The 144,179-nt window shown below is 40.6% G+C and overlaps 3 protein-coding genes and 1 long non-coding RNA gene across 7 annotated transcripts in view; all 4 read right to left on the reverse strand.

Annotated features, from left to right (window-relative positions):
• Positions 1-3,897: 3,897 nt before the first annotated feature.
• Positions 3,898-41,093, reverse strand: LOC145360546 (very long chain fatty acid elongase 5-like). 4 transcript variants are annotated; one of them, XR_013889737.1, is made up of 7 exons: positions 40,971-41,093; positions 40,802-40,853; positions 29,482-29,560; positions 22,127-22,213; positions 21,489-21,659; positions 5,406-6,580; positions 3,898-4,966 (listed from the first exon to the last, which is right to left on the reverse strand). XR_013889737.1 is itself a non-coding variant. In XM_080215818.1 (6 exons), the coding sequence occupies exons 5-6, from the start codon at positions 21,648-21,650 to the stop codon at positions 6,026-6,028; spliced, it is 717 nt and encodes a 238-aa protein (XP_080071944.1). In that variant the 5' UTR covers positions 21,651-21,659; positions 22,127-22,213; positions 29,482-29,560; positions 40,802-40,853; positions 40,971-41,093; the 3' UTR covers positions 3,898-6,025. The 4 variants fall into 4 exon arrangements, 3 of the variants coding, with proteins under 3 accessions (XP_080071944.1, XP_080071945.1, XP_080071946.1); XM_080215818.1 differs by having other exon boundaries at positions 3,898-6,580; XM_080215819.1 differs by having other exon boundaries at positions 3,898-6,580; positions 22,127-22,218.
• LOC145360547 (uncharacterized) lies at positions 14,809-17,785 on the reverse strand. The gene is made up of 2 exons (XR_013889738.1): positions 17,250-17,785; positions 14,809-14,999 (listed from the first exon to the last, which is right to left on the reverse strand). It is a non-coding gene; the product is annotated as an uncharacterized LOC145360547 (long non-coding RNA).
• An 8,623-nt stretch (positions 41,094-49,716) lies between the features above and the next one.
• Positions 49,717-77,177, reverse strand: erlin1 (ER lipid raft associated 1). Its single transcript, XM_080215921.1, has 12 exons — positions 77,107-77,177; positions 70,490-70,612; positions 67,451-67,532; positions 65,408-65,454; positions 62,782-62,843; positions 61,148-61,273; positions 58,942-59,015; positions 58,511-58,569; positions 57,754-57,845; positions 54,179-54,268; positions 52,801-52,880; positions 49,717-51,955 (listed from the first exon to the last, which is right to left on the reverse strand). The coding sequence occupies exons 2-12, from the start codon at positions 70,603-70,605 to the stop codon at positions 51,713-51,715; spliced, it is 1,071 nt and encodes a 356-aa protein (XP_080072047.1). The 5' UTR covers positions 70,606-70,612; positions 77,107-77,177; the 3' UTR covers positions 49,717-51,712.
• An 11,561-nt stretch (positions 77,178-88,738) lies between these two features.
• chuk (component of inhibitor of nuclear factor kappa B kinase complex) overlaps positions 88,739-144,179 on the reverse strand; it is a 75,202-nt gene continuing 19,761 nt past the window's right edge. Inside the window, exons 2-22 of the mRNA XM_080215895.1 lie at positions 143,444-143,568; positions 140,271-140,365; positions 136,245-136,362; positions 134,606-134,675; positions 132,544-132,632; positions 130,617-130,706; positions 129,526-129,650; positions 126,038-126,145; positions 121,315-121,450; positions 118,277-118,468; positions 117,471-117,573; positions 114,674-114,797; positions 108,776-108,927; positions 106,500-106,561; positions 103,096-103,205; positions 101,489-101,538; positions 100,131-100,230; positions 95,959-96,106; positions 94,431-94,573; positions 94,007-94,106; positions 88,739-93,324 (exon numbers count right to left, since the gene is read on the reverse strand). Of these exons, the coding sequence (XP_080072021.1) occupies positions 93,277-93,324; positions 94,007-94,106; positions 94,431-94,573; positions 95,959-96,106; positions 100,131-100,230; positions 101,489-101,538; positions 103,096-103,205; positions 106,500-106,561; positions 108,776-108,927; positions 114,674-114,797; positions 117,471-117,573; positions 118,277-118,468; positions 121,315-121,450; positions 126,038-126,145; positions 129,526-129,650; positions 130,617-130,706; positions 132,544-132,632; positions 134,606-134,675; positions 136,245-136,362; positions 140,271-140,365; positions 143,444-143,548 (2,268 nt within the window). The 5' untranslated portion in view covers positions 143,549-143,568 and the 3' untranslated portion in view covers positions 88,739-93,276. The remainder of the gene's footprint in view (positions 93,325-94,006; positions 94,107-94,430; positions 94,574-95,958; positions 96,107-100,130; positions 100,231-101,488; positions 101,539-103,095; positions 103,206-106,499; positions 106,562-108,775; positions 108,928-114,673; positions 114,798-117,470; positions 117,574-118,276; positions 118,469-121,314; positions 121,451-126,037; positions 126,146-129,525; positions 129,651-130,616; positions 130,707-132,543; positions 132,633-134,605; positions 134,676-136,244; positions 136,363-140,270; positions 140,366-143,443; positions 143,569-144,179) is intronic.

The raw sequence follows: 144,179 nt of genomic DNA on the forward strand, positions 1-144,179 counted from the left end.
TGCAATGCTTTGTGCTGGCTTGTGTCCATTTTGATCAAGCATTTTCAAACATGTAAATTTTAAACAGAGGTGATTTGGTGTCTCCAGGGAAATTCCATATATATACAAAATAAATACACTATCTGTCATCTTCCCAGCGCTTGAAGCCATAAAAGAAAGTATTGCATTGTTACGATAAATGCATTAAGAAGCAAAGTACACAGGCAATGAGCAAATTGTAACCAATGCCAGCAAAAAATGGGGATAGAACTCTGGGATGGAACTTTTCCATAGATATGCAAAAAAAAACAGCTTCTTTTTACAGAACTCACCACTTCTGAATTATAAAAACTACCTACTGAAATTTTCAATGTATTGCTGCATGCATTTAACTAGAAGATATTTCAATCCCTTCACACCACAGATCAAATGGTCATTAGCTCCATCATTGGAAATAAACTCAGTGAAACAGCTCCCAGCAATCTAGCTGCTTGGCTTGTCTGTGCAAATCAAAAATGAAAGTTTTTTTTAAAAATCTGTTACAAGTCAAAGATATTTGTCCTGTTACAAACATTGCAGAAATTACATTAATGCCAGTCCAACATCCTGATTCTTCCAGCAATCAAGCTGGCATGCAACAATTAAATTCATCACTACAAAGTACAGATCAAGGAAATATTTGGTCCATTCAGTCCTTTAATCAATAGAAATTACAGGGTTGATTTTAACTCTGGTGGGTATTGTAAGTGTGGGTACTGGGGAGGCTAGCAAGCTCTCACGAATCTTCGGACATAAAAGCCAGGCCATTTCAATTCTTTGGCCTTATTAGCACATGATGAACTGGCTGTCATTCTGACTGCTTGCAGGTCTGGATCACCTGTCCACGTCACCTGTACAATTTTTGGCATCTTCTGTAACTCTTGAAGTTGGGATGCATCTTTTAAAGTGAGTTTGCAACCCTGCTTATGTTTTGCATTCAACAATTCTGGGAGGCATGTCGGCTGTGACATGAGTCTAAGGGCTGTCCCTTTTTCCACATGTATTCTTAACGGTGTGAGTGAGGATTGAAATCCCACCAATGGGGGTCGCCATTAAACAGAAACTGAACTGGATCAGCCATACAAATGCTGTGGCTACAGGAACAGATCAGAAGCTGGGAATTCTGTGGTGAGTAAGTCACCTCCAGACTCCCCAAAGCCTGTCCACCATCTACAAGACACAAGTCAGGAGTGTGATAGAATACTTCCATAGATAAGTGTGGCTCCAACAACACTCAAGAACTCAACATTGTCCAGGACAAAAGAAGCTTGATTGTCACCCCATCAACCAGCTTAGACATTCATTCCCTCCACCACAGATGCAGTGGCAGCAGTGTGTACCATCTACAAGATGCACTGCAGCAACTCATCAAGGCTCCTTCAACAGCACCTTCCAAAACTGACTTCTATCACTGAAGGCAGCAGACATTTGGGAACACCACTCCAAGGACCCCACCAAGTCACATACTATCCTGACTTGAAAATATTTCACATTCCTTCACTATCATTGAATCAGAGTCTTGGAACTCCCTTCCTCAAAGCACTGTGGGTATACCAACATCGCATGGACTGCAGTGGTTCAAGAAAGTATCTCACCACCACCTTAATTTAGGGATGTCAATAAACGCTTGCCTTGTCAGTGATGCTCACATTCCGTGAATGAGTGAAAGAAGGAAGTATTGTTTCCCAGATGATGGCTGAGAAAGTCAATGTCAGGACCTGCGTTCGAAATATAAAGATGTTTAATAATCTGACAAGAGCAGCAATGTTATCTACAGCTCTTCAATTCTCTGCCTCTCAATACCCTTCTCAGTCCTTACATCAATACCCGTGAAGAGACGGTGACAACTATCACCTCTTTCAAAATACAAATCTAAGAACAAAGACACCTCCATTGTTCATTCCAAACACACACACCTCCATTATCTTCTCATACCTTCAAACCACCCCTCACTTCAAACCACAAACACATTTCCTTTTATATCTCCACATCATGGTTCCATCTTGCTTATTCTATGCCTGGCACATCCATAAGCATGAACCTCCCACATCAACATTCACTTTCTCAACACACACATTCTTTTGCAGAAGACCACAAACAATGGCAGGGAAAGGGCCAATGCGGGTACAAAAGATCCCAACGTAATTGGTTTCACGCAGGCACAGCGGGAAACATTGGAGATCATTGGTCCAGGCTGAAGCATAAAATCAGAGAAGCTGGTGTTATAGCTAAGCAGGTTATTTGCTCTCTGCATTTAACTCAGTAGACATGTAACAAACTAAGCTACTGTTCCCTGATCCCAAGCAACTTCACTCATTGTAACTCTTCCCCCCTCTCTCTTTCTTTCCCAACAAGAAGTTCTTGTAGAAGGGCAAGCTTTGGAAGTGATCAATCCCTCTAAGACTGCCATAGAGGTGCTTCAAAGGTGGCAGCTCAGTGTGGGGTAGATAACAAGTTAGAGAGGAATACCAGAACGATGATCTTGCTGAAGGGCAAAGCCTTCATCAAGCTCTGCTGAGGGTGACAAGAGATTGGGACATCCTGGACTCAGCCACAAGTAGAAATTTTCTGGTCATACCCAGACAACTCCAGAAGGTATTTGAGACCATTCTAATTTCTGCCTCTGTGATGCCATCTCACTTGACTTTACCTTTGGCTGCAGTCCACCGTACAGAGTGTGCCAACCTCCAGGGACAATATTGTAGAGGCTGTAGAATAGAATCAGTTTTGATGGAAGTTCAGTTGACTGCCTACAGACTGTAAGCTCCAGGAGGGAGAGAATGGCGGATGAATGGATATGGAATTTGGAAAGGTCAACCACTTTCTTCATCTCCTCTCCTTTTGGATGACCTGTAAATGATAAGCTGCAGCCCAAAGGGAATCAGTGATGTGATGGGAACAATCTCTGCTGACATTACTCAGGATATTAACACATCTACGTAAAGGCCTCTCCACCCCACAACCAGTACTTACTGTGAAGCCAGGCTCCAGCTGGAGCCTTGCAAGTCTAAACACCCAGAACTCATTGGATATGAGCACCTCAAGTGTGCACGAGGAACAGGATTCTTCCCCCAGCTCTGCTGAGACTTGTAGACAAACATCTCCGGAAGTCTCCTTCATTCCTCAGTTTGACACAGGAAAGTGATCCCTTGGCCTGTAGCCTATACGGTGGGTTAGGTTGGCAACAGGCAGATCATGCACCATCCCACACACACCCACCCCAACTGCACCATCCCACTTCACTTGTTCAACTTGAAACAGCAGCTGACTGTACCTACCTTCCGAATCATTCTTCATGAGAATGAAGAAAAGTTCCACAGGGGTTAACAGACTGGACTACAGGCTTGCAATGGCATAAAGTGTCAAAGTCATGATCTGGAAGCTGGAAATATTTACAAAGAACAAAGAACAACCCAGCACGGGAAACAGGCCCTTCGGCCCAACAAGCCCGCACCGCCGCATCACCCTACACCTATTCTACCCTGCGTATCTACAAATAGAACCCCTGACTTAGCCAGATTCAGGGGAGAATAGTGTCAATTTGGTAAAACCAATCAGCCTAAGAGCACATCTTTGGGGTGTGGGAGGAAACCGGAGTGCCCGGAGGAAACCCACGCAACCACAGGGAGAATGCGCAAACTCCCACAGACACAGGCCCAAATCCATGTATCTGCACAGCTAGCAGTGCTAGTCACCGAGCTGTTGCGGCGCCCGTCTACCGGTCCAGGATCAAGCACACACACCGACACGAAGTACTAGGCCACTCCCGGAACCTCCAGGAGCAGCCCACGCACGACCCACCGTGTGCATGCCCCTCGTTTGACAACGAGGTGGACCTCCACCTGCGGAGTGAAAAGACAAAAACGTTTGTCATTTCTGACAAACCAGACAGTAAAAAGTCCTGTGGATCTGAGAGTTACATTTTATGAAGCTTCAGGATGTCTCAGATACCTAGATCTTGGTGGGCTGTCTGAAAATGTGAGTTGAGTTGAAAGGTACCTGTTGTGGAAAGCAGTCATGTGTCATACTGAGCCACTGAGTTGTGCTGTTTGTGCATTCCCAGTATTAGTCTGGTGAAATCCATTAGAACAATCACTCTGTTTGCACAAACCTGTACGGTCCTGACCTCTTTATAAACCAAGCTGAGCTAGGTCTGATGGTCAACAGTTAACCCCTAAAATTCCCTGTTGCTTTTGAACAACATTCTTCCATCTCATTAACTGGTGAGAAAACTTATCTTGTACTATTGGGATTTACTTCCTTTAATTATGACCTGTCCTTTCCCATGAGTTCGGTATGGACACTCTAAATGCTTATATATAGTACTCAAAACCATCACTAACAGTTCACTACTGACATTGTATTACACGCCAATTCCCAGTTGTCATAACAACCTTGAATTCAATTGCTATGACATCCTCTACCACATGTTTACCTTACGAGATAATATCAAAAAGGAATGATGTTCAGGATAGGATTAATTTCTCCGCAATAATTTTCTTTCCTTCTGGTCTACTTATTTCCTACCTCATCCACTTGTTTAAATCATCCCCACTCCCCTGATTATTCCTACAGCAAGGGTGCTGGCATCAAAGACTGTCCACCATCTACAAGGCACAAGTCAGGAGTATAACGAGTGTAATAGGAAGGTCCTGCCCAAGGTCAATAGACCTTCCCATTGGCCACCTTTCACCCGTTCCAATTCCCGTGGCGGGTGGGATGATCAAATTCTGGCCTGTATTGACACATATAACTTGTTTCTGTCCAATCCAGAAATCAGACTGAGAAATAATCTTGAGATTGCTACCCTTGAAGGTTTACGCCTCAATCTGAAACCCAACTGCTCAGATTTCTTCCTTCCGACTGCTGTCTCACTGTTCCGAGGTCACTGCTTCTTTGAACCTTGAGAGCAGCCTCCAGCTGCTGTAAGAGTTGAAAAGCCAGCCTGCTGCATTCAAACAAGTGAGAGAACAATGTCAACATCGGTGTCCAATCACTTTGTCAATCAACAGTTGAGATAGTCAATTACTAGTAAGTTTCAAGTTCCAAATAGGAGTTAAATCCAAGCCTACCATACAGAATCGGAGGATATGGAATCATGTAGCAGGTTGTAAAATGTAGAGATATACAATTTTTTATGAAATAACCTGTTCCAGAGTTTACTTAGAGCTCAACCTCCATCTGCAATGTGCAGCGAGATGATTCAGACCTATTTATGGTCCACATGTTGTTCATCGACATTATCACCATGAAGTATTTGACAGGAGTATTTAAAGTATTAATAGCCTCAAAACAAGCGATTGGTTACACAAATTTACAATTTGAATCATGGAAGTGAATCTGATGGAAGGCAATGTTTATTTTTTTATATTAGAATTACATATTACCTGGAAATTCTGTAGGTTACCTCCTCTTTCCTGCCCTATATGCGACAGAAGGCCATCAGCTCTCCTAGGGAAACAGCATAAGTGGCAACTTTTACTCTGTTTCTCCGGAGAGTTTTAAATTTCTGTTAATGTTATTCTGGAACCAGTTGCTGAAAGGTATAAATCAGCCTCGACTGACTCACACTTCAGGATTTCCCACCCTACTCTTGGGAAATATCCACACTCTGTCATGCTCTCACAGACGATCATACCCAGGCCTGAACTCATCTGATAGGGAATAACTCATGCCAGTTTTGGTTTTAACAGCACAGCGATAAAGTGCAGGCAGACTATCCTAGCATGGTAAGCTTTCTAAAATATAAAAGTCAAATCATAGTAACAAAACAAACGACCTTAATTAGTGAGTCAAGACTCACACCAAAAACATGTATAATTAAATTTTATACATTCACAAACATTTTATTTGTTGAAATCACATCAAATCATAGCTGCTTTGTGTTCCCAAATTAACAATCACAGTTTAAAAAAATTTAGATATTAACAGTGTGAAGGACTATATATCCAGCTTTTTTAATTACAGGAAAGGAAAATAATGATCAAATCAAATTTCTCACTTACATTCAGATAGCTTTTTTGGAACTAAAAGCTTTGCGATAAAAGTTTAAGAAAAGTCCCAGCATTGTCAAACCATACATGATACTGTAAATACAAAATCCATGATAGAGATATCCCCAAATTGCAAGAATCAAGTCCAAAATAAACTGAAGGATTTGTAACTGGGTCATTCTTTTCTTCCACGTAGGTCGCTGGGTCGGATTGAATGCACTCTGCCCATAGTAGAAATACAGGAGGACATGAATGAATGAATTGAATGCAAGGAAAGGAGCAATGGCTGGCCACGGGTAGTAATGATAGGTGAGGTCACTCAGGATCAGCATGCTACAGTGGTGATAGACATGTAGGAAGGAGATCTGACGCTTTCGGTGTCTCAATATCATAAAGACTGTGTCGAGGAGTTCCACGTTTTTTATCACCCAATACATGAAGTAGGCATAGTACAGTTCTGAAAAGAACTCCTTTTGAAAAATGGAAGTTGCGATGCTAAGGCCACGCAGAAAGAGCAGAGTGGTGTACAGGCTCATGATGCTACAGGCCATGTTATAGACTAATAGGATCTGCAGAATTTAACAAACACAGACATTTACATGGACTTGTAAGCAGCAAACTATTCAAATCACATTCTGTTCAACTTAACAAATGACAGTGCCTAAGAAAATTGAATTAATTTGGCTTCTAGCAACATAATTATGAAAATACATTTTAGGTTGAAGTGAAACTGGATGACTTTTGGATTTAAACCTATAAATTATTTAACCAGAGGCTTTTATGTTATATGATTTTCCTAACATTGATTGTAACTGTCCTTCACAGCACAGCTCACTCACTTTCTGCTGCAGTGTGGCTGTAATCTTTAAATGGACGTGACTGGGTGTTACCCAGGGCAGTAACTGGAATCTCAGTGTTTACAGGTGTGTGGATTACACTTTGACTGAATTACATCCTGTAGCTCACGGCTAATACACATCCTGACTGCAACATCAACTCCATAAGCTATTCAATCACCAGAAATAGTTGAGCTTCAAACAAATGATTATGTTTTGATTCGTCTCAGCCCATGAACTTCACTTTAAACTTCTGCATCATTACCCGACATGGTGAGAAAATTAAACACACAATTGGGATGGCTGGGACAATGGGCGTGGGGGGGTGCTAGGTGGGGGAGTTCATAGTTTTATTAAAAATAAACAATGAAACTGGGGAAGCTGAGATTGTCTGCCTTACAGCACAGAAAGTTAAGGGAGGTTTAGCAGATGTTTTCAAAGTTACGGTGGTGGGGGGTGCATGGGGGTGGTGGTGTTGATAGAGTAGATCGAGAGACAAACTGTTCCCACTGGCTGGAGAGTTGGCAGGCAGAGGATGCACATTTAAGATAATTGACAAACAGGACTTTTTTTTGTATGAGTTATGATCTGTGATGCACAGCTTGAAAGGGTTCTAGAAGCAGAATCAATAGTAACTTTCAAAATAGACATTACTTAAAAAAGAAAGATTTTGTACGGCTGAGGAACAGGCAATGGGAACTAATGGATATCTCCTTTAACAGGCTGACCCAAGCACCGTAGGCTGAACCTCCAGCTTCTGTGCTGCATAACTCCATGAATGGGGATGGAGAGAAATATAACACATTACATGTTGCCTACATTATTTTCGCTTGGCAACCCCCCCTTTGTTAAGGTGCTACTACCAGCCATGTATCCTATCTGCATTTAATTAATGTTTTAGATAAATTCAGAAATGAAATGTTTCAAACAGTTCTTCCACTGTGATAACTAAAAACATAATGGCAGCAACCTAATAGTGAAGTGCACTTGTACACAAAAGGTCAGAGTTTAAGGAGGCACATTCACACAGTAATTCCACACACGGTAAATTCCAGTCCCAGGTCAACAACCAGGTGGGGGGGGGGGGGGGGGGGGGGTGCAGTGGGCAGAACTCTTACATTTCCTGCAAGCATGGGGAGACAGGAGACATTGTGGTTCAGTTAATCCATTCTTGGGGAATGACTGCATTGGAAAAGTGCATTGAAAGGGAGAATAAAGAAAAACTAGACAGTGTAGAATGAATTTATGAAAATTATATATCATAACTCTAGTAATTCCTGAGATGGATTGGACCATTTTTGTAAGATTTGACATTATTTTCCCCCCTCCCAACATAGGTGTACTGCACTCCCTAGTTCCTCACAGTGATTCTGCAACTTCTCTTCCATCACAGAAAGGTAAGTTGGGAACAGTGCAAAAGCATCAGCCTGCAACAAACCTCCTGTTCCCACTCTTCTCGGAAATTATCAGGATAATGATCTTGGAGGAACATTGTGTCAGTGGGGATGGGGAGGGAGGGGGGTGTTCTTTACAGATGGCACTGATGAGAAATGGAACCTTTTTCCGAAGCTGCACAAGTCTTTAAGTGTTTCTGGAGTAAAAGGTACTTTTATCTGCCCAGGCACAGAATGTAATCAGCGGCTCTCACCTCCGTGTGACAGCGGTACTAAGTACAAGATGCTAAGCTTGCCTTGAAGACATATCACATGTGCTGACTGTTCACGGGCATCTGAATTGAGGGACAAGTATTACACTGACGTGGTGACTGCACTGCAATATGCAACTTTCAGCTGGTAATAGCCAGCTGACAAATAAACTCGGTTTTAAAAAGCAATAAAGTGCTCAGGTAAATATCTTACTGATTGCTGGCCTGCTGCTGGAGTCAAGTCAAGCAACAGAGTGCTGGGATTAAAGACCAGGCATTGATGTAGAGGCTGTTCATAATTAATACTGAGTTAAGTTGACATTCTACCCCTCATCGAAAACGTGTGTGACTGGTCTCTAATTTTCATGTGTATCCAGCACAAGATGTCATTCAATTAATTTTGGGTATCCCATCTTTTCCCTATCTAACTAGAATTACAGTGTAGAGAAGGCTGAGTTTTTAATCTTTCTCTTACCGCGAGACAAGGTCACAGTGACCTCCAAATAACAACAATAATGGAACCTACTGTAATACCATATCCATTACAGAGAAAGAGAGCATCAGGGTAATAAATTAGGTCTCTCCTGGGACTGCAGCAGCTGTCAGGAAGCAACATCCAGAAAGCAGCAGATATACAGCAGCAACGGACATTTTAAAACATCAAAGCTTGTAGCTATGATGCAGGCACAGAAAGGATTTATGCAGCTTTGTCCTCACACGTACTTGAACTAACTTTGCATGTAAAATTAATAAACTTTCAGGGTGCCAATTTGGAAAGTTGTAATCACCAAGTGCCACGAAAGGTATGCTTCCCCTGCTGCTCTGTGAAACCAACCTCCACGGCAGTGAATGACACTCTTATTGCTGGTGAATCCTGCCCAATTCAATAAAATCTGCCTCTGAAATGCACTGCAAGAGATTAGAATTAAGATTAGATTCAGAACTATTCAATTGCATGTTGCCTTTGACCCGGATTGTCTCTGAGTGGCTGAAAACCAAGAGGTGCCAAAAGCAAGGTAATTACATCTGTAACTCATACCCTTGCCATTTCTGATAACATACAGGGTCATTTTTTTTTTGTGCCCTTGTTTCCTGTTGTGAAAGGCTTAGATGCACTGCATCAAAGTGAGATGATTGGCCCAGTGACGAGGTCAGTGTTAATGAAGAACAATAGAAATGGGATATCTCAAATACTCCAGCCCAAAAATCTTCCAGTGTCACCCGCGCAGATTTACTGCAGAATTACTAATCAACTTTTCAGGAATATCATTCTCGGAAACCACAGGATGATAAGGTGCTGGATATAGATTAGAGGACCTACATTTAACTAGCTATGTTTTGTTAGGAATCAAAGCACCACAGCCAAGAAATTGTGTGCGAACCCTTAACACATTCACTTGACATCTGTTTGTGCACTATTTAACAGAGGCATTAACTTATTCTTATTTGAAATAAGCTGTTAAATTGGATAAAGCGATGCTACATTAAGTGTTCATATGCTAATATCATGCACAATAATTTCTCAACTCATAGAATTCAAAATGTAATATTTGTCTTTTGAAATTAGAGTTCATAAAATTTGTGGCGAATAAATATTCAAATTGACACCGTTATAGCTAATAGTGTTTAATTAAAAGGTGCAATTAATGCTGGAAATTGACATATTGAATTATTAATGGCTTCATATTAATTATTAATCCTTAAATGGCTGATACATTGGCTACAGTTCTCATTGAGCAACTCCGGTCTCCTAGTTTCCTGGGTGCTTCCTCTGCCATCCAAGACACTGACTATCCCATAGTTTGGCACAGAAAGTACTTGCTCCTGGCTTTATTGGGCAAGACTCACCTGAGCCTTGGAGCGAAGAGGGATTAGAGAGCAGGGGCTAATTGGGCTAAGGTATGTAGACATAATTTACTTGTTATTTTAAAATCCTATATTCTTACTTTTACACTTCCAACATAAGTTCCTATGACCAGATTTATAGTCGCAACTACTCATGTAAACTTATGACACTATAGTTACACCTGCTTGCCAATCATAGCACTATCTTAACACTACACTTTCTACTGGGAACCTTACAGGTCTCACAAAGGGTCTTTTCATTCTGAATTTGGAACTTATAAGGGAACAACATTTGCATCCAGTTCTAATACTTTCAATCCGGTATAAAAATGTAATCTGTGAACCTGCCAATGCAGAACATTTTGGCACAATTTGGGTTGTCAGTCTGGCTCTGCACACATTGGCAACCACATACTGACAGAGGATTGAGATATTTAACAATAATTTTTGGGATTTTCTTGGATCAAGGTGACGGGCTCCTTTATTGTCCTTTGTTGGGACTGGAAGTAGGTCAATAGTTTCTGATTGAACCCCGGTGTTATTAGGAGTTAGCCTATGTACGTATGGTAGGAATTGCATTTGTATTTTCAGCAGGAAGTCTCCCAAATAACCTGACATCTTGAGTTGCAAATGCAGATTATAAATTATCCACTTCGGTAATAAAATAGGATTCATGATTGCTAAGCTGCACTGCTACACAATACAAGTGAAGAGGCTGTCCTGTATCTTCTGCAATAATAGCCCTTCCATTTTGATGGTAAACCTCAGTATATTTTTTTATGCGTAGTCTATAAATATAAACATATATATGATGGAGTCGGAAAATGTCACTACCTCTTTAATGCTAACAGCCACATTGTTATGCCTCATTAAGCCTAAAATACAACAAAATCTGATTGAAGGCAAGAAATATTCACTTAAAAATCATCCACAGCTAATAGTAATTCAAACTATGAACTCAGAATAAATATTTTCAATTAGAAAAGGAATATTAAGTCCTGCTACTGCAAGCATAAAATCACTGTAAATTATACAAACCATAATACTCAGCACACCAAACATTGCTAACCTATCAGGAGGTTGTGCTGAAAAATAGCAGCATAATTTAGAAAGGTAGAATTCTTCTGTGTGAAATGTGCTCTCAATCAGCAGTTTTCTTAAATTATTTTGTCGAGAAATACTGCAGATTGGCCAGATGGTCTGTGTTGCAAAAGCAAAATGCAAATTGATTACTTTTACTTCCAGTTTAGAGAAATATTGATCCAAAGAGACTGTTTTTGGGAGGAGGAAAGGTTAGGCACTGTTTAGGGAGCAGCTATATGGATTTAACAGGGTTCAGCTGCTCACTCTAAGGTGTTGAACGAATTATTGGAGATAAAGCGATATGAAATGGCAGAAATTCTCACACTGCACAAGTTAGTTCAGGATTAGAGTACATCAGAATGTTGAAATGGTAAATTCCAGAGATACAGTTTTCAAACTGGACTGGATATTATAAAGGGAAGATAATTGAGTCCCTTACAAACACTGATTTGTGGAGGTAATTAGTTCATAAAAGATCCAGCAGCTCTCTCCATTACAGAAAGATAATTAGTTATATGTAGCTTGAGGGGCACCACTTGAGCCATCACGTGGGCGGCACAGTGGTTAGAACTGTTGCCTCACCGCGCCAGGTGCCCAGGTTCAATTCTGGCCTTGGTCACTGTCCATGTGAGGTTTGCACATTCTCCCCCTGTCTGTGTGGGTTTCCTCCAAGTGCTCTCTTAGGACAGTAATGTTCACTTCAAGAAAATACAAAGTATGTCAGAGGCACTAACAAATTTCTAACTCAAGGAAATTATGGAATCATGACACTCATTAAGCTTTTCTGAATAATAAATGTTTTATAATCTAAGAAAGGGCTCAGATTAGTCTGTTACTAACAACATCTCACATTTATGTAGCACCTTTATTGCTGCAAAAGTTTCCGGGGCTTAATCAGACAAAAATTCAATCAACTCAAAGGAAATATTAGGGCAGGTGCCAAAAGCTTGCTCAGAGGTAAGTATAAGTAAGTTAAAGGAGTAGATGGCGAGGTTAAAGGGGGGAAAGCTAGGGCTTGAGGCCCAGGCAGCCGAAGGCAGAGCTGACAATAGGGAGACATTGGAATCAGAAAATTCACAAGAGGCCAGAGTTGGCGGAACACAGAGTTCTTGAATGGTTGTAGAGCTGGATGGTGTTACAACAAAATAGGAGGCCAATTACATGATGCCAAATAACTTCTACTCTCATCAACATGCTTTAATAATATCTGACTTGCCTGGTACCACTATAAATGAATCAAAGTGTGAATTGTGCGCTGAAAATAAGCTGTACACTCTGTTAATTGAACGTTTTGCACCTGACCTGTCACTTCAAGACTTGGGAAAGTATCAGTCATACTCAATTAACAGAAAGCAAATTGGGATCTTTAATCCCAGTAAAAGTCAATATATAATAAAAGAAGAATTAACCAACCAATCAATAACCACAATCTGTAACAAAAGTTTGGCAACTATATTCAACCATCAAAAACTTCACAAAATTTAGATATCCTATCACGCAAACCTTTCACCCACACGTGCTTCCCTTCTCTACTTCCGAGCTTACACTGAAATTTGCTTTACTATTATGCTGGTGCTGCAGCACTGTAGCACCAATGTCTTTCAATCCCCTTTACACATACACTAACATCCTCTGCATTAAATTCCTTGGCAAGCCCCATGCTCCCTGCTCCTGATAGCTGTTTTATGATCCCTAGAGTGCCAGATCCCGTTATTCCAACTCCAAACTCCACCCTTTAGCGTGCTCCAAATTCTCAATCCAATCAGCCAGGAAACTCAAATGCTGTCACCTCAGCTTCTCTCCCCTCCACCATTTCCAGTAGACCCAAGGTCCAACTCATCCTTCCAGCCTGGCCATTGCTCTGTGGGCTCAACTTTCCATTCCAAGCTCTTGGAAGAGTAAGAGAAAGTATGGAAAGGAGCCAGACATCACAATAAGAGAAGCGTGGGAGAACTGTAGAACACAAAAAAGGAGCTAGAGAGAACAGAAGAGAGTCAAAAAGAATAAGAGACAGTTGAAAGAAAAGATACTTCTATTTTATCTTTCTTGAGCAATGACCACAGAAGATCAATATGTTAGAAAGAATAATTAGCTGGTAACAAATTTGCAGCAGTAATTCGATATAGAGGTATAACTGGCATTCACAGAGTGCATGAGCTTTGTTCTCTGTCTTTATGGGACTGCCAAAAATTCTCAATTGAATAACTGCCTCATAACTCAATGCAAGCCAAACAGGAACTGTAGCTAATAATCATCCTCAAGCCAGCTCCCCAAACAAACAGCCATTATATGGTTCAGCTCCGCAGCTCTGCCATCTTCAACATGCTGAGCTATGGGGTACCATGCCACGAGTTTACGCCTGCACTTTTATCTGACACTGAATTTCCAATCCCAGCTGACGACTTGCCATTAAAGAGATGGCGGGGGGAGGAAAAAACTGAAAGGGGAGACAGAGCAGAGAAACTACTGTTCAGTCAATTATTGAGCGAGGGTGACAAAGTCTACAAACAGGTTGCCTGCCTACCCTCTCCTGCAGGTACAGCAATGGAGTGAGGGAAAAAAATCTTTGTTGGTGTAGATATGCTACTGCATCCCTTGAAGTCATGTCCTCCCATTGTATGCTTGATGGTACTTTGGCACCATATTACAGTATTTGAATTTCAAATTATTCAAAAGACAATCTGAAAACATAGTGGCTTTTGTGTTTTATTCTCAGTCTACGCTCTTTTTTGCACATGTAATATTCAACATTCTAATTTTCTGAAACAACATTTATTACAGTGAAATAAACAAATGCTCACAATGCAAGCTGCAGCTCAAACTCTGTATAAAATGGGTGATATTATTCTAAACAGTCCATTAGGAATAAATCAGACGTGGCTATTGTTTAGAAAGAAAAGGAAAGAAACACATTGCGACAACATTACTAAAGTCTAAAATTAAACTATTTTTTAAGTGTATGGGAAGCAAGGGAGCCATTAGCAATATAACTATGTAACAGTGCGTCCAATACTAACTCAGATAATATATCATATTCTGCCGCACTATTGAAATCAATAGCCTCAGGAAAAAAGGGATTTCAGAACCAGGCTGAATTTATCAAACAGATTTAGACAAGATGGCCGATGTCAAATGTTTATACCTTTCTAACTGACTATGTAACACTTTCCATGTAGTTTACTATTGTCTCCCAGTTATTCATAAGCATGTAACTTTGACACCAGATTTACTGCTTTATTACTTTTAAACCACATTAATATGAAAGCAGAAGAGAAACGGGGGAGAGAGGGAGAGATACAAAAGGACATCAGTGTACTGTCAGCAAATGCAGAAAGCAGCCAACAGTTTAGTATAAATGCTGATTCCAAATAAAAACTTCTCAACTCAATTCACAAAAGTATATATTTTTATTCTTCCACGGTTTGTGGGTGCCGCTGACAATGTTAGCTGCCCATCACTAATTGCCTTTGAACCAAATAGTTTGCTAGGTCATTCCAGAGGGCAGTTCAGAGTCAACCACATTGCTGTGGGTCTGGATTCTCACGTGGCCAGACCGGATAAGATGGCAGATTTCCTTCCCTAAAGGGCATTATGAAGCAGATACAACAATCAGTGATCGTTTATTGAGATTAGCTTTATTTTCCAGATTTACTAAGTTTAATTGAATTTCACTGATGGGATTTGAACCCCTGTCCCCAGAGCATTACTCTGGACCTCTGGATTACCAGTCCAGTGAAATTACCACTAGGCTACGGTCTCCCCTAATAACATCCAAATTAATGATTTGCCGACGATACGAAGGTTGGTGGTGTTGTGGATAGTCTGGAGGGATGTCAGAAGTTGCAGCGAGACACAGATAGGATGCAAGACTGAGTGGAGAAGTGGCAGATGGACTTCAACACGGATAAATGTGTAGTGGTCCATTTTGGCAGGACCAACGGGATGAAGGAGTGTAATATCAAGGGTAGGACTCTTAGCAGTGTTGAGGAGCAGAAGGACCTTGGGGTCCGGGTCCGTAGGACTCTTAAATCGGCCTCACAGGTAGAGGATGTGGTCAAGAAGGTGTATGGTGTATTGGCCTTCATTAATCGAGGGATTGAGTTTAGGATTCGGGAAGTAATGCTGCAACTTTATAAGACTCTTGTCAGACCCCACTTGGAGTACTGTGCGCAGTTCTGGTCGCCTCACTCCAAGGATGTGGAGGTTATTGAGAGGGTGCAGAGGAGATTTACAAGGATGTTGCCTGGATTGGGAGGCATGCCTTATGAAGATAGGTTGAGGGAGCTAGGTCTCTGCTCCCTGGAGAGACGAAAGTTGAGAGGCAACCTGACAGAGGTTTATAAAATGTTGAGATGTATAGATAGGGTGGATTCTCGGAGGCTATTTCCCAGGGCTGAAATGGTCGCTATGAGAGGACACAGGTTTAAGGTGCTGGGGAGCAAGTACAGAGGAGATGTTAGGGGTAAGTTTTTGACTCAGAGGGTGGTGAGTGAGTGGAATCAGCTGCCGTCGGTGGTGGTAGAGGCGAACTCGCTGGGGTCTTTTAAAAGACTTCTGGATGAGTATATGGGATTTAATGGGATTGGGAGTTACAGATAGTTCTATGGCCTGGTAGGTACGGATGTGATTGGCGCAACTTGTGGGCCGAAGGGCCTGTTTGTGCTGTAGTGTTCTATGTTAAAATGGTACTAACATTGCTCATAGAAATTCAGTATGTGGATGACAACAAAATCTCTGCTCTTTCAGAAGAGAATTTCCAAGTCATGCTTGATGCCTTTGTGGAAGTGGACCGAAGAATTGGTCTCAGCCTCAATCTCAGGAAGACTCAAATCCTTTTCCAACCCATCCCAGCAAAAGATCTGGTCTCTCCATCAATGGAGAAACCCTCCCAAATGTGGAGCATTTTCCTTACCGAGGGAGCCACTCTCATCTAAGGCTGACGATGATGTGGAGATCCAACATCAGATCCTTTCCATCAGCTCCACCTTTGGATGCCTAAGCATGAGGATGAGGATGGCATGGTGGCACAGTGGTTAGCACTGCTGTCTCACAGCACCAGGCACCTGAATTCAATCTCCAGCTCTATACGTTCTCCAATGTCTGTACTGATTTCCTCCCACATTCCAAAGATGTGCGGGTTAGGTGGATTGGCCATGCTAAATTGCCCCTTCGTGTCAGGGGGACTAGCTAGGGTAAATGCATGGGGTTATGGGATAAGGCCTCGGTGGGATAGCGGTTGTTGCTTATGGGCCAAATGACCTCCTTGTTCACTGTAGGATTCTATGATTCAATGACTGCGAGATCTGTGCTGATACTAAGATCATCGTGTACAAGGCAAACATCCTCCCAACTCTTCTACACAGCTCAGAAACTTGGGACTGCATACAGGCACCATCTCAAGGCCTTGGAGAGGCACCATCAACGTTGTCTGAGATGGATTCAGCACCACAGCTGGGAGGACAGACATACTAACATCAATGTCCTTGAAAGTACCAAGAGCATCAGCATCGGTGCCATGATCATCTGAGGCCAGCCATGTGCTTAGCATAACAAGTCCCAACTGCCAAAGCAAATCTTCTTCGTTCAGCTCAAAGAAGGCACCTGAGCAAGGGAAGGATAAAGGGAGTGCTCCAAACTCACCCTGAAGGCTCACCTCAAGAAATACAATATAGATGTTATCACCTGGGAGACCTCGCTCTGAAGGAACCCTCTGATTGAAGGGACAGAAATTTTCGAGAACATCTGATGGCAAGAGGTCCAGGAAAGGAGCCTGAGAAAGGAATCACAGTGATCTAAAGCCCACACACCAACTCCACCTCCTGGAAACACCTGCCGAGTGTGCGGTTAGACATGTGGTTCTAGGCTGGAGCTCATCAGCCACACACGGACCCACAGAACCCATGACCAATGACACAGAGTTTCTGACATGGCCAATCATACTTGTTAGCGAGTGATTGCCAAAAAAGATCCTACAAATCAAATGCAAGGATTAAACTTCACCTTTTATCAAATAAAACCCTGTACATTTTGTTTTCTTACAATGGTTCGGGTTAAAATATATTTTATTAGTTAACACGGGATTCAAATGATAAATAATCATTCTGTCAGAGCGATCAGCTGAGTAAATGTGTTCTTTATATTAATGCTGAATTATTTTACACACTTACACAGGAAGAATTGTTACAGTTTTCAGAAAGATCCACATCCAACTCGCACATTTTGGGACATGTTGCATTGCAATTTTAACCAAAAGGATTTTAGTTTTGCTCCCAAGTATATATTTTGGCTGGGAACAATTACATTAGCAGAGTAACTCCTCTGATCCAAGATGCTGTGTGACACACACAATGCAACACACACACACATGCACACACACATACACGCACACATAAACACACGCACACCAGCACACGCACGCGCGCGCACACACACACACCACCACCACCACCGCCGCCCCCCCCCCATCTTGAAAGTGACTCCACCAATCCTTTGTTGGAAGGTTCAAACTTAAAATACAAGTTTTGTGTTTTATCAGTCTGCCCTAATCAAAAAAGGGGTTTTAATTAATATTAATGTTTCCATTTTCACTCAGTCTGTTAACACAAGGCCTTATTTATAATCTACATGAACTACCCAGCACAATCCGCAATCCATCAACCTCATTAATCTATCAGAATTTGGTTTTGACAAGCAAGGACAAATGATCAAATTGCCACCGTTGCTGTAATTAACACAATAACTTTCCTCGAAAAAAAACATATTGCACCAATCAGTATATTAACACGCCCTGCCTGTATTTAGCATGTTCTTGCAGATAATTTGTTGCAACAATGTGCAACTGTTACTTAGGAACTCAACACAGCAGCTGATTACAGCTGAGTGAGCAATGTGGCAATAAAAACTATAGAAATAAATTAGTGTATTACAGAAACACATGTGTCTTCACAATTAATAAATTCCACTCCATCAAATTGTGATTTAATTATGCATTATGTATGTTAGGCATGAATCATTCATGTACAGTATTACCCAAGTGGGAAAATAGCAAATAGACGTATCAACAGGGTTCAGAACTGCTTTTAGTCAAATATAACAGTGAGAATAATAATTAAAAAATACATACAGCTGCCAAAACCGATACTAAACTTAATACATTTTTAAATAAAGTTTAAAAGTGATCACTGGCAAGCAGTGATAAAACATGCAGCAGTAACAAGTCTTACTGGTACAAAATAATCAGCCTTGCTGAGGGGCTGAACGACTAACTCAGAAGATTAGTACTATTTAAAAGTTAACACACCAGGCACAAAGAGTACACAAAAATTAGGAAAGAAAAGAAAGAATATGCTCTTTTGTAGCACCTTCCACAACCTCAGGACATCCCAAAGAATCTCACAGCAAATGAAGTACTTTTGAAGCGTAGTCACTGTTGAACAGCAAGATCCCACAAATAGAAACGTGATAATGACTTGATAATCTGTTTTTATTAGTCACAATGGTTAAATGCTACAGAGAAACCACCCTGCCCTGCTTTGAAGAATGCCATGGGATCTGTTATGTCCCAAAAGGAAATACAGGACTGCTTTAACATCTTATTTGAACTGATGGCACTTCCGACAGTGCAGCACTCTGTGAAGTACTGCACTGGGGTGTCAGCCTAGATTCACGTGCTCAAGTCCCGGAATAGAGGTTGGACCCACAACCTTCTGACACAGAGGCAAGAGTACTGCCAACTGAGCCTTCGCTGACAACTGAATATACTGCACCTATCCGCCAACTGCAGCTGTTAGCAATAAAATAAAACAGCAGATAGAAAAAATTTTAAATCATAACCAAGGCTGAAATGCACAATGCATTTGCCCTCAGACACTGACAGTTTAAAGCTTCTGAAGCAGCTACCTAGGAATATAGCTATACTGCTATATCAGCTTCTTACAACCAAGTCAGAGGCAGCAATGATACTGCTACACTACAAAAAGAAAAAATGCATTATCAACCATCCCAACAAGCCTGGTTCCCTCAACGTCACGTTGCAAAGTTTGGGACATGAAGGGAATTAAAAAAACATTTTCCTTAAAACTTCATACACCCACAGACTAATTGTTAAATGAACGAAATTAAATTTAAAAATCAATGGCCAATTAAACAACCATTTTTACCAGTCTTGAAATCAGGGGAAAAAATGTTAACCTACTGTTTTGACAGATTAAAAACAACACAGCATCAAATGGGTAGATAAACCAGTATGATAGCACACATTGCTCTCCTCTGTAGCAGAAGGTATAAATTCTCACTAGATTTTACATGCGCAGTGGGTACCCCTTTCCGATATCCATTCAAGTGGTCATTCCTCATTAGTTACCGGTTGCTGGCTGTTCAACCACAGATGGGGAGGTTGTGGGGGTGGGTGGGGAGGTTGTGGGGGTGGGGGGTGGTTGGTGGTTGGTGGTGGTGGTGGTGCTGAGAGGGTGGTGGTGGGGGGGGTGTCAGTGAGGGGGGGGAGGTGGTGTCAGAGCTAAGCTTGATCCACTTTTCAGCTGCTAGCAAAACTAAAAGCACACACACACCTTTCTAGCAGGAGGTTTCTGGATAGTAATAAGTAAGTGTAACCCTCTCGTCCCTTAGCCACATAGTTAGGGCCGGTGCCCTATTATTCCACTGGCTGACAGAACCTTCACTTTAACGCAGAGGCGGAGGTTCAATCCTGGGCTCTTTCCGATTTGCATGGCTCAATTCTACAACGCCCTGAGCATTTACCAACTGAATTATTAGGAAAGATCTGCGGCCAATATGTTAGGAAAAGCCTCAGGCAGCTCCCTTTGAATTTTTAATGATAGAACAGAGATGACTGCCCCATCTATTAACTTAGATTATTAATCGTGCCTTTGCACAGCCGTATTCCTTCTCCTCCACCACAGCAGTGGAATTCAGGAACATAACTCCAGCCAGAGGGGTACATCAACCTGCTGGTTTTAGTGCTGGACGTTATCTAAATATAAACAAAACAAAAAACATTCTTATTTGATGTTCTCCAATTACTTCACCCTGATATTTATTCCTGGTTAAATCTTATTGGAACAGCACACTTGGTAACCAGTTTGATTTCCAAACCATCTGCAGCGTATGGGACTGGCAATATAAACTAACTAATGAAATTAAAAATTAGTTAGTACTTCTTTGATAATTAGTGCTGCTGGAAATACTTGTTGGAAACACCAGTGTATTAGATATTGTGGTTAAATCAAAGCGTAGAACAGTGCAGGAGGAGGCTATTCGGCCCGAGTCCACACCGATAACAATCCCATCCAGATATTGCATACTTGCAATCCCACATACTTAGCCCACTAATCCCTGTAACCTACTCATCCCAGGACACTAAGGGGGCAATTTAACATGGCCAATGCACCTAATGCGTGCATCTTTCGACCATGGGAGGAAACCAGAGCACCCAGGGGAAACCCACGCAGACACGAGGAGAATGTGCAAACTCCACACAGACAGTGACCCAAGGCGGGAATTGAACCCAGGTCCCTGGAGCTGTGAGGCTAACCACTGTCAATAGTTTTTGTCAATAGTAGTGACTGAGGCAAACAGAACTTTGCTAACACGGCACAGCAACTCACTGGAAGAAAAACTGTCTGATGTTAAAAACAGCAAATACTGGAAATACTCAGCCGGTCAGACAAAGTTAAAACAGAGTTAACATTTCAAGTCAATGCTCCCGTGTTCTAATATCATGGAATGGTTGTAAACAAATCTCATCAAAAACAAAGTGGGAATTTATGGATCAGAAACAAAGTTCAGTTTTTAAACTGAGTTCAAGAAGAGGGTAATAAATATGTTCAGACTTCCCTGTGACGGTGAAAGAATTGTTTGTTATTTAAATGCCACATTCCCAGCTGTCACAATGCCTTTATTTCATTATGAATGCCAGACAACACAATATGATATCACATATCAACCAAACTAATTTGCAATAACTTGCTGTCCACTCCTATGGCCAGTGGACACAAGTGAACTTTATCCAGCTTATGCAGCAGCCACATTGTGAGGAAAAAACATTCTCACCTTCTGCATCTCCAGAGGTTTTGTATATTTCTGCCAGTAGGTGGAGAGAACGATCATCGCAATGTAGAGGCAAGCTGTTGGAACTGACTTCAAATTCAGAAACCGGGTAAAGAAGCTCCCTCCGGTGGTCAGTTCTGGATTAACAGCCTGCAAATTATCCATCGCAAGTTGCTGAAAAATCAACATGGACACTGACTTATTAAGTGTTAGGTACAAGCTGCACGTATGCACATTTCAGAGTAAAACAATCCCAACACGCAAAAGGGTTATCAGCTTTTTACCCATATATGTTTAACCACTATCCTGAGAAACCTCTCACCATTTACAGCATCAAATTTACCTCCTGCACAGTCAAGATTTGCATTTATATAGTGCCTTTCACAGCTGTTCTGAAGAAGTCACATTCAATGCAAACATCAACTCAGTTGCTGCCAGTTCTGCTGAGTATTTCCACAGCTTTTCGTTTTTATTTATGAAATACAAATAGTGTTCTGGCAAATCTGATAGTGGTTTTTGAGGTTGTAACTAGCAGGCTAGATAATGGGGAACCAGTGGATGTAATATATTTGGCTTTTCAAATAAGATGTCGCACACGAGGTTATTACACAAAATCATGGTTCATGGACTGGAAGTATTACCTTAAATTCCACCCGTTGATTCTTAGCTGCCTTCAGAAATGGAGGAGCAAGCCACTCGGTTGAAGGGTAATGATGGCAACTGCTGGCCTTGCCCACATCACATTAAAGAAAATCAAACAATGTTAATGTTCTCGTTTTGTAAGGTTTTGGCGATACTTCACCAAGGAGTTGCCTCTTCCTGTTTCACACAAGTTTTGCTAAATGTTCTCATGGCCCCAAAAAACCCAAGTTTCACCTGTATTCCAATAACAGGTGAAAGCATGTTCGCACAATGTGGTTTGCTGTCGACACGAAACAAATATGCTGCATGCATTTTGAATTATCGATGCATTCCTAATGGAATGGATTTAGCTAACAAGCTCTGGGTTCAAAAATAATACATGGATGACTAAGTACATACAGTACCAGTAAAATACACAGAACGGTTGTGTGATTTAATTCCATTTTTAGACTTACACAGACGTAAGAATTATTGAAAGATAATTAAGCTCACTGGACTGGTACATTATAATAGCCTCTTAAAGATTTTCTCAGAGGCTTTAATGCATGTCATTTTATTACAGTCATAGGTCATGCTACTTTTGATGAGACCCATAACAAGGTGGCAGTGAAATACAACAGTTCACATAAGTCACAGGTAAAGAAGCTGGTTAACACTCTGTCTTCCTTTGATTAGACTACAAGGAAGTAAGACTGTTATTAACATCTGCTAATATATAGAACCAGATCTATAACAATGGAGGTTTTGGGGTATCTGCATGAAGATAATTCCTAGGCCTCGGAGCATATGTTCCTGTGACCACAGCAGTGGGGGGGTATCCTGGGGTCTAGGACAATTGGAAGGAGCTATTAGAGTCTGTTAGCAATAATAAACAGGAGATCCAAGGAAAGGGTGTCATTGTCTGGACCACAAAAGAGGGCCCTTTGGCACATTAGGACTGCTTGAGGTTTCTGGCAAGGTGTACATGGGAAGGCAGTTACAGAAGAATCTCACCTTCTTCATTACAGCTCTTTGCTGATATGGGTATCTGGACTACTAACAGGGCAATTCTCGGGTCTAAGGGCAGGAGAGAGTGGGGTCATGGGTGAGAAGCTTGACATCAGCAGGTGTTGCATAGAAGCTCAGGACTTGGCTCATTGGGAAAGCATTGTTGATTGTCATAAAAACCCATCTGGGTTCACCAATGTCCTTTAGAGAAAGAGATCTGCTATTCTTACCCGGTCTGACCGACATGTGACTCCAGACCCACAGCAACGTGGTTGACTCTTAAATGTTCTCTGAAATGGTGGGCAGTTGGGGATGGGCAATAAATGCTGGCCCAGCCAACAATACCCACGTGAGCAAATAAAAAATTCCCAGTCGGGGATCTGATGATATCTGATGCTATTTGTAATGGAGTTTCCAAATTGTAAGTGTAGTTGAGGCCAGCAACACAAAACAGTTCTCAGCACGTAAGTTAAAATCAATCTGGACCTGAGCAAGAAAAGTGTTTCTTTCCCTCGGCAAAATTTAAGGACTTTTTTCCCACGCCTTTCCTATTTTTCTTTTAAGTTTTCTTTATTTATTAGTATCACAAGTAGGCTTACTTTCACACTTCAATGAAGTTACTTTGAAAATCCCCTAGTCACCACACTCCGGCACCTCTTCAGGTACACTGAGGGAGAATTTAGCACGGCCAATTCACCTAACCTGCACATCTTCGGACTGTGGGAGGAAACCGGAGCAGACACAGGGAGAACGTACAGACTCCATACAGACAGTGACCCAAGCCAGGAATCAAACCTGGGTCCCTGGCACTGTGAGGCAGCAGTGCCAACCACTGTGCCACCATGCCACCTTCTGTGTCAGTCTGTTTGATACATTTGACGCATTCTACAGCTCAGAAACAGGCCTTTTGGCCCTTCTTGTCTGTGCCGAACCATTTTTTGCCTAGTCCCACTGACCTGCACTTGGACCATATCCCTCCGCACCCCTCTTATCCATGAACCCGTCCAAGTTTTTCTTAAATGTTAAAAGTGACCCCGCATTCACCACTTTATCCGGCAGCTCATTCCACACTCCCACCACTCTCTGCGTGAAGAATCCGCCCCTAATATTCCCTTTAAACTTCTCTCCTTTCTCCCTTAACCCATGCCCTCTGTTGCTTTTTTCTCCCCTAGCCTCAGTGGAAAAAGCCTGCTTGCATTCACTTTATCTATACCCATCAAAATCTCATACACCTCTTTCAAATTTCCCCTCATTCTTCTACGCTCCAGGGAATAAAGTCCTAACCTATTTAATGTCTCTCTGTAACTCAGCTTCTCAAGTCCCAGCAACATCCTTGTGAACCTTCTCTGCACTCTTTTAACCTTATTTACATCCTTCCTGTAACTAGGTGACCAAAACTGTACACAATACTCTAAATTCAGCCCCACCAATTCCTTATACAACCTTAGCATAACACTCCAACTTTTATACTCGATACTCCGATTTATAAAGGCCAATGTACCAAAAGCACTCTTTACAACCCTATCCGCCTGTGACACTTTTAGGGAATTCTGTACCTGTATTCCGAGATCCCTCTGTTCAACAGCACTCTTCAGAGTCCTACCATTTACCCCTTACGTTCTACTTTGGTTTGTCCTTCCAAAGTGCACAACTTTGAAAGTCTCACAATGCCAGGTTAATGTCCAACCAGTTTATTTGACTATCAAATAAACTGATTGGACTTTAATCTGGTGTTGTGAGACTGCTTACTATCTCATAGAAGACAGAGGGTCATGGTGGATGGAAACTTTTCAGACTGGAGACCAATTACCAGCGGTGTACCACAGGGATCAATGCTGGGTCCTCTGCTATTTGTGATTTTTATCAATGACTTGGAGGAGGGGGCTGAAGGGTGAATCAGTAAATTTGCTGATGACACCAAGATTGGTGGAGTAGTGGATGAGGTGGAGGGATGTTGTAGGTTGCAAAGAGACATTGATAGGCTGCAGAGCTGGGCTGAAAAGTGGCAGTTGGAGATTAACCCTGATAAGTACAAGGTGATTCATTTCGGTCAGACAAATTTGAGTGTGGATTACAGGGTCAATGACAGGGTTCTGAGGAATGTGGAGGAACAGAGAGATCTTGGGGTTCATGTCCACAGATCTTTGAAGGTTGCCATTCAAGTAGATAGAGCTGTCAAGAGGCCTATAGTGTGTTCGCGTTTATTAACGGGGATTTGAATTTAAGAGCCATGGGGTTATGCTGCAACTGTAAGAACCTTAGTGAGGTTGCATTTGGAGTATTACGTGCAGTTCTGGTCACCTCACTATAAAAAGGATGTGGAAGCTTGGAGAGATGCAGAGGAGATTTACCAGGATGCTGCCTGGTTTGGAGGGTAGGTCTTACGAGGAAAGGTTGGGAGAGCCAGGGCTTCACAGCAGAAGAGGATGAGAGGCGACTTAATAGAGGTTTATAAGATGATGAGGGGGATAGATAGAGTGGACCTTCAGAGTCTATTTCCTCGGGTGGATGTAGCTGATATTAGGGGGCATAACTATAAGGCGGGAGATATAGGAGGGATGTCCAAGGTAGGTTCTTTACCCAGAGAGTGGTTGGGGTGTGGAATGAACTGCCTGATAGTAATAGTGGAGTCAGACACTTTAGGAACTTTCAAGCAGTTATTGGATAGGCACATGGAGCACACCAGAACGTAAGGAGTGCGGTAGTTTGATCTTGGTTTCGGACAAAGCTCGGCACACCGAGGGCTGAAGGGCCTGGACTGAGCTGTACTGTTCTATGTCTAAGTTCTATGCTGGAATATGCTTGCCTGCCTGTTTTTCAGTGCAGGTGAATGGGACGTTCCAACACTGGCTGCAGGTCATAGAGAAAAGCCTGGCATGATACCAACCATTGCCCCAACAAGAATGTGTTGTGCAGCACCAAAAATAGATCCCTGCTTTCATAGGTCAGTTGACATTTGGAATTTACTCATTGCTTCTCCAAGTGGAACAGTAACCAGACTGGGAGCACCCTGGTGAAATTCAACCCTCCATTTGGAGTGTGTGGTGGGATGGTGTGTGGGAGAACCAGATATACAGACCCTGTATCCACCCCGTTCTCTTCTGCCATAGAATGCAATCATTTCCATTACAACAAGAACATTATTTCAGAAAGGAGCACCTTCTCCTCATTTCTTATACAATCTAATATAGGGATCTTTGGTTTTATGTTTTTCATCTGTTTGTAACTCTACAAATTTTCTTATTCAAACCTTACAAAGAGCAAAGAACAAAAAAAATTACAGCAAGGAACAGGCGCCTTGGCCCTCCAACCCTACACTGACCATGCTGCCCGACTTAACTAAAACCCCCTACTCTCCCGGGGACCACATCCCTCTATTCCCATTCTATTTATGTACTTGTCAAAACACCCCTTAAAAGTCACTACCATATCCACTTCCACTACCTCCCAGGCAATGAGTTCCAGGCACCCACCACCCTCTGTAAAAAATCTGCCTCATACATCTCCTTTAAACCTTACCCCTCGCACCTGAAACCTATGCCCCCTAGTAATTGGGTCTTCCACCCTGGAAAAAAGCTTCTGGCTACCCACTCTGTCCATGCCTCTCATAATCTTGTGGACTTCTATCAAGTCTCCCCTCAACCTCCATCGTTCCAGTGAGAACAAACCAAGTTTCTCCAACCTCTCCTCATAGCTAATGCCCCCTCTTCCAGGCAACATTCCTGGTAAATCTTTTCTGAAAACTCTCCAAAGCCTCCACATCCTTCTGGTAGTGTGGTGACCAGAATTGAACACTATATTCCAAGTGCGGCCTAACTAAGGTTTTATAAAGCTGCAACATGACTTGCCAATTTTAAACTCAATCCCCCGGCTGATGAAGGCAAGCACGCTGTGTGTCTTCTTGACTACCTTCTCCACCTGCATTGCCACTTTCAGTGACCTGTGTACCTGTACACCCGAATCCCTTTGCTTATCAATACTCTTAAGGGTTCTGCCATTTACTATATATTTCCTATCAGTATTAGACCTTCCAAAATTACCTCTCATTTGTCTGGATTAAATTCCATCTAGTTACATTTTCCTCCAAATCATTTATATATATTACAAACAGCAAAGGTCCCAGCACCGATCCCTAAGGAACACCACTTGTCACATTCAGTAACACAGCCTTCTACTGCTACCCTCTGTCTTCTTTGACTGAGCCAGTTTTGTATCCACCTTGCTAGCTCACCTCTGGTTCCACGCGACTTCACCTTCTGCACCAGTCTGCCATGAAGGACGTTGTCAAAGGCCTGACCGAAATCCATGTAGATAACATCCACTGCCTTACCCTCATCAATCATTTTCGTTGTTTCCTCGAAAAACTCGATCAAGTTCGTGAGACATAATCTCCCTTTCAGAAAACCATGTTGTCTCTCACTAATACATCCACTTATTTCCAAGTGGGAATAAATCCTGTCTCGAAGAATGTTCTCGGATAATTCCCCTCCCACTGATGTAAGGCTCACTGGCCCAGTAATTAACTTGGTAGAAGATTTTGAAGTGATTCTACATTGTAAAAGATAACACAGTAGAAACAATCTTTTCTTAATAAGATATATATTATTCACATATCAATAAGTAGAATGCTTATAAAAACTTTGAGGATTATCTAGGTTCTAGTCATTAGAAAATCTCTATTTTGTTGCTTTTTAAAACTTTCCAAATGGTGGACAGTTTTCCAACCCAAGAGGAGGAGATTAGCCATACTGAAAATCAGGCAGGGGAAAGGCAATTAATTTTTCTTTTATTCATTCATGGGATGTGGGTGTTGTTGTCTAGGCCAGCATTTATTGCCCCTCCCTAGCTGCCCTTGAGAAGATGGTGGTGAACTGCCTTCTTGAAATGCTGCAGTCCATATGTCGGCACACTCACCATGCTGTTAGGGAGAGCGTTTCAAGGTTTTGACCCAGTGAGAGCAATATATTTCCAAGTTCAGATGGTGAGTGGCTTGGATGGAACTTGCAGGTGGTGGTGCTCCATGTGTCAGCTTCCTTTGCCCTTCTAGATCGTGGTATTGTTAGTTTGAAAGATGCTGCCTAAGCTTGGCGAGTTGCTACAGTGCATCTTGTAGCTGGTACACACTGTTGTCACTGTATACCAGTGATGGAGGGAGTGAATGTTTGTGGATAGGATGTCAGTCAAATGGGCTGCTTTGTCCTGAATTTATCGAGCCACACTTATCTATGCAGGTATTCGATCACATTCCTGACTCATGCCTTATAGATGGACAGGCTTTGCGGTTTCTTGCTGCAGGATTCTTAATGCCTGACCTGCTCTTGTAACCACAGTATTTATATGGCTAGTCCAGTTCAGTTCCTGGTCAATCACAATCCCTAGTGGGAGATTCAGCAATTGCCATTGAGTGTTGAGGGATGGTGATTAGATTCTCTACTGTTGGACCTGATGCCATGTAGCTTCATGAGATCCAGAGTCAATGTTGAGAACTCCCAGGGCAACTCCCCCCCAAACTGTACGCCACTCTGCCGCTATCTCTGCTGCGTCTGTCCTGCTGGTGGTACATGACATACCCAGGGATGGTGATGGTGGTGTCTGGTACTCTATCTGTAAGATATGATTCCGTGAGTAAGACTACATCAGGCTGCAGTTTGACTAGTCTGTGAAACAACTGCCCCAGTTTTGGTACAAGCCCCCAGATGTTGGTCAGAAGGATTTTGCAGGGTCAATAGGGCTGAGTTTGCCATTGTCACTGCCTGAGTCAATACCAGAAAGTCCATCCTGTTTCATTTGATGTTTCATTCATCAAATTTTCAGTAGCAGTTTGATACGATTGAGTAGTTTGCCATTTCAGAGAGCAGTTAAGTGTCTGGAGTCACATGTGGGCAGATCAGGTAAGGATGGCAGATTTCCTTCCCTAAAGGACATTTGAACAGAGAAGGAGCTAAGAAATAGTCATAAAGTTAAGGATATGTTAGCGTAGCATTGCCATCATGCAGTTGGGGAATTTAAGTTGTTATTTAAATTAATCTGGAATAAGAAAGTGTGTTTCGGTAATAGTGACTGTGAAACTACTGGGTTGTTGTAAAAACCTATCTGGTTTGCCAATGTCCTGTGGAGAGGGATATATGTTGTCTTTGTCCAGGCTGGTCTCTGTGTTACTTCAGACTGAGAACAATGTCTCCACTTGAGCCTGTCCTCCAAAATAGCCTAGTGAGACCCTCAGCCTTCACTACCAGCTTCTCAAGGGCAAATAAGAATGGGCACTAATGAATAAGTTTAAAAAATGAACGAGCCAAAGAAAATAAAACTGTATTTAAGTAATATCTTTCATCAGACATTCCAAAGCATTTCATAGTCAGTGCATTAACTTTGAAGAAGATGTTAAAATATATTAAATGTTACCGGTGATGTGCTAAAGAAGAAAAGATTCGCAGCCCACACCAGTTCTGAAAAAAAAACAAATTTTGTGACATTCGCATAACTACAAGAATTAAGACATTTTGGCTGTTCTGTAAGCCTCGCCCTCCCCGAAATCAGGGAGGGCGAGGCTCACAGAACAGCATTCTCCTGTGGCCTCGGGCGCAATCTTACGAGTCTCAGGCAGGCGTGCCAGTAAAATTCCAGCCTTTAAGTTCACACATATGGCACTAAGGAAAATAATCAATGGTGGACGTTAAATAGCATGGAAATGTTGAGGGAACAAGTCAGAAGCTTTTATAATACCATTTGATCCCGTCTGGCCATCATGCTGTCATTCAGAAGCTTTTAGATTCTCCTTTAACACCACCATGTGAGAATTAACTTTTTCATATAGCGAGTGGTTGGGGTATGGAATGCATTGCCTGTAAGTGGCAGATTCAATCAAGGCATTCAAGAGGGCATTACATGATTACATTTTTTTATTAATTCAGGGAATGTGGGCATCGCTGGTTCGACCAGCATTTATTATCCATCCCCAGCTACCTTGAATTATGTGGTTTGCTGGGCAATTTTAGAGCCAAACACATTGCTGTGGGTCTGTCATATATAGCCCAGGTAAGGATAGCAGGTTTCCTTCTCTAATGGACATTAGTGAACCAGGTGGGTTTACACTAAAATCGCTTCATAGTCATCATTACAGGTGGCATGGAGCTAGCACAGCAGCTTCAAGCACCAGGGACACAGGGTCAATTCTGGCCTTAGTTGACTGTGGAGTTTGCATGTTCTTCCAATGTCTGTATAGGTTTCCTCCAGATATACTGGTTCCCTCACAGTCCAAAAATGTGCAGGTAAGGGGGATTGGCCATGTTAAATTGCCCTTTAGTGTCCAAAGATGTGTAGGTTGGTGGGTGAGCCATGCAAATGTGCAGTGTTGCAGGGATCAAGTGGGGGGGAGGGCCTGGTTGGGATGCTCTTTTGGAGAGTCGGTGAAGACTTGATGGGCCGAATGGCCTCTTTCTGCACCATAGGGATTCGACGATTAGACTTTTCATTCCAGATTTTTATTGAATTGAAATTTCACCATTTGCTGTGGTGGGATTCAAACCCAGACTCCCAGAGAATTATTTTGGGCCTCTGGATTACTGGTCCACTGACAATACCACAATGCTATTTCCTCCTTATTAGAATAGAAACAATCCCCTTGAATAGAAACAATGTGCAGGGGCATGGGATAAAGGTAGGAGAATAGCACTAAGTCAAGATGTTTGTTAGGAGAGCCAGCACAGACACGATGGGCAAAATCACCTCCTTTTGCTCAGTAATAATTCTGTGATATAAATAACCAATAGTGAACTAGCCTGGGTAGATGATAATATGGGGATTGAAAAGGCTCAGTTAAGACTGATACTGAAGAAAATATCTTTGGTAAGTACATTTTCTTTCCTATTTGTGCTGAAACTATGTTAATCCTCCCATTCTCTGCTATTGGATAAACATGTTCTTTTAAATGAATGGCAGTGGATAATTAGGCTGTATCAGGAAAATACCCATTTGCAGCACTGTGCTCGTGAATTTTACAATTGCTGGTAAACAGAAGACCCAACATCTGACATTTGCCAAAAAGCTGCTTCCCACACACATTTCCTGCATTTCCTTCCCCATAAAATCACTCAGAAATCCTATTTTATGCATTGACAAGTGACAAACTCTTCTTTTGTTGGAGGTTTTACATAATGACCTTGTGACTGGCATCAGATATTGTCCAGTAAAAATGCACAGATTTTGTTCTCAAGTAGGTGTACTTTCAAAAGTCTGGTCAGGAGTAAGTTGTAAATTTACTCTTTGCAATTTATACTCTTTAATTTTAAATCTTTGTAAATTGTTCTGAGATTAGAAAAGGTGAGATACAAAAGTACATGATACACTGGTAATTGTGGCGCTGTTACCATCTATTTGTAATGTTAAAATTCTTTCCTATATGATGTCCAAAGATGTGCGGGTTAAGCCATGCTAAATTGCCCCTTCGTGTCCTGGGAGACTCAGGTTAGAGGGATTAGCAGGGTAAACATTTGGGTTGCGAGGATAGGGTCTGGGTAGGATTGTTGTTGGTGCAAACTCAATGGGCCGAATGGCCTCTTTCTGCACTGTAGGGGTTCTATGATGACACAGCATATTTTAAATAATGAACTTAATGAAGTGCTCAACTTTTCTGCTTAATTTATTATTCTCATTCGCTGAGGTGTCAAGTCAATGCCATCACCAATCAGGATCCAGGAACCAAATGTCACTGATCCAACCAAATCACTTATCAAAATACTTTTGGACACTATTTTTCTGCCTCAGGCAAAATGCTGAAGGGATTAAAAAATACTTAAACTTTGCTGCAAAGTGAAATCACTTCATGTTTGAAATGCCTGCATGAAGTTTCCCTTCACTCTTTCTGGTTAAAATTGAACTGCTGTGACCCTCTCTCTGGGACACTGCGTTACATTCCAGTCTCAGTCCAAAATTCCACTCGATACTGTTGATACTAGCTTTGACCAATTAACTCGTGTGCTTAGGAGAGGTACACTATGGCGATAAATACTGATAAACAAACACTGATAACTCAACATTCAGCAGACTCTGATGGGAATAAATCCATCAGTGAAATTAAACTCCAAAGTTATCTTCTGTAATGCACTTCTTATTCTCTGACAGGGCTATTCTAGAAAACCGGGAAATAATAGCACTTGATTAATACCACTAATTCGGAGTTTTAGTCGGACCAGGATAAAGGTGAGCACATCATTAAAAGGATTGAATACTGGACATCCTTGTTACATTGGTTAAGTTGTCAGTGGAAATTGGTTCACCATGATCACGTTAATTGGAACAAATGGGGAGTATTGAATGGGGTCAAACTGGAATGAAAAAGTAGAGAGACTTCGAGTTCATTTTAAGGCAACTGAACTTGTAACAGGTGCCTCAGAGAGAATTTTTGATTACTATCGATCAACCTGCAGCCTGAATAAGAATCGGATTTTACCTGCCCAGTCCACAAAGAGGTAACAAGTGAGAGTCTGTCCACAAAATCAATCAGCACCTGAGCCTGAAGTCACCTGTTATTGCAAAACAGCTCATGTTTAAATTTTTAAGTTTATTTATTAGTGTTACGAGTAGACCTACATTGCAGTGAAGTCACACTGAAAATCCCGTAGTCACAACGCTCATGTTCAGGTACATTGAGGGAGAATCTAGCATGACCAATTTACTTAACCAGCACGTCTTTCAGACTATGGGAGGAGCACCAGGAGGAAACCCACGCAGACACGGGGAGAATGTGCAAACACCACGCAGCCAGCGACCCAAGCCAGGAATCGAACCCAAGTGCCTTGTGATTGAGACAGCAGTGCTAACCACACTGTGCCGCCCACAAAGCCAGTCTGAAGATGATAATATTTCTCAGTTTGTAGGAGCACTGAGGAAATTTTCTGAAACATCTTGATGGTTTCTCAGTGATGCAAGAGACTACTTTGAAGAAAACAGCAGTAAAGAATAAAGTGTTGTTAGAAGCCAGATACAGGAGTGCTCCAACTCTCCAAAATCAGGGAATGGAGATTGATTCCAGACGTTTGTAAGATACAGGCCACAGAGCTGAAACAATTCAGACTGGACAGACACTTAACCATGGTGAAGGTGTGCTGGGAATTATCATCCAGGCCAATGTTTTACTAAGAGGATTACATGTTATAACTACACACAATTAGGTCACTTAACTAACTGTTACCCAATGTCAGTGGGTGATGAAAGACTGGAGGCAGGAAGAAAAAGTCCATAGCACTGTGAGGAATGAACAGAAGACTGAAAAGTCCAGTGTTCATTATGTTGCTTCTGAGGAGGAGCCTGAGGCAGAATCCATGTCACAAAGTGAGATGGACAAAGAAGAAAGGCATTTTCCTGCATATTCTGTAACAGGAAATGGGCGACAGGAGATTGGGGCCCCTGTAAAGTTGGAAAATCAAACACAAACTTGAATTGGGTTCTGAGGCTGCAATAATTATTTTGTCGCCAAGTTACTTTGAGGAATTGCATCCAAAAATTGCCCTGCAGAATATGTTTCAACTAAAATGTGGAATCAGAAAAACAAATGACTGCAATAGTAGTTATGGCAAAAGTGCAGCATTGGCATCTGATATTGGTTTTGTACGCTGAAGTTAAAGTAGATCAATATTAAGATCATCACTCAATTAAAAATCCATGGACATACTTGTGGTAAGGAACAGGTCCTTATCCAGTCCAAAATCTGGTAGTTAAAGATATCCAAGTAGAGTTTAATGTGAAAGAGAATATGAAGCCACATTGTTTTAAGCCCAGAATGGTAACAAAATGAAGCTTTTGGAAAATCTAGAAAAATAGATCTACCACAAAACACACGTCTATTCCCTGTTACCTCTTCAGAAATCAAAAGCGGTTGGTCAAGCAAGAAATTCCCTTTTGAAATGCTCTACAGGAAAGGATATCAACAGAAACACATTGCATGAAGTGCGGATGTAATTCAGAAATTAGACCGCAGTGACTGGCCAAGCCACACTGTACGTGGTATAAAGCCTGACATTGGTAGAAGAACTTATGTGACCACTGAGTAAGCCGAAAGCCTAATGTGGATCTTCATGAATATCTTCTGTTCAGGGCTGAAGAGCAGTTTGCCAATTTTAGTGTTATCCAACGAATTTCTCATTCAGATCTTTCCTTGGCTAATGACAAACACCAAAAGTAGGAGGGTGCACATTACTTAAAAGAAAGAATCTAAATGGGTGAGAGAAACAAAGGGATCTGGGAGCACAAATACACAAATCAAATGCACCAATTGAAAGTAACAATGGAAATTAATAAACCCAAAAAGAAACAAGCCTAGAACTTAAGTTTATTTCTAAAGCATTAGTTCTTTAAGTTTCTCACAGGAACCACTTAGTTGAGGCAAAAAACCCTGCAGACCACCTGTAGGTCCTATCCGCCTGTTTTCAAATGCCACCATATAAAACTCATCAGAATTAAGGGAAAGAATGGCATTGATTTTGATGAAACATCAATAAGGTGATGTCTGTTTCCAAGCCAGAGAGCTTCAGTCTCAAATTGGACTCCACGTTCAGCCAACTCCTTTGTTTTCAGCTATACAAGCGTCAAAGGTCAGGTTTCATTGCTGCGTGTTGTTGGGAATGGTACCAGGTGCTTGAATAGTGGGGAATAGCATACGGGCCTGTTCTCATTTGGTCTCAGCCTATCAGTGAGTTATATTAAGGGCCAGCGCTGAGACCATCTGGAAGACCCTCACAGAACACCAGTTGTCTCCATTTTGAGAAGCACTGTCTTCGCAGGATAGAATTGAAAAGCAGAGAAGCTATATCAAACTTGTATCAAAACTTTGATTGGACCACACCCACTGTACCACATGTATTACTATATTTTGATTTGATTTATTATTGTCACATGTATTAGTACACAGTGAAAGGTATTGTTTCTTGCATACTATACAGACAAAGCATACCGTTCATACAGAAGGAAACTAGAGAGTGCAGAACGTAGTGTTATAGTCATAGCTAGGATGTAGAGAAAGATCAACTTAGTGCGAGGTTGGTCCATTCAAAAGTCTGATGGCAGCAAGGAAGAAGCGGTTCATGAGCCAGTTGATATGTGACCTCAGACTTTTGTATTTTTTTCCCGACGGAAGGTGGAAGAGAGAATGTCTGGAGTACGTGGGGTCCTTAAGTATGCTGGTTGCTTTGGCAAGGCTGCTGGAAGTGTAGACACAGTCAATGGATGAGAGGCTGGTTTGTGTGATGGATTGGGCTACATTTACATTTTGGAGTTCTTTGTAGTCTTGGGCAAAGCAGGAGCCATACTAAGCTGTGATACAACCAGAAAGAATGCTTTCTATGGTGCATCTGTAAAAGTTGGTGACAGTCGTAGCTGACATGCCAAATTTCCTTAGTCTTCTGAAAAAGTAGAGGTGTTGGTGGGCTTTCTTAACTATAGTGATGACATGGGGGGACCAGGACAGGTTGTTGGTGATTCTGGATTCCTAAAAACCTAAAAGTTCTTGACCATTTCTACTTTGTTCCCATTAATGTAGACAGGGGCACGTTCTCCACTAAGCTGCCCAAAGTCGTTACTATATTAGTAATTATATATTATTATATCTAATTATATTATCTCTAAAGAACTATAATAATAATATAACACTATGTTATATGGAAAGAATATAGAAGCACTAGAAAGGGTGCAAAAATGATTAAAGTGAAGCATAATTGTGACTCTATATCCATCAGGAAAGGATGAATAAGCTGGGTCTCCTCTCTTGAAAAGAGAAGGTTGAAGAATGACCTAACTGAGGTCTTTAAAATGAAGAAAGCTTTTGATGGAGTGTGTTTCCCATTTGTATAAATAGAGGTCATCAAAACAAGATAGCCATCAAGAAATTCGATAGGGCATTCAGGAGAAACCTCCTTATACAGAGAGCGATAAGAATGTGGAACTTGCTGCCATAGGAAGTAGTTGAAGAGATGACAATAAATACATTGAAGGTGAGGTTAGAAAAGTATGTGAAGGAATAGGGAATAGAGGGTTGTACTGATGAGGGAATGGGAGGATCTCGAGTGGAAAATAAACACCAGCATGGATTGTTGAAGCAAATGGTTGCCACTGGGCTGTAGTAGGGTAGACTCCTCATTGTTTGAATTTGTCCACGGTAGAAGTAATTTCAAAAGGTCACATTTTTACAGCTTAAACCTATGCTATGGAATTTGATTGAAGTGCAGGAAGAGTGCTTGGTGCCACCCCCACTCTCTGAGCTGCTTTTGCGTGAAGCCTGAGGCAAGAAGTGTCCAAGACATCCGGGTGACTTGGCAGCTGCAGCAGATAACTTGTACAAAGTATTTTTCTGCTTTCACATTTTGCTGCAATGTTCTAAGGTTTGCTAATCACGGACAATACGTAAAGACAAGGAGGTGGGTACCAAGAATCATAAAAGCACATGAAATATAGACAGGAATAGGCTATTAGACCCTCCAAGCCTGCTCCATCGTTCAATAAGATCACGTCTGATCGGTTTATGGCCTTAACTCTACTTTCCTGCCTGCATCCCCCAGCCTCCAAGGTTGGGTCCCTGACGCTGTGAGGCAGCAGTGCTCACCACTGTGTCACCCATTAGTCATTACAGAGATGTACACCAAAAACCTCTATCCTCATCTGTAACTGAGATTGGAGTTTTGGTTGGGATGTCAAATTCTCCATTCTCAGTGGCAGTTAGGTGAGCATGAATAAGATTAAAGAATCTTATCCATGATTGCAATGTGACCAAGGCAGGGCCATGAATGTACAACGGTCTCCCTCTTCAGGTAGAGGTAAGGAGGAATTTCTTCATTCAGAGAGATGTTAGCCTTTGGAATGACGCGGAGGGCAGGAGGGTGGGAGAGGCTGAGGAATGGCGGTAGGATGGGAGGGACTGTGGGAAAGGGTGGGAGGACTGTCAGTGGTACAAGCTGGGAGGGGCTGCGGGGGAGCGTCTGTTGTCAATATTCAGCAAGGTTTAGTGTTTGAGGAGCAAGATTGATGAAGCAGATCACATGAGAAGTTTACAGGTAACTGTATACCCCTTGAGAGGGAGCCTGACAATCTGACACTGGAAGGAATGGCCACATTTCCCTTCAACCTCTTCAGGAACATAGGTGGTGTGTTCTTTCTGTAAACTCTTCCACTGCCCAGAATGGGTCATGGCACAATGCCAATCCCTGCCACCCTGAATGTTTCAGAGAACACCAGGGAAATTGAAGGGTTATCCCAGAATTCTCTCCAGCATTCCAGGACACAGTTACAGAGCATCACCATCAATGGATCAGAGGTTTGGCTGGAGTGGGAGCACTGATGGAGAAGGAAAAAATCAGAGAGAGAGAGTAGCAGTGGAGCACGAAGGATAAAGAGTGTTCGATAAGTGAAAGGTAAATAAATGCCAGGAATGCAATTGCAGAAGGTCACAGGAGGAAAAAAAAACAAATACATCAAGCTATATAAAAAACAAAGGAGGGCTGTGTACCTTACAAGTGACTTTGCCAGTTAAACAATCGCCTCCAATTGCAAATCAAATATTTAATTCAGTGGCTTTGACCGTATTAACTCCTATATACAGCATGTAACTGCTCTGATGAAAGCAGTTTAAAGAACCTTTTGGAAACGGTTTATTCTTTATATGAGAATAAACTTAAATGAGACCAACTAACAGACCTAATTGTGATGTGGCGATTCCGACTTTGGAATGGTGTAAGCACAGTAAGAAATCTCACAACTCAAGGTTAAAGTCCAACAGATTTATTTGGTAGCACAAGCCACAAGCTTTCAGAGCGCTGCCCCTTCATCAGGTGAATGGGAGTTCTGTTCACAAACAGGACATATAAAGATATAAACTCAATTTACAAAATAATGGTTAGAATGTCTTATTCTTTATAGGTAATCAAGTCTTAAAGATACAAAAAATGTGAGTGACATTGACATCACTCACATTGTCTGTACCTTTAAGATTTGATTACCTGTAAAGACTCACATTCTAACCATTATTTTGCAAATTGAGTTTGTGTCTTTATATGTTCTGTTTGTGAACAGAACTCCCATTCACCTGATGAAGGGGCAGCCCTCTGAAAGCTAGTGGCTTATGCTATCAAATAAACCTGTTGGACTTTAACCTGGTGTTGTAAGACTTCTTACCAGACCTAATTGTCACAGACAACATTGCCCCACTGGCTAAAGAATCACTCACAATCCAAGACCTGTCAACCAGTCTTGAAAATAGTCACATCAAGGCTGGTTTGTGCATCAGCTGCAGGAAGACTATGACAATGATGACTAGACGGCAACCAGGCCCACTACCATCGACCAAGGACATCAACCATTTCCCCTATCCAGGAGGCAACATCTCCTGGGAGGTTGGTGAAGTGATTGATGGCCACGCAAGAATCAGCATCAATCTGCCTGCGACTCCACATGGTGTAGACAACCATCAATACATGAAGCTGCAATTCGATAGCTCCATGGCACTGCCAAACATAATCTACGCAACTGAGACACGGATAAGAACAGCAAAGGTGTGTTCTAAACAGGATGTCTTCAACCAGCGCTGCCAATGTAAGATCCTGGGCATCACATGGAGAGACAGCAATGCCATAGGATCAGTAAAAGGCAACAAAGAGACAACAGAGGCTGGTAAGACACACCCTCCACTCCCGCATATAGGTCCTGCCAGAGTGGCAGTAGAGAGAGCACCACCAGGCAGAAGAAGAAGATGGGGCCAGGCAAAGAAGATCAGCCCAGTAGATTGAAGAAGGATGTCCAAGGGCAGGACACTACCCTATTGGAGTGAGAGAGGTTGCGATAGACAAGAACTATACTATAGTTATAGACACAATAGTTAAGAAAGCCCACCAATGCCTCTACTTTCTCAGAAGACTGAGGAAATTTGGCATGTCAGCTACGACTCTCACCAACTTTTAGAGATGCACCATAGAAAGCATTCTTTCTGGTTGTATCACAGCTTGATATGGTTCCTGCTCTGCCCAAGACCGAAAGAAACTACAGAAGGTCGTGAATGTAGCCCAATCCATTACTTAAACCATCCTCCATCCATTGACTCTGCCTACACTTCCTGCTGCCTCGGCAAAACAGCCACGCACCTCAGACATTCTCTCTTCCACCTTCCATCTTTCACGAATCGACCAACTCAAGAACAGCTTCTTCCCTGCTGCCGTCAGACTTTTGACCAGACCTACCTTGCATTAAGTTGATCTTTCTCTACACCCTAGCTATGACTGTAACACTACATTCTGCACACTCTCCTTTCCTTCTCTGTGAACAGAATGCTCTGTCTGTCTAGCATGCAAGAAACAACACTTTTCACTGTAAACCAATACATGTGACAATAATAAATCAAATCAAAAGCCAGTGGTATGGTCCTGCTACCTAATGTCCCACATGGAACCACAGGAACTCAGTCTCCGTAGGTTGAATGGGACAGTCAGCAATTGATTGGATTCTATAGGACGAAAATCTATAACTGTGGAGATTTTAAAACAGAATGGTTTGATAGGGTCGAGAAGCTATTTTCTCTGATAGGGAATTCAGAAAAAAATTTTAAAATTAGAGCGAGACTGTTCAGGACTTAATCAGGAAGCACTTTTTCACACAAAGGATGGTGGAAATCTGGAACTCCCTCCCTCAAAACTCTGGGGAACACTGGGGAATAACCGGAGCCTTCAAGACGGAAATTGACATTTCTTATATTCTAAGGGAAGGGTGTTGTGGAATATGAATTAAAGGCAGGTTGCAGTGCAGATCAACTATGATCTAACAGAATGGTAGAACCAGCTTGAGGGGCTGAATGGCCAAGTGGCGTTCCTAAAAAACCTAAACCTCTTGTGAAAAGGCTGGCCAGCCCTGTTGTGAGCCATCACCAAGAGCAGGGTGAGATGAGCAAAAGCATAGCAAAGGCAATTCCAGCTTTATTGTGTTCTGTTACAAATCTGTTTAAAGAAACGATGGACTTACTCGTGTTTAGCACTAAAGCACACGTCCAGCTGAACCATCTGGATTAATTTTCAAAACAGCCTCTCTGACTTTTTTATCACACTTCCCCAACCACAGGAACATTCAACCCAGCTGGTACTGTGTGTGACAAAGAACCCCTAAGATCAGACTCATTACAACGCGGGAATGAATGCACCAAACAACTGACACTATCACAACAACTCTGCAAGATCCTGGCCCGATGGAGGAGTGTTGAAGGGTCACAGATCTAAAGCGCGTTTGGGCTATCTATTAGCAGTAAAGGAGGGTCCAACTGTCTAAATTGCTGTAACTAAAGAGAAAATAACATTAAAACAACTAAGCAAAGTGCCCTGGAAATTATAAACTGTAGCAGTTAAGGAGAATCTGACAAAATTGTAACTATGGCTATCGAAACAGCTCACTCTGTTCTCCCTAAGCGATCCTCCCCCCTCAGTTACACAGTGAAATGGTCACACGTTGTGTATCCAGATTGTGGATCAACATATTTCTTTTGAGAAGGGAGGATTAAAGCTTGAATAAACATACTGTTAGGTGACGCTGAACTTCCTAGCTCACTTACAAATACATCGCCTTTGTCTGTGCTCGCCTCCCATTGCAAACTTTAAACTCAATTGAGCAATGCCTTTACTCCCTGCTTGTTTAGCTGATGTCTTGACATTTTAAACAAAAAAAAATACCCCAGGAGTTGTGGTTGATCCTCGTGTTCTGTACACACAGACCGGCAGCGCCCTGGAAAGAAAAATAAATAAAGTCAATCCTTAATAAACACACTGTTCTACAAAAGTTTCAAAGCAGAGACGAAAAGCCCACACTTGGCACGAAAAACCAATCATATTACTCATGTACCTTCACTTAACGTCTCGCAGTTTGCCAACTGGATGCACCAAGAGTTTTTCCGGAAGGAATCTGTTAGCAAACATGACGTTGCACTATTTGGTTTTGGGTTAGACCTATCAGGAAGTAACAGTGAATGAAAGTGAATGTGGGAAGGGATGAATCTTGTCAGGCAACTTATAAAACCCACCACTGAAAGCCGGGAATGGGAGGGAGCTTCTAGTAAAACCCCATGATACACTATACACACAGATCATTCACCAATATATCCAGCATTCTTATTTATCATTTACAAAATAATACCCGCTTCAATTTTTAGCATCTTTCAGCTTATTTATTAGTGTCACAAGTCGGCTTACAATGAAGTTACTGTGAAAATCCCCTAGTCACCACACTCTGGCGCCTATTCGGGTTCACTGGGGGAGAGTTTAGCACGGCCAAAATGCACCTAACCAGCTTGTCTTTGGAACTATGGGAGGAAACCAGAGCACTCCAGGGAAACCCACAGAGGCAGGGAGGATGCGCAAACTCCACGTAGACAGTGACCCTAGCCAGGAATCGAACCCAGGTCCCTGGAGCTGTGAGGCAGCAGTGCTTACCACTGAGCCACCATGCCACCCTTAAACTAAAGCTTTGCCAGATAAGACTGCAGTTTAGAATTTAAAATTCTGCTGTCAAGATGGGCAATACAGTAAGAAGTCTCACAACACCAGGTTAAAGTCCAACCAGTTTATTTGATAGTAAACCCACAAGCTTTCGGAAACGTTGTTCCTTCGTCAGGTGTGGAAAGTTGGGCAATAATCTGTGTTTTGTTCAGTAGCTGATGACCTCAAGCTGATGGGTGGGTATCACACTACAGCAATAGCTTTGCATGTCCCCAAGCCGTTCTCCAAAGAACTGTTCTCCTGGCTGCTAATATGTAATCTTAGAAGGTGGCAGGTTGCAATGTGTACACCAAACTGAATTGCAGGCTCTCAATTCTGCTTTCCCTCACACAATCTGAAATCTCCAAGGTGATTGCTTGGGCTTTCTATGATGAGCTCCAAATGTGGAGAAATTCTGGGCACTAGATTGTTAGCCACGTGCCAGCTACATGCCCAAGACAACTAAGCTGTTTTTCCACATGTCAAAGTCAACAGTGAATATTGGTGGACTCTTTCTTCACAGATTAGATTACAAATGGAAATCTCTCTCTGTTCTGGTCACCAAACAGTTGACTCTATCCCTTGCTAAGCAATCCTCCCCCTCAGTCCTGGTTGCCAGTACATTGTCCGCCAGGTTTCTGCAAGAGTGGGAACTGAGATGATTTCTCTGCAGAGTACAATGAAACAAAGGTGAATTCATCAAAAACTGGCGATTGTAGTATAGGTGTATCTGATATAGCAAGGTTAATATGGGACTAGGAAACAATACCATCCACAGTGTGATGTAAGGAAATACATTACATGGGGTTACAGGGATAGGGCCTGGGTGGGATTGTGGTCGTACAGGTTCAATGGGCCAAATGACCAACTTTTGCACTGTCGAGATTCTACGATTCTATGACCTGGGACTAGAGGCAGTTGTCGACAGGACAAAGACCTGTGCAGAATCAATCATAGAGTTATATCATAGCTTAGGCTGTACCCGGTATATATGTACATGTTATCAGTAAACACAATATTAAACCATACAAGACTCAGAACCTGGTTACGAGAAATACTGAATATCTAACATATGACAGGGATCAAACTGGGAATCTCTTGTCTGCAAGGCTCAGTGATGCACTTATTGAATCAGCTGAGTCATTTAAGGAAGCCCACTTTTGCTTTCATTCTGGAAAATGAGGGGAGAAAACATTTCGTCTAAGATCAGAAATCCATGAAACAACAGATCAATCTTGTATGCAAATTCCGATTGGTCTGTTGCACATTATCACCCAATTTTCTCCCTCAGGGTAGAACTTCCCCACAGTGTAGCCATATCTGTAATAATTTAGCCCTCAATCCTGCAGCTAGATAAGAAGCTGGGACCACGATTTGACAAATTAAAACATTGCTGTTCTGTGAAACAGGGAGTCTCTAATATTCCCTGGCTTGAAGTTGATAATTTGGACTAAATTGGTTCAACGATTGTACAAAATTGATGGGGAGAACTCTTCAAATGCAGTTTGCAATCCTTCTGAAGGTTTGGCTGATCTCAGAAATTATTTCACAAGAATAATCACCTCCAATTCACCTCACTCCCCAGACAAGAATTACAATCCTGTCCCAATTTTGAAGTGAATCTGGTTCTGCTCACTCCCTGTACATCATCTCGACAGGCAGCTATGATTGTGGGACCATCAGTCACTTTACCACACCCAGTCCAGGAGCACAGTTAATCTACACAGCGTGGAAACATGCCTGCAGCTCACTTATCCTGCACTCAATCAAAATCAAGAAGTAATTAATTTGAAGACAAAGGTTTAAATCACCAATTGGCAGCATGAGCCACTCCAAATAACAGATTAAAGACTACAACTCCACTAATATTTCAGTCATTACATAGTTTAACCTATATTCATACTAGTAACACTAAGACTCGTTTTACACCCTCAAGCCTTTGGAACGTGAACAGTATCCCTCTAAACTGAAGCAATACAGGTTTTTCTTTCACTTACCTCATCATAGTTACTACCACTCCCTTCTTTTGATTCTGGCATTCTCAGTTCACTTGCTATTTGTCCACTGTCTCCCACTGGCATTCTATCACTCACACTTGCTCACGTCCATCACCAATTCCTCCCTTCCCTCTTCTGCCTGTTCCCATACAATCTGCTTTGTCAATGCTTTGTCTGATGGCAGCAGGGAAGAAGCTGTTCTCGAGCCGATTGGTACATGTTTTGTTCGAGTTTTGTATCTTTTTCCTGATGGGAAAAGGCGCAAAAGGGTATATCTGGGATGAGATCCTGGATTATGCTGGCTACTTTTCCAAAGCAACAAGAAATGTAGATGAAGCCAATGGATGAGAGGCAAGTTTGAGTGATGGACTGGGCTATATTCACAACTCTTTGCAGTTTATTGCAAAGAGTTCCCGCCCCCCCCCCCCCCCTCCCCGGGTTCCCACGCCCCTGCACAGTTGCAGCAAGACCTCCCTACTTTAATATTTTATCCCCTTTTCTATAAAGGCCAACATTCCATTCGCCTTCTTGATCACCGGCTGCACGGGTTGTGAACGTAGCCCAGTCCATCACTCAGGAAAAAGATACAAAACCCGAACAAAACATGTACCAATCAGCTCAAGAACAGCTTCTTCCCTGCTGCCATCAGACTTTTGAATGGACCTACCATTTATTAAGCTGCTCTTTCTCTGCACCCTATCGTAAATGCAACATTACATCCTGCACCCTCTCCTTCCTTTCTCTCCTATGTACTCTATGAACAATATATTTTGTCTGTCGAGCATGCAAGAAACAATACTTTTCACTGTATCCCAGTGACAATAATAAATCAAAAAAAATCAAAAGATCAGACATGAGGTCAGGACGCGAACCTTTCCTTTGAACCTGGAGTATATTCAGTCCAACTCCCGGGATATGGTAGAAGATTTGGATATTCCATACAGATTATTGTTGCAAACACACTTCTTCCTTTTGTTTTCAGCCCAGACATACTTGGCATCTTGCCAGCCAGACACCAAAAGCAGTGATTCACCAATGGAAGGCCTCATGTTCAGACATCCTCCCTGAATTGTTGCCCCATAGAATGGTTGCTAATGGCCTAATGAGCCACATCACAAATAACCAGGCTGTGAGTTGTGTCAAGAGGTCGCAGCCCCTCCTTCATAATTGAAGACAGCTGTTTCACAACACTTTGGGTTGTTTGCCCAATGTTCCAGATCTTTGAGACAAGAGGTTACTAATCCAGGAGCTGGAAATGTGAAATAAAATCAGGAATAGCTGGAAATACACGGTGGGTCTGGCAGCACCTGTGGAGAGAGAAACAGAGTTAATGTTTCAGGTCGATGGTCATTCATTAGAACTGGGAGTCCTAAAGATGTAACAGTTTTTCAGCAAGGCAGAGAAATGGGGAAAGAGGAGGAAGCACAAACATTAAGGTCTTCACCAGGTGACATGATGGTACAGTGGTTGGCACTGCTGCCTCACGTCATCAGCGATCCGGGTTCGATTCCTGACTTGGGTCACTGTCTGTATGGAGTTTACACATTCTCCCCTTGTCTGCATGGGTTTCCTCTAGGTGCTCCAGTTTCCTCCTACAGTCCAAAGAATATGTACAGGTTAGGTAGATTGGCTATTCTAAATTGCCTCTTAGTGTCAGGCAGGATTAGCAGGGTAAATACATGGAGTTATGGGAATAGGCCTTGGGTGGGATTGTTGTTGGTGCAGAATTTGATGCATCAAATGGTTTCCTTCTGCACGTAGGATTATATGATGCTAACAGGGTAGGAATTTGGATAAGTCAACCCATGATGGGACGGTGAGCATACAGGTTGGATTTGTCCTGCTTTTTCTGGATGGGGCAAACATGGTCAATATTCCACATTGTTGGGTAGATGCCAATGCTGTAGCTGCACTAGCACTTTTGGCCAATAAAGTGTAGTTTTTCATATACCTCATGGAAAAGTTGACTCTACTTTTAGAGGGATCAAAGCTCAGAAATTTCAAAACTGAAGCATAATACCATTAATCACAATTTCACATTTACCCACATTCTACTCTATTTGCCAGGTCTTTTTCCATTCTTTGTAGCCATCCCTCACTTTAACAGCAAGTTGTATACTGTTTTAAACTTTAAGGATGAAGTGGAACTTACCCACTTACCTAACTCTCACCAACCAATTAGTTCCTTTCCATGTAGTAGATTAAGAACCAATCCCAAAGGGTGAGAGATAGAAGAAATGAAGGGAAACAAATACCCCTCTCCCCCTGCCCTGCCCCACTTAATAAACTCCAAGTTCGCTCTCAAGTTTTTTGCTGCACTCAGATTTGCTCTGGTTGGTCATCCTCAATGAATCATACCTTACCATCAATGTTAGACTATTGCTCAAATAGTTTGAGAGAAAGCTTTCCAAATTTTGAAACAAGCCCCTGGATGTCAAAAAGGAGGACTTTGCATAGTCGACAGGGCTAAGTTTGCCATCATCATTTCCAGTGCCTAAGTCAATGCTACAAAACTAATAAGAGGTCAAACCTAAAAGCTCTGTATCTGAATACACATAGCATTCAAAATAAAACAGAGGAACTGACATCATAAATAGAAATAAGCATTGTCTGATAGCCATTACAGAAATGGCTGCAGAATGATATTTATTGGGACCCAAATTTTGAAGGGTATACTTAGGAGGGATGCAGAACTCGCAAATTATAATCTACATACAGACTAGAAAAATCAAATGAGCAAAAGCAGTGGCACAGTGACACTGATTGGCACTACTGCCTCACAGTGAGAGGGATCCGGGTTCAGTTCTGATTGGCTGTGTGGAGTTTGCACATTCTTCCTGTCTCTGCATGGGTTTCCTCCCACAGTCCAAAGATGTGCAGGTTAGGTTGATTGGCTTTGGTAAATTTCCCCCATAGTGTCAGGGGGATTAAGAGGGTAAATATGTGGACTTACGAGGATGGGACCTGCATGAGATTGTTACAGGCCTGATGGGCCAAATGACCTTGTTCTGCACTGTAGATTTTATGATGATTCGAATGAAAAGTAGCCTGGATGAGAAATGCATAGAATGTTTTCAAGATAGATCCTTAGAACAGCATGTTCTGGCACTGACCAGCAAACAATAACACAGGATTAATAATGACCTCAGTGAAAGTGACCTACGGTAGCAGCGATTATGATTGAATTTTACATTCAGTTTAAGAGAGAGAAGAGTGGGTTTTAGGCTAAAATATTAAATTTTAGCAGCAGCAGTTATGAGGATATGAAATCAAATTTGGCTAAAGTGACCTGGCACATTAGATTAAGAGATAGGTCATTTGAGGGGCTATTTCAAAATACATAGATTCCTGCTTGATCTAAAACATTAAAATGCATGCGCAATGTCCTTTCACAACTGCAACATTTAATACACTTTAGTCATCTGGCAACATTTGTGATGTTTAAACAAGTTTTGGTATATTGCGCTGCAGGATTGAGTGAGAGAGTGAAGAGAACATAAGAACATAAGAAATAGGAGCAGGAGTAGGCCATCCAGCCCTTCGAGCCTGCCCCGCCATTCAATAAGATCATGGCTGATCTGTCGCTGCTCAGTTCCACTTTCCCGCCCTCTCCCCATAACCCTTAATCCCCTCTCTTATCAAAAACCCATCAACCCACGTCTTAAAAATATTTAGCGAGGCAGCCTCCACCACTTCAACGGGCAGAGAATTCCAGAGATTCACGGCCCTTTGAGTGAAGAAGTTCCTCCTTAACTCCGTTCTAAACCGCCCCCCTTTTATCTTGAGGCTGTGCCCCCTAGTCCTACTGTCTTTTTTGAGCGGGAACAGTCTCTCCACCTCTGTCCTATCCATCCCATTCATCTTATACGTCTCAATGAGATCTCCCCTCATTCTTCTAAACTCTAACGAGTACAAGCCCAGTTTATTCAGCCTCTCCTCATAGCTCAACCCCCTCAACTCCTGTATCAGCCTAGTAAACCTCCTCTGCACTCCCTCCAAGGCCAAAATATCTTTGCGCAGGTGCGGCGCCCAAAACTGCACACAGTACTCCAGCTGCGGCCTCACCAATGCCCTATACAGCTGCAGCAAGACCTCCCTACTTTTATATTCAATCCCCCTCGCTATGAAGGCCAGCATCCCATTCGCCTTCCTGACCACCTGCTGCACCTGCAAGCTGGGTTTTTGCGACTCATGCACAAGGACCCCGAGGTCCCTCTGCACCGTCGCCTGCTGCAGTTTTTCGCCCCGTAAGTAATAGTCCTTCCTACCATTCTTCCTACCAAAGTGGACCACCTTCAAGCTTCACCACACAATATTCCCAACTTTAAAAAAAACACCTACCATCAGGATAGGGGAAGTCAGATGCTCAACTTTAAGAGGGGAAGTTATCAGCAGATTTAGAATCATAGAATCCCTACAGTGCAGAAGGAGGCCATTTGGCCCTTCAAGGCTGCATTAACCTCAAAGCCACCCAGGCCCTATTCCTATAGCCCTATGCATTTACACTGCTAATCCCCCTGATACTAGGGTCAATTTAGCATGGCTAACCCACCTAACCCGCACATTTTTGGACTTTGGATTTAATTCAAGTGACTAAGCTACCAAACCACTCTCCAAATTGATAAACACATAGTCCTCCCCTACAGAGATGTAAGTGGTACAAGAATGCAATGTTTAAGAAACAAGTTAATCCAATTTATGATTGTTCACATAACAATCTACTTTACTATAATCTAAAGTATCAACAACTAGTAAAAAATGGAACTTAATGATGTTTACACACCATTAATTAATACTTTAGTGGAGATATCAATATTCAATTTGACAATGCAATTTTTTAAAACAATGGAAGTCAAAGATTTTTTAAAAATGTGTTTAGCTGATATACTTTGGAGGGAAGGGGTGTTAAATGTTAGTGATTTGTAATATAACCATGAAAGGCATTCTCTGCCAGCAGAAGCTTGGCAGAATTGATGATGAGCAAATGTTTCCCCCTGGCTGTGGAATCTAGAACACAGGGTTACAATCTCAGAATAAGAGGTCAGCCACTTAGGAGTGAGGCGAGAAATTTCTTCCCTCAAAGGATTGTGAATCGTTGGAATTGTCAATGCGCCTCTACAGTCCCCTTGCTGTACCAGTGAAATTCTTTTGTCCCGTTTCCAAACAAATTGCCAGTCTAAGGACAATTTTGTAATGTGGATCTATGCTAACCGACAAAGAATGTATTTAAAAAATGACATTGCTGAGTGGGAGCAGACAGAATCATCCAATCTGTCAGTGCAGAAGAACATGTAGCCAGTTCTCAGTTTAACGGCCAGCATTTTAACCCTTAAAAATGAAGCCACATTTCTAGGCAATTTTTTTTTGAAAACCTCTGACCAATGATTCACTTAAAATCATTGTGATATCCTTTGTTTAGATTCAGATCTTCTTCCTGCAGGCTGCTGTCACTTGGTTCTCTTCCAGAATCCTTAGCTCCCGCCCCAGTAGATTTAACATTTCAACAGGTCACTTTTCTGACAATCTTGGAGGAGGACTATATCGGAATATTGACAGGTGTGTCCCCAACTGCATTTTTCCAAACAGTGTGGCGTCCAACGAAGCATAGAGCTTGTCCCAGACAGAATCAAATCACCACTTATCTCCAAACTCCCAAAGAACAAAGAAAATTACAGCACAGGAACAGACACTTTGGCCCTCCAAGCCTGCACTGACCATGCTGCCTGACTGAACTAAAACCTCTTACCCTTCTGGGAACCATATCTCTCTATTCCTATCCTATTCGCGTATTTGTCAAGATGCTTCTTAAAAGTCACTATCGTATCTGCTTTCACTACCTCCCCCGGCAGCCAGTTCCAGGCACCCAGAGAGTCGGTGCACACTTAAAAAGGACCAAATGGCCTCTTTCTGCACTGTAGGGATTCTATGGTTCTAAGAAAGTTGTCCTGTGCAAAAATTCTTCTCCTTCCATTTTTATAGCATATGTTTTCTGATCTTAGAATAACAAAATCTCCTAATAGTCCTATCCTTGCTCTGAATGATGTCAGCATTCACTTGAAAGGCATCCTAAATGGAAAATAACTATACCTTTTAAATAACACAAAAAGTCAGACTGTATGGTATTAAAATAAGTTTATTTTTGTGAGTTATTGGAAAAAGTCAATCTTGTGCCTTTATATTCAGTATATAATTTTTTAAAAAGAGTTACTCATGTTCTTCATTTGCTCCAAACCCATTCACCAGATATTTAAACGTAACTGTTTTAGAAGACATAAAATTCCAAGCCCCTGCTCAAAGCATTTCACACTTGTAAACTTAAACTCCACTGATTCCCATCATTTCCCAACGCAGAACAATCTTAAGAGGCTTAACGAGTGAAAAGAGGTAAGCCACCTGAATTTTAGAATTACTCAAGTGCAAATAATTTCACATCAAAAATACCAATGAGACACAAATCTGCATTGTATATTCAGTACCAAAAGGAGCAACATTATAAACCCAACAAATCCCAATATAGTGAAATCAAATTTAAATCAATCCAGAGTTGTTTACGTAGATTTTTTGAAAGTTTTTTTGGTACATCATTTGAGACAGGCACAGCTTTATATGATGAGAAATAAGTCAGACCCATTGGAACCAATATTCAATTTTCACATCAAAACTTTAAATCAGAATGGGGAGGGGTCAGTATCAGCTCAATACAAACATTGCATATAAAAGCTAGAACACTACAAGATATCAACTACACATCATGATGTAAAATGGTTCTATTGTATAATGAATTATCAAAAATAAACATTAGTATCTGCATATACCAACTGCCCAGAAGTCAAAGAGGGGCTCTTGGCAAGGAAAAGTATTTTTAATATTTACCTGCAATTCAGCCCACATATTTAATAGTTATTTTAATCTCATTTAATTTTTCCAACAATTAATATATGTATAGGACAACTGAATTAGAAAAAGTTATTAATGGAATCTAAGAAATTTTGCATTATCGAGTTCAGATTAGTTGTGAATGATTGCAGTAAATTTTAAGGATGAATCTTTTGACCTGGCAGTACTGGATCCCACATCAGAACTGCAACTTAAAGGCAAGTGACCATGCACTATACCCATCAATGGTGTGGTATCCCTGCAATGGATGATATCTAGTCTGTGTTAAAAACGTTGATAAATCTGAAACAAAACCTTGTAAAACTGATTTTCCAATTTTTACAATACAGGAAATATGACACGCCAAAACTGTTTCCACATCCACCAGCATTAAGACCCAGATCAACCCGAGATGGAAGCGATGCACTTTCAGCAACAGTCCCTTTCACAAAGCTATCTAAAGAGACTTGTTGCACTGAGCACACAGATCGACGTTTTTTTATTATGTCCCGTCGGGCATAGCTGCCAACATACTTTTAGGGCAGCTGATGTGTTTTTGGAAGGCAGTATAAAATTAAGTACTTTCAGAAATAAAACATTTGACATAGATTATGGCATTCGCTAACTGGTGACTGGGAAGATTCATTGTTTCCGATAATAAAGGTAAATAGGGGCATGTGAATTGTGGAAATACAATGGCATTTTAGGAACTCCAAAGTGTATTTTCCAACTTCACTGATCTGATAAGAGTACTGTAGTTTGTCCAAAGTTAAATAAAGATTTCTTCACCGGTCATTTTCCTGTTGATTTGATCATAACTAAAATCACAAAAGCAAAATACACAATCATAGCATTTCGACATTCCAATCACAAACGCTGTGACATCCTTACAAATACACAAAGCAATCCTTGTTACATGTATTCGTAAATTCACAGAATGTCACAATCAGCGTTCAGTTAGGCGCAACATTTTGTATCAGACATACAGCAGCTTTGATATGGAATAAGTGTTTGGGAACACTGATCATAGCTAGAGTTTTAGACATCAGTAACGTGTCAACATTTCATCCTGTTGCCATTCCAGCATTGCTTTATAAAACCAGAGTGCCCCTTAATATAATGCTGCATCCAATCTGACGGTCGTCATACCAGAATCCATGGGAGCAAAATCCAACAATGTTGTGAAATCCATATTCTGCCAAATTTAACAAAATTTTGCCTCTTTCATGTGCTCACACTAAGTTGCGGTCTCAGAGTCCTTTATTGCATCTTTTTGTTTCTTGCTTGATGCTGCTTTAGGTGCAGACATCTCCTTGTCCTCCTGACTGGAGGAAGCTCCCTCAGTCCTCTGTTCAGTGTTTTGTTGGAAGATATTACTATCCACAAACATGTCTGGGATATCACTACCAAAATAAATCTTGCTGTTTGCTGAAATTGCCTGGTATTTAGCCAGCTCCAGATATTCTTTAGTCAGTTTCAACTGTTAGGAAGACAGGTGGGAAAATAAAACAAAATTTGAATTCACTTCCAACAGGTGAATAATCCCATACCCATTAATCTTCAAGAATGGTATATAATTAATAGCTGCAAAGAATTCCTAGGTCCTTATAATTCACTTTCTTCTCATGGAAACTAAACAAAACACATTTTCTACCCCTTTGCTCAGCTGGAATCTTAAAGCAAATCTATTGAACAAATTAGGGCTAAATTACAATTTAGCATTTTTAAAAAACAATGTTAGCAGGCACCTGTACCCGTGCATTATCATCCCAAGAATCATACTGATAAAAACCAAACAGAATATTCAAGAAGCACCTTTCAAATCAAAACTGTTAGTTGAACACAGATATGCCTGGAATACAATTGAAACAGATAAGTGTATTTCACATCTTAAAATCTACATTTAAAAAGATAGGTTCCTGAATTATTTGCTAAGTATCCATTGTCAGTGCCACTTTTTTAATGCACAATTCTATCTTGCAAGTTCCCTTTTATTTTGATTTACATACTTCTCATATCAAGCCATATGCTGGCAGCGGTTTACCACTCCCAATATTTGCCTCCTAAATGATGCACATCCAGGGGGATTTTTTTTTTAAATCAAAAGAGAATCCAGAGACCAAAAGAAAAGAAAAGCAGGGACTCATTCTATGCATTGCCAAGTCACAAAGCTCCTCTGTATCTATACATGTGGAATCTCCCCTTTCATTACAAGTATTCTACAATGAAACATAGAGAACACTTGTTTGTATTTAGCCATTTGGAATTTACATATGGAATTGTATTTACATATGGAAATCAAGTGCACAAAAAGGAGTTTCATACCTGGTTGGCTTGTGCAGTCTTCTGAGCAGTATAGAAGTCTGCATCTGCTTTAGCTTTCTCCTTGGCTAAATAAGTAGCATCTACAAGCAAACAGAAAACAACTGAATCTCTACTTCTCATTTTAAACTGGGATGTTAGCTGAAAACCATATTTAAAAAAAAAATTTAACATTAACCCATGTAGTAATGATAGATTGCCATTAGTTTATCAATGCAGAGTTCAGTGAACTAGGCAGATTTGGCTGTTAACACCAAATGGCACCACTTTCTCTTTATAGTACCTCTCGTTGTGTTCCATTCCAAAACTGCCATTATCAAGAAAAAAGTTTTTCAATAATCACTTATCATGAAAAGGATTGACATCAATAACTATTTGTGCAAATACCAGATCTACAGAATTTGAGAAGCCAGCCAAGGCCTCTGTATGGTACATGAAACATTCATGTCTCTCACTGACGAGAAGTAATATGAATGCAATAATGATGAGGCACAGACCAATCACCAGAATGTAAAAAAAATTAACTTAACAAGATTTTTTACAGGGTCAAATGGAAGAAGTGAGGTTGCATGGGTTACGGGGATAGGATCTGGGTGGGACTGTGGTCGATGCAGACTCAATGGGCTGAATGGCCTCCTTGTGCACTGTAAGATTCTATGAAACATTATTCACATGTAGATTTGGTGGTCATCTTGCACATGCAAGTGATACTCTTATATATTGATAGTAACGCAATAGACAGGAGTGGGAGGAAAGAGGGTGAAATCAGAGATACCAGCTGAAATGAAGGTCCACTTTGCTGCGCAACTGAAGTGAGATTTGTCCCGGGGCTGGAATTCATCCATTTTTACACTTCCACTTTTGGGGGTCGAACAAACATTCTGATCAAAGATGACCCACATTGTTTATTGACAGGAAATGCTGAGGCTACATGGAAGAAAATTTTAACCCACAACTCTCTAATAGCCTGTGACACAAACTCTTTGGACACCAAGTCTCCAGAGACTAGAATTATTAATACTGCCTCAACGAGTGGCTTCAAGCGCTCGCTGCCCTTTTGAGTGTGAAGCAGATTGACCAAGATTTTCTGAGTGGGCTGCATCAGAACACAGCCACTCATCGTAAGGACTGTTGCCCATTTTGTCTGCCAGAGGGTAATTTGTACCATGGAACTATATACGAGGAATCCAAGAAACTGGAAGAAAAAGTACATTAATTGGATGGGAAGTTAGATATTTTGCATCTTGGTAACATGTATATGAACTTGGTCACAAGATAATTACGATTAAGCTAAGATACAGAGCATGTCATCACCCAGATTAAGTTCATACCTTCAAATTAATTTATACTTTAGAATGTACAGATGTTGACAAAATCTCACCTTCAATTTCTGAAATCTTCTTGAGTGTTTCTTTTTCCATAATCTTTTGTTGCAATTGAATCTGTGCTACTTGTGCAACTTTTTCTGCCTCTGTAATATTGACAAAAGCATAGATAGATGCAAATGTACAGCAGAGTGCACGTCACAGTATTTCCACAACACAAGCATAAAGGTTTTTTTAAACAATAAAGCAGTCAATGTAGTATTTCTCAATTTCCTCAAAGCTACATTTCATCTACTTAACAATTGCCCAAAAACATTGTTCCTGATCAACCAAAGATACATGCTTTTTGTCCCATTGTTGTTAACTATATGGACAATATTTAAGCACTAGCATCATATGCATTACAATGGAACACCAAACATTTATTGTACTGCTTCATTTTGCAAATCTTGGGCATCTACCTGCTGTGAAAAATGGCCCAGGTACATCCCATCCACAAAAAAACCAAAAATCCAATCCAGCTAATTACTGCCTAAGCAGCCTATTCTCGATCAAAGTGACAGAATGTATTGTAGACAGTGGGTTAAAGTGGCACTTACATAGCAATAACCTGCTCAGTGATGTTCAGTTGGGTCAGGGCTACTCAGCTCCTGGCCTCATGACAGCCACCATCCAAACACGGACAAAAAAGGTGAACTCCAGAGGCGAGGTGAGAGTGACTGCCCTTGACATCAAAAGCAGCATTTGTGGCACCAAGAAGCTTGAATGAAATTGAAGTAAATGGGAATCAGAGTGAAAATTCTCCTGGTTGGAGTTATACCCAGCAAGAAAGGAAGATGGTTAGTTGTTGGAAGGTCACTCATCTCAGTTCCAGGGCATCCCAGTTTCCTCCCTCAGTCCAAAGAGACACGGGTTAGGTTGATTGGCCATGCTAAACTGCTCCTCAATGCCAGACGGATTAGCAGGGTAAATACATGATGTTAAGGGGATGGGGCCTGAATGGGATTGTCGTTGCAGATTTGATAGGCTGAATGGCCTCCTTTGGCACTGTAGGGATTCTATGATTACTGCAGAATTCCTCAGGGTAATGTCCTAGGCCCAATCATTTTCACCTGCTTCAATTACCTTCCCTCCGTCACAATCAAATTGGGAATATTTGGTGATGATTGTATCTTGTTCATTAAAGCAACAGTGTACAATAACACGACGTGCACATTCAGGCTTGGGCTGATAAGTGGCAAATAACAATAGGCCAGCAAAGACCAACAAAGCAGAACTGAACCATTGAGTTGACACTCAATGAGTTGACATTACCATCACTGAAGTTCCCCACCAAATTATTAGGAATACCACTGACCAGAAGCTGAACTGGGCCAGCCATATACCTATTGTAGCTAACAGAGAAGGCCAGACACTAGGAATTCTGGAGCAACTCATCTTCCAACTTCCCAAAGCCTATGTACCATTTACAAAGCACAAGTAAGGACTGCGATAGAATATTCTCCAATTCCTGGATGAGTCTACCCTCAACAATACAAGCTTGACAACACCCAGGACAAAGCAAACAGTATACAATCTACTTCCTGGAACATTCACTCCCTCCAGCAACAGCAAGTATCACCTACAAGATGCACTGCAACAAGCCAGGGCTCCTTTGACAGCATCTTCCAAATCCATGACCTCTACCACCTAGACAGTCAAGGGAAACAAACACAGTAGAACACTATCCCCTGAAAGTTCTCCTCCAAGGTGCAGAGTATCCCAACTTGGAAATCCTGGGACATCCTTTTTAACAGCACTGTGGGTGTGCCAACACTAGATGGTCTGTAGCAGTTCAAGAAGGCAGCTCACCCACAACCATCTCCGAGGGCAATTAGGGATGAGCAATAAATGCTTGTGTTGTCAGCGATGCTCACATCTCATGAATGAGAAAATACAAACATAGTAACCCTTCGCAATGAATTCAAAATATTCACAGCGAAAATGGCAAGGAATGTACAGCTTATCTAACTGCACGTTAAATGTTAAACGGTGAGCAGTTAATTAAACTAACTGTCAATAACAGTCAGATGCCTGAAGGAATTGGCAAAGCAATGGGTCAGCACTAAAATTTTAAACTGGCATTTTGCTTTGAAGTTAATTAAATTTATTCTATTGTCAGAGATAATTAAATTATAAGCTATAGCATTGAAATAATCATTGTAAGGAAATGGAAATCATTCATTGGGCTACTGCGTTCAAGGACTTGCAAATCAACATTGCCCCTAGAAAGAGACACATCATTTAGTCATTCTTTCACTCAAACCTTTCATTACTCATTGGTGCCCGGAAGGCTCAGAAGCCATGTCTTATGGGAATCATGTCCCTGCTGAGACAATAAAAACAAGGTGACCTGCGTGAAGTAACGTGAGGTTACCAGAGAATCAAACTGACAGAATTATTTTCAGATCTCTGATGTTATACAAGATAACATTACAATCTCAGCTGATGTTACTACTAGAGAAGTCAGATCCCAGGAAAATATTTTACTTTTTGCTTGGACATGTGGAAGGCAGCTACTGAACAGAACCAGAGGAGTCAGCTGATGAACTTTTAACAAAAAAATGGAATATTTATTGATGAAAAGATGAATTCTAATACACTATTCCTTAACCCATTATACCGTTAGATATATGAGGCATTGAAAGGATAAAATAAGTTACAAAATCTATCTTAAATTCTAGTTTTCTAAATACACAGTCCTTATAAACCAAAGGTAAAGCCTGGTCAGATACCCCACACTCTGAATCCAAGTGGCAGATGCCACTTAAATATCCCCTACGGATTTCTCATCAATTCCCTCCAGATGTTTGTAACACCAAGTGCCAACTGGTCTCAGTGGAACGCTGCTTTTCACAAATGTTTCCTTTCTCCACTCTCAAATAACACCTTTAAATCATCCCCCAAATGACAATTTCTCTTGGTTGTCCTCACCAAAGTTCAACCACCAGGGTTTCAATCTCTCCTTCTGGTTTTCCTCTTCCCTGGCCAAGTTACAACAGACAACAAAAGCACTTTGGGGCCTATTTAATCACAATGCATGCAGTCCCAGACAAGAAAACTACAACTCAACGTGATGCTTATACACAGAAAGCAATCAGTATAAAAATAAAATTTCACACTACAGCCACTGAATCTTCATTCAAAGTATCTTTCGCATCATTCATAACTGATGAGATGGTTTTTAAAAAACCAAACGTATCTGAAACAACTGAAATCAAAAGGACAAATTGGATTTTGTGCATTAATACATCTTGTTATTTGTGAAGTTTGGCTGAATGACTAACTTATTTCCAATTTAAAATATCCTTCTGTTCATCTTCCCATAGTATGTTCAGTGCCCTTAATTTATTCTCTTTTTCCAGAGTTATTTGCGTGATTGAAGGATTTTCTCCATCTCAGTTATCATAGTTTGGGCCCACTTGGCTGGGTGCCTCTGGTGCCACTGTCCCAGCCGTTCAAAGTGTCTCAAATAGGATATTTCCCCTGTCTTCCTGGCACTTTGCAGCAACACCAGAAACTCTACCACAACCCCGTTAAAAGTTCAGAGGCTAAGCAAGGCACATATTAAATTTTCAATTGACACACATACCAATAATAGCTCGTTTTCTTTCCGTTTCAGCCTCTTGTTGTACAACCTTTTGCCTCTGTGTAGAAATAAGCAACTTCGTCTTCTCTGCTTCCCTGAAATAAACAATTTGCAAACAACGTAGAAAATGACCAGGCTAAGATGCTCACCATACATTGTATGCTGTATTAACCATTGGGCCTTACAACTGATAATCCATTACAGAGCTTTGGGGGTGCCAATTTTCTACTTCCAGCAAGGAATTCCAGAGGCCATAAAATTACGTACTGTGATTTTTAAACTCACTGGTGCGTGTGTGTACACATCGGATCAAGAGCAAATGGGTCAATTTTGTATTAAGTCCCAAGGTTAAAATCAGCAGAAATTGGCCCACAGTGAAAATTTTCACAGCAGTCACAAATAGCTTGACTTTGAGGTTAAACGCATGTACTTCAAGGCTAGTTTATCGGTAGTTCAGCTATAACAGGTAAATGGTTTTTTGCTACATTTCAGCAACAGCAACTTCTTCATTAAAAACTGATACATAGAGGCTATAAAGATCATAGAATATAGGTGGAAATATATAACAGGTAGAGTTAATGAGATTAGAATGAGGATTTTTTTTTAAATTGAGTTTAACAACTACAGCAAAGCATTGCTTTCTGTTCCAGAGAGTTCACTGAGCTTGTAGATGTTGGACTCTGTTTAAAACTCTCATTCCAAAAGCAAATATTGAAGAACTGATCTAATATTAAACAAGACTGTGAAGTAACCAACTTACATAAGTTCAAAATTTCTTCTAATCGCTTCTGGAATTTTAGGCTTTGTAACTCGAACAGCCTGTTGATTCGCAAGAGAAGCACAATTACAGGGAAATATATCACTGAACAAAGACTCGCGTTTCAGTGGTACAAGAACATTTGCCAAGTCTTTAGCATGTTAAATGAATCAATTCTGTTGAATTTCAAGTGGAAATTCTGTAAATTTCATTTTACTGCAAGTGAGAAAACTCACCAAATGCTGTCTTTCATAAAACACTGAACGTTTTTAATATCAGGCTTCTCAACATGCTGGTCCTCCCAACTATTTTCTTTATTATCAAGGTTTACAAAGTACATCCAAGAAAAATTTCCCAGACTCTTTGCAATATGTACAAAGTGCACATCCTGTAGACCTTGAAAAAGGTATTATGTCAAGGAGTCTTTCACTTACTTGTATAGTAAGACCAGGTGCCATAACGTTCAAGTCTTTTTGTAAAGCCAATTTCAGGTTCTCATCTATTTGATCTAAAGCATGAACAATTCAAAATGTATGATATAAACAAGGCTGAAGCAAGTAGTCAAGTACAATATTAAATCATTCTATTATTCGAAATGTCAGTCCATCCAACATAAAATTTCTAACGGTTGCGGCTTCCATGTATAGTGCAGCAGCAGAGGTTCAGCACTGCACAGGAATAAGAAACATCACACCAGCTGCTCCAACACTCACTGACCAACTCAGTAGCAGAAGTCTAATCAGATCCCCAACCTCCCCTCTCAGCTAAAGAATGCTGTGTGGATTAAATGAAATGGGTGACATAATGGTTAGCACTGCTGCCTCAGCACCAAGGACCTGGGTCCAATTCCCAGCTTAGATCACTGTCTGTGCAGTCTGCACGTTATCCTCGTGTCTGCATGGATTTCCACTGGGTACTCCAGTTTCCTCCCACAGTCCGAAAGATGTGCTGCTTAGGTGCACTGACCATGTTAAATTCTGCTTCAGTGTTCCTGAACAGGCGACTAGGGGATTTTCACTAACTTCGTTGCAGTGTTAGTGTTAAGCTTACTTGTGACATTAATAATAAATAAACCAAATGGATGAGTAAAATTTTATATTTTCTACACTACCATACGCTCTTCCAACTTACTGTTTTGTTTAAAATAAGACTCATCAAAAGCAATTCCATAATCAGTAGTCACCATGCCAATAGAAATTAATTTTTCATCTAGAATTAAGAGTTACAATTAACTAAGTTATTTTAACTTTTCAATGATTACATCCAACTTTTGTTCATACCCAGATGAATAGTACCTGGATTCAATTTACGTATTACAGCACCCATATTTAATGGCACATATTTACAACTTTGATTGATCTCAACAATGTTGAGTAGAGAACAGTGGATAGAGCGGATACTCTAATAGTGGATAAAGGATTGGCTGTCTAATCGGAACAGGGAGTTGGAATCAGTGGGTATTATTCTGGTTGGCGGTTGGTGACTAGTGGAGTGCTGCAGGGATCGGTGCTGGGGTCTCAACAGTTTACCATTTATATAGATGATCTGGAGGAGGGGGCTGAGTGTAGGGTGATGAAATTTGCTGATGACACGAAGAAGAGTGGAAAAGCAAATTGTGTGGAGGGTGTGGAAAGTCTGCAGAGAGATCTGGATAGGCTGAGCGAGCGGGCGAGGACCTGGCAGATGGAGTATAACGTTAGCAAGTGTGAGGTTATCCACTTTGGCAGAAATAATAGTAGGAGGGATTATTATTTAAAAGGCAAAAAGCTGCAGCATGCTACGGTGCACAAGGACCTGGGGGTCCTTGTGCACGAATCGCAAAAACCCAGTCTGCAGGTGCAGCAGGTGATCAAGAAGGCGAATGGAATGTTGGCTTTTACAGCGAGGGCGATAGAATGTAAAAGTAGGGAGGTCTTGCTGCAACTGTACAGGGTACTAGTGAGGCCACAGCTGGAGTACTGTGTGCAGTTTTGGTCGCCGTACTTGTGCAAGGATATATTGGCCTTGGAAGGAGTGCACAGAAGGTTCACTAGGCTGATACCGGAGATGAGGGGGTTAGCCTATGAAGAGAGACTAAATAGACTGGGTCTGTACTCAGAGTTTAGAAGGATGAGGGGGGGGGGGGGGGGGGGGGGGGGCGGTCTTACAGAGACGTATAAGATAATGAAGGGGATGGATAGGGTAGAGGTAGAGAGATTCTTTCCGCTCAGAAAAGACAGCAGGACTAGAGGACACAGCCTCAAGATGGCGGGGGGGGGAGAGAGAGAGAGAGAGCAGTTTAGATCAGAGTTGAGGAGGAACTTCTTCACTCAAAGGGTGGTCTCTGGAATTCTCTGCCCGTTGAAGTGGTGGAGGCTACCTTGCTAAATATATTTAAGTCACGGGTAGATAGGTTTCTGACAGACAGGGGAATTAAGGGTTTTGGGGAGAAAGCGGGAAAACGGAACTGATCCACTTCAGATCAGCCATGATCTTATTGAATGGCGGGGCAGGCTCGAAGGGCTAGATGGCCTACTCCTGCTCCTATTTCTTATGTTCTTATGTGAGTAAACAAAACAAATGATTGAAGTATCGTTTCAAGCAAATAGCAATCTTCCATCACAAATAAAGATCTTTTAAATTAAGAATAACAAGGCCTACCAAAAAATTCAATGTAGACCTCCTGCAAGGTGTGCACACTACAAAACTGGTTCAACTCATGATGAATTTTGTTGAAAATCAAAGTCTTATCATAGTCGGCTGTGTAGTTCTTAGCAATATCATGCACTGAAAGGAAGCAAAAGAAATTTTACTTTTACATTCACTCAATCCCCATTTTGCAGATTAAAAAGTATGAAGTCCACATACCTACATCCGAAGTATTCACATAGAAGAGGAATGATATAAAAATTTATTATCAAAATAGAGAATTTAACAAATTAATGTTTAATATGGGGGAGACACAGAGTACATCAGCAGATCTGGCAGCATCTACTGAGAGAGATACAAGAGTTAATATTTCAGGTCTGGAGATGTCCTCATCAGAATAGGCCTGAAATGCTAACTCAGTATCTCTTTCCACAGGTGCTGCAGAACCCTATCAAATATTTCTGGCAGTTTCTGTTATTGGTTCAGATTTCCAGCATCAAAGCATATTTGCTTTTTGCTGTTGTAAGAGATCCTACTGGCAGTCATAGTTCAATAAATACCGATGTGAAGTACAGTTCAAATTGTTTTGCATTATCCAATAATCAGTATTACATATGCAATAAATAGGAATTTGCTGTTTAAACATGTTCTCTAATACTCTGAATAAAGCAACTTATTTTTCAGAGTACATTTTAAGAAACAGAGTGCAGAAAAAGATCTAAGGGTATCAATTAATAAAAGGTGGTGGTAAAGATAGAAAATGCCAAAGAACGGCAAATCAGATTCTGGCTCCATATAGCGGGACACTAAATATTAAACAGTGCAAATATCTGAGTCCCCGTGGCTTACATTGGCTTCTCTGCTGGCCTTAGTTTCTTTTTCTCCTGCAATTTAATTAAGGAATGGGCTGTAGCATTGTATGAATGGAACAGTTCCCACATTTGTTTTCAGTGTTGCACAGTCTGATCAAATTCAGGATAAATCTCCCATCATCATCAACATCAGCTTCAACATCAGCTCGACTAACCACCCACCAGTTTAACATTAAAGCTCGTCACCTTATAACCCTGTATACACTGGAAATGGAGAATGCAACAAAAAAAGTGAAATCATATTAATTGTTTAAAAATATTTAGAGGAACAGGCCATGGTATTTTTATGTTGAAGCCTCATTTTAAAAATGTGAGACAGCAATTCTATTTGTTATTCATTAATTTGGGGTTTGGAACATTAGACAGCGGCTGAATGTTTTCCTGTGGTGTCTCAAACTAGGGTTTCTGAATAAGGAGGTAGCCATTTAAAATCAAGGCAAGGAGATTTTTTCACCGAAGAGAGTTGTGAATCTTTGGAATTCGCTAAAGGACGGCAGATGCTCCAGAGGGTTTTACAGACAGAAAAAAAACCAATAGGTTGAGGTAGATCATCCATAATCATATTGGCGAGCAGAGCAGGTGTGAAGGGCCAAGCAACTTATTCCTGCTACGGTATTTTATGTTCCTATGAAATAACTCTTCCTATATGGCAAATTGTGCCTTAATGTTATTGCTCATTGCTTTTATAAAGAAACAAGCTCTATTAAAGCAAGAAGCCTGCCTTAACCACTGTTGCTCAAGTCTCAAAAACTACAGGGCTCACCAAATGCTGACCTGCACTTGGAGCAAGACTGTTTACCACCTCTATTCTGTCGAAATAGATCATGACGCCACCACTGCAAGCAAAAGAGCAAAAATGTTAAGTATTTCTTAAAACAGCTCAACACAACCTCAAATTATAGTCTGTAAACAAAATAAAAAGCTTCTGTCCACACAGGGACACAAGTGCATGAAAATTTCACAAGGTAAACCACAAGTCATGGTTAATTACACCTAACCCAGTTCCAATTGCGTGTTTGATTAGTTGCAACAATAAACAAGGTGAAGATATCTTGAAGGCAATTCTCCAGCCTCCCAGCTGTGTTTCTCAGCAGCAGGCGGTGGCATGCTGTTCACTGGTGGCAGCATTCTTTGGTCCCAATGCCGTCAGTTGGATTTCCCATCAATGTCACCACACGCCACCATGAAACCCACAGGAGGGGATGCGCTGCCACAGAACTTCCCCCCCCATATTTCTCAAATTACGCCATACACTACCTGGGTAGCATGCTCAGGACATGAGCACTGCTACAATCTGTTAATGTACCCATATTTGATTTTGATTTATGGTCACATGTATTAGTTTACAGTGAAAAGAACTGTTTCTTGCGCGCTATACAGATATAGCATACTATTTATAAAAACGGAAATGAGAAAGTGCAGAATGTGGCGTTACACTCATAGCAAGTGTGTAGAGAAAGATCAATTTAATGCAAGTCAAGTCCATTCAAAAGTCAGATTGCAGCAAGGAAGAAACTGTTCTTTAGTCGGTTGGTACATGACCTTGGACTTTTGTATCTTCTTCCCAATGGAAGACGATGGAAGAGAGAATGTCCAAGGTGCATAGAGTCCTTAATTATGCTGGCTGCTTTGCCAAGGCAGCAGGAAGTGCAGACAGAGTCAACGGATGGGAGACTGGTTTGTGATGGATTGAGCTACATTAACAACCTTTTGTAGTTTCTTGAAGTCTTGGGCAGAGCAGGAACCATACCAAGCTGTGATACAACCAGAAAGAATGCTTTCTATAGTGCATCTGTAAAAGTTGGTGTGAGTCATAGCTGGCATGCCAAATTTCCTTAGTCTTGAGAAAATAGAGATGTTGGTGGGGTTTCCCAACTAGTGTCTAGGCAGCATGCTGTTCATAGGTGGCAGGATTCTCTGGTTCCACCGCTGTCAACGGGATTTCCCATCAATGGCACCACCGTGGTGCCCTTGATGGGAAATCCCATTGACAGAGGTGGAACCTACCAATACCTCTACTTTCTCAGAAGACTAAGGAAATTTGGCATGTCAGCCATGACTCTCACCACCCACAGGAGAGGGTGCACTGCCAGAGAATTTCCCCCCATATTTCTCTATTGTACCATATACTATGTGGGTAGCATGCTCAGGGCACAAACACAGCTACAATCTATTAATATACCCATATTATCAATCTCTCCACCACTTCAAAGTAACATTAGAGTGTATTTTTAATTGGCAAATTGCAAGAACTTGATTGCTTTATTGTTTCCACCAAAGCTATCGCACTTGAAATTAAATTACATCTTAAGTAAACTGCATAAATCATTCAAAGCTAACAACGTGACTGCACATTGCAGAAACAGGTCTTTAATTCACACCTGACAAACTTCATGCACTTATGCTGTAAGTTACAGTAAAAACCATTTCCAGACAAAAACAAAACAGCGGAAAAGAAAATCTGGTAAAACTCTTCTCAATTTATCCAATGCATAAACTCCACTGCTGACACAGTGGCACAAGCTAATCTGGCTTCGCTCAAATGGGAATGTGTGCGTGCCTCAAGCTTTTGATTGTCAAAAATGCTTTCTCCAAAGTGAATACTACATTTGCAGTCAAACAAATCAAAAATGGGAACAACATACCCAAGCAATATAACCTTATTTAAAAAGAATTGTTGATTAAAAGAACTTTTGGTATCAATAGGTGCTCTTCTGGTTGGCGGTTGGTGACTACTGGAGGGCTGCAGGGATCGGTGCTGGGGCCTCAACTATTTACCATTTATATAGATGATCTGGAGGAGGGGGCTGAGTGTAGGGTGACGAAATTTGCTGATGACACGAAGATGAGTGGAAAAGCAAACTGCGTGGAGGGTATGGAAAGTCTACAGAGAAATCTGGATAGGCTGAGCAAGTGGGCGAGGACCTGGCAGATGGAGTATAACGTTAGCAAGTGTGAGGTTATCCACTTTGGCAGAAATAATAGTAGGAGGGATTATTATTTAAAAGGCAAAAAGCTGCAGCACAGGGACCTGGGGGTCCTTGTGCATGAGGCGCAAAAACCCAGTCTGCAGGTGCAGCAGGTGATCAAGAAGGCAAATGGAATGTTGGCCTTTATAGCAAGGGGGATAGAATATAAAAGTAGGGAGGTCTTGCTGCAACTGTACAGGGTACTGGTGAGGCCGCAGCTGGAGTACTGTGTGCAGTTTTGGTCGCTGCACTTGCAGAAGGATATATTGGCCTTGGAGGGAGTGCAGGAGGAGGTTCAGTAGGCTGATACCGGAGATGAGAGGGTTGGACTATGAAGAGAGATTAAACAGACTAGGTCTTAGTTCTGTTTTTATTTTAAAAAGTGTAAAATAGTCACAAAAGGATACCAAAATAACAGAAGTGTAACATACCTTGTTCCACAAGGCACATTTTTCACTTCATCTGTTTGCAAAGTTGTCTGAAACAAAAAAGAAATATTATGAAAAACATCCTCTGTTAATACATGAGCTGGAGAGAATACATGGCTCAGTGGGCAACGACCTGATGCATTTTTCTTTTTTTTTACAGCACATGGGTATAACTTTGATCTCCAGCACCTTTCCTGTGCTTACTGCTAGGGTAGTTTCTATTAACAAGAATTTCACAGGAACAGAAAGTCTTGATTGTGAAATATATGTGGATTTAAATGTCACTTGAGTTTACATTAAACCTCCTTTCTTCTGTTCCCAGCTATTCTCAACTCTAATCCCCTTCTAGGAAATAGATCTCAAAATGCAGGAAAATCAGCTTTAAACCACTGCAAGCAGACTAAACCTACTTACACAAATATTAATAATATATACAGGCAAACTACAAGGTCATAATAATCAGGTCTGTATTTCACACAAGTGCATCTTTTTTCCCCAACCATCTTAGTACACTCAGCAATATTCGAGATTTTTAAAATCTCCAAATATGAATAAATGGGAGGAATTTGCAGAACGGGATTCATCTCCAGGACCATAGAACGGTTTGGGAGCAGCAGCACCAGAATCCTAATGGCAAACATCGACTCAGGAATGAAGTGGCCAATGGATTGGCAGACAAATCCACAAGGCAGCAGCAGGAAACAGACAAAAATTGTTACGTGGACAATTAAGAATCATTTGCATTCTCCCGGACACTATCAAATGCACCTTATGGAATTACAAAAGTGGCAAGCAGAGATCACAGGCCATCGGACCCTTGGCCACTAAAGCTGATGGTGCTCAAGTGCAATGCCTCTCTGAGATGGTAGGACAGCCATCTGGCAGCTGCCTTCCACTGGAGGACAAAGAGTTTGCAAAGTTGTATTCTGAGCAGCTGTGACATGGACTGCATCAGTTCACAGTGGTAGCTCATCAGTACTTAGGACAATTAGGGACAGGCAACAAAAGTGCTGAGCTAGCCAGCAATGCCCATGCCCCATGAAAGAAGTTTTAGAAAAGAGAAGGGGATGTACAGTCTAAATCAAGGGGAAGCTACCAAGTGAAAGGGCTAAAAACAAACTTGTTGGGGCATAGGTGGTGGAGGTGCAAACACCGGAGACCCCTTCCTGGAGATGCAGGAGCAGCAAAGCAAACAGCACATCTCACCACACCACTTCTAACTGGCTGCCCACTGCATGATCATGATTGACGTGGAATCCAAGAATCCTTACAGGAGGTCATTCAGCCCATCAAGCCTGCATCGACAACAATCCCACCCAGGCCCTATCCCCATAACCCCAAGTATTTAATCCTGCTAATCTACCTGACGCTAAGGGGCAATTTAGCATGGCCAATCAACCTAACCCGCACATCTTTGTGTGGGAGGAAACCAGAGCACCTGGAGAAAACCTACGCAGACACTGGGAGAACGTGCAGACTCCGTACAGTCACCCGAGACTGGAATTGAACTTGGGTCCCTGGTGCTGTCAGGCAGCAGCGCTAACCAATGTGCTGCGCAAAAGGATTGTCTAACATTTTATAGTCTGCTTGAGGATCCCCCCCCCGGATCAAATTTCACCCAATGGGTATTTGGATATCTTCCTTTAGTATTTGAACTGATCTTCCAATTGTTATTTTTGCAATATTAAGTAGTCCTATTTTTCTCTTTGAATTCAAACAGTGCATTATAGAATTATTTATCATCACTACCTTCTGGAGTGGACATGCAAGCTTGTGGCAATAAACAATGTATTTTGACAATTATTAGGAGGATAAATACGTGGGGCCTGAGTGGGATTGCTATCAGTGCAGGCTTGATGGGCCAAATGGCCTCTTTCTGCACTGTGGGGATTCTAAGATGTCACAACTAAAAGGATTCAGGAAAAGAACCTTCCAGAAAATCACAATAGCAGTACAATTCTCAAAGTTATTACAGAACATGGATCAGACGAGTCACAACTGCATCCCATCTTGCACCTGCTGGCAATTTGAATAAGGATTGCTAACCTGAACAGATCTGAAGTGTGTAATGAATGGTATCATAATGTGATATCCTGGTGAACTTGGACTGGCCAACAAAGCACCACCTCTAAAGAAAAGAAAAACAATTAAGTACATTTTGCCAAAAATAAACTCAGTGTCATACAAAAACATATCACAGATAACATCAATGTAGCATGTAACAGGCCTGTATTTCAGTTTAACTGTGTTCTTAAATTTAGGAGAAATGATAAAAGAATTTGCAGCACAGAAACATACCATGCAGCTCAACAAGTCTATGCTCCACAAGTCTCCTCTCCATCATACTTCATCACACCCAAAATGCATCAGCCCTGGCTCAATTTCCCAAGCCGCAGGTTGAAGTCCCATTCTAGGATCTAAGATCAAGATTGGCATTCTAATGTAGTACTGCACTTTGAGATGCTGTCATTCAGATGAAACATTAAGTAAAGGTCCGTCTTTACTTTTAGGTGGATGCAGAAGGTCCAGTGCCACTATTTTGAAGAATAGGGATGTTAGCCTTGCGTTCTGGTCAACAGGAAGGAGCAGAGAAGCAAGAGTGGGCCAGTCAGCCCATCAAGCTTGCTTTGTTCTTCAGTATGATCATGGTTAACATCCACTTCAATAGGATGTGGGCATCGCTGACTAGGCCTGCATTTTCTGGCCTTGAGAAGGTGGTGGTGAGCTGCCTTCTTGAACCACTGCAGACCGTGTTTTGTAGGATCACCCACAATCCTGTTAAGAAGGGAATTCCAGGATTGAGAGCCAGGGAAGTGAAGGAAAGGCAATATATTTCCAAGTCAGGATGGTGAATGGCTTGGAGAAGAACTTCCAGACGGTGGTGTTTCCATGTGTATGCTGCCGTTGTCCCTTCTAGATGGTAGTTGTCATCAGTTTGGAAGTTGCAGTCCGAGCAAATTGTTTCAGTACAGCTTGTAGATGGTACACAATGCTGCTACACAATGGTGCTACCGCGCATCAGAGACGGATAATGAAGGTGTTAGCGTGCCAATCAAGTGGGCTGCTTTTTCCTGAATGTTGTGGAGCTTTGAATGTTGTTGTAGCTGCACTCATCCAATTGTGGAAAGTAGTATCCAATCACACTGTGCAAACAACCCCAATTCTCACCTTATGATGGAGGTCATGGATCTCTGTCCTAGGACATCACCCTGAAGAACTCTGGAAGCAATGTTCTGGAACAGAGATTACTGGTCTCCAATAACCAATCTTCATCTGTTCATGAACTCTGACCACTGGAGAGTTTTCACCCCAACTCCAATTTTGCTAGCGCTTCTTGACGCTACATTCACTCAAATGCTGGTTTGACAGTTCTCACCTCAGGAATTCATCTTTTGTCTATATTTGGACTAAGGCTGTAATCAGGAACTGAATGGCCCTCACGGAACCAAAATGAGTGACAGTGAGCAGGTTATTGTTCAGTGTAAGTGCCACTTGAGAGCACTGTCAATAACACTTTGCTGATGACTGAGAGTAGACTGATGGGGCGGTAATTGATCAGGTCGGATTTGTCCTTCTTTTTGCATACAGGACAAACTTGCGTAATTTTCCACACTCCTGGTGAGTTAATGCCAGCATGTTAGCTGTGGTGGGATTTGAACCAGTGTCTCCTGAGCTCTGGATTACTAGTTCAGTGATATTACCACTACACCATCACTTCCCCATTCAAGATACACTGCAGTAATCTGCCAAGCCTCCTTCGACAACAACTTCCAAACTGTAAGCCTCCCGAAAGTCAGAGACAGCAGGCAACACCACCCCGTGCAAGTTACCTTCCAAGCTACAGACCATCCTGACTTGGAACTGTTTCACTGTCCCTTCACTGTTACTGGGTCAAAAACTCTAACAACATATGGATGTACTGAGACCAGATAGACTGCAGTGGTTCCTCACTAAGTCCTCAAGGGCCAAGGAGCTTCCAGATAGTAAATGATGGATGGGCTGATAACATCTATGCATAGTGATGTATTAGGCACTCGTTGTTCCACATGCATATCATAAATATCCAAATTTCACCATCAGCACCAGGAGTAGACACGTGAGGGATATAATTCTATGTCCATTTTTGGCAGCGAACACAGAAAATGCAAGTTGGTAAACATTTTAATCCAGTTTCTAAAAGTGTTGTAATGATCAGTTTAGAAGAAAGTTCCAGAAATCTAATCTGCTCAGCTAAACAGTATCCAAGGAAAATAAACTTAGGGTAACTATCCTGTTGCAATGGTATAATATGTCAAACAAGCTGACAAGCGAATTCCACTATCATCCCTTTTCTCTTCTCTTTCAAAAAAATTGTGGAACAATGTAGAAAATCTGTCCATAAGTAAGGTCGCTGTACTGGAAAGCTTCATGGTGTTATCAAGAAAGTTGGGGTGCCACTACAGCACAGTGGTTAGCACTGCTGCCTTACAGCATCAGGGACCTGGGTTCGATTCCCAGCTTGGGTGACTGAATGTGTGGAGTCTGCACATCCTCCCTTTGTCTGCATGGATTTCCTCCGGATGCTCCAGTTTCCTCCCACAGTCTGAAAGATGTGCTGGTTAGGCGCATTGGCCATGCTAAATTCTCCCTCAGCGTACTCAATCAGGCCTGGAGTGAGACGACTAGGGGATTTTCACAGTAACTTCATTGCAGTGTTAATGTAAGACTACTTGTGACACTATTAAATAATTTAATCAAGGATTGGGTGGGCAAAGAAAATCACTCTTAAATGTACATAACCTGAACATTAAATCATCTGCTCTCTCAATAATAACCAGGCTGTTGTGCTTCTCCAATTCTTAGTTTCAGATTTTCAACACAATGACCAGATGCTCTCCACCTCTACCAATACATAGTTTTAAAAAAATACTGCTCACTTCCAAAATTCACAAATAGGATCACAGACATTTTGAAATGTCTGTTCAGAGGAAAATTGGGACTGCCCAATTAGCTGCCAAGATTTGCATATTAAATTGAGATAAGGTGCTCTCCTTATATCTTTATTCTGTATGCCTCAAATCTGCTACGAGTCAAATGATTTAATACCTGTAGTAAATGCCAAGGTGCCCCTCTTCAATCTTGTGTATGGAAGAGTAAAGGAAGAAGGCTACGACTCCAGTTAATGCAGCCACAACTGCTCCAACATGAGTCATTGTCATCATACCTTATCTGCAAGGAAGGAGATGGAACAGCAGATGATAATGAAGCAGGGCTACATTAAAACAAATATTTCACAATCATAATCTGATGTACAAGTTAGCATTTACTTCTCCAAGCATGGAATGTTCAGAAATAAACGTGCTGGAGAAGCAATTTCATATCATAACTTTGCAATATTGGAGCAACTTAAACAGATTCTGACATTCAATTAATTAGCAAAATGTTTAGAAAAACCCACTTATATTTATAAAGATGACAGTTACGTGCACTTATTTAGCACCTTAAACATAAAACAAATTAAAGCAGCAGAATCTATGCTTAACATCAAGAAACTAAACTTTGAAAGCGGTTCAGAAAATGTTCCAGTGTCAATGTCTTGGTAGCATCAGCATTGTTGAGTCTACTCTACAAAAGGAATCTGCAAAGATTCAAACTTTGCCAAGTGAAGTTTCCTCGCTTCTCCTTTCTGAATCTGATCTGGTTTCAAGGACACAAAGCTTTCCTTAATAGGCCAATTCATACCATCAATATCAAACTCAACTTTCTGGTTTCTTAATCTTCAAGGACAAGAATGCAATATTTGCTGTCAATTGTGAAAGGGTCACACGTTATGAAAAAAAAAGATTCTACCATAGTAAAAAATTACCAACAAGTTACTTAGTAACCTAAGCAAAACCTGTTTCAGGCAAGACAGCTTTACTGGTTTCTTACATGCTGAACCAAACAACAAAGTAATTTGACAACACACTGCTTCAATCGTACCTGTAGCGGTAAATAATAATTTAAACAATACTTTTCCCAGTTAAAAATACTGTGGATGCTGTGCCTAACATTTCTCAGAAGATTGAGAAATTATTCCCATCATAAATGCCTGATCTCAGTAGAAACAGCATTTTTATAAATCATAATGTACACATGCACTTTTAAACTCAATACTGCTTTCCCCAATCAGGTAATAGTGCTAGATGTTAGATCACAGACCATCAATTCAAATGGCACGTTATCGAAGTCAGACATTTTTAATATCAGGCAGGTCAGTGGGTAGCATCCGCACCTCCAGGCCAGAAATTCCAAGATCATGTCCCAGTTCCAGACTTGAAGGCCATGCAAACGATGTGCATAACATGATCCAACAGGTAGGTTATCAGTCTGTAAATCTTTCCAATATGCCTGACACCAGGCTGTAAGAGTGGGAGAGTTTCCTGGTCAGCCACAATACAAAAGGCAATGGCAAACCATTGCAATACTTTGCCTACCATAATCACGGACCAATCAAATGGAAGTCCATGGTCACCAAAGTCCTCGAGCCTGGCACCCAAAGCAGGATTCTTAATATTACTGAATTAATTACCCTAATACACTCATTTACTTATAGCACACACCCTGATATTTTATATTGTAAACCATGTATTTGGAGTCCTATGTCTTCCAGCAACAGTTTACAACTATGGTCATGTAGGATATCATTTGTAAATTAAACCATTGACATCAGAAGCTAAACAAAATAGAAACTCAAATATTCCAGACTAAAAGGACTATACAATTTCTACAAGACAAAGTGAGGCTTGCAAATTAGTGTTGAGAAACAGCTCAATGTACACTAATTTTCTCATACAGTATTAATGAATGTTCCTTCAATCATTGATCTTTTTGAGACGACAGTAACGTATATGATTTTCATTGATTCAGCAATCTAAAGCAGGCACTGTGAAAAAATTTGTTTGCAAGTATTGTCAATGGCCATGTGGGAAATTTCTGATCAAGTATAGAGGATTATTTTATATCAATGAATCTCCCAGAGGTAGTTTCTTTCATAGTGACCTGGAATGCACTATTATCTTGTGACAAATCAGAACAGGAGTTTATCATCTCTCTATTTCTTTGATCAGGGATACACTTTACAGATACGGTAAATGCCATCGGTATGCCCTGTGGCCCTACAGATCTTGCAATCAATATTCAGTATCACAGGGAAATATCTGGCTTGGCAAAATTCTGCACACATGAACCAGGAACTGTCCAAAAGCCAAATTAAGTTAATGTTGCACACATTGTTTTCCTCTTTTGAGCTTGACATTTTTCACCAGATGCTCAGCTTTCATTTCCATAGCTTGAATATTATATTGAGCTGATTCTGAGTCTACTGCCTTTTTACCCCATTGCAGCAGCAATGCCAAAGCTGCCGTGTGCGTAGATACTAAAGCTAGAATGTAAACCCAACCCAGAAGTAATCCTTTAACATGTTTAATACACAGTGACCCATATTTTCAACTTCACTTTAGGGTTTTAATTTCCTCTCTACGATAAAATTCAATGTCTTTTAGTTTTACACTACCTTCTTGTGCTTTAGCAAGGGGTCACACTCTCACTCAAAGCTCCAAGTCTTCCTTTACCGTTTCACTGTGCCGAAACATAGAAACCCTACAGTACAGAAAAAGAGAGCCATGTGGCCCACTGAGTCTACACCAACCACAATCGCACCCAGGCCCTACCCCCACATCCCTACATATTTATCCACTAATCCCTCTAACCTATGCATCTCAGGACACTAACGGCAATTTTTAGCATGGCCAATCAATCTAACCCGCATATCTTTGTTTCCTTAAATATTTTGACTTGCTTTGTCCCTCTTGCAGGTTAGAATAATTGAATAATTACGTGATGGCATTACCAAATTATTCAACAAAAGCAGTGTTCTAAAAGTCTTAAGAATGAAATATCAGACAACTGATTCCCTAAGCACAGAGATACAGTACTCCACTACAATAAAAGGCTCTCGTTTCCACTTTAGCACTGTCAGTGTTTACCAATATGCATGAGAACTCTGAGTGCCCCCAGCCTCAGCCCATTCCATCATCCTGGATTAGTTACATTTCTGCATTCCAACATGAATTTAGTTCAGCCATCATCTTCCTGCCCTCACAATTCTGACACTAAATCAATCTCCAGGTGTTGTTCTGCTGCATTCGATCCACCTTATACTCCCTCTCTCCTTTATTGCATTAAAAAAAGTGACAAAGGATAAAAAAAAACTATTTCCTTCCAAGGACCAGTGAATGTAGGAAAGCCTGTGTCAATAGTGGATGTAACTCAAAAGCAAAAACAAATCAGGTCGAGACATCATCTTTACATGTTGGATTGTTTATGTTCAAACTGTCACTGACAAGGGTGTACCATGCACTGACAGTTGACAAAACTTACAGGAGGAATTTTAATTCACCATCTGGTTGCCTGCTTAGATCATCCAGAGGTTTAACATATTATCACTGATATAGTGTGGCAACGAACCAGATCTCGGAGCTTGTTTCTTTATCCCAACATCATAAATAAATTTTTAATCAGTTAAACAAAATTTATTAGTGTCACAAGTAAGCTTACATTAACACCGCAATGAAGTTACTGGGAAAGTCCCCTAGTCGACACACTCCGGTGCCTGTCCTGGTACCCCATGGGAGAATTTAGCACAGCCAATGCACCTAACCAGTGCATCTTTTGGATTGAGAGGGGAAACCAGAGCACCCAGAGGAAACCCATGCAGACACGGAGAGAACATGCAAACTCCGCACAGTGATCCAAGCCAGGAATCAAACCTGGATCTCTGGTGCTGAGAGAGAGGCAGCAGTGCTAACCATTGTGCCACCTGATGCTGCAATAAAGCCAAAAAGATGTCCTACCTATCACACAAATGAGTAACTTGATACACGAACGTTAGTGCCAATATGATGCTCAGTACATAGGCTGTATACCCTGAAGACCAGCAGATCACATCAAACCAAAATGCATCTGGGACATGCTACGTATCCATCCAGCCCATGCTTGCAAAACTCAAAACAGTGTGTAACATTAGCAACATTCTCTAAATAACTGTGTTTGAAGAATTACACTGATAACAAATTTAAGATTAAGTTAGGCTCAGAGTGTGGTGCATTTGTTTGTATTAGATGCTGCAGACAGAATAAACCTGTTTCAGCTAAACAAAAGTGACAGGCAATCACTGATTCATTCTTTGCCCTGGTTTAAATTTCAAATGATGCCTGGCAGACATTTGTCTGTCACATCAACTTCTTTTTAAAAAGTGTGGGATGCAGGCATCACTGACCAAGCCAGCATTTATTGCCCATTCCAACTGCCCTCACGTGTGGCTAAACCACTTCAGGAAGCATTGAGTGGATATATCTCAGGTAAGGTTGACATTTTTGCTTAGAATTGTTATTTGACAACAAGCGATAATGTTTTTACTGTCACCATTAGACCAATTTTTTTGAATTCAAATTTCATCTGCTGTGGTGGCATTTGAGCCCAGGGTCCAAGAGCATTCAGCTGGGTCTCGGAAGTACACATCCAGTGACAATACCATGACGCCATGGCCTCCAACAAGCAATATTCTCTTCTCAAACAGCATAAATAGTTTCCCCTTATACTGACATTTTTGTGAAGTGTCCTGGTGAGTGCAAGACAAAATTCTTTGACACGTCTCTCTTTTCAGTGATACTCAAGCTCCATACTACCAAGTGACTGTCTGACTCCCCTAGTTAAGATGTGGAGATGCCAGCATTGGACTGGGGTAAACACAGTAAGAAATTTCACAACACCAGGTTAAAGTCCAACATGTTTATCTGGTAGCACAAGCCACAAGCTTTTGGAGCGCTGCCCCTTCATCAGGTAAGCGAGGCCCACTTACCTGAGAAGGGGCAGTGCTTCAAAAGCTAATGGCTTGTGCTGCCAAATAAACCTATTGAACTTTAACTTGGTGTTGAGGGGCTTCTTACTCCATTCTAGTTACCAGCTTCCAAATGCCTCCAGTACAATCTGCTACAGTTTCCAGTGCAGAATGGCTTGAAATCAGACACTATGCAAATTAATCAAATTTGCAGCTGATACCAAACCAAGAGGGTTAGTGAACTAGAAAATGGCAGCTCAAATTACAGAATAAACTAAATTAGATGGCTAAGTGATCAGAACAAAGGGATATTAAATTTGACGTCAGTATATGTGAAGTGAAACACTCAAAGAAAAGTGGAAAACACCCACGCAGCACAATTGGGTGAAATAGCAAAAGACGAAGCTGAAAAAGACCTTTGTACACCATGTGCAAAATGGCAGGGTGCCAACAGATTAAAATAACTTGCAGTTATTTAGCACTTTACAACTAAGGAAGTACTTCTGAAGTGCAGTCACTGTTGTAATGTCAGATTCACATCCATTAGCACACAAAGTGCCACAAAAAAGTGAAAACGACCAACATCACCAAGAAATAGCTGAGGTATAAAATTATGTCAAATAGCATTGCGGGATCTTTTACATCCACTGAATTATTCAGCCAAAACAATAGAATACGTCAGATTTGATCAAAGTTTACAGTACTCTGGTCAGAGTGCATCAGAAGAAGTGTCCAGTTCTGGTCACTGAATCATTTATGCTCCGGTAATAATGTACAAGCGTCAACAGTTCTCAATCATGGAGAAATTTCGGCTCTTTAACCTGGGAAGTAGACGAGTGAGGGGGATTTTATAGAAGATTATAAATATTATAGAAAAGGAAAAGTACCTTAAATTGCAAGAGTATGGCAATGGGTTACAGGCTCTGGAACTCTCAAATGATAATTAACTTGCCTTCCAAGTAAACACCATCACCCCTTGAAAGTCAAGTTGAAGCTCTCCCAGCAACCTCATCCACAAACCTATCCTGGCATTTTTGCACATGCTATGCACTTTCAATTGGATTTTTAATATTTGCTCAAACCTCTCAAGTGGCAAATATTCACTTCCTGATTATGTCTTTGCAATTAGCAGCAAATCAAAACATTTAAGTTACCCCAACAACGCCCGAGGAGACAGAAAATAAATTGACATCTGGCAAACTCGTATTATGACACCAGGCAGGGGGAAGGTGACTAGGGCTTTGAGATAAGAGGCCTGAGACCGCAGGGAAGATTAGTAAGAGCAGAAAAGCTTAAGAGACTGAACTATCAGGGGGAAACAAAGGAGCCACACAAATTCAGAAGCGGATAAAGCTGCACCCATCAGGTAGTGTGGAAAGGGAAGGGATGGGGATTTAGAAGTCTGCTGTGCTGAATTGACAGACAGGAGGTGGGCTCAGCAAATCTGAGAGCTACAATGTAGGGATCAAGGGCTTGTGTGGGGTGCAGTATGGAAAGGGTGAATGACTGGAAAGAGCAATTCTGGCTACAGATAAAAGCACAGAGCAGGAAATGAGCACAATTAGGAGTTTGCACTCAAACAGGAAACATTTAAACACAATCAATGGGGAGGGAGGGGGAATGAAAACGTTGAGCTGCAGCTGGGAATGGTTGTTGGGCTGAGGAAGAGGGGCTTCGCTCTCCCCGCCACTGCAAAGTCTTTAAAAAAAAATAAAACCAAGTGTTCCCCGTCCGTGAAATAAAAGTTGGGGATTGGAGGGCGGCAAGGCCCCTGGGACCGAGCCTCTCCCCCGCCCCCGGGTCCACAGCCACAGCTGCCCACCCACCCGGAGCCGCCACTCACCAAACCCGCCGCCGCCTTCCTCAGCACCAACTGCCCCAGCCACCGCCAGCTTCTTCACTTCCGGGTCACTCAGTAACCCCTCCTTAAAGGGGAGGTCCCCCACATCCCCTTTAACCGCCCTGCCGACACATAATTCAGGACCTTCACTCCAGCAGGCAAGAAGCCTTTGCAAGGACTGATTCGTATTTTGTCCATTTTCCCCCCATCCAAGTTTTATGATTTAACCAAAACACAAATCTCAACAATCTGATTTCCTAGCTATCAGAAACCAATTTTTTTTTTAAAATTGTTTTCCATATGATTTATTTTTTAAAAAAATCTTGCCAAGTTGCCTACTGTACAGAGGAAGAAGCTGCTGCAAGGAAAAAAAATGTGACCCTCCTGGGAATTAAATCAAAAGATACGACCATGCATTGTGATCTATCACAATGGACCATGCCCCGCTCACTATCATTCAAATTATCTGGTCATTGTCACATTGCTGCTTGTGGGAGTTTGCACAGCAAATTCACTGGGGGCGGGATTTTCCACTCGCCCCAAGACCGGAAAATCCCACCCGTGGCCAACAGATCTTTGCATGGTCCTGTTCTGCCCATTACAATTCCCATGGCAGGTGGGACTGGAGAATTCTGCCTGTTTCCTACTTTACAGCTGATGGCTGTAAACTGCTTTGGAAGAGTCCTGAGGTTATAGAGGGTGCTATGTTAATGCAAATCTTTCTTCTTGCCAAGTTACATGGTTTCTGTGCCCCGGTTAGTCCTGCCAAATGGTACCGGCATCAATCACTCCTGGGTTACAGATAACACAGCCAGATTCAGAATAAAACGCTCTCTACGCTGTCCTAACAGCAAATCTCATTGACAAAGGTACAGCTCAGACTGTATTAAACACGCCAACTATTTTGGGTAGACTCAGCTGTTCCTATTTTGTGCAAATGCAATTACTTTGGCTGCTTCATTCCCTGTCATTGGTATTAGATTACACTTCGTATGGATGGGCTGAAGCAGCAAATGTGGCTGGAAGGGGAAGAGCAATGTGGAACAAGATGGACGAGCTGTCAAAATGTATTTCAAAATAAGTAACTCTCCGCCACCTGTCTCAATCCCTCCACTGCCACTATGTTGTCTGACTGCTTGTCCAGTTTTGAATGAACTGCAATTTCCACCAGTTAAACACCTCAGCCATTATCTTCAGTGTCTACCACTAACTTCATACTCTTGCCACTGAATCCATTCCTTTTCCCAACATAACTCCATTTGAAATGAGCTGTTTGCAACTGTAACATCCTATTTGATCCCGAGTTGAACTTCTGACCCTATATCCTTACATGAGAGTTAACATATATGATCTTACGTCTATGTCCAAATGCAGCAAGAGCTGGATGATATCCATGCTTGGGCTGACAAGTATCAACACAAGTGTCAACATCCCCAACAAGAGAGAATCTAACTATCACCGCTTGACATTCAATGACATTACTTTTGCTGAATCCCCCGCTACTAACATCCTGGGACTTAGCATTGACCAAAACTGACAAGGAGAATAGACACATGCAAGCACCACCATCTGGAAGTTCACCTTCAATTTATTCGCCACCCTGACTTGGAAAAGTATCACCTTTTTTTCACTGTGGCTGCATCAAAATCCTGGAATGACCACGGTAACAGAACTGTGGATGTACCTACATTACGTGAACTGCAGTGGTTCAAGAAGGCAGCCCACCAACACCTTCTCAAGGGCAATTAGGAATAGGCAATAACTACTGGCCCAGCCAGCGATGCCAACACCCCTAAATGAACAAAAACAAACTGTTTGTATGATAACGTAATCCAGGAAAGTAGCATCTAAACCCTTTGCAACCTAGACTGAAAATGTGTACCAAATGCATGTACACCACTTCATTCCCGCTTACAGGGGATCACGCATGCACTGGGGAAGATGAGGTATGGTATTAAAAATAAGTTGTTTAATGATATAAGTAGTGAATAACTGTATTGATTGTAACTCAAACAGTTCTCTGACCAAGGGTCATCCAGACTTAAATTGTTGGCTGTATTCTCTCTCCAGATGCTGTCAGACCTGCTGAGATTTTCCAGCATTTTCTGTTTGTGTTTCAGATTCCAGTATCCACAATAATTTTGCTTTTATCTAGTTGCTGACCTCAACATTTCATTCTTCCACATTAGGACATGAAACAAAGGATGTAATATCACTGGTATGAGTTTTTTGTATTATGTAATAAAACTAATTGTTTACAGTTTAGGAAAAACTGACATTTTGCATATCAATCAAAATCAATCCCTGTGCTTTAAGATTTGTGAGAATATACTTTTTAAAAACAAACCATTAAAAGCAATATTTTTCTGAAATACTTTTTACAGTTATTGGTTAAAATGCAAAAGCATGGCATGGACATATGAAAATATCACAATGAGTGATATTAATCTTTAATTTGGTCACCTGATCAAACACATATTTAAAAGGAACTTCTAAAAAGAAAGCAAGGATTCTGTTTTAAGATAGCTATCAAGTCATCTGACATCTGGTGTTACGAGTTGTCAGTTTTCTGGAAGGTTCTAATGTGGAATATGATAAAGATGTGTCCAGACAGCCTCCTATAGAATTTCACATCTACTAATGTCAAAAACTACTTTAAAGGATGAGCTGTAACTGTACTGTTGCTCAACATTTGTGATTCTATGAAACTATCTCTCATGCGGAGACAGAAAGTCTACCAGGAAAATAGTTATATGGAAAGATGTTCTTCCTTTCTCATCTAGTTGGACAATGGGTCAGTCAGGAAATAATGGCTGAGACATCCCATTATTTAATCACCTCAGCCATAAAGCAATAGCCATGATCTGTCCAGACATACACTAAGCAAATAGCTTCCAAAATCATTATGGGGAGAAAGTTCACGTGAGTAGAATAGCCATTTCTGAAGTTTCTTTTACGACAACAAACAAGCTATTAAGGGATTGTCTGGAAGAAAGCGGGGGTGGGGTGGGGGGGGGAGTGGAAATACTCTCCTTGTCCCTCGTTCAAGATCCTACTTCTATCACGGTTTGAAATCTGGCACAGAAATAGAGAATTCCCATCAATTGGAAACTCAGGTACAAAAACCTTCAACTTTTGAAAAAGAGACTACCTTTAGAAATACCGTCTACCTGGACTCCAACTCTTGGAATTTCAAGACTACCCATGAAAAATTTTCAGCCTCAGCTATTGATATCAGTGAAAGATTCATAAATAGTGAACTTTTTTTTACCTTTTAGAATTGAATTTATAATTTGCCCTCAGTAACTTGTCACTGTACAACTTGTAATTTGTATGTTCAGGTGCATGTGTAGATGCTGCAAAGATCAGGCAAGGCTTTTACCTTTTTATATATCTTTATATCTGTATCCGGGTGGGTTTTTAGCTCAATCAAAACTTATCGTTTTGTGTTTTAAACTCATGGACAACTGCAGGACTGGTTTGTTTGCAGCCAACATGTAAATAGTCAACGTGCCATTAGGAACAATGTATAGAACTTTAAGTTTAATTTATAATTGCATTTGTGAGTTAAAGAAAGGAGGAATATCATTTGTTTCATTTAGTTTTTTTGTGAGCTTGATACAAAGAACAATACTGCACAGGAACAGGCCCTTCGGCCCTCCAAGCCTGCACCGATCATGTGTTCCTAACTAAACCATTTCTCTATTCTCAGTCTGCTCACGTGGCTACCTAGATAAGTCTTAAATGATCCTAGTGTGTCTGCCTCAACCACCTTGCTTGGTAGTGCATTCGAGGACACCATCACCCTCTGTGTAAAATAAGTCCCCTGCATATCTGTATTGAACCTTGATGCCAGGAAGTCTGGAGGCTGTGGTTGTATACAAGCATTTTTAATGAGGTATTACAACTGTTGATGGGTTACAAAGGAGTTAGTAGTTTGGTGAATTAAAAGAAGAAACTTTGCTGTTGCTTAGCGACACACAGAGAAAAACAGAAGAGCAGTTTAGTCAGTGTGTGCATGCCAGAGAGTGAAGGCAGAAGTTATAAACTCCCTCATAAGAAATCCTGAAAAGACCACTGGGGAACTGAATTTAGGGAACTCATGTTTGCTCTGAAACAATGATGATTTTAGATTGCAGTTTTTAGATGTCTCAGGGAGGGATGCTATTTAGGGAAAAAGACATTCAGTGTATACTCAGAAATTTACCAGAAGAAAACCATTTGCAATTCAAACAAGCAAGAAAACTTGGTGTGGGTAAATCTTCACTGGGATTGTGTGTCTGTAAAGACATTGCAGGGATAAAAAGAAATGTCCGTGTTGAAATCATTTTCTGACATTTGTATCAAATTCTTTCCTAGTTTTTTGTCTGGTGTAATACTGTTCATTTTCTTGTTTAATAAATATTTTACTGTGTGTTAAAAGTACATTGGCAGATTCTTGTGAATGTGCTCAGTGAGAGACAACCATGGCATCGAGAAAAACAAATTTAGGATCCATCAAGCTCTGGGATCTGATTTGTCGAGTATTAGGATCAGTTGGGGTTGTAACAGCACAGATGGTGGGCGTGATTCTCTGGTCACGCTCGCTCCAAGACCAGAAAATCTTGCCCAAGGTCAATGGACCTTCGTATGATCTTGTCCCGCCCCGTGGTAGGCAGCATGGGAAAATTCAGCCTGATGAATAAAAATCTTAATCCATATAAATTCACAAAAAAAGCCCTGTTGTGGTCAGTGTGGCATGGTAGGGGAGTCATTGTTACCTTTCCTGACATGATTAGATTACAAAAAAACAGGGTACAGGAGGATGGGAGGTGTGCAAAACTGAGTTGCTCTAAACTGCAGTACTGCCAGGATAATGAAGAAGGGAAGTATATTACAGAAATAATCTTGAGGAAGTGTCGTCCTGAACATTGTGGAAAGCTGGATTAGATTTGTATTATAATTGTGAGTGCTATGGAGTTGGATTGGCAGGACATGTCCAGGTACAGAATGAAAAATGAAGTGCAAACCATTATTGAATCGTTCATTGAGAAATTGAATGGAATGAGAAAGGTGTAAATTATTTTTATATTCTATTTGACACATTGCTGTGGTGATTGTTCCTTTAAGAGCAACACAATTGCATAATAGATGGTTTACAGTGTTTGTTCATCATTTATCATTAGTGAATGGAGTTCAAAGATAAGCTGCAGAGGAATTTAGACATGACAGTCCAGTGGAAATTAGTATTTTAAAACACAGTAAAACTGAGAGAATTATAACTAAAATGTGAGTTGAAATGTACCAATAAGTGTGGTCTAGTGCAAAACCTTTACCATATTTACACATATAATGCAGATAAAGATATTGGCAGAATTCTTCAGTATTGTACACCCCATTACCAGCGAGAACAGAGAATTTGGTGCTTAGCCAAATCTCCATTCACCGCAAAGGGATTGGAGAATCCCAGCTACAGGTGAGGTCAGAGAATTCCAGCCATAATCTCTACACTCACTTAAATATAGTTACTTACAGTGTTACACAGCAGTATTTAATCACTTACAGCTTTGTATGACCAAAAAAATGGTTTCGCACAGCAGAGTCAGAACTTGTAAATTCAAATGCTTTTCCTAAAGAAACTCCATCCCAGCCACCACAGAACTCCAACACCTCATCCAGACTGGCCCGTTAGTGAGGAATTGAAACACTACTGCGTTGCTCAAAGAATTCTCCACTCAAGACATTGATTAATCTGCCTTTTCTTCTGCGTTTATCATCCAGCTGTGCATTTCAAGCAGTTTTAGTAAATAAATTTATCAAGACTGTTCCACTTTTGTATCACACTCAAATGAGAGTAAAACAATTTTGTGGACTCAGTTAACAAAGTTGTTCTTAAGGCAGTAACCAGTTAGAGGAAAATTACACACAAGATTACATAGGATATGCAGCCCAGGAGCAAGCCATTTGGCCCAACCAGTCCATACTACTATTTGTGCTCCAGTTGAACCTCCACCCGTCTTTCTTCATCTACTACTGTAACACCCTATTCCCTTCTCCCTTAAATTCTTGTCGTTTTCACTAAAGTACATCTATAACTATTTGCTTCAATCCCTCCTATTGGTAGCAAGCTCCACATTGTCACCATTCTTTGCCAAAGAAGTTTCTTCTGAATTCACTGTTAGATTTCTTGGTCACTATCTCAAGTTATGCTCTTCCTCGCAACAAACATTCCCTGTCAAAACATCTCAATTTTAAATACTCTTTTAAGTCATACCTTAGCCTTTTTTCAGGAGTAAAGAAGCACAGTCTGTATATCTTTCCTGATATTTATACCCACAAATCTCTGGTATCACCTTGTGAATTTTCTCTGCACCTTCTCCAACACCTCGAGACCTTGTTTATAATTAAGTGATGATGTGGATGTGCTGGCGTTGGACTGGGGTAAACACAGTAAAAAGTCTGACAACACCAGGTTTTAGTCCAACCGATTTATTTGATAGTAAACGCAAAAGCTTTTAGGGAAGAGGGAAACCTCGAAAGCTTTTGCGTTTACTATCAAATAAATCGGTTGGACTAAAACCTGGTGTTGTCAGACTTTTTACTATAATTAAGTGACCAGAAGTGCACACTGTTCTCCAAGAGTGGTCTGGCCAAGGTTCAGTCTGAGCTTAGGTAAGTTCCCTACTTTTCAATTCTATCCATCTAAAAATAAGGCTGAGTGCTTGGATGATTTTCTTTATGAGCTTGCTAACCCGTGGCACAACTACATATGCATGAACGTTGGACCCTTAGAGGATGAGAGGGGGGACTTAGTGGTAGAGGATGGGGAAATGGCTGAGGTCTTGAATAACTTTTTTGTTTCGGTCTTCACGGAGGAGGACGTGAATAATTTGCCGGGTGTTAGAGATGGAAAGGTGGTAGGACTGGAGGGTCTCAATGACATTACTGTTACTAGAGAGGCGGTGCTCGACAGACTGGAGGGGCTGATTGTGGACAAGTCCCCAGGACCGGATGGAAAGAATCCGAGGGTTCTGAAAGAAATGGCGGAGGTGATAGTGGATGCCTTGGTGGTTATTTTCCAGACGTCGCTGGATTCTGGGGAAATGCCGGAAGATTGGAAAACGGCTAATGTTACGCCGTTGTTTAAGAAGGGTGCCAGGCAAAAGGCGGGGAATTATAGGCCAGTTAGTTTAACATCTGTTGTAGGTAAAATGTTAGAATCCGTCATCAAGGAGGAAATAGCGAGGCATCTTGAGGGGAATTGCTTGATAGACCAGACGCAGCACGGTTTCGTTAAGGGGCAGTCGTGTCTGACAAATTTACTGGAGTTCTATGAGGATGTGTCTAGGGTGGTGGATAGAGGAGAGCCGGTGGATGTGGTCTTTCTTGATTTTCAGAAGGCGTTTGACAAGGTACCTCACAAGAGGTTATTGCAGAAGGTCAGGGGACATGGAGTTGGGGGTAGGGTGTTAGCGTGGATAGAGGACTGGTTGTCAAATAGGAGGCAGAGAGTGGGGGTCAATGGGTGCTATTCGGATTGGTGGTTGGTGACTAGTGGAGTGCCCCAGGGGTCGGTGCTGGGGCCTCAGCTATTTACCATTTATATAGATGATCTGGAGGAGGGAACCGAGTGTACGGTGTCGAAATTTGCTGATGACACCAAGATTGGTGGAACGGCAAATTGCGCGGAGGGTGTAGGAAGGATTATTACTTACGTGGAGAAAAACTGCAGCAGGCGACGGTACAGAGGGACCTCGGGGTCCTTGTGCATGAGTCGCAAAAACCCAGCTTGCAGGTGCAGCAGGTGGTCAGGAAGGCGAATGGGATGCTGGCCTTCATAGCGAGGGGGATTGAATATAAAAGTAGGGAGGTCTTGCTGCGGCTATATAGGGCATTGGTGAGGCCGCAGCTGGAGTACTGTGTGCAGTTTTGGGTGCCGTACTTACGCAAGGATATTTTGGCCTTGGAGGGAGTGCAGAGGAGGTTTACTAGGCTGATGCCGGAGTTGAGGGGGTTGAGCTATGAGGAGAGGCTGAATAAACTAGGCTTGTACTCGTTAGAGTTTAGAAGAATGAGGGGAGATCTCATTGAGACGTATAAGATGATGAATGGGATGGATAGGATAGAGGTGGAGAGACTCTTCCCACTCAGAAAGGACAGTAGGACTAGGGGGCACAGCCTCACGATAAAGGGGGGGTGGTTTAGAACGGAGTTGAGGAAGAATTTCTTCACTCAAAGGGTGGTGAATCTCTGGAATTCTCTGCCCGTTGAAGTGGTGGAGTCTACCTCGCTAAATATTTTTAAGACGCGGGTTGATGGGTTTTTGATAAGAGAGGGGACTAAGGGTTATGGGGAGAGGGCAGGAATGTGGAACTGAGCCACAACAGATCAGCCACGATCTTATTGAATGGCGGGGCAGGCTCGAAGGGCTAGATGGCCTACTCCTGCTCCTATTTCTTATGTTCTTATGTTCTTATTATGATGTATTTGTAATCCAAGATCACTTTGTCCTTCTATAACATCTCACCTTGCATTTTCCATGTAATTTCTTATTCTTCCTACCAAAATGTATTCTCATGTTTGTGTTGAACCTCATTTACTAATTGTTTGTCTATTCTGGAAATTCATTAACGTCCTCCTGTAGCTAGTTGTAGGCCTAAAGTATTGACTGTCCCCAAATTTAGAAATTATATTTTTGATTCCAAAGTCCAGATTGTTAATGTAAATTTTGAACAGCAGTGATTCTTGTGGAACATTGCTTCCCACTTTCTGCCGCTCTGAATAACTACCCTTTTCTCACACCCTCAGCTTTCTGCCTTGATTTAATTTTAGGCTTAACTATATCCAGTGACACAAGGGAGACAAAACATGTGCATATGTCTGTTTCCATTGGTTCTTCTGGAATGGATCACCAGCCTGCTGCCAGAGGCTATGGCCTGAGGAGTGCCACTTCACTTCAAGCATGGCTGACCAGGAGACTCTCCCATTCTTAATCCCTACCAGCAGCTTTCTGGGAGAATTGACCACATTATGAATGCATCTTTTCACAGTGGGATTCAAACCCAAAGCTTCTGGCTGAGGGGCAGGGACGCTACCTACTGTGCAACAGAGTGTCCCTTCTGTCTTGAGGTCAGCCAGTCATCCCATTCTATCAGTTGTCCCCAACTTCTCTAGCTTTATTCATTCGTCTATTATTGGACACCTTTTCTAAAAATCAAGATATACTGCATTTTCGTACACTCTGTTACTCACGCAAAAAAATCAACAAGGAAATGTTTACTTCTTTGCTTTTGAGCACTGAATTTTTAGGCTCTGTTTGTCCCCTCCCCCATTTTATTTACCATTCACAGGACGTGGGCATTGCTGGCAAGTCTGCATTTAATGTCTTTGAGAAGATGATGGTGATTTGCCCCTTTGAACACAGTTGACTAACTTGCTAGCCCATTAATGTTGCTGTGGGTCAGGAGTCACAAATAAGCAAATCTATCAATTAGAAACTACTTTGGAGATGAGTTTCTGTTTTCGATATATACCAACTGTGGATCAAATTGAGTCCTTTAGAACTGTACTGGACATAGTAGTTGTCAAAAAGAGGTCCATTGGAAACTCCATAATTTGTCTCAATGCCAAATGGGAACATTTTGTAGCAACTAATTACACAACAGCAAGTATCAAAAAATCCAACAGAATTTCCAACTGAACCAATGACAACAGTCCCATAACTGCCCTACATTCTGCTGGATTTTGACATGTAAATGGATCCCTATAGTGGTGGGAACATTTAAGCCACAAATATACATATATTTAAGGGCCACAACACCATGGAAAATGTGAATTTTGGAAGATTGCTGCATTTTGGCATTGTTGCTGTCATTCAAGATAAAATGGAAGAATGAAAGGTGTCGCCATATTTCTGCCCAGTTTGGTTGCTATGGAACAGCAAAGAAGCCCTGGTTAGGTGCAAGATGTTCATACCTGTTCATATGATCCACCACACAGAATAACATGGACTAGTCTCCTGTGGCTGAGGTTGAAAAAAAGCATGTGAACAGTGTCAAAGAATTAAAATGGGCAAGTGACCAGAAGTTCAAGGTCACGCTTGTGGATGGAACGAAATGTTATATAAAGCAAGCACCTATTCTGTGTTTGATCTCCCTAGTGTAAAAGAGATCACATTATGAGCAGCAGCAAATTACACCCAACTAGATCAATGTTTCATGTAGAAAGGATTTGGATCCATGGACCATGGGGAGGCAGGTCATTGCACCTTCACTCACATGGGAAGGTGTTGTGGAAAAAGGACATGATCCTGGGGTGATGGAGGAGTGGATTAAGACAATGGAATAGTGTCCTTACAGAAAGCAAGGACAAAGGAAAGGTCCCTACCCAAACACATTGACTGTTCTTCTTTCCACAGATAGTCTGACCAGACTACTTTTAACACATTTATATTGCAGATGTCCAGCACCGACAGCATTTTGAGTTTAGATTATGAATGCTCAGTCATAGAGGCTTACAGCATGGAAACAGACCCTTTGGCTCAACTTGTCCATGCCATCCATTTTTTAAAATCCCAATTGCTCGCATTTGGCCCAGATCCCTCTATACCCATCTTATCCATATAACTGTCAAACTAAATCCATCTTCAAGTTAAATCCATCAATGTTCCAGTCAAGAAAGAAAAGTTTCATGCATTTGAAACAACTAAGCATAAAAAAACTGTCAAAGCTACCCATATCCCTACTAACATCCTTCAGGAGTAGGAAGTTGTCAATTCTTGCTGACCATGTCTACGTGTGACTCCGGTCCTTTAACTATTGATTCTTGATATCTTGAGGTGGCCTAACCATTCAGTTGTCAGGGAAACTGGAGATATGCCAGAAATGTATTCTCCACCTTATAAGAATAAACTTTTAAAAAATTAAAAGAAGTTTTCTCATCAGGATTTTTATTACAGAGAACACGGGAACTCTCACAGTGAAGGTACAGAAGCTCTCACAGTGAAGCTTGGTACAGAAAGACTTGCTGATATTTTCACATACATTCTAAAATTATTTTACGAACAAGAGATCATTACAATGGTGCTGAATAGAAGCAAGGTTGACCCACTGTTGAACTCCTTATCCAAGCTTTTGATACCGAGACAGGATTTTCCGTTGCACCGCCTTCCAGCCTCCCATGTTCTCTTAACTATAAACTTTGGGTAATCCAAAATTCTTGGTGACTTCCACTGACACCCAGTTAAGTAATGTCTTGATTTTAAAATCATCCCTCAACACTAACTTCCTTCAGCCCTACAACCCTAAGAGATTTCTGCACTCTTCCAATTCAAATTTACTGACCATCACAGATTTTAATTGCTCTATCATTGGCAGACATGCCTTCAGTTGCTAAAACACTAAAGCTTTACAATTCCATCTCTAAACCTCCACACTTATCTTTCCTTCTTCAATATGCCCCTTAAAATTCACCTCTTTGAATCTGCCCCAAAATCTATTCATTTGGCTTAGCGTTCAATTTAATTTGATCATGCCCATGACGTTACTTGGAATACTTTAGTATGGTAAAGACACTATATAAACACAAGTTATTGTTGGTAAATTGCACCCTAAGAATGGAAAGAAGAGAAAAACTGATCCAAATGAAGAGAACAATATTTAAATTTATAGCTTTTTAATGTCAATTTGCAACAAAATAACTCCACAGCAGTGGATTTGAGAACCATTTACATTTTACACAGTTTACATCATGTATCAAAGTCACCTTGGTGCATACAACAGATGCAAGATATCAAATATACAAATGAATGACAGAAACAAAATTACATATTTTTACTACTTCAGAGCTATATAAATACAAATTAAAGTTTAAAATGTAAAAGTACAAAGACAATAACAAATTCAACATGAGCAATTAAGAACTTAAAATGCATTAAAAATAAAACAAAAATTTAAGTTCATCATACTGATACTCCCATAACTGTTGATCTTCGGTTATTAAAGAAATTTGGACATGTGACTTAAAAGAAATATTCATCAATAGAATTTGCTCAATCATTTCTTGTGCTTGAATAAATGCATCTGGTTTTATGATAAATTAAACCAATCATACGACAGCTTTCAGGATAAGAGTAAAATATGTATTTTCTTATATTTGATATTATTGATGAAAAAGACATGAACACAAAGCAGGCATGGCCACAATTTTTATTGTGGTGGTGGATAATATACCCATTGTCTAACATATTGCAAACATTGCAACGATGTGAAGCATTTTATATAACGTAAACAAACAAAAATTAAAACAAGATTCAAACAATGTTACATTTTAAAAGTGCAATCAACACTGTCAGAAGTAAAACTGGAAAATGTACAAGAGATACATGACTGACAGCAGCACAATCTGTTTGTTGTGTAAAAGAGGATGCCAGTGTGCTATGAAGAACCAAGTATATTCACTGTCTCTCTCCACTGATCCTGCATATGCTTTATATCATATATAAAATTTAGACAAGTGTAAAGATGTACTTCCAACTTATCCCAATATTTGTTGCATTTTCTCTGTGCAATCGTTTATACACAAGGTTTAAAGTGGTTTATGCCTTCATTGAAAGTTTTTTTCCCCCTTAAACCATTGTAAACATGTATGCACTAATGACATTGCTTTACAAAATGATACAGGCAACAACTTATGGTCACTGTCTTAAGAAATCAGAAAAGCAAAATAATTTGTGAGGGATCACTGCAAAACTTTTCATCTGATTTCATATTTCAAGGTCCAGCCTCAACTAGCATGACAGCAGAAATACGCACAAGATTAGATAAAAAGAAATTTCTTGTTCATACTAAATCAACAGCAAAAGCCCAGGGGGTAGGTAATTATACCATGTCAGGTCATTGCAACTCACAAAACAGTAGGCAACATTATTATGCATAAACATTGGGTTATTCAGTATAAATAAGTGTATTCTGCACTTACATTGTTTGCCTGACAAAAATAATAAAATAACTTTGGTTGTCAATGATTCCTACAGAACCAACCCACGGCCAGAAATATTTCTATCTCTCTCACTGTTTGTCAGTTATGTTATTTCAATTTATATATGTCAATTAAAAACAAAAATATATGGATTAGTTACAGTGGCAGATGCATTTACAGTTGGTCACAGAACTAGCAAAAGGTTTTAGCATGATGGCTGACTGAACAGATAAGTGGAAAAACAAATCTTTTTGCATCTGTTATTATTACATTAAGATGGAAATTGGTCAAAGGGTACTGGATCAGTTCGGAACATAAAGAATGTTGAGCTAAGCAGCGAGTCATACAAGGTCAAGACCAAAATTTCCATCTGTCAAATTGCCAATTTCAGTTGTGTTGCTAATGTCAGATTCCATCACGAGTCCAAAAGAAGTTCAGCAATCCCTCGGCTGCTGGGTCAAGTCAGCAATCAGTTTTGTAGCGTCACTGGTAGTGTACCTGGAGCAATAATCTACTCTTTGAGCCAAGTATTTGATCCAGGAAGATGAGGAAAGAGGATGTGGAAAAATGTACTCAAAAATAATGAAGTACAGGGAGATGTAGCTCATACATAGGCCAAAATTCTCCATTCTCATTTGTGGCTGGGATGTTCAGGTGCTGCTGAAAGTAAATTTGGGGTTTTGGCTGGAATGCCAAAGTTTCCAATTCTCGCTAGCAATGTGTTCCGCCACTGATAAGACTGGAAAATCCCACCCACACTCATTCAACCATCAGATACATCAGATCAGTTAGAAATAACCAACAAGTAGGACATTTATACTGCAGGACACAGTTCAGCAAACCCTTAGAGACAGGATGAAGTCTCATCCATTCTGTCACAGATACAAAAACATTTAATATGTGAAATGTGAAGACATTGATCCTGCATTACCTAGATTCTCAATCTGAACAATTTCAATAAAGTAGACAAACTCACTGAACAACACTGGAAACTGAGGAGTTAAAATCATTGTACGTGGAAGTTATTTTGCTTCAACCACAATTGGTAAATTTTAGTGCTCAAAATGGACAGAGTAAACCTCAAATTGGCCAAGAGCATGTTTGTGGAGAACAGCATTAATTACTTAAGCACAGAGGAACAAAATGCCCTTCAAATATATTCCCAAAGTAGAAGAAATCATTTGTAGAGTGCAAACTTTTCTTGCCTCTGCATATAAAACATCTTTCATTGTAACCTTTGTTCAAGGTTTGACCTTACTTCCAGTTAAACTTCTTAGTTCCCTTTTCCACAGTTCCCTCCAAACTATGGATCTTCTGAAAATTTACCCCAGCCTTTCAGCTTAAGATAAAGAAACAAATAAGTATTGGGTGAACATTGAAATCAACTTTTTACTTAACCTGTAAAGAGTTGAACACAATTTAAAATTGCAGCACCCAAACTTATGAATGTTAAGAGCTAAAGTGAGAATTGGGGTAGGACACCCAATTTGGACCAGGATCAAGTTTCAAATTTACCAGAAAGCCACGTTCTAGATGTTTTATATATGCAGTGTCATTTATAAAGACAAAGGTCATTTTCATTGACCTGCTTAGTCTTACTACATTCCACAAGTAGAAACTACATTTCCATTATTTTTAAATCATGATGCTTTAGCAGTAATCTCAGATATCATAATAGTACACAAATTTGTATCACTATAGCTGCATAGAATCTTATTCTAAATGGCAATTGATGCAATGTTAGAGACACAGGTTTTAAAATTGATTTCTACAAACATCATGGAAGTTTTCTAAAAATTAAGACTTCAGATAACTACACACATCATAAATATTGCAGTAAAGTTTATAAAATGCAACTTCTAAGCCATGAAGAATGTTTGTTGCTGCTTTTCAGAAACAAACTGTAGTAGTAGGAAAATCTGCAGGTTGTCTTTTTATTGAATAAAGTAACAGCCAGGAGAATTTCATTTTTGATGTTTGTATAAAATTCATTTTGAAACCTGTATGCAAAGCCTTTAATTGGTTTTCCGTCGTTGGTAGGTTACTCTGTGTACACTGTCAGGAGGGAATGCCATTGTACAAGGGTCACAACTTCACATCAGGTCAATTATGGGACACCACTCCCCAGGGTTCTATGGATCTTTGGCCACTTTAAAGTCATGGCCCCTCGGGATAAGGTACAGTAAAGTACTCACCCCTCCAGGGCAACATGGGGGAACAGTGGTTAGCACTGCTACCTCACAGCACCACGGACCTGAGTCCAATTCCGGCCCCGAGTCACTGTCCGTGTGGAGTTTGCATATTCTCCCCGTGTCTGCTGGGTTTCCTCTTTTCCTCTGCTGGGTGTTCTGCTTTTCTCCTGCAGTCCAAGTATGTGCAGGTTAGGTGGACTGGCTATGCTACTTGACCCTCATGTCAGGGGGAATTAGCAGGCTAAATACGTGGGGTTATGGGAATAAGGCCCAGATGGGATTGTGGTTGGTGCAGACTCAATGGGCCGAGTGGCTATAGTGGTATTATAGGGATTCAATGATTCTATTCTATGATTTCCTAAGTGATTTAGTAGAGAGGTGGATTTTAATTGCTATATGGGGACCAAGTGTATTTCCAAGTAATATAAATTCTTCTAATAATTAAAATTCTTTTTCAGCTACAATATAGAAGAGAATTTGGAAAGACATTACATCTTGAAATTTCTTCCCCATTAAGTAAATACTGATGTAAAATAGCAAGCAAAATAAAAAATATACTGCAAATGTTCGATGTATACAGCAGGTCTAGAAGTTGTTGATAAAAATAGCAAGACATTTGAGGTGTAGATCTTCCAATTTCAATGAACAACCTCCACTCAATGTAAATCCACCTTTTCTCTTTCAATTGCTGACAGACTTGTTTTCTATTTCCAGAAATTTCTGTTTTTATTAAACATCTAACAGAATTTTACCTGAACTACTATCATTGTAACTGTGGTATAAAAATGAAGAATGACGAAGCCAAAAGCAGTTTAATAAACAGGTGCAGTATTTTCTTGCATTATCTTGTGCAGAAAGAGTGCAAGCGAAGTCCAAGAGATGTGGGTCTGAGGCACAGCAGGATTCAAGTTCCAGGCTCCAGAATTATGCTTTTCTTCATAGTGTTCACAACAAATCATGATTGACTCAAGGTTTTCTGGTGTTCAGCACTCAAGGAATCAACTGCAATGCCGAAATATGTATTTCAGTGTCTGTCTGATAACGTTTCTTCGAGCCAGCTCCAATCTAGAGACTGAAAAAGAAGGAGTTGATCGATACTGACGACTGGGTCAATGACTATAATGAAAGTCAATTTTTCATTCTCTCTATCCATCTTTTACCTTACCAAGTATAGACTTGTAATAGCGAAACTGATAAACCTTCAGGTTAACTAAGCAATAGACATCAGAGATCAAGTACTTCCAAGGTACCAAACTGCTCTTACGTCCAGACAAAACAAATTACAGACTCTGAACAACCTTGTGAACATCAATATCCCTTAGCTTTGATGAAAATGTTTACATTGTCATCAAGAAATAGTGTGATGGTCATTGATTTTACCATAGGAGATTTAATATTGAATTTACATTCTTGAAATTTACATTAATTCATAATGTTAAGATATTTAGTAATATTTATTTTCCAAAAACTGTTGAATTGCTGGAGTGTTTGAGTGGTAGATGATTGTACTACCAGGATTTGTAGCAAAATTGCATTGCAGCAGACATGGTTACCTATTGCAGCAGTAACTTCAATAATATTGCTAAAGAAACCACGTTATTGTAATGCCAGCGATTAGGGAGCGCCAGGTCATAATTCAAATCACAGAAAAAAGACTCACAGCAAAACATTACTTTAAGGAAATTTCAGTATTCAAAAGAATTAGTATTTTCTAAAAATATTATCTGTTATTTGAAATTCTGAATAGTTCTTACCGATATGCTATTATTCTGTTCTAATAGAGTTTCCCGCATCAAATTGTGCAACTGGCTGCAGAAAGTTTGGTTCTCTTCAATGACAGACAGTGAAGATTCACTGTAGGGAATAAAGAATGAGCTCATCAAGTGAATTATTTTGTGTTCAACAATTGGGGTTGATATCAAGACTGGCAGTGTACATAACAGACACCACATTTTGAAAACCAATGTTGTTTTACAGGAGACATGTGAACACCATGCTATTTATTAGCTTTTCTCCTCACATATTTGGGTTTACACATTCTGAAAGCATTTCAGACATGATGATTAGCATCTAGAGCAAACAGCATGTTTCACATATTCACAAAAACAGAAGTATTGAACATTAAAGTATCATTGCAAATACAAAAGTAGAAGTAGGCAAAGTGCTGGAACTACCTACCTGTTTTTCATTGCAGACATTGAGGACAAAGGATTAGGCAAGGCATTTTGTGGCATAAAGTTCTGCCCTTGCTGTGCCCATCCTAAACCATGGGGTGAACCAGAAGACACTGGACTTGCACTGTCAGGGCCTCGAGCTGTGCTCTGAAAGGAATGAAATATCCAACAGAATGTTTAAGATCAACTCACTGCATTAAACATGCAACACCATTCATTTCAAAGAGAGGTGAGCAGTGTTTAAGCTCACTGCCATATAGCAAGCACGGATGCAAAATCAAAAATCTTTTCCATAATAAATTTCCGATAATGGCTAGGCCAGGTTGAAGAAGCACCAAGAAGGCAGGAAATTTTGGCAGTGAATCCATCCCAGTTACACTCAGAGATATTCAATAGGCTGATGTCAAATTTGCTCAAAAGGATTTCTGGCAGCTTGTCATCCATCAGTTCACGTGGCAGAGAATGATGTGCAGTGGTATAGGGGCATTGGAAAAGAAAGAAATATAGAAACACCTCTTGTTTAAAAGGTGACTGTACAATTGTTAGTAAGCTACAAAAGGGGAGGGGCAGGGCACAGGCATTAGAAGATACATTACATATAAATGAAGGTTGTGCCTGAGGAAAAAGTGCCTCCCCTCATCTTCCCAGCAGGTTCCACAACACATTCAAAGCAGAGGTTAAGTTTGTGTGGGTCTCAACTCTGCTAAATTTCAGTGTAACGGGGGCAGGAAAAAGCTTAATGACGGCACAATTAGATTTTCAGAACAGATTCATGTTTTGCTATAGAATCACAGAAGGTTAATGGCACAGAAAGAGTCCACTTGGTCCATTGTGTCTGCACCAGCTGGAAAACAATCCACTGAGCCCAATCCCACTTTCCAGCATTTAGTATGTGTCCCTCCACTGTATAAACTGTCCACTGATTTACTTTGTTGTCAAGCAATAAGCAGCAGTATTAGCAGGTTTTATGGTGTCACATGGTGATGTGCAAGTGATCACTGAAAGTATACGAAATGCTAGGTTTTAGCAAATCAAAGACCTTCGCACATCTAACTACTTTGATAGGACTTGAAATACAAGATCATTGTACAGGAACTCAGCAGTCATAACCAAAATTTAATGAAAAGGTAAACTGACTACGAGGCACATGCCAGGACAAGGTATAGGAAGTTCAGAAGTGAAATTACTATCCTATTCAATAGCTTTACTGCTGATGCAGAAGTCAAGTCACCTGTTCACTCCCCAGTCACAGAAGTTAGTACAGGGTAACTTGGATGGGGAGAAATCATGAAGTAAATGTGACGGTAAACAAATAACACTGGGGGTATAAAGAGAAAAACAACACTAAAATGTATGAACATTCATTATCTTAAAGATTTACTACTTTGTGACAGTATGAAGTGCAAAGAACGGAACATACCCTAATGGGTAACTGTGACGACAATAATCATGGTATGATAAGATTGACTGTAGTGACAGATTTTGTTTTACTTAATCTCATTACCTCTAGATTTGTGGAACAAAGTACTTACACAAGCAATTTTTAACAAATACCATATTTCTTTCTGCCTCTTTTCTTGTGATCTCAATAACATTTTTTCATTTTCTCTAATATTATCAAGTGCTTGTTCAATCTTTGGAAAAAGATCAATGATCTTCTGTTTGCAAGCCAAAAGTTTACTATAAGACACAAAGAAAGATAATGGTTAAAGAAAGACCTCTCAAGACAGTTTGGTGATAATATATCATTTACAAAGGAAACACTGATGATCAAACTACATGCAGCAAGAAAATAAATCAACACACTTGGTTTGACAACACTGTAAAACTTTGTTTGCCAGAGCTAGAACAAACTAAAGGTCTATTGCAGTATTTCAGTTTTGGGACTATTAAATATTAGGAGAAGAAAAAGCATCGTCTTTAATCCCCTGAACACACAGAGTTCCCTAGTCACTGACACGCTCTCTCTCCCCAGCATCTATGAGTTGAATCAGACTATTTGCAACCTTATGTGATACTTTATCCCAAGATGAGCTTCCCACCATGCATCTGTGCCTATTTCTACCTTTATAGCTTTGCCCAACTCTGCCCCCGCCTCATCTGCTTGTGAAATCCTCAGCCATGTCTTTGTCATCTCTAGACTTGATTATTTGAACGCACACCTTCCTGACCTATCGTCATTTACCTTCTGTAAATTCAATCATTCAAAACTCTGTGCTCATATCCCAACCCACCTCAGGTCCTGTTCATCTGTCACCCCTATGCTCAATGACCTACAACTTCTCTCCGTTAGCTGATGTCTTGATCTTAATATACTCAAACTTGTTTTCAAACCTCCATGACCTTGCCCCTCCCCTCCAGACCTGTAATGCTCCAATATCTCTGCACTCTAATTCTGGCCACGAGAGCATCCCTAGTTTTAACTGCTCCATCATTGGTGGCTTTTAGCTGCCAAAGCCTTAAGCTTTGGAATTCCTCCTCTAAACCTCTCATTTTTTCTTCCCTTAGTCACTCCTTAAAACCTGCTTCTACGATTAAGTTTTTGTTCATCTGACCTTTTACTTTCTCATGTGGCTTTGTGTTAAATTTTGCTTTATAACCAACTGTGAAGAGCCTGGGATATTTAATATTAAAGATGATATAAAAATACAGAGTACCAGTAAGTGTACTGCGCAATATAAAAAAAGGCACTTTTTTACTAGCTTTCCGGCACTCTACCTTTAAAAACTCACTAGTAGGAAACATCACCAGATCAGAAATTGCACTGTGTTATAACCATTTAGAAGCAACATGTGGAAGTCAGAGATTATAGGTTCATTGGATCTCATTTTCATCTAGTGAGTGAGCTTTATCACTCATACAATCATTGTGAACAAAGTGCAGTATACAGTGCTTATGACATCACAGAAGACAATATCTAAATTAACGAAACATCATTAGTTCCTTCAGGGTTTCCATGATAGAATGCGACATCTGTTGAATAGTCCAGATCTTCTGTTCACTGGCCATGATGCCGTTGCTAAGGGAATGTTTACTATGTATCACAAAATACATTGCAGCTTATGACTGATGGGAACAAGCTTTTAGTATTGAAAAACCAAGCAAATGTTGTCATCCCCATTAAACCCTAAGACATAGGAGCAGAATTAGGCCACTTGGCCTATCGCATCTGCTCCGCCATTCAATCATGGCTGATATTTTTCTCATCCCCATTCTCCTGCCTTTTCCCCACAACCCCGATCCCCTTATTAATCAGGAACCTATCTATCTCTTTCTTAAAGACACTCAATGACCTGGCCTCCACAATCTTCTGCAGCAAAGAGTTCCACAGATTCAGCAGTCTCTGGCTGAAGGAATTTCCCCTCATTTGGGGCGGCGCAGTAGCACAGTGGTTAGCAGGGCTGCTTCACAGCTCCAGGGTCCTGGGTCCAATTCCCGGCTCAGGTCACTGTCTGTGTGGAGTTTGCACATTCTCCTCGTGTCTGCATGGGTTTCCTCCAGGTACTCCGGCTTCCTCCCACAGTCCAAAGATGTGCGGGTTAGGTTGATTGGCCATGCTAAGAAATTGCCCCTTGGTGTCCAGGGATGCGTAGGTTAGAGGGATTAGTGGGTAAAATATGTAGGGATGGGGGGTAGGGCCTGGGTGGGATTGTGTTCGGTGCAGACTCAATGGGCCAAAGGGCCTCTTTCTGCACTGTAGGGTTCTATGATCTATGATCTCTGTTTTAAAGGATCATCTCTTTAGCCCCAGGATGATAAATAGAATGAAAACAGTCCTACAGATTTGATCTAGTGGATGTCGCAGCCCACAACATTATTGGCAATTTTGAAACACTGTGCAATGAATCGAAGATTCTGTATGTACTTAACGAAGAGACAGTATTAAAATTCTGTACTTATGATTGGTCAAGCTGCACTATTAATAATGTGAAGCAATTAACAATATAATTGAATTACAATGATCAGAAACTAAAGTGGACCTGTCACATAAACGTGACTGCAAAAAAAAAGTCAGAAGCTGAATATTCTCCAGCAAGTTGCACGCATCCTGACTTCCCAAGGCCTCTTAAGCACTTGCAAGGTGCAAGTCAGGAGGTTGATGGAGTACTTTCTACACACCACTTGCCTGCATTGGTGCAGCTGCAGTCCTGCTTAGTCAATGCTTCATCCACAAGCCGAAGCATCCACCTTCTCTAACACTGGTGTATTGTGGCTACTTTGTTTACAAGGATGTATTGCAGCAATTTGGAAAGGCTTCACAGCAGCTCCCAAACCTGCCACCTCCGCCAATCAGAAAGATAAGGATAGCAGGCACACATCTATACAATCACCTGCAAATTCCACCATCATGACTTGGAAATATATTGCTGTCATTAATCATTATTGAATAAAAATTCCCTTTCCAACAGCACTATGACAGTGGTTCAGGAAAGCTTCCACCACAGCCTTTGTAAGGAGAATGGCAGGGGAAGACAGCGAGGGAGGGGGAGGACAAAGCAATAGATGCTGGCTTTGTAATAATACCTCCATCCCAAGGATGAATTCAAAGAATCACGGAGTTAAAGTGAACAATCAGGAAGAAGTTGAGCCAATAAATAATGAATGAGTCACACCCATACACCCAAGATGACTCCATTAGCAATGAATAATGATCAATAGGAGATGAAACTCAGCCCACCTTCCCAAATGGTGCAAGTCAGTAGGGCCCTCATTACAATTCCTACAAAATCATTCATTTTTACACATTTTCATTTTGAAATAGGAACATAAATCACAACATATGTCTTTGCATTAAATGCATAACTTAAATATTAAAACTGCAGCACCCTGGCTTTTCAAAATGACACACTTTATATGCAAAATTGAACAAATACAACATATTTTGTATAAGAATCGGTGGGTGGAAAGAAAACTGGTAACTTAAATCTAATGCTATAACTGAAGCACATACAATTTTCAATATAACAAATGCTGGATGACAAGATGATTAAGCGGGAGGTATGCCTGAACATTTTAATTACTACTGTGCCCTTATGCAGCACAGAGCTCATTGAAATATTTGTTGTGATCATTAACAGAATTTTCAAATCTATTCTTGGAATGCAGTGGTGCACGAGACCATTAAGATCTCACAAGTGACACACACATTTGATCTGCTATGGTTATTTCATGAATGCAATTGTTTTAAACAATAAATTAATGCCCAATTTCTTGGGCACTCTGATGGTTTATTGCCAACAATCTATAAATGGTTTACATCAAAGAACCATTACTAATATGCAAGACTTGACACCGATGATGAGGAAGGTGGGGGGGGGGGGGGAGGGGTGTAGTAGGAAACAGGTATTGCAGCCAAGCTTGACCTCACTCTTGTTCAACATCGATACATGCAGACATCCTGCAAGGGTCAATAGTTAGGAATTAGGGCAAGAATTACGGCTGATTTTTCTGTTCCCTAAGCCTGTTGCAATGAGCTCAAATGGATTCTCCTTTAAAGTGGCTCAAGTGAGTGAGAGATTGAGTTACAAAAACACATGTGAACTTTACCTGTGCTTTCTATGTTTTTTTAAAATCATTCTTATAGGTTCAATGACAATCTTCCCAAAACATACGTTAGTCCACATAAAAGTGAAGTATACACTGAAATGTTGACAAATCTTTTAACTACCTAAAAAACAGCAACAAAAATCTCAAGCATACGTACCTGAGATGGGCATAAAGCTCCTTCAGCACCCGATCTTGATTCTGTACTGTTTGAACAATGATCTTTACCATTTCTGTACTGTCTCCATATTGATGGGAATCTTAAAAACAGAATAATGTATTATTATTACACTCGGAAAGGATATTTTTTGGAATGTGTTGAACTTCGAACGATAAAGAGAAGAAAGCTGCTCTATCAATTATTTTGTAAAATAATCCTATTTCTAGCACTTGTACATGGAACCTGCACTGAAATATTTCAAAAGGCCAGATGCACTCGAGCACATCTATTCAATAATATTGATGGCAGTGGGATTGGTGCCATCTGTTAATAGACAAATCATGGGCTTCTCATCCTCTAGACTCTGAGGTTATTTGTTTTGCGGAGACAAAAACAAATTGCCCATAACCAGGCTGCTAACAGATCAAAGACACACCAATTCCACTGCCACCAATGTTACTGAGTAGATACACCAAGTCTTTAAATGATTAGATGAGGATCAAATGTGTGCAGTGCCAAGGATTAAGATTGTTTTGTGAGGGATCCAATCCAGGACATTTCAGTCATTCGTAGGTGTTGTAATGTATGTTTTTAATACTAAAACCCCTCTCAAGTCAGACAAAAGCGTTGAATTCTGTGGCAGTGAATGAACTTGATGTGAGCCACATCTATAAACCATACAACTAAAGATGCAGACACAAAAATAAATCATTAAATTGAAAATCATCTAATAAATTAGTTGGACAACAAATGATGCTGTTTTATTTCTGTTACTCTGGCCAAAAGGGTGACAGAGGCAGAAACCCACACTGCATAAAAGAAATACTTGGATTTACACTTGCAACTTGGATGCTGGAAGGCATTACGCAAAGACTGGCTGCAAGAAATTGTGGTCACATTTTTAGAACTCAATACTTTACCATAACTGGATTGAAAAGAGGCAAGAATGGTTTTTGGTGAAACTGCCAACTTCTAATTGTTGCTATGAGATAGCGTGTGCTCAATCGTCACTAAGATAACCATAATGCACCCATACATCTTGAGAGTTTTGCTGCTCATTTTCATCATTTATTCTACCTTAACATGATCCAACAAATTTCCATGCTCTGCAACAGTTCACAAGTCTTAACTCAGGCCCTCACAAAGATAGACTGAGTTCAGACAAACTAGAGCACCACACATTAAAACTGGTTACTCTTCTTTGTGAGAAGGCCCCTATACCAGGTTAAAGTCAACGAGGATCGATTGTTTATGGGCCGTCTATGATAAAATCTAATCAGAAATCTGAGAATTTTATATGCTGTTCTATGTTCACAAAGATTAAGCTAAATCTGCAGAGTTAAAAACGTGCACAATACCTTTAGGTTTTCCCTTGAGCTTCTTGTATAAATCGATGGCTTTCTTTTCTCTAGAAAGGAAAATTATGATTAGTGAAATGATTTATTACGTCAACATACTTGTAAATCAATCTAATGAATTGTTATGTCTGTTGAAGGACCATTACTTGCCATAAATAATTCCTTTCATAAATTAATCTAAACATGTGGATGATTGCACTGTTCTGCTGAAAGCATACTTATAGATTTTTCTGGGTTTTATTCAATCTAAGCACTGTCTTAAAGCATTTGTCCTCATGAAAGCTCTGAACTAAATTATTGCTTTCTGTGCAACAGCACAATACATTTTCCTTTAAGTTTAGAAATATATTTACCTTTCTACTTGCTCAAGAGGAAAGTATTTCCCATATCTGTATTCGCAGTTTCAGATTTTACACTAATTAACACAACTGGACAATGATAGATTTGCTTGTCTTAACCAGAATTGGGACTTTTTTTCCTACTCAAAAATGGATTCTATGTTATTCAATAAAATTATACATTTTGACAATGACCGAAAGTCAAAAACACACCAAATCCAAAGACGTGCGGGTTAGGTGGATTGGCCATGATAAATTGCCCCTTCGTGTCAGGGGAACTAGCTAGGGTAAATACATGGGGCTACGAGAAAGGGCCTTGATGGGATAATTGTTGGTGCAGACTCGATGGACTGAATGGCCTCCTTCTGCATTGTAGGATTCTATGATTCTAAGTGATAGAACTAGATTTAGTGGTTTATATTACATTTGACTCCAGATTTACATGATGTTGAAAATGGAACTTACTGTTTTTTCTAGGAATCAATATATGCCCTATCAAGGGAGTGGGACTTGAAACGGAAACACCTCTTTCAATTATATCTCATCCACATAAAAGCTTATTTAAATATTTTCATTGGAAAAATATGACTTCAGTCATTATCAGGTGAATGACAATTGGCTTCAGTATCCAAGATTTTGCAAAGAAAACTTAAGAGGGAAAAGCTTAAAGGGGCAGAGTTGGAGACATAACTCCTGGGATCGTTTAAAAACTTTAATGCTATAACAGAAAAACTATAGGCATTTTCTGAAAGGATGATCTAGAACTGTCACCTCTGCAGCGACTTGCTTTCACACAGGTGACAATTAAAGCACATATGAATATTTTCACAATTGCCGTGGCAGTGAAAACTAACATATTTGACACTCTGTGTAATATCATTTTCTTGTGTCTTCTATCATTCGTCACTTTTGACTGGAGAAGAGCAATTGGCCATGCTAAATTTTCCCTCATTGTACCTGAAGAGGTATGAGAGGATGGTGACTAGGGGATTTTCACAGTAACTTCACTGCAGTGCCGGTGTAAGCCTACTTGAGACACTAATAAATAAACTTCAAACTTAAAAGAAATGAACAAAATGGAGTTAGACTTTAGGCAGTTAATGGGTTCATGTTCGTTGAATTAAGATGGTCGAGTGTATGAAGTTGGCACTTTTGACCAGACACTGTGGCAATCCACTGATTTCCACAAGTTTATTTTAGGAAAATACAAGTTGCCACTTTAGAAGATTATGCAGAAATCTATTGTATTAGGAATTTTTTTTTCCTTACAGGTTTTCCATAACATCTCCCTGCCGCCTCGCATACGGGCTTCTCTGCAGTTCCACTATTTCACTGTGCAGTCCCACGATTTGTTCTTCCAAATGACCAATTTCAGCAGCCTAAAATGTCCAAAAAAATTTCTGAAAATGAAATGAGCTGTAGATTCCATTATTATTGTTATCCTTGAAGTAAATTATCCCAGAAGGGCCATTATATATGGAATAATTAGTTTATTCAGTTGCTTAGACATACATATGGAATGTGATGGACAGTAATTGGGTTGCATCTCTTCCTCCCTGTCAATATTGAAATACAGTTAAGAAGTCTCACAGTACCAGGATAAAGTCCAATAGGTTTATTCGGTAGCACAAGCCACAAGCTTTTGGAGCGCTGCCCCTTCATCAGGTGAGTCATCACCATGTTGTGAGACTTCTTACTGTGCCTACTCCAGTCCAACGCTGGCATCTCCACATCATTATCTAAATAGGCATCAACAGGGTCCTTGTGCATGAGTCGCAAAAACCCAGCTTGCAGGTGCAGCAGGTGGTCAGGAAGGCGAATGGGATGCTGGCCTTCATAGCGAGGGGGATTGAATATAAAAGTAGGGAGGTCTTGCTGCAGCTGTATAGGGCATTGGTGAGGCCGCAGCTGGAGTACTGTGTGCAGTTTTGGGCACCGCACCTGTGCAAGGATATTTTGGCCTTGGAGGGAGTGCAGAGGAGGTTTACTAGGCTGATACCGGAGTTGAGGGGGTTGAGCTATGAGGAGAGGCTGAATAAACTAGGCTTGTACTCGTTAGAGTTTAGAAGAATGAGGGGAGATCTCATTGAGACGTATAAGATGATGAATGGGATGGTTAGGATAGAGGTGGAGAGACTCTTCCCGCTCAAAAAAGACAGTAGGGACTAGGGGGCACAGCCTCAAGATAAAGGGGAGGCGGTTTAGAACGGAGTTGAGGAGGAACTTCTTCACTCAAAGGGTGGTGAATCTCTGGAATTCTCTGCCCGTTGAAGTGGTGGAGGCTGCCTCGCTAAATATTTTTAAGAAGCGGGTTGATGGGTTCTTGATAAGAGAGGGGATTAAGGGTTATGGGGAGAGGGCGGGAAAGTGGAACTGAGCAGCGACAGATCAGCCATGATCTTATTGAATGGCGGGGCAAGCTCGAAGGGCTAGATGGCCTACTCCTGCTCCTATTTCTTATGTTCTTATGTAAGTGGAGTCACAGGTGGACAGAGAGGTGAAGAAGGCATTTGGCACGCTTGGTTTCATCGGTCAGAACACTGAATACAGGAATTGGAACTTCTTGTTAAAGTTGCACTGGACATTGTTAAGGCCACACTTGAAATACTTTTCTGGTCACCCTATTATAGAAAGGATATTATTAAACTAGAAAGAGTGCAGAAAAGATTTACTAAGATGCTAACAGGACTTGATGGTTTGAATTATAAGGAGAGGCTGGATAGACTGGTACTTTTTCCTCTGGAGCATAGGAAGCTGAGCAGTGATCTTAAAGAGGTCTATAAAATAATGAGGGGCATAGATCAGTTAGAAAGTCAATATCTTTTACCAAAGGTAGGGGAGTCTAAAACTAGAGGGCATAGGTTTAAAGTGAGAGGGGAGAGATACAAAAGTGTCCAGAGGGGCAATTTTTTCACACAGAGGGTGGTGAGTGTCTGGAAGAAGCTGCCAGAGGTAGTAGTAGAGACAAATACAATTTTGTCTTTTAAAAAGCATTTAGATTGTTACATGGGTACGATGGGCATAGAGGGATATGGGCCAGATGCTGGCAATTGGGATCAGCGATGAATGGGATGGATAGGATAGAGGTGGAGAGACTCTTCCCGCTCAGAAAGGATAGTAGGACTAGGGGGCATAGCCTCAAGATAAAGGGGGGCGGTTTAGAACAGAGTTGAGGAGGAACTTCTTCACTCAAAGGGTGGTGAATCTCTGAAATTCTCTGCCTGTTGAAGTGGTGGAGGCTGCCTCGCTAAATATTTTTAAGACGCGGGTTGATGGGTTTTTGATGAGAGAGGGGATTAAGGGTTATGGGGAGAGGGCGGGAATGTGGAACTGAGCCACGACAGATCAGCCATGATCTTATTGAATGGCGGGGCAGGCTCGAAGGGCTAGTTGGCCTACTCCTGCTCCTATTTCTTATGTTCTTATGTTTTAAAACAAAAGGGCAGCATGGACAAGTTGGGCCAAAGGGCCTATTTCCATGCTGTAAACCTCTACTGCTGAACAACACTGCTTTCAACAACTTATCAATGCAAGCATCATCCCTTGTATTTTATCCTTTACTACCTTTGATGTGGTATGGATAAGTTTGTATGTTCTTTGACTACAACAATGGAGGATGTCAGGTGTGTGAAATGACACATCCTAAATTTTCAATTAAAAAAATCTTTTTTCAGGATTCATCTCACATCTAGAGGCATTAGAAACTGGGTTGTTGCCTCATGCACACATATATTTGCTCGCATTTTACTTCCTGCTATAGCTCAAACATGGAAATTAACTCTCTGGAGGGTAAATTTTAAAATCCACCTTTACTTCAAACAGCTGTTGATGTATTCTTCAAGGGAGAAAAAACATTCCATTTAAATACTGTTCTTGTGCTAGTGGCTGGTCAGCAAAGACATTTGTTCATGTCACTCTACCAGCTCCAAAACTGGATCACATATGTCAATAAGTGTTTTTTAAAAAGCACACGTTCTACCAAGTGGCACTTTAGTTTTCCTCAATTACAAACAACTATTATTTTACGTCACTAAGTCAAGGGAAAATCAGAAAGATACTGAGTGATGCACGTTTCATTTTCACAAATTAAGTTTCCCCCCCAGATTGGGATTTCTCCCTGTTAATGAGGTTTATAACAGGTCTGGGTCATGCAAACTAGGCAAAGAGATCACAGCAGGGGCCTATAGACAAGTAACAAGGCGAAGTCAGAGGAAAATGTTGGACAAATTTGAACTGAAAGTCTGTTGAGAACCTAAGTATCTTCGGAGTGTTTTTATTTAGTTGGCACAAAGCTGAGTCATAAACTTTCCACACCCTTATCCCAGGTGCACAGCTGTAAACAGCATTACTGTCATGATCTCCTGCACAAACACCGTATAAACAAAGCACTGCATTTTGATCTTTCCTCGTGACAGGTCCAATAAAAAGCTGATCATCCCAAAACACATTTCACAGTAGTGTAAAAGGTCACCACAAATATCCATTAATTCAAACAGTCATTCATTTAGTGGAGATAATATTCCACTTCATACTGCTAAATCATCCCAGAGTGCTGTAGGCTGCAATGGATTCTTAATTTGTTACTTATCACTCAATCGGTTTTGAAGCATTATGAGAATGATTCCTTCCAGTTCAACAATTTTAAGCACTAGCAAAGTTTATGATTTACTCACCTGTTTACAAGCTTCTGCCTTCTCCTCCATTTCCTTCCACGCTTTCAACATCTTCTCAGAAGCTAAGAATAAAAATGTATTTTCATTGCCAACTTAAATTCATAAGGATCTTAATAAACAGCTTACTTTACTCAAATTTCAAAATCAGTTTTCATCCAAACATTCCGAAAGCAAGAACTACACTAAACAGACTGGGTGGAATTTTCCCAAAAAAAGGACCAAGGGCAGAATTTTCCTATCCTGCTTTGTTTATATATTAACCCTCAGTTAGGGAGGGTTGACCATTGGACATTTTGTAGAAAATTCTATTCTGTAGCGGAAAGCACATGATCTTCCTATATGATATCGGCTTTCTTAAAAATTTAACTGTTGGTCTATGCCTGAATTAAAAGCTGTACTTATGAATATTTGGAGTGGGAGGGACAGGACCATGCTAAGGTCCATTGATCTTAGGCGGGATTTTCCGGTCTTGGGGCGAGAAAACTGGTGTAGACAACTTGTAGATTTTTCAATTTAGGAGACAGAATTCGCTGCTCATGATACGATCTCATTGATGTCAGGGTGAATAATGCAGATTGGCTGAGCACTTTGTGGATCACCTCCATTTATTCCACAAGCCCCACTCCCACTCTGATCTCTCTGTCTGCAGTCTCCTGTATGAAGCTTGTGCACGGCACCTTCTTACTCCAACTGATGGTTTTGTAGACTTTTGGACACATCTATGTCAGATTATAACACCTACCTCAATTTCTTCACAAAGCAGCCCTTGGTAATAATTCCACTATTTATTTGCATCTCCTCCAAATCCATCTTAATGATGGGAGATCTCATTGAGACGTATAAGATGATGAATGGGATGGATAGGATAGAGGTGGAGAGACTCTTCCCGCTCAGAAAGGATAGTAGGACTAGGGGGCACAGCCTCAAGATAAAGGGGGGGCGGTTTAGAACGGAGTTGAGGAGGAACTTCTTCACTCAAAGGGTGGTGAATCTCTGGAATTCTCTGCCCGTTGAAGTGGTGGAGGCTACCTCGCTAAATATTTTTAAGAAGCGGGTTGATGGGTTTTTGATAAGAGAGGGGATTAAGGGTTATGGGGAGAGGGCGGGAATGTGGAACTGAGCCACGACAGATCAGCCATGATCTTATTGAATGGCGGGGCAGGCTCGAAGGGCTAGTTGGCCTACTCCTGCTCCTATTTCTTATGTTCTTATGTTATCTTATCTTTTTTATCCCATTATCACCTCCTTTACCTTGCATTATCATCCCTTTTGTGTTCTAATTTCCCCTGCCAGCTGGATGAAGAGTAAAAAAGGCCAAGGAAAAGTCCTATTGGACCCCGACGTGCAGAGGCAGGAAGAGATATCATTGCTGATGACACTCAAGCTAAAAAAACTGGATAAATCATGCACACCTCAGCCTCTGACCAGAGGAAAGGCACCTGGGGGAGGATGATCAAAGGCTGCACAGCAGTCATAGTCACTACACTTGTTATTTGTGGTTATTACTTGGGCTGTAGCTTACATGGCAGAGACAGATTCTTGATTTGAGAGATTCAATATGAAGCTATGTGAAAAATAGCTATGGGAGGTAACTACACTAAAGGAATCTGGGGAGGAAAGGTAGGCTGGAGATGAGACCACAGTTTGCAAGGCCAGAGTGATTGAAACTAGCTACTTTTTTTTTTGAGGGAGATGAAGGTGGCAGTCTTGAAAAGATGGAGAGGGAACCATTTACAACATCAACATGTGTGGACGCAGGAAGGGAAATTGGATGGTCAGCAGTTTAATGGAAACAGGTCAAAGAAGCAGTTTATGGGGCTCATGGACAAGATAAATGGGAAGAAGACACTGAACTCTCCTCGAACAATTTAAGTTGTAGTTATTTACATGATCCTGATAACATATCAGGTAAATCAGTTGCTTCAGCAAGTAATTTTGTTCTTGTGATGTTATTTCTTCTTACAGCCATATGGTCACTAGGGATCAATGACACATGAGGATTCCAGTTGCTATGTTCACTATAATAGCAGATGAACAGACAAGTGGCTATTGGTTGTACAGTATGAATTCAAGAAATTCCTGCTCTCACCTACACTTCCACCTATTAAACAATGAATAGCCAGGTCATTCATGTTATTAACTGTGGTCAACAGGATTTATGAGCGAACACCATGAAAATGAAGGTTACCTGATCACTTTAAATCAATGTAATTGTTGAAGGTGCCATTATGATTTAATGTACTTACTATACATTTTAAACTAATTGAAACACTTACATATTCCACATGCCATTTGTTCACGATATTTTACCAGATCAAGCCCAATGCTTGACTGAAAAAAGTCCAGCTTGGCCTTTAACTGCTGGGAATTAGAAAACATTGTTGTCTTCATTTTTGTAAGGTTATTGTTGTAACGAAGAAGACTCAGCCTGGGAATAAATTACAATTCGTAATCACAATGAGGGCCTATGGAATATTTGGAGATGTATATACATGTGAAATAAAGAATATCCCATTGAAGGTCTGTCTCTTCACTGTGATACCAGAAAATATCCCTTAAAATGATGGTGAAGTAAGCCAGTTATATAACCTCTGTATAATAATCTTCAAACACAGGCAACTAAAAAACAAGTAGGCTGGGATTTTGCACCTGGGGAAATGGCAAAGTGGGCACAAAATCCCACAAGAGGCCAAAAGCGAGATTCATGTCCCTTGGCTCTCACAACGCGATCACCCCCGCCATAACAGGGTTCCCGCACAGGAAGGCCAGGAAACTCATTCAAATATATTACCACATAATTAGCAGGCTTCCCCACAATACCGTTCTCCCAGATTGGAATTTCTCCCTGTTGGTGAGGTTTGTAACAGGTCTGGGTGTTGCAAACTAGGCGAAGAGATCACAGTTGGGGCCTATAGATAAGTAGAGCCCCAAGAGAAGAGGGACATGCCCAGGCAGTACCAGGTGGGGAGCTCCATGGGTGGGGTTCCCATGGTGCGTGGGGGTTGTCTCTGTGTCCATGGGAAGGAATTTTTCATTTTACTTTTACATTCTTGAAAGCCAATGCTGTTGGCTCTAAGTGCCCACCGGGGAAGCACCTCCAGGTTTTTTTTTCTTTTAAGCTCTGGACAATAAGCGGAGAAAAGCTGGCTGTGTAGCCAGTGTGCTGCACACTACTTTGCTTGTTTGGTCAGGCACTCGAAGAAAAAAATAGATAAAATTCCATCCATTGAAATTACCAGAAATGTGAAAATAATATTGTAAAACAATTAATAAAATCCATTTATAAAACCAAGTATTCTCACAAGCCAATGTAGTTTAAAAAGGCAGACTACATTAGTGCCAAATGCACAGGAATGAAAATCATTAATTGTACAGAAAGGAAAAAAAGAGAAAAGAAAAACTATTCTTGAATAGTTAAAAATACACTTTCCAAACAGAACATTTGGGTCCCATTTACACCATGACTAAACTATCAGTATTAATGTATTCTCCCTGTCCGACAGTCACGTCCAAATATTATGAGTGTTAAGCTATTTTCAGCCAAAACATGTTTCCCATCTCAGACCAAAGCTACTTGGCTCAAACACACATGAATAGAAATTGAAACTAAACCCTGTCAAAAAATATCAATCCTGGATTTTTGCAGGGAAATTGGGATGTCACATATTGATAATGTTCTTTTATACTGGGTGACTGGAAGCAATGTAGCACAAACCCTGAAAGGGGTAGAAAGAAGTATACAAATAATAAAGACAATTTTTAAAAAATCTATTATAATTTTCTCCCTCCAATCACCTCAGTAACAGGTGAATTATCTGTTCTGTTTCACTTTAAACATAGATGAACTTGGTCGGAAAGTTAAACAACATGCCCCATGGGAGAAGGCGAAAACAAAAAATTAAGTATAAAAAGATGTTTATATCTTTATAGTTCCCAAATGACACATGCAATACAAATATTTAGTGGTGAATTTCCGCTCAATTTTAAGCCCCTCAGACTAATTGAAGCAGTTCACTGATGCAGTGCATTTCAGCTCACTTCTTCTAAGTAGCCTCAACCCACGTCACTGCTCTTCACACTGACCAAAATGCTGCCTTCAGGAATATAGTATTTAAGGAAACAACTGATTTTTGGAAAGGCATTTCTAATTAAACAAATTGTCTGCAAATAATATTACTTTTAAAAGCTCTATTTGTTACAAAACTCTTGTGAAAATGTTCTCAACAACACATTTGAGCACCAATTCCTAAAATATTCCATACAGTTTTGCTGTAAATTAATTTTGAGGAACGACACCCCCCTCCCCCCACCCCCGAAAGACCATCAATTAAAGCCACTGCATAAGGCCAGACACTGTAAAAAAGAGGCAGTGGAACAGAGGAAAATCATTTAATTGAAATGAAAGTCACCGCCAGATTGCTCTTGTGTGCCACCCAGTGGATAGTTCTGTAAAATACCAAAAAGCTGCCTCTCATCTATGCCAATGCGTGTTGAGCTAAGAGGACAAGATTTTGCTGAAAAGATAATCGGAATGATGCATCCTGTTATTAATGCACAATTGACCAGTAACTTGTGATGAGGAAGAGACAGCTCATGAATTCCAAATCACAAACAAGGGCCGGTACAGTGGCAATGCACTGCTATGTCTCAGTGCCAGAGACCCAGGTTCAATTCCAGCCTTGGGCGACTGTGTATAGTTTGCACATTCTCCCCGTCTCTACATGGGTTTCCTCTGGATGCTCTGGCTTCCTCCTGCAGTCCAAAGACGTGCCAAGCTAAATTGTCCCTTAGTGTCCAAATATGTGTAGGCTAGATGGATCAGCCATGGCAATGTGCAGGGTTATGAGGATAAGGCCTGGATAAGAGACACTGTCAGAGAATCAGTACAGACTCAATGTGGCAAATGGCCTCTTTCTGCACTGTAGGGATTCTATGATTCTAAGTTGCTGGGTGACTTCCCTTTGCAATAATGGAATCTCACTCTTAATCTCATTCGTGAAGTTGTTGTATTTTCACATTAATTACATATTAATCTCATCACAGAAAGTCAAGTCTATTAGTTAATCAAATCATATGGTAATTGTTCATGGCTGTTAATCAAATTTTTCATTCAAATAAATGTGAGTCATTCTTTCGGGTTGCAAATTTTATTAGATTTAAAAAAATGTAAAATTTAGCATTTTTGAGTTTTTCTCATTTTCCTTTGTTTATCGTTTCCTTGCTCTTTCTGTACTTAATTCTGGACTTCATTCACTAATTCTTATTTCTTAATCCATTAATCTCATCAGTTAAGGAGAAAAACTATTGGTTCCATTGCTCACTAAGGCCTCAGATGGCCTATTAACCTCACGGTACACTTTACATTTAATTTTTTATGAACTATTTAACTTATTAGACATATCATGAGATATTATAGGTCTGTCTCTCAATGATCAAAGTGAAGGAAGGGATCATTGACACCTACAAGTATCACTTATTCAGCAATTGCCTGTTCATTGACACTCAGTTTGAGTTCCACTAGGACCATTCAGCTGCTGACCTCATTATAACCTTGGTCCAAACATGAACAGAAGAGCTGAATTCAAGAGGTGAGGTGAGACTGACTTCCCTTGACATCAAGACAGCATTTGACCAAGGATGGCATCAAGGTTCCCGAACAAAGCTGGAGTCAATGAGAAGCAGGGGCAAACTTTCCACCGGGCAGTTATACTGGGCAAAAGAAAGATAATCATGGTGGTTTAAGGTCAATCATCTCAGTCACAGAACAACAGAACATCACTGCAGGAATTCCTCACAGGGGTATCCTACGCCCAACCATCTCCAGCTGTTTGATCAATGACCTTTCCTTCTATCATAAGGTCAGAAGTGTGGCTGTTCACTCATGATTGCATAATACTCAGCATCATTCACAATTCCTCAGCAGTCCATATCTATACACAGCAAGATCAAGACAACATTCATTGAATCCTTACAGTGCAGAAGGGAGCCATTAGGCCCATCGAGTCAGCACCAACTCTCCAACACAGCATCCTATCCAAGACATCTCCCTGTAAATTTTCCCTCAGTATACCCGAGCAGGCGCCAGAGCGTGGCGACTGGGGGATTTCACAGTTACTTCATTGCAGTGTAAATATAAGTCTACTTAAGCCCATGTATTTACCCCACTAATTCCCCTAAATCACTCATACTGGGTCACTAAGTGACAATTTAGCATGGCCAATCAACCTAAATTGCACATCTTTGGACTGTGGGAGGAAACCAGAGGAAACCCACACAGACATGAGGAGAACGTGCAAACTCCACACAGTCTTTCAAGGCTGGACGAACCCGAGTCCCTGCAGATGTGAGGCAGCAGTGCTAACCAATGTGCCACCTTCGGGCAGATAAGTGGCAAGTAACGTTCATGCTACATAGGTAATCACCTTTTCCAACAGAAGAAAATCTAATCATCCCATGACATTCAATGGCATTACTAGTGCTGAATTTCTGACTGTCAACATCCTGAGGGTTGCCATTGAACAGAAACTGAACTAGACTAGTCCAATAAATATTGTAACTGTAGGTCAGAGGCTGGGAATTCTGTGGCAAGTAACTCAACTCCTTACTCCCAAAAGCTTGTCTACCATTTACAAGGCACAAGTCAGGATGCCACCTGCCGAGATTAATGCAGCTCCAACAGCATTCAAGAAGTCTGACACAATCTAGGGCAAAGTATCCTCAAGGCATTCACTCTCTCTATCGCCAGTGTTTGTAGCGCGTGTCATCTGCAACAGGCACTGTTGTAATTCACCAAAGCTCCTTCAACAGCACATTCTAAACCCATGATCTCTACCATCTCAAACAACAAAGGCAGTAGATGCAGAGGAACACTGCCACTTGCACATTCCCCTCCAGCCTGACTTGAAATTATATTGCCATTCCTTCACTATTATTGGGTCAAAATCCTGTAATTCCCTTCCTAGCAGCACTATGGGTGCACCTAAACTACACCAGATGGTCTCCAGTGGTTCAAGAAGGCAACTTACCACTACCTTCTCAAGAACAATTAGGAATAGGTGATAGATGCTAGCCTAGACAGTGAAGCCTGCACCCCATAAAAAGAAATGCCCCACTTCTACATAGTCTGTCCCATTCTGGGTGTCTGGGGATAAAATAGCAGAATTTTACAATCCAAATTAAAAATACATAAAGGGAATTAAGATTGCTCAAACACAAACTCAGAAATGCAAATCTAACTTTAAGCCTCACATTTTCTTGCATTATGACAGTGACAGCACTTCAGAAGTACTTCATTGATTGTAAGGTGCTTTGAGTGGTCCCGAGGCCATAGTAGATGCAAAATCAATGCTAGCTCTTTCTTTTTTGTTGGTCAAGTTCTGGACAGCATCACAAAATGTGCTCCATTAGCAAAGTGCTCTTATTGCGCATGAAATAGTAATAGTTAGCAGAGATGAAAAATAGTTGGAAAAATGGAAGGAAAAAAGTTTTGTTTCTAAAATAAAATGGAGATACTGGCCTAGGTTTTCAAGCTCCACCTTCATGAGGGGGCATTTCCTGCAGGGCTGGGCCTCTGCCTTCTCAGGGCCTGTTGCAGTTTGACCAACAGATGGCCAACGAGCTGCCTGTACAGAAATTTTTCATTTAAATTTTTAAAATTTCACTAATGGAACCTGAACACAGCCACACAGATCATTTGCACAGATGTTTTTCAGTTTCTGCTCCAGATTCCATTTGGCAATTTCTGAAAGCCCAGTCCTTGAACCCAGTCCTCTAAGAAGGAAGGTGGCAGAAAACACAGATGTTGCTCTCTTTCCCTCATTCACATGTCTTTGATACAGGTGGGTATAGCTTTTCTTAATGACATCATCAGAATTTGGAACTGAGGCAAGAATTGTAAGAGTCAAGGAAGATGATTCAAGGTGGTTTTTCAAAGAGGCTTTAAAGATTGGGAAAGCTGATACAAGCCAAATGGGTTCTGGAAGAGATTGATCGTTGACAATAGACAATTTGCGGACAAAGGGAAAATAACTGAACAGTGCAAAAATTATAAAGAATTGCTGATGGTTCCAAATGAGCAAATGATGAGGTGAATATAAAATTAAATGAGTCTTCTGTCTTGTATTAGCTGATTTCCTAGTCTATCATCTTTAGTCTCCTCTCCAATATTGACTTACATTGCAGCTCTTTGTCCCTGGAAAAGTCTGCTGTAGTCCTCCTTCAATCCACAGACGTAATTCACAGCTTCACCCCACACCTTTCTCAGTTGTACATTAGGCAACATTATCTTAGCATCCCTCACTGTAACGATATCATAATAAATGTTAATTGCAGTCAAAATTTAATGTTGCTGAATTTTAATTTTGATACTAAAAGAAAAAGGATTAAAATAAAGCAGTTCATAAAAAGTTTATTCTTTCACTCAGGGGGATTAATGCTTATTTAAACACCACTGCTCCCAGGCCTCCAGAAGCCCCAGCCCTTAGCTGCACCAAGCTATCAGCAGCTCCTGGAGCCACTCTGATCCCCAGCCCCTGAGCAGCATGGAGCTAATAGCAACACTTCAGATGTTTAAACAGAGACAGATGAATTATGACAAGCTCTGGAATTCTCTCCCTTAGTCCCTCTTCTTCTATCTGCTCCTTCAAATCTAGCTCTTTGATCAAGCCTTGGGTCACCTGTTTAAATATTTCCTTAAGCAGCTCAGTATCAACTTTGATTGACCGTGCACCTGTGAAGCGCTTAGGAACATTTTACTGTGTCAAAGGTGCTACATAAATTCAAATTTCTCTTGTTGCAATGCTTTCTCCATTTCAGTGACGCCAGTATATCTGATAATGTAGTGTTTCCCTTTGGTAGCCAGATCATCAAGGTGTATTACATGCAACAGAGGCTCAAGCACCTGTAGAATCCAACTCAGTAATTCCTGCCAGGAGGTTATGCCTTGGGGCAGATGCACAAGGCTGTGCCACATCAGGACAGATGGGTTTGAAATGGATCATCATCTCTCAGCCTTTCTATACGTCTGAAATTATACTGGTTCCTTTTGTTTGAAACCAACTCATGCTGTCCTGGATTCCTTATGCTTTTTAGTTTAATTAAAAGCGTTCCACATGAGACTTCGTCAAAAGGAATATATTTAAAGAGCTACTGATTTCGAAACTGGCCTCAGGTCTCACTCACTAGTAATTAAATCATGAAGCTCCATTCAGTCAGATATGGTTCATTTCTTTTCTCTGCTTCCTGTCCAGAGGCTGCACCCTCAAGAAAGTCTTTTGTTACCTTTCTTTCATCAGCCTCTACCCTACTAATCTTCTTTGCCATGCCAAGCTCTCTACCACTAGTCCCTGCTACTTAAGCCCTTCTCAGTGTCCATGTGCATGCATATACCTGCTACTTAGGACCCAATGCCCTGACTTCCACGTTTCCTTTCCAATCACTGCATTTCTCTTCCATCACTTCCAGCCATGTCCTTTTACATCTTCATTTACTAGCACCATTCCACACATACTATCACAGCATATTTTTTTCCTATGCCCTGTGACCAAGGCTCAAGTCCCTCTCAAATCTATTCCTCTTCCTTCCTGCACGCCTGGCCCTTTCATCATAAATCATTGTTCCATCCCATACTGCCTTACAGAATGTTTGCTTCCTAACCAATAAGGCTTGGCACATATAATTTCATTTAAAGTGAAACTGACTTTGTGTCATTGACTAACGTCTGGCTTACTGGAGACAATTCCTTCTCCCCCGTCAAAGCTTCCAGATCCGACTGTTAAGTTAACAATATTTCCAACCCAAATTGTCACTTTGGAAGCACAGCTCCTAACACCAAGTCTTGTCCTAGCTTCTCTATCTCAATACTCTGAGACCTCCTTCTCCTCTGGGGTTGTTTCCTATTTACCCCCCTTGCCTCACCCTGCAAACCCCCACCAACCCCAAGCCCACCAAAAGACTTTCATCCAAACAGCACATTGCATTTTTGTATTTACTTTTAAAATTCAATTCAAAAATAAAATCACAATTTCTCAATACTTTGACATTCTTGTGCATGTTACAATTGCAGCCACATCCCTGATATTTAACTGGTTAATAAATTTCAAACTGACTCTTCTTCAAAACATGAGATTGCCTTTATAGTATTAAAATAAGTACAGATTTTCAGGTAACCTGTAATTTTTAAAGAGATTTCCATTTTGGTTTGAATTTCTGACTATTCAAGCTAACACTACTCAGTTATCACATCTCATAACCAAACATTGTGCTGGCTTGATTTTCTTCAAAATGTAAACTATTTCAACTTCTAATTGTTTAGAAAGGTATTTATCCTTGCTTGAATATAGCATTAATTGGTCTAATAGCTGGATAAATAAATGCAAGTCTCAATGATGAGCATAAAAAAAAAAGAGGAGGGTCGAAAGGCATTGTCAATATGCTTGAAAGCAGGTGAAATTGGAAGAAACAATTTATCACGGTGGCAAAATGGGTTAGCTCTGCTACCTCACAGCGCCAGGGACCTCGGTTCAATTCCTGACTTGGGTCACTGTCTACATGGAGTTTGCACGTTCTCTCTGTGTGGGTTTCCTACGGGTACTCCAGTTTCCTCCCATAGTCCGAAAGACGTGCTGGTTGGGTGCATTGGCCCGACCAGGTGCTGGAGTGTGGCGACTCGGATAATTTCACAGTAACTTCATTGCATTTATTATTAACTTCATTTATTATTAATCACAAGCCTTACTTGCACTTTTATATACTTTATCAAAACTATTTCTGGAATACACACCAATTACGTAAGGATGATCAGAAAATTTGTAATATGACCACTTAATATCAAAGGCACTGATGCAATTGTCTATTAAGGTTGCTCATGAGTATACAACAAATTCTATTTTGATTGGATCATTTGATCTGAAAACGTTTGAATCTTGCTAAAATATTATTAAATTCAAATTCCATATGCAATTGCATTCTTACCAACGTAATTCACATGTTCTGGTAATTTTCTGGCAACAAACGGTCCTTCATAGACAGTGCTACTTTTGTCAAATAAATACACCATGTAGCTATCCCAGCCTCTCTACAAAAATGAGAAAACAATATTTTAAAATAATACAACTTATTGCACAAATTTATAAGTGGCTCATAAGAATCATAAGAAATTGAAGACTCAATGCAATTTGTTGTACTGGCATTGTTCAGACTTCTTTTGGATGTCCACTAGCATACAAGAGATGTTGTCACCATCTGATTTAAATAGGTTAATGGCTACTAAAATCAGACAGAGAAATTTTGTGCAAATATATTAAGCTTTATTAGTGCACAAAATAATTTCAAGGCGTGTCACATTATCAGGCTATTTATCATATTTCTAGTAGTTCCAATAAATGCTGAATAATTTACACCTCTAAACATCAACATTTCAAAATAATTACAATGATCATAGAGCACATTGAAAATGCATATTTTCTACATTTAAAATTAAGGGCAGCAAATTTCACCCTACTTGCCAAGTTCTTTAAAACAGATTAATAAAGTATAAAAACTTTTCTAATGTAACTTACTTTCTTATTGTATTTTTCAAAAATACATGACTAATTTCAGCACGGTTTAGTGTTTTTCACATCAATTTCTCTTCATCCTTTAGACGTCTTTCAGACACTAAGTAAATTTGGATGATTTTTGGTAATAAGACCATCAGAATCAGATAAAGCCATACAGTTCCATTAACACAAAAAAAAAGTTATCCTACTTTTTGTTATTAAAAAAAGGACAATACATACCACATCCAGCACACACTGATTGGCAGGTTTACGAGGATCTAAGGAAATTCCGGTTTCGAGAAGCAATTCCTGATTTGCTGCAGCAATTGCTGTTTCATTTTCAATACGCATTTGAAGCGAATGGAGGCTTTCATCAGGTTTGATCAGAAAGGAATGGATGCGCGCAGAGGTCATATTTAATATGTGCACATACTGTAACAAAATTAGATGATTTTTTTTACATGCCAGAATTGATATAACATTGTAATGCTTTGTGCAAAAGACAATTAGCCCATCTTAGTTTATCTTTTCAACCTTCCTGTCAGACTCAACAATTGATTCTAATAGTTTCATATTGCTCCGCCTTCATCCATTTGTTTTCTTTTAAACTTGCCAAGGTTTTTTATTCCACCACATAACAAGTAGCTAGTAAGAAAAGCCACATCATAGCCCTGCAATAAGACCGCCAATTTGGCTAATTTTTTGTAATTCGACTGGATTTGTCAATGTAGGATTTAGAATGACGCTGGCAACACTAATATCATTTCAGACTCGACAGCTAATTGAAGGATAAAAGTGATTTAGGATGGGTTCAAAGCACAACTAAGATACCCCTGTGGCTCAGCAGCTGGAAAACGGAAATAAAAGTGACGAACAATAGATATATAATCATAAAAATTAACAACATGGCAAGGTACCATTCATCCCAATGTAAATGTACTGCTTCTTACAGCAGTCCAAGGCTGGATTGATGATAGGTGCATGAGAGAGATATTATAGCTTTGCAAAACTCAAGGGAAGATCTTGATGACAAGAAACCAGCAGCATCTTTCCCAATTGTTGACTTATATTGACACTCAACAGTCCTGGCCGAGTCCAAACGAAACCTGGCCACATTCCTTCAAGGACTAAAAGACTAAGAGTAAAAGGAGCTTCTTGTCTTTCTTGAATATTGGAAGAGTCAAATTTGGATTACTTTTATTGCATGCCAAGTAGGGTTAAGATTGCACTTAGTGGTATCTTCTAAAAGAACTCATTGTCTTTAACACAAGAGTTGCATTGGTTGTCTGTCACTAAGTGCACTAATACTGGAAATGTTATAAATCTAATTGACCCAGTAAAAGAATTTGAACAACTGTGAGATGCAAACACATTTCTCGACATTAAATTAGCATTAGGGTGAGTGGTTTTGGCCTATCAAATTAAGGGAAAATTGCCTACAAGTGAGCACAAATTGGAAAATCCCATCCTGGAACTCTTCCCACAATCAGGTTATTTGCATTTGACCACTAGAGGGCACACAAAGGCAAAGAATGATTTCAGGAACTTGCAACATTTGAACAATTACATAAGAATTCACCTTTAAAAGCAACAAATTATTTTTAATGTCAAATTTGGGGTTAATTATAGCACATAATGGTGAAAGTGAGACCGCAATGAAAGCGCAGATGTTCAGGGACAACTATGCTGCTCAGAACTTCAATCTGTTGATTTGCTCAGTATGAATGAAGCTCTGGGATCACATGAAAGGTACATTCAAGTGAGTCGAGAGCAATAAGGCCTCAGGTTGTGATAGAGCCTTTGGAAAAGTACTGGCACTATACAATAGCAACTATGGAGAGTGAGTATTTTTAATCTAAGGACACCTCTTAGGACAGCAGAGAATGTGTTACTTTTGCAAAGAATGTGATATTTACTGTCCAAAATTATATACTGGTAACAAATTTCAAATTATATGTTTGGTGTGTTCCCTAAGCACTGGAGTTGAAATTGCATCATGCGGGTTGTCATCACAATCCATGATGCTAATTGATCAGAAGACCTGGAAATGGTGTAATTCTGTGGATGGGTTAAAACCCACTCACACATTGGCTACACTTAGTTCTGGATTTCCCATATACGATGTGGAGATGCTGGCATTGGACTGGGGTAAACACAGTAAGAAGTCTCACAACACTTCTTGAAGTCCAACAGGTTTATTTGGTCGCAAAATCCACTAGCTTTCGGAGTGCTGCTCCTTCGTCAGGTAGGTGAGCTCTGTTCACAAACAGGGCATATAAAGACACAAGCTCTATTACAAGATAATGGTTGGAATTCAAGTCTTTACAGGTAATCAAGTCTTAAAGGTACAGACAATGTGAGTGGAGAGAGGGTTAAGCACAGGTTAAAAAAATGTGTATTGTCTTCAGCCAGGACAGTTAGTGAGATTTTGTAAGCCCAGGCCACTCGTAGGGGTTACAGATAGTGTGACATCTCATCACACCCGCTGACACTAATTGTTCAGAAGACCCAATTGTGATGACATCTGTAACTCCCACGACTTGCCTGGGTTTGCAAAATCTCACTAAAATCTCATTAACCGTCATGGATGGAGACAATACACACCTCTTTAACCTGTGCTCAACTCTCTCTCCACTCACACTGTCTGTACCTTTAAGACTTGATTACCTGTAAGGACTTGCATTCCAAACATTATTTTGTAAATTGAGTTTGTGTCTTTACATGCCCTGTTTGTGAACAGAACTCCACTTACTTGATGAAGGAGCAGTGCTCCGAAAGCGAGTGGCTTTTGCTACCAAATAAACCTGTTAGACCCGTTGGATGTTGCGAGACCTCTTACTGTGTTTTCTCATGTATACCAGGCCCCAAACTATCCACTAATCACTCTGCAAAGGTAATCTCCTGCCTATGTTCCAATTTAAATGCTATAAATTCAAAAATCTGCCTCAATCTGATTGATAAAATTTTCTTATTTTATAGAAAAGAAAATCTAAAATAGTGAGTGTTTTGCCCAATTTTCACACTGAACAGTTCTACTTTATGTAAGTATGGCACTTCAGATTCACAATGAAAATCTAACACTTCTGAAACAAGGCTGTGTATTAACATTCTGTATGATTCTAATCCTGAAATTATCAAGCAAATTCTCATTTGGCTGAAATTGAATAGTTTCGCTAAGCCAAAGAGGAGGTTTTCTTATCATTCAATTCAAATAAAAAGCAACATTGCACATCGTGTACTTAACCAAGATTTTATTATGCTATCTCAATATTCCTAACCTTTTGACTTAAAATGTGTTCCAGAAATAAAAAGCATGATGGTCGATTTACATGGGGGTCTATATTGCCACCTCGCAGTTTTGGATCCCATTTCAGCATCATTTGTAGCCATGACTCCAGTGGTTTTACCATTAGGCTGCAAGAGAAAGTGAAAACATTGGAAATCAAAAGTTAAACTTGTTGCAATACAATATGCAGTTACCACAAATTAGTAACATTTTTAACGCTCTTTTTCAAATCTAAGTTACAGAATCTAACTGCATTCACTGTAATTCAGTGGAATTATCTAATTATATAATAGCCTCGCTACACAGCACACATATCATAAAATATAAAGTTATGTTGCAGGACAACCGGTGTTGTCATGCTGTCTGCTATAAAGCTTCTTGTTAAAAAATCCTACACATCGCAGCACAATTACACACGTACCATCAGTCACGCACCCATTTCTTTGGCATTTCCTAACACGGGGCTCTGGAAGAGGTTTGTGTTGATAACTATGAAATTTTGTAGTACTCGAGCAACTTATAAAACAACAAATGCAAGTACTTGTATAGACAGACCTAACTGCATCTCTGCTTTATTTTGGGAGTGGGGAGCGTGGTGTCATTACCATTCATTTTGCTGAATCTTAATTCAGTTACTTTAATAGAAGAACAAAATGTATGCTCACATTGCCCAAACCTCAAGTGGAACTTAAAGAGAACTAATTCAAATTTGGCTGCACATAATTCCTGCCAGCAGACGATTCACCACACATCTGTTGGAGCTATCCTATGTTCTAACACTTATTTTAATTAGAGAGTTTATTAAATCAATATTTTTTTCTTTTCAAACTCTTATCCTCCCTCATTATCTCTGCATGGTTAATTGTGGGGATCAATGTCCCTTTTCACAATTTAATTAGTTAATTTATATGCTTAAGACTAAAGAATTAGACTAAAAAGGGTTACCAAAACTGTACTTACTCGAATGATGACTTAAATGCAGCAAATCAGTTCAGGGTTAGAGCAGCAAGGATCAATAGGAGAAATTTATCACGGTGGTCAAAGAGAAGCTGAGTGGATGTTCTCGGTCTCTGTGACAAAAAAATCCATGAACTCCTTGCACTTGGAGGTGAAAGTGGAGGAGGCATGGACAAGTGGTTTACAAAGGCTGTCTGTGATGCAGAAAAGCAGCTAGGGTTACCTTTCCATTCCAGAATGATCTCTGAATATTGAGCAGTTTTAGCAATTAAGAGCAGGGCTTGACATGCTCCAGCCAGATCTGGTAATGGAAGGTGAAAGCAGTTGTTACCTCAGGTATTAAAATCTGCATCTCTTTATGGAATTCATGAAAATGAGAGTTAATCAGTGCAAGAGACAAGGATGTATGTGTGTGAGAGAGCAAGTGAGCGAACAAGCACACGAGAGAGAGAGAGAAAAAGAGAGAGAGAGACAGTGCGAGAGAATTGGTTTTAATGGGGATGAGGTGGTAGAGAGGTTGTGATTTAGCAGATCAATAGCTATAGAAATGTCCTGGCTTGTGGGCCAAAGTTAGAACTAACAGCTGCAAGTCATTTGAGAAAGCATTTGGGAGAGTCCTTTTTCCTCCAGGGCAGGCACAGAAGTAGGGCTGGGGGGGTGGGAGGAGGAGGAGGAGGAGGAGGAGGAGTGTGCAGAATTTACAAGGAAACACTCAGTGATTCTTTATCAATGATATTCATGATGGGAGAAGTGAGGCCTTGCCAACTGCCAAGATGCAAGGGTGTTGCACATGTGGGTACGAGAGGTTATAATGAGGGAGAGCGTACTCAGTGAGAAACTTAGCTTGATACTTAGGTAGGTGGTACAGAACAGCATTTCAAACAAAAGGCTGGTGAGATGGAACAAGGCAGGAAGCTCAAAGAAGAAGAAACCAGAGAGGAGATAAAACAGACCAGGCTGTGATTCAGAAATATGGTGTAACCTAGGGTCACACTACTTGTTCTGCTCAAACTGCCATGATGATGATGATGATGAAGTAAATAACCACGAGTTTCATGAAAGGAAAAAATGCCAATCACTGCTTAGTCATGATTTTGTCAAGGCCAGAACGTTGATGTGATTACTCACAACGAGCACAAGGACGGCCAAGGTCTCAATCACAAATGAACATATCGTCTCTGCATCTCCTTACAGAATGAGGTAGTTGATTCTATGGGCATACTGGTCAATCCTCAACATGCCATTAAAATTCACATCAATTGTGAACTACGCTTCTGACTCATGTTCAAGTTATGTCTGGAACTCTCAGTTCTCAACCAGTGCTCTGCCAGTACACAATACTGAAATACTACACGTTTCATTGTTATGCAACATTGAACAAAAAGATAAAAATAAATTAACAGTTATCAGCTGCCTGTAAATAATAACTCTAATACTAGATGCTAATAGCTTCAAGCACCAGATACCTATTCCTGGATGTTTGGCTTGAATTTTGTGTCCTTGGATACACGCACTCAGTGAACCCAGCAACTGAAGCAGAATAGCCCCAGAATGTGATATCACACTCACTGGCCAATTACGGATAGCCATTGTGAAACATGCATTGAGAAAGGTTCAGTGCTGCAGAGGGTGGTGTTGGAAAAGAGCAGGTGCCAAGAAAAGGGAGGGGGTGGGCTAGTGCTTCAAATGGGCTCCCTCAAAGCAGACAGCTGCTGTGGAACTGTCTCTGGGAGCTGCCAATTTAATCCTGATGAAATGCAGCAAACTGTGACTCGGCAGCACATTCAAACACCTGACAGCAGAATTCAGAAAACCTCAGTCTCCAGACATTTCTTTGAAATTTTATTTCAGCATTGACATTTCATCCTACCCTAAATTGAAGTTTTAGCTAAAATGTAAAGCCACCTGGCCAATCGCCCTGCCTGCCAACTGTAAAAGTAGACGGGCCATGTAAAATAGCTTTCAATTGACTCGTTAATGGACTTAATCACTTACTTGTCAGTGGGCGCGCCTCTGACTAACACGCCAGCTAATTAAGTGCACAATGACATCAGGACATGTGCCCAACATCCTCTCACATGATTTCCTGTGCTTACAAGTCGGGTACATGCCAGCCCAAGCAATGTAAATTTCTGGCCTTGTGTTCAAATCTGACAAAGAGTTTCATGACTTCCCTTTGATAAAGCGCTAAAAATTCATTCTACCTAAGAATCAAAAGTTTAAGTCACCAGTTCAACTGGGACATGTCTATTTTGACATTAAGTGAGCCTTCTCTGCTAGTAAGTGTGGGAATTCACGATTTTGCAATTTACATATCAAAATGTTTTATAGAATTTGTTCAATTAAGCCAAGAATAGGCTGGATAATTGATCTAAAATGCCTTCAGGAGAATAGAAATGGGAATGAGTTAACTCAACATCATAGATGTTTTGGTTTCAGATTATATCACTCCGCTCACTGCTCCCTACTGGCACATGTGTAGTAAAGGTAAACAATATCTGCCATACAGACATGGTAAGGTCAGACAAATGCTACAATTTTTTAGCTTACTGTACACATTTTTTTAAAAAAAGAACAGAGAAACTACAATTTATGAGATATAATGCATGCCATCATTTGACACAGAGATCAGCAAAAGTATATTTTTATGAACCAAAGCAACAATTTTTGTTTTCTGCTGACTTTGCTTATCACAGTCAGAGAGGTAGACAGAGGAGTGATACAACTGGTCCTTTTATTGTTCAGACAAAGCGCAAAGAGTTTGACTCCTCAACACTTTCAATGCTGTTATTGTTGCAAGTATATCTGAATTTGTGTTGGACAGGAGAGAGTCAACTCATCTGCAGCGGTTCCACAGTCACCATTCAGTCTGGCAGAGTAAGAATGATAATTTAGCAGAGTATTCCAGGCTGCTGTTAGTGGCATGGGTTCTCACATTCAAAAGAAGGAAAATAATAAGAGGAGAATTAAAGTATTTTAAAAAGGAAAATCTTCAAAATGCACAGAGGATAAAGGAGAAGTTTTGATCATTTGACTCAACTTCTCTCTGGCAAAATCTTTCTCATCCATATTTCAACATAATGCCTTTCATTTCTCATAATGCCTTTGCCACTGAGCACTCAGATGCATAACCGGTAGAACTTTTCGCAAAATCGTAACTGTCCTTTTGAAATCCTAATCGCTCTTCCCCTCTGCAGCTCGGTGTCATCTGTTATTGCATCGCCTTGCAATCACACTACAAATTCAGACCATTTATATACATCAGAAACAGGAGTGGCCCAGTACAGACCTCCAGGACACACCACTTCACATACCTCTGTAATCTCTAGATTAAGATTAAGGCCGGTTTCATTATTTTTAGCAAGTTGCCAACGCACATTTATCCGTCACTCTGATACTCACTTAACTTATTCTGTCAAGGAACTTCTCTCAGTCCTACACTGAGGACTTTTTTGAAAGTCCAGGTGCTTCCTATATCAATCTGGTACAACAACGCCCCCCAAAAAAGTGGAATAAAATTAACGTTTCTCTTAAATTAACACAGCACATTCGGTAGATTGTTGTGGATCAAACATGGCTATTATTCAGCCTATGACAAGATGTGCATATGAGTGTAATAACAGACAACTTCTTGAATAATTAAAGATCTGACACCTTCTGCAATAAATGTCAAGATTGATCTACAATAAGTTTCAGAAAAAGAACATGTGAAAATTCCTTGGACAAGATGAAAGAATTGTGAAAATTATATTACTCACCTGCTAAGACCATTGGGCTGTGGTAAGTTTGAGGAGTACTTCACTTCACCATTCATCTCTTCAACAGCCATAATATCTTGTTGGCCTTTGATTTTAACTTTACCATGCCTAAAAATAAATGTATTTATACTGTTAATTTCTCTCCGAAAATTACCTCAGTGCCTTATGTAAGAAATTCAAATGAAAACTGTAGATTTCAGCACAACCATTTCATCCTAAAAGGGTCTTAATAGCATCACTGCTGCGGCACTTTTAATGCAGTCCTATTCACATAATATAGACCCAAATAAAAAAGGTGAATATGGTACATTTCTAATTTTGAAAGAAAAGGTCAGGTTTAATTTTGGAAGCAGCGCTTACCTTTCAGTTCTGGTTAATTTGTTCATGGAATGAGGACATCAATGGCAAGTCCAGCATTTATTGCCCATCTATAATTGCCCTTGAAAAGGCGATGGTAGGCCATGTTCTTGAACCGCTGCAGTCAAGTATATAGGCTAAGTACATTCACACTGCAGATGGCGGAGAGCTCCAGGATTTTGACCCAGCAACAATATAAGTCATATAAGACAGACTCTAAATCAAAAGCTTATAAGAACAGCAATCCAAACCAGCTCCATACTATGAAAAGTCCTGAACTTGTCATGTACAAGAGACTCAGCTCCAGTTCTCTGGACTCTACATGCACTAAATTGTAAACCATCCAACGTCACTTTGAGTTTTTGTGCTGGTTAACATTGTACATGGTTTCTTCTACTCTGGCTTTCCTATTTAAATTTAACATTATCATCCCTCCTCTACAGAAGCCACCCTTGATCCCACTCTCCTTGCAAAGTACTACCTCATCTTGTATCTCACCTTGCTCTTCAAAATGCTTAAGTTTGTCGACACCCAAATCCATGTAGAACCTTTCTAATCAGCTTTCCAACCCTGTTCTGGCATCAAAATGGTCTGCTTTTGTTACATAACCCCTGCCTTGGTTTATCTGTTGCTGAAGCACTCATGCATGCTTTTCTTCCAGATCTGAGTATTTCAATATTCGACTAACCAGCCATCTTCCACCTTCTGAACTTGACTTCATCCAAAACTCTGGTGCTGTAACTGAACCCACACAAGTTCTGCTCACCCACTATGATGACCTTGCTGGCTTTCATTGTATATTGATGCCCATGTCTGTGTGGGTTTCCTCCAGGTGTTCCGGCTTCCTTCCACAGTCCAAAAGACGCGCTGGTTAGGTGTATTGGCCATGCTAAATTCTCCCTCTGTGTACGCAAACAGATGCCGGAATGTGGAGAGTAGGGGATTTCCAGTAACTTCATTGCAGTGTTAATGTAAGCCTACTTGTGACACTAATAAACAAACTACACTGGGGCCAATTTTAAAATTTTCATCCTCATGTTCAAGTTCTTCCTCTAAAAACCTCACACCTCTTTATTTCTGTAATCTAACCCAGCATTACCGCCTTCTGAGAATCTGAATTCCTCTGCTCTGCGTTTTCCACTTCTTTAAGCTTATCGCTGGACTGTGCCTCAGCCATGTAGGCTCTACCTCTTTCACCAGGCTTTTAGTCATCTCTTTCAAAAGCTCAATTTTTGTTTAATTATCTGTCTGTGAAATGCATTGGATTGTTTTCTAAATGTTAAAGAACATAAGAAATAGGAGCAGAAGTAGGCCATCTAGCCCTTCGAGCCTGCCCCGCCATTCAATAAGATCATGGCTGATCTGTTGTGGCTCAGTTTCACATTCCCGCCCTCTCCCCATAACCCTTAATCCCCTCTCTTATCAAAAACCCATCTACCCGCGTCTTAAAAATATTTAGCGAGGTAGCCTCCACCACTTCAACGGGCAGAGAATTCCAGAGATTCACCACCCTTTGAGTGAAGAAGTTCTTCCTCAACTCCGTTCTAAACCACCCCCCCCCGCTTTATCTTGAGGCTGTGCCCCCTAGTCCTACTGTCCTTTCTGAGCAGGAAGAGTCTCTCCACCTCTATCCTATCCATCCCATTCATCATCTTATATGTCTCAATGAGATCTCCCCACATTCTTCTAAACTCTAACGAGTACAAGCCTAGTTTATTCAGCCTCTCCTCATAGCTCAACCCCCTCAACTCCGGCATCAGCCTAGTAAACCTCCTCTGCACTCCCTCCAAGGCCAAACTATCCTTGCGTAAGTACGGCGCCCAAAACTGCACACAGTACTCCAGCTGCGGCCTCACCAATGCCCTATACAGCTGCAGCAAGACCTCCCTACTTTTATATTCAATCCCCCTCGCTATGAAGGCCAGCATTCCATTCGCCTTCCTGACCACCTGCTGCACCTGCAAGCTGGGTTTTTGTGACTCATGCACAAGGACCCCGAGGTCCCTCTGCACCGTCGCCTGCTGCAGTTTTTCACCCCGTAAGTAATAGTCCTTCCTACCATTATTCCTACCAAAGTGGACCACCTCGCACTTGCCAACATTAAATTCCATTTGCCAGTTCCTGGCCCTTTCGTCCAGCCTATCTAGATCCTTCTGCAGACTCTCCACACCCTCCACGCAATTTGCCGTTCCCCCAATCTTGGTGTCATCAGCAAATTTCGACACCATACACTCGGTTCCCTCCTCCAGATCATCTATATAAATGGTAAATAGCTGAGGCCCCAGCACCGACCCCTGGGGCACTCCACTAGTCACCAACCACCAATCCGAATAGCACCCATTGACCCCCACTCTCTGCCTCCTATTTGACAACCAATCCTCTATCCACGTTAACACCTTACCCCCAACTCCATGTCCCCTGACCTTCTGCAATAACCTCTTGCGAGGTACCTTGTCAAACGCCTTCTGAAAATCAAGAAAGACCACATCCACCGGCTCTCCTCTATCCACCACCCTAGACACATCCTCATAGAACTCCAGTAAATTTGTCAGACACGACTTCCCCTTAACGAAACTGTGCTGCGTCTGCTCTATCAAGCAATTCCCCTCAAGATGCCTCGCTATTTCCTCCTTGATGACAGATTCTAACATTTTACCTACAACAGACGTTAAACTAACCGGCCTATAATTCCCTGCCTTTTGCCTGGCACCCTTCTTAAACAACGGCATAACATTAGCCGTTTTCCAATCTTCCGGCACTTCCCCGGAATCCAGCGACATTTGGAAAATAACCACCAAGGCATCCACCGTCACCTCCACCATTTCTTTCAGAACCCTCGGATTCTTTCCTGGGGACTTGTCCACAATCAGTCCCTCCAGTCTGTCGAGCACCGCCTCTCTAGTAACAGTAATGTCATTGAGACCCTCCAGTCCTACCACCTTTCCATCTCTAACACCCGGCAAATTATTCACGTCCTCCTCCGTGAAGACCGAAACAAAGAAGTTACTCAAGACCTCAGCCATTTCCCCATCCCCTACCACTAAGTCCCCCTTCTCATCCTCTAAGGGTCCAACGTTCACCACAACATAAAGTCACAATGCAAAAATAGGATGTGTGGGCAGTCTGCTTACCATTGGAAAGGCTGCATATTGTGCAAAAATGGTCGAAATCCTGAGATGCATTCAAAAATTAATGTTCCAAAGCTCCAGTAGTCTACAGTGACTGTATAAGGTTGTGACTCAAATAGCTCTGGAGCCTAGAAAAAGATCATATTACTCTTTAACCACCAAGTCCATTTGGATAATTTCTCTCAAAAACTATTGCCAAAGCGAATTTACATTGATCATTCACAAGATATGTTCGCAGAAACACACAAACACCATTCAAAAATTGTGGATGTTGAAGATTTTCATTTAGAGTTTAGTTTTGATAAAATACAAGACCAAATACCAAAGGGGGAGAAATTTATCAGGTAATGACACTCCTATTTTATTATGCATTCTGTCCTTATATTTGTTTTCCTGTTTAAGTTAAAAATTGAATATTCATGGAAAATTCCAATATAAACTCATTGAGATGTATGTGGCACCTTGTCTGTGATCATACTGCAGCACCTCTGCTGGAGAGAGGGTGTAATCACAAAGTTGACATTGACAGGTTGTGTAGAAGAACTTATAAAGTGAAAAATGTTTGGAGACATAATATTTTTAATAGCAATGTCTGAAGCTAACTTAAAAATACCTGGATGAGCACTTGGCACATCATAACATTCAAGGCTATGGGCAAAGTGCTGGTAAATGGGATTGGGTGGAAAGTCAGGTGCGTCTTGTCTGTTGATGCAGACTGGGCTGAAGGGCCTTTTCTGATTCTATGATCCTACAAGGGTTAGAATCAATTACTATATCCTTATCGTGGAATCATTACAACTCAGAAGGACCATCGAGTCCACGTCAACTTTTTGCATAGCAACCCAATCAATTCCATTCCCCATTCTATCTCCATAGTTCTTCAAACTCCTTTTTGAAATCATCGATTCTATTACTCTTGTAGGCACAAAGCTCTAGGTCATTACCACTTGCTGAGTCAGAAAGATCTCCATATTCTCTTGTCCAAAACCTCAAATCCGTGTCTCCTAGTCGTTGAATGCTCAGTTATTGGGAACAAATTTCAGGATGATTTAAGAGCATATTTCTAATATCCAAAGCATTAAAAAAGAACTTACCAGATATTGCAATGTCCCTACAAAAGATGTGCAAAGACTTCCCTGATCCAGGTCCTTTGCATAGCCTAAGTCAATTATTTTGTGTATCAACTGTGAAGAACATAAAAAGATGCATTCACTCCATTTGCCTTTTGTTTTTACAATTAAATACTCAAATGTTCTTTCAGGAAAAACTAAATGAGGTTACATGAGACAGGTTTTTTACTTGTGCTTTTACTAATTTGTTACTAATGCATGGGTAGCAGTCTTTTAATTATGAAATTGATTAGTTAATAAATGTTCAATTTCTCTTCGCTTCCTTTCCATATATCTGCTACAACGTAATCCATGAAGAACATAGGTTTTCCGTTACGTCTCATGACAAATGCTCTGTTTTAGCAGTTGCTGCCACTGTTCCACACTAACCGATTTCTTGCTTTTGAAGGTGCTATTGGTATCCAAAATGGTCAAGGTTGAAATTGGTCCATTTGAAAATATTATTATCTGTCCAACATTGCTCTCAGCTTTTGAAATCATTGTCTTTTTGATTTCTCAGAATTTTATCCAATTACTTTTTTTAAATAAATGTGTGCTAGAGTGCAAGTATTAAAAATGCAAATTAATTTCAGTTTGGACAAAAAAGAGTTTAAGACAAGGTGTGATTTTTTTTGACCAAACTGAAACTAAACAACTCTGGATGATTCATGTGGATATTAATCAGGACCAACTGAATCTGATTATAAGGTATTCAGTGAAACAAAATACAATAAACTGTCATGTGAACAAAAATAATTCATCATCTCCTGACCATTGTTGAAAATAGATACAATTTTCACATGCCCTTTATATACAAAAATGATATCTTAACTGGAGAAAAGTCAGGGGGAACATCATACTGTTCATTATCAGTTAAAAAATGCTTTTCAGTAGACTTCACTGGAACCTACATGGGCCTCCCCTTGACCAATGGTAGAATTGATATGCAATCATGGATCTTGGGAGGCAATGGTGTAGTGGTCCTGTCACTGGACTAGTAATTCAGAGATCCAGGGTAATGCTCTGGGGACCAGTGTTCAAATTCCACCAAGGCATATGGTGAAATTTGCATTCAATAAAAATCTGGAATTAAAAGTCTACGCTGCACGAAACCAATGGCAATTGTCGTAAAAACCCATCTAGTTCACTAATATCCTTTAGGGAAGGAAATCTGTTGTCCTTACCTGCTCTGGCCTACATGTGACTTCAGATCCACAGTAATGTGTTGACTCTTAAATGCCCCTCAGGGGTGGACAATAAATGCTGGCCAAGCCAATGCACCCACATCCCATGAGTGAATAAAAAAAAAAGTAATTAGGAGGGTGAACATGCCTTCCTGCAGCTCAGAACTGATTGCGGGCATTAGAGAACAAAGCATTGCAGGAGATTCTCTGACTACAATCGGAAAGACAAGAGTAGAACAAAATGAGGGATCCCATTTGCTGGACAATGGTATAGTTAACTGTGTCAATGGCTGCGCGTATGGGATAGTGCACCGTGATCAGTCATTTGTGACTCTGACTAGAGATAATTTCAGTTTCTGTGGCAAGAACAGAAACTTGAATAGAGAGGTTCAAAAATGGAGTTGTGAGAAAGGTGGACACAGATTTGGGAGGTAATGACACATTCAAGGACCTTAGAGGAAGGGGAGATTGGATATGAAGCATTAGTTTGCAAGGACAGAGTGGTCTGTTTTTTTTTTGAAAGGGATTTGATCATGGCAGATTTGAAAGATGGGGACAGAGTTTGAGGAGAGGTAATGATAAACTACATGCAATATCAACCAGCATGGGATACTATCTATCTAAACAAGGAAAGTCTGCCTATAATTAATTCTGAAACTTTAATAAGCAAGTTACAAAGTGATAAAAAAGCTTAGACAGTGACTGAACTCCTGACTGAATTTTTTTACCTTTCCATTAGCATCCTGCAGTACAATATTCTCCGGTTTGAGATCTCTATGGATAATTCTGTTGTCATGTAAGTACTGGATGCCAGAACCTGGTTATAAATAACATTTATTTTGTTAGAAATGACATCTGGAAGATAAGCAAGCTCCTTTGTGGGACTGAATAAACAAAAAGAAAAACAACAATATTTGGGGTAAAGAAGGATAAAGCATGTCAGCAGTCAGTTAATTGGTTTGAACAGCCAAAGAGATTCCTGAAACATTGGACCAAGAGGAGGAAACAGACTGTCAGAAAACATCTTGGACATTTTAAAAAAGTGCACAAGGGGTTCTGAAGGAATGAAAAGGCATTGAAAAGATTCCTACGGAGAACAAAACGCAAGGAAATATCAGAAAATAAATGCAAAAACTACAAATGCAAGAAATTAGAAATATAAAAATTAAAAATGTTGGAAACAATAATCAACAATAGTTTTAAATTAACTCCTTAATTTGTATGGACTATTAAAAAGCAATCCCTTACCAGGCTGTTTCATATTTACACGGCGTTTCAAATGTACTTTGATGAAAACGTAGTGTCTTCGATATCTGACGACAAGGTGCACTGATGCCAAGTATTGTGAGATAACAGTAGATTGTATCACATGGCCTCAATTTTGTCTTAAAAAAAGCTGAGTTCTTAAACATAGAACACGACAGCACAAACAGGCCCTCCGGCCCACAAGTTGGGCCAATCATTTCCACACCTAGCAGGCCTATCTATAACTCTCAATCCCATTAAATCCCATGTACTCATCCAGAAGTCTCTTAAAAGACCCCAACGAGTTCCCTCTACCACCACTGACGGCAGCCAATTCCACTTACTCACCACACGTCTATAGAACTTACTTTGGACTTTTCTTAGAATGAATAGACAGTCTCACTCTTCTGCCTATTTTCAATATCATTAAAAAAGTAATGCTGCAGAGTACACAGGCAAGCTCTGCAGCCGACCTTGGTGCAACTATAACAGAGGGGTAGCCAACACTGGTGAATTGGATTTACCACCATATTCCAAACTCTATCAATATCTGTCCGATTCCCCTTTCTGTAGCGCCAAGAGGTTTTCAGAGGTCAGCCCAAAGTAAACCATCTTTATAGTTGCAGATTGCTGTAAGAGCTGATCACATGACTTGATAGCGACCTCATTAGGGTGTTGCACAGGCTGCTGTCTCACTTTGTGCAGGAAGAGCTCCCAGAATAAGTCTGTCGTCGTTAATTTGAATCTACGTATAGAAACCACGTTCTTTCCTTTTTGTTTAAAGCCCATAACCACTAAAATAGTTAGAACATTAGTCTTCAAATGCTTACATTGCCTCCTCAGGAAAACAAATACCTCACCTCTACTCATCACTAAATGAAGGAATTACTCAAACAGATAATTCCTTCATCGAATAGTACGATTACAACCACAAGTTGGATACTTCCACATCACAGTGTGCTGGTTAATTAATATATTATGCCACAGAATGATGGATTCTTAAGAGTACAATTAGTTTAAAGGGAGCTATTCTAATCTTTGGAGGTAGAATTCATAGAATTCCTACAGTGCAGAAGGAGGCCATTCAGCCCATCGAGACTACACTGACACAATGCCACCCATTCCTTATCCTGTAACCCCACGTATTTACCCTGTTAACCCCCTTGACACTGAGGGGCAATTTAGCATGACCAATCCATCTAATCTGCGCATCTTTGGACCGTGAAAGGAAACTGGAACACCTGGAGGAAACCCACAAAGACATGGAGAGAACTTGCAAATGCCACACAGTCACCCAAGGCTGGAATTGAACCTGGGTCCCTGGCACTGTGAGGCAGCAGTGCGAACCACTGTACCAACCTTATGCTATGCAAATATTTGCTACTGTAACCTGGAATGTTATACCAGGTCATCCATTGTATTAACAAAAATATTAGCAAAGAGAATGGAGAAAAGCATATTCAGATATGTGACAGAAGGAAGGAATTATATTGGCAAAGATGTTAATATGACAATTATAAACAGATGTTAAAAAAAATTACATACCAACGTCATGTAATAAGCTAAGCACTTGGCTTTCTTTAAGTCCACAGCAATTTTCAGGCTTGTTTAATATCTTGAAATAAAAGACATAATCAGCAAAGAACTATAAGAAAAATAAAAATTGCCAGACACTTATCCTGTGGCAGAGGTATGAAATCATGCAGTGTAATGCAATATTCCATCACTAGAAGTAGGACATCATTAAATGCAACTTAAAATATATTGCCTAATAAAAATAATAATTTTAATCTAAACAAATGATTTTTAAAAATATAAGCTTGCAGTTATAGCTGCGAATAAATGATCAAAATGCAAGATAAAAGCTTTCTCCAGAATTTTCAAAAAAAATTCAAAATGCACAGTAAATATATATTTAAAAAAAGGCAATGTCAAATATATCTTCAAATTCAGCACAAATTATACTTTAAATGTACAATGCTGTTACCTACAATTTCAGTGGTGTACAAATTTGGGTTAGCAGGTAGCATTTAATTTTCCAAGAGTAAACATTAAAGTCTAATGAATTTTAATAGTACTGAAATTAAATAGGAAACCAATACCCTGGATATTTTTTGCGTAATGTCGAGAAGATAAATCAGTAAACATAGGAGCAGTCAGCATTATTTCGTACCAAAAAGTACTTTGATACAATGGAACCCAAAAGGGAAAATATCAGGCGATGCCTGCCTTTCTAAAAACATAGATTAGTAAAGCAAGGCCAAAGGGATTTGTAAGTGAACAAGAAACTAACCAGTGTCTGGAAGGTGTGTGAATGGCTGCTGTCCAAAAGCAAAAAAATAGAAACGAGAGAGAAAACAATCCAGCAAAGAAAAAGGAAACAAAATGGGGGTGATCGAAAATTGTTGTTTTAAGTCTGGTTGCACGATGAAAGTGTTGTCTATGAAACTACATTGAGCTTCACTGGAATACCCTAGGAGATCAAAGTCAAAGTTCAAGTAAGGTAGAGAATTAAAAACAGAGGCACTGGAAGTTCAGGGAAAGAGGTGGGAAGTGGAGGATGTATCTGGTGCCAGCATCATACTGGAGGTGCTGAAAAGAGGATTATCCATTGAATGCGGTGACTGGTGGGGTGGAAGATGAGAGTAAGAGGAATCCTACTGTGGTTTTATGAGGGTGAAGAAAGGGTGACACTTAAAGGGGGTCATGGTCAAGCATTGGGAATGGCGGCAGTGGTGAACCACAGTTGAGGAAAAGGCGTTACAGAAGCACTGAAAATTGCAGTCATTTTGTTTATATAATCAGGCTTCTCCTAGCTCATCACTCTCAGCCCATGCTTAGAATTTTCAAAAATGCTTACAACCAGCATTTAGTACTTTGCTGAATTTGATAGTGACACTATTTAGAATCCCGTAAATTGAGGATAAGGATAGTTCCCACTATTTTCATTATGAAAGATGAATCTTCATCGAATATTGTGAAGACGTGAAGAATAATGGTAGTTTTAGGTCAACAACCGACATAATACAATCACCATCATTTTTCTTTTAACAGCTCCTGTCCAGCAACATTGCGAGGGTTTTTAATACGTAATATACCATTAAAGATTTGCAGTAACTCCATAAGCTCTCATTACATTGAATACTCCACTCACTCAGATTTCAATACAAACTTAAAAAGTTACCTTACGCAAGTCACCTCCTGTACAGTATTCCATCACAAGAAGTGGGACATCATTAAATGCAATTTCTTGCATTTCTTCTGGAACTTCACATGCTGTTACAACATTTGGGTTGTTTAACCTTGTTTTGGAAAGGAGGGAAAGAAAGAAATGCAGGTGACTTGCATGTACACTCAAGCCAACAAATAGTCAATTTATACAAGCTAAAGGAGATACTTAAACTTGAAAATACATTGAATAATCTAATCGAGTACCAATTTACGTGGGCCCTTACTGGAAACCCTGATGTATTAAACTTGTGATTTGACAATGAGAGGAAAAATGGTAAATTACTGTCATCTTGTATCTATAAAAGAGAGGCACCAAACCTAGTATCCACCTTGATTTAACCAAAAAACAAAATTCACTGTTTTTCTGTAACATTCTTGCCTTAAGACCTGCAAGAGCTTGGTGTACAGCCATGTATTTGACCATGGTCTGGCTATGTAGAGACATAGCATTGCCCATTGCTTTCCAGAGAACCTCGTATGGCGAGAATATTACCCTCGGAAACAAGAAACCCACCTCAAGAGGGTGGGGTAATCAGAGGAGGGCTCGTGGACCAAGGATTTCCTTGACTCTTCCTTGCAGGGTCCACCAGTGGGCCAGTTTGTTAAATAAACTTGTGCCAGCCAGCACAAATTGTGGGACAGAAGGCGGGTGGCAGGTAGCGTGGGCCTGGATCATTGGATTAGACAGCTTGTGTTATTACACATTTAATCTTTCGACTGACCTTCCCCTTCATCCTCCTGCAGGCATCTCATATTGGGGTTCTCTGGCAGAGATGCACCACCAATGAAAAGGACATTTATCGTTAATATAATAATGTGGCTTCCCGAATCCTGCATACTCAAGTATAATCAGACTCAAAGGTCTGCCCACCAGCTAAATGGGAATTAAAGGTCCATGGGTCTTTAATACTATGTAGTAGACCTCATGTCCTCTCCTTGGCTCAATTGTGATGCTCAGCTCTGACTCAGATTTGAACCCAAAACTGTCCATCATAGAAATTTGAACACTCCATCTAGGTTGACACTTTAGTGCCATATTGGCACTACTGGAGGTGCCACGTCTTAGATAATGAATGTATGAATGCAGAGGCCGAGTCACACACACCTTGAGAAATAAGGTGTGAATATACTGACGAACAGAACACTGGCAGTGACAACCTGGGAATAACCATTGTAAGCAGAAGAGAGAAGAATGGTAAGCTCCACCATTTAATAAGATCATGGCTGATGTAACAGCTTTACCGTTGATAGAAGAGATACCCCCTCAGATCCATCTTAAATGAGCACCCCCCTTATTCTGGTCCCATACTCTCCCATGAGTGGAAACATCTTCCCAACATTGACCCTGCCAAACCCCTTAAGTATCTTATGTTTCAATGATATCAACTCTCAATCTTGTGGGCTCCAAAGAGTTCAGACCCAACATGTTCAATCTTTCCTCACATGTTAGTCCCTCTCTACTAGGGATCATCCAAGTAAACCTCCTCAGTATTGCCTCAATCTTTGCTTAAATAAGGGGACCAAAACTGTACACAGTATTCTAAAAGTGGCCTCGCCCAGTAGCTTGTACAGTTCTTTATTTTTGTATTCCAGCTCCTTGAAATAAAAGCCAGCATTCCATTTGCCTTCCCTATTACTTTCTGCACCTGTTTGCTAAATCTCCAGGTTTCATGAACAAGGACGCCCAAGTTCCTTTATGCTACAGCTTCTTGCAGTGTTTACATTTAAATAATAATCTGCCTGCTCATTCATTCTTCCAAAATGAACAATCTTACATTTTCTGCCCACTCACTTAACCTGTCAATATCTCCCTATAAACCATGTATATTGTCCTTACAACTGGCCTTTCCTCCCATCTTTGTATCACCCGCAAATTTGGCCACAGTAAACTGTTTCTTTCTCCAAACCAGCACTGATCCCTGTGGCACTCCACTGGTCGCTGTCCTCCAACTTGAGAAAGAATCCCTTTTCGCTATATCCTGTTGTTAGCCAATCTTCTATCCATGACAGAATATTACCTCCAATACCATCTTGCGTAGTAGCCTTTTGTGTGGCTCTTTATCAAATGTCTTTTGAAAATCCAACTCTATAACATCAACTGGTCCTCCTCTATCTACTCTGGCTCATACCTCCTCAAAGAACTCTAGTAAATTTATCAGACACAATTTCTTCTTCATGCAACCACATTGACTCTGCTTGATCAGATAATGACTTTCCAAATGCACTGCTATTCTGTCCTTAATAACTGATTCAAAGATTTTTTTCAATAACTGAAATTAGACTAACTGGCCTGTATTTTTCCTCCTTCCCTTTTTGAAGGAACATACCACATTGCCAAAAGTTGGAAAACTGCCACAGTTCCAAAACTCTTAGGTTTTTGGATAATGACAACCAAGGCATCCACAACCTCTGCAGCGAGCTCCTTTAAGATCCTGGAGTGAAAACCATCAGGTCCAGGGGACTTGTCATTTTTAATCCCCTTAGTTTGCTTAAAACTAATTCTTTGGTGATGGTGACTGTATTTAATTCCACCTCCATGCTTTTGACCATTTCTGGGATGCAGTTAGTATCATCTGCAGTAATAAGTAATAAAAAAAATCTATTTAACACCTCTGCCATTTTTTTTGTTCCCCAGTTTCATTCTCTAAGTGGTCAATGCTTTCTTTTACTTCTCTCTTCCTTTTGATGTACTTTAAAAAGCTCATATTGTCTGTTTTTTATGTTTCTCCCTAGCTGCCCTCAGTTTATTTTTTCCTTCCTGATTTATTTTTAGTTATTTTTATCGCATTCTGAATCTATCACAATCTTCCAGCCTACCACAAACCTTTGCCAGCTTTTATGTTTCCACTTTCACCTTAAAAGCTTCCTCAAATCATCCATGGTAGGATCTTCATCTTCTTAGCATCTTTCCTGATTAGGTTGTCAGTGTGGATCACATTGGTGTAAACAGAACAGGGTTCAATCCCCATTCAGACTGGGGACAATTAGAGCCAGCCTTTTTTCCCCAATCTGTGGTGACGGTCATGGTGCTATGGGTCAGACCTGCCTTCCAGCAGAGAACTGAAGAAGCAGCATTTGTGCATTCAATTAAACTATTAAAGTTTTTTTTAAGTTTATTTATTAGCCACAAGTAATGCTTACATTAACACTGCAATGAAGGTACTGTGAAATTCCCCTATTCAGAAAATCTTGAGCAAAAATCAGAGATGCAGTTTCTGGCTGCACTCTTGTCTGCTGTAACTGGCAGATGAAGACACTACACACTGGCTGAGGTGTGAAGAATATTTTCAAAGTTAAATCAAAAAAAAATTCATATGACAAAGTTGAACTATTCGATGCCCAACTAAATATGAATGAGGTTATCCATCCAAAAACCCTTCCGATTCCCTACTCTGTGCCATCTATTTTTGCTGAATGATTCCAGAAATTTTACTTCCAATTCTCTGCTTTGTTTATTCATTCCAAATGTTACTCTTTGTTTGAACTTTTGCTTGACATCAGTGCTGGATTTACTTCAAGTATCCCCTTGTGCTGCATTTGTCATTCAGTTTGAAGTTATATTTAGAATGTAGCTTTTTCCTACAGTTTCCTAGTTTATACAGGTTTTGAAGATCATTGTTCAAATCATCTCCAAAAGGTTACCAAGTCCCAAATTCTCCCAGATATCCCCAAACCCCAGGGAGCAGCCACCTCCAGGTTTGCAACTTGACCTGGTGTCTTGGTGACTATAAATGGACACATTACTTAATATGTGGAATGCTCCCTCCCAATTTAATGGTATCTACACGTTCAGTCACAAAGCATGTATTAAACCCGTCCAAAAATATTTCACTAATGGTTTATATGCTGTATTTTTCTCTCGTGTACAAACAGCTATACATCTGGAACTTTTCCATGGTGACCAAAAATACCTTAATCATTTTGGGAATATCTGAACACTGCTAATGAAATTTCTATAAAATCTCTAAAGGACACTTACTTTTTCATAATTTGAATCTCATGACACCACCTCTCTTTGTTTCTTGCACTCAACTCCAAACGACAGGCTTTCACTGCAATCCTTTCTCCAGTATTCTGGAAGAGGTGTTTGGAATTGTAAGTTTATTCTGAAGTAAAAAAACCTTTGTGTAAAGTCAAAACTGTTTGCAACTGAATATAATGGACGGAATCTTCCCAAAATTGCCAGGGGAACCCTTTACCCCCACATGCTACCCCACTTTGCAAGCCCACATACCTTATTGTGTTCCCACCTGTATAAGACCCCCATCATTGTGCATACCCACTACACAGTCAGCCCCATTCCTTTGGCACTGCCCCAGTACACTTATGGTGCCCAAGTGGTCACTGCCAGAGTGCCAGGTGGGCACTGCCTGAGAGGCACTGCCCAACACGTCCCCACCACCAAGGGGCTTCAATGGCCTTTGATTCCCTTGACACGGCCACAGCACTTGATGCTGTTACTGCAGAGCAGACAGAATATTCAAGGAGATGGGGAGCAGCCATGCGGGACCAGGCAAGTTCTTTTAACTTAGATCAGTTTTATGTCAATAGGCTCCACGCCCTTTCTGGGGATGAACCTGTTCTCAACAGTAAAACAGGATTGAGAGAATAACAAACAAACCTGTGCCAAGTGTGCACCAGTTTTTCCGCCCCCCCGCCATATGCCATCTTCCTGGCTCACCATGCTGATCAACTGGCGCAGTGAGCCAGTACGATTGCACCCAATACCTGTAATAATGCTCTTATTTGTTTAATTCAGCTATTTCCAATGAAAGATCATTAACATAAAATATTGGTCCTGAAATTTCAGAAGCCAAGGAGAAGGTAGGTTTCTAAGTGGCTGGGATTATGGGTTCAGATGCAGTGGAGGAGTAGGTCAGTAGTATAAGTTACCCAATTTTAACTTTTCCAAGATAACAATTATTGTAATACAGTCAGAACCATTTGAAGATTGTGATTTAAATCATACTTCTGGATGATTCCAACTGCAAAGCTATTGCCTAATGAAAGTTTGAACGCTCCAGGCAATTATCATGCAATCTTTAGCTGGAGACTTCCCAGGTGTGCATGTGTGGGGGAGGATGGAGGATTCCCCCAGCACATCTTTGGAGTATCCTCCAATTATAATGCCCTGAAGTCCGAACGTTACAGGCTATTAAGTCTGCTTCTTCTCAGATGTTTCCAGACTTAGTAAGCATTTCTACCATCTAAAGCTGTTATTTCCGCTAGTCTTTGGTTTACTTTTTATCTGACTCTTTGATCTGCAAATTTTTTCTGAAATTAGATAAACATCTGATTTACAATCTTTACAGCAGGCAGGCCAAACAGGCACGTAACTAAAATGGAAAGTTAATTATTTAAGGGGAAACTTTACATGTTAAAATACAGCTAGGACATAAATCATCCCTTTGAACTAGTGAGTTATAATATAGTTCACATCTTTTGTTAGCTCTCAACAATCACTAGGGTCAAGCTTAAGTTGGCCACCTTACTGATGTACATGTTTATGGCAATACCTTTATAAAAAACATTGTACATGAAATGGGGATCAGAATCTTGAAGCATGCAACAACTTGCATTTAAAGAGTGCCTTGAAAGTAGTAAAATGTTCCAAGTCATTTCACTGGAACACTGACTGAATACCAAATTTCTGTTGCCAAAGAAAGAGATATTGTAATAGGGGACCAAAAGTTTGCTTCAAGGTAAGTTCTAAGGAGTATTTTAACAGACAGGGATGCAGAGAGGTTTAATCAGAGAATCCATGGAATCATAGATTCCCTACAGTGCAGGAGGCCATTCGGCCCATCAAGTCTACACTGACAACATTCAATCCCCACATATTTACCCCACTAATCGCTCTAACCTACGCATCCCGGAACACTAAGGGGCAATTTAGCATGGCCAATCACCTAACCTGCACATCTTTGGACTAGGAGAGGAAGCCAGAGCACCTGGAAGAAACCCACACAGACACAGGAAAAATGTGCAAACTCCACACAGACAGTGGCCCAAGCCAGGAATTGAACCTGGGTCACTGGAGCTGAGTCAGCAGTGTTAACCACTGTGTCACCGTGCACAGGAGGGAAATCCAAAGCTTTTCGGATTCAAGCACATCCCTTTCAATTAATTTATTTCATTAGCTTTCCCCCCTTTTCTAGAGAACTGCATATTACAATCCAAGATGGTTTTATGATAAGGAAAAAAATGGGAGAAATATAAATCTAGCCTCCAAAGGCACGCAAACAAATTATCTGGGCAGAAATACAATACTTAAAATGAGAAAGAGAAGAAACTTAAGCCACTGATCTTAATTGGATCTCTATCATGCTCTTCGAGTCTATTCAAATCAAACATAAGTTTCCAATTTAGTTGCAATAGACCAAAGTTGGCTGTACAGTATACATATAAATAATGCAGGTCAGATAGTTTGATGGTTTAGCAAGTTATAGCATTAAGGTCAGCATAATGAAGTTGTAAGAACCAGATCTGTTTCCTCAGTGCTCAAACGATTCAATGAATTCCTGACCTCAAGCAATCTGTTGTTCCCGTGGAAATCAAATTATTAGCAACTGTTCAGAATACCATTTTTATAAAATTTGTTCTTAGGATGTGGGTATTGCTGGCTAGGCCAGTTTTTATTGCCCATCCACAATTGCCCTCTGGAAGATGGAGGTGTGCTGCCTTCTTGAACCATTGCAAGAACAATCAAGGTACTGCTAGGAAGGGAGTTCCAGGAATTTGACCCAGTGACAATTACTGCGTGGTGGCGGGGAGAAGCAAGCTATCTGCCCACTCAGTTGTAGTGTATGATTCAAGCAGATTTATATAGCAGCTGCTCCCCAGACATAACCACAGCGTTATGGATCCAAATTCCAAGGCTTCCTGTCACAAAGATTACTCATGAGAAGGTGACGTAATCTCAGTTGATTTGTAAATCTTTCATGGAAGCCAAACATTCCAACCAAATGTGTATGAAAATCTGGGATTATTCAATTTACTGAAGTTTGTGAATTATAAGCCATCATAAAGCAGCTAAGGAGAAATCTGCAATCTTGAAAAGAAATCTTCTGTCACCAAGTTTTTTTTGTTTCATCTAAAACCAAACTCATTAAGTTACGAAAGCCAGGTTTGTCAGTGGTGTATAAAATTTACCTTATGTTCATACATATAGACATGTCCAAAGCCTCCTGTTCCAAGCCGTTCCTTTAAATCCCAGGGCCCACACGTCTGAACCTGTTTAAAAGGTGGTTTCTCCATCCCTGATACAAACGCAATCACTGTAATGGCAAAAATATTCAAAACTATTACAGTAACAAAATGTTGTAAAGCTTAACTGCAAACAGAAATATCGGAAAGTACAGATAATTAGTCAGCATTCGAAAAAGAATGATCAGGTACAGTTTCTATTGTATCACTTCATTTGGGCTCCTTTTTCATTCTAACAGTGTGGATCATAGACAAAGTGGCCAGAGTGCGAATGGGAGTGTAAAATGAATTGATGAGTCAAAAGGAAGTTCGGATTATGACTAAGTACAAAACAAAGATATTCAGCAAAGCAGTCACCCACACATATCGCTGGTCTACCTGCTATACAGGATGTTCTATTCTAAGCAACAAAACAGAGACAACCTATGCATGTCATTTATATGCAACAAGCATTTGGGCTACTGAGCAACAGTGGAGGAATCAACATGCGTTCGTGTCTTTCCTGAATTATCATCATAACAATATTTCAACTTTCAAACACATACCAAACTTACAGTAATGAGGTCCATAGAACATATTAAAGGCCATGCATTCCCATCCAATCAGTGACTTGATTGTATGTAAAGAAATGCAAATTTTGGGAAAGATGTTAAATTGAGGCCTTTGCTCAAATATGACATGA

This window comes from Carcharhinus amblyrhynchos, chromosome 31, assembly GCF_965287045.1.
Source record: "Carcharhinus amblyrhynchos chromosome 31, sCarAmb.v2.hapA, whole genome shotgun sequence".
Lineage (NCBI taxonomy): Eukaryota > Metazoa > Chordata > Chondrichthyes > Carcharhiniformes > Carcharhinidae > Carcharhinus > Carcharhinus amblyrhynchos.

What these genes read in the sequence shown, in the direction of transcription:
- LOC145360546 (XM_080215818.1), bottom strand. Translation starts at nt 21,650, where the DNA reads ATGGATAATTTGCAGGCTGTTAATCCAGAACTGACCACCGGAGGGAGC. An exon ending in AACCTCTGGAGATGCAGAAG is followed by an intron (nt 6,581 to 21,488) that starts GTGAGAATGTTT and finishes TAAATTCTGCAG; the next exon opens with ATCCTATTAGTCTATAACAT.
- erlin1 (XM_080215921.1), bottom strand. Translation starts at nt 70,605, where the DNA reads ATGATGACAATGACTCATGTTGGAGCAGTTGTGGCTGCATTAACTGGA. An exon ending in CAGTCTTGCTCCAAGTGCAG is followed by an intron (nt 61,274 to 62,781) that starts GTCAGCATTTGG and finishes GCTTCCTTTCAG; the next exon opens with TGCATGATATTGCTAAGAAC. An exon ending in AGACTGCACAAGCCAACCAG is followed by an intron (nt 51,956 to 52,800) that starts GTATGAAACTCC and finishes TCTTCCTAACAG; the next exon opens with TTGAAACTGACTAAAGAATA.